This window comes from Epinephelus fuscoguttatus, linkage group LG7, assembly GCF_011397635.1.
Source record: "Epinephelus fuscoguttatus linkage group LG7, E.fuscoguttatus.final_Chr_v1".
Lineage (NCBI taxonomy): Eukaryota > Metazoa > Chordata > Actinopteri > Perciformes > Serranidae > Epinephelus > Epinephelus fuscoguttatus.
Window position 1 is genome coordinate 812,560 of NC_064758.1, and position 144,179 is coordinate 956,738.

General features: G+C 41.2%; 1 protein-coding gene across 2 annotated transcripts; it reads right to left on the reverse strand.

The window, feature by feature from the left end:
- Positions 1-12,091: 12,091 nt before the first annotated feature.
- On the reverse strand, positions 12,092-99,601 carry LOC125892006 (sodium-coupled neutral amino acid transporter 3-like). 2 transcript variants are annotated; one of them, XM_049581707.1, is made up of 14 exons: positions 99,435-99,601; positions 73,522-73,665; positions 73,331-73,400; positions 69,765-69,880; positions 27,034-27,081; positions 18,809-18,882; positions 18,532-18,624; positions 18,333-18,414; positions 17,224-17,306; positions 16,828-16,886; positions 13,933-14,049; positions 13,616-13,695; positions 12,894-12,994; positions 12,092-12,761 (listed from the first exon to the last, which is right to left on the reverse strand). In XM_049581707.1, the coding sequence occupies exons 2-14, from the start codon at positions 73,584-73,586 to the stop codon at positions 12,316-12,318; spliced, it is 1,434 nt and encodes a 477-aa protein (XP_049437664.1). In that variant the 5' UTR covers positions 73,587-73,665; positions 99,435-99,601; the 3' UTR covers positions 12,092-12,315. The 2 variants fall into 2 exon arrangements, with proteins under 2 accessions (XP_049437664.1, XP_049437665.1); XM_049581708.1 differs by lacking the exon at positions 27,034-27,081 and having other exon boundaries at positions 12,095-12,761.
- Positions 99,602-144,179: the final 44,578 nt, after the last annotated feature.

The window sequence follows — 144,179 nt, forward strand, 5'->3', positions numbered from 1 at the left end:
TTGTTTACATTTTAAAAATCTTTATGACGCTTCAAAGACGTACTATCAATGACTAATAATCTCTATCAATGATGTTATTAGTCACACTGATGGAACATAATTCCTATAGCCTAATATTGCAAATTATTTGTTAATATTTCTGAGTGAGCAATGGTGCAACATTGCAGAGTCTTTAAATTTACTACATCTGTAACTGAAATACTGTCACTGAATGCTGTTGAGTCAAGTAACAAATATCGATCAATCAATCAATCAATATCACAAATCACAATTTGCCTCACAGGGCTTTACAGCATACAACATCCCTCTATCCTCAGGACCCCATGAGACAGAAGGGAAGACAGAGAGAGAGAGGAGAGATGATCATGACAGTAGCTTACAACAACATTAATGAAAGGAATAATATTAAAATTATAATTCTAGCAATTGTGGTACACTATGTTGAATTAATATCTGATAGTATACATATGTGACAATAATCATATGTGTATAATAACAGTAGAAGTATAACACACACAGACATAGATGACCGAGTTAGACATGCAGAGAGGGAGAGAAGGGAGAAAGAGGACAGAGGGGGGAGAGAGAGAGAGACAGAGAAAGAGAGAGGGGGGGCAGGGAGTGGAGTGTGTGTACAATATGTTGAATTAATATCTGATTGTATACATATGTGACACTAATCATATGTGTATAATAAAAGGGAGGAGTGTGTGTGTGTGTGTCTGTGTGTCTCTGTGTGTCCGTGTCTGTCTGTGTGTGCCATAATTCTACTGTTATTATACACATATGATTATTGTCACATATGTATGACAAAGTTTTAGGAATGAGTTTGGTAAATGTTATACTGTCATGTCTGTGTGACCACACACACTTCACTCTGACAGTGTGTCAGAGTGAAGCCTTTGTTATGCTAATTAATGACAGCTGCCGCTCACACAGAGAGCAGAATGGCTTGAAACTTTCTCAAACAAATCCTTCCAGATGCCAAACCGTGGGTCCCATCTTCAATCTGAAAACATCACCAGATAGATAAATTTGTTCTGAACGCAAACATATAAAGTTTGTATGTCTATGGCCTGAAAAATGTCACCTTAATCACAGGTTTACAGTGTGTTGGCCCTCATCTTTTCTTCCAGAGATCATCATGAGGAGTTGTGTCCTGCACCTTCTAACGCTTCAAAAATCCAAACCGTTCAAGTTATGACAAAGTCCTTCACAAGTAATGTTCAGCAGGGGTAGAACTGTAATTTGTGCAAGTTTGAAGCAGTTATGATAAACGGTGTAGGAGCAAATAATTTTTGTTCGACAGAATTTGTGAAAAACGTCATCTTACATTCAAATAACAACAGCTCACTTCCTGTTGGAGTTAGGTCAGGGGTTGCAGCGCGACATTTGTAGGTCTTGATGAGACGAACGAGACAGTTTTGGTTTGGTCTTTCTAAGTGGTTCCTACCCGTCACACCGGGCATTTTAGTGTGTCTAGGTGGCACAACAAATCGTCAGGAGGTTTTGGCGCACATCACCTGAAACGCGCCATAACATCCAAACCAGTCGAGGATTGAAAAAGTTACGCACAATAATTGATAAGGACACATTGAACAATAATGTGTGCGAGTTTGAAGCCGATACGATAAACGGTGTAGGAGGAGATGTTTTTTAAAGGAATTTCTTTTTTTGAGGAAAAATCTTACTTTGAAAGGAAATAGCTCACTTCCTGTTGGATTTAGGTCAAAGGCGTGAGTGCGTGATTTGTAGGTCTTGATGAGACGAACACGGCTGTTTTGGTTTGATCTTCCTACGACGTTCCTACTGGCTGCAGCGGCCATTTTAGTGGTCTAGACTGATAGGTGGCGCTAGAGAGCCCATTTTGGCACTTTTCAGATTAATTTTTTCATTTTATAAAATTTTTCGCCAGTCCTGACATGCGTGCCAATTTTGGTGAGTTTTGGAGCATGTTTAGGGGGTCAAATTCCAGTTGAAAGTCGCGTACGCTGAAAGAAATAATAATAATAATAATAATAATAATAATAATAAACACTACAAGAACAAGAGGGTCCTCACCCTTTCAGGCCGAGGTCCCTAATAATAATAATAATAATAATAATAATAAACACTACAAGAACAAGAGGGTCCTCGCCCTTCAGCCGAGGTCCCTAATAAAATGAAACTGAGGCATTAATAAAAAGATTGTACATGAATATGTGATTACCCTCCCATCCCCACCCCACTCTGTTCCCAGTTGGCTAGCAAATTCACAGCCAATTAAAGCTGCAAGCAGCGTTTGGCGGGACCTCGCACTCACGCCCGTTTCCGCCCCCAGCTTATGTCGTCACTGTGAATTATTTAGAAATATCAAACATATTGCCACAAACATCAGAAAATCCTTACAGAGCTGAAGGGTTTGATGTTTGAATGCTTTCTGTAGCTGTAGGTATGTACAAGTGATGTCACATTATGCAAATTAGATGAGCGAATTTCTTCCCATCAGATTCCTCTTCCTTTATTTTGAGGAAGAGACGACAAAAACAACACAAAACAAAATGAATCTACTGTGTAAATGTTGGTCCAAACTGTTGGTCCAAACATGAAAATAATGTGATGATGAGAGAGATAAAGTTATACAGAAGATCTGTTTAGTAGCAGTTGAGGTGGCATGTGTGCATCTTTAAAACTGATAAAATAAACGGTGTAGGAGGAGATGTGTTTTCTTGAGACCACATTTGAGGCGAAATCTTACTTTGAAAGGTCAAATAGCTCACTTCCTGTTGGAATCAGGTCATGGGTGTCAATGCGTGATTTGTAAGTCAAACACACCAGTTTTGGTTTGATCTTGATACGACATTCCTACGGGCTGTAGTGGCCATTTTAGTGCGTCTAGGTGGCGCTAGAGAGCCCATTTTGGCACTGTAGGGGTTAATAATGTGTATTTGCTGTTTCAAATGAAGTTTCTGCTGCTGTAATCTGTCCTTTAAAGATTGTGAGACAGACAGAAAGAGCCATGTGGCTGTGTGTGTGTGTGTGTGTGTGTGTGTGCAGCCGTTGTCATGGCGATTAATGACTTGTCAGCACCTGTGGCACACACAGACAGCTAAGGAGAGCAGCTCACCAAAGGCTGTTTATAATGGGTTTTAACTCCTCGAACAAATGCTTTGCATGCCCAAACCGTTGGTCCAAGCAAGAAAATAAAGTGATTTTGAGAGCCAGCCACGTCTCGTGAATGCACGTGTCGCGTTTTATATTTCTCGAGTCAAAAATGTGGTCAGGGGAGCGAGTTTAAAATGTGTTGCACCTAAGCTGTTTCCAGAAATTTCGTCAGACTTTACATGGGAGTGAATGAGAAAAAAATCCGCCCTCCCTTCGCTTTGGAGCCACTCAGCAAAAATCATTACATGTGAGAGATTCCATGTCAACATATCTGTGAGCTGGACAAATTTTCCTACGTGTTGTGGTATAAATTGTGTCTGAACAGTGAAAATTGTGGCCATGGCAGCGAGTTAAAGACAAAAGTTTTAGACGATTTTTAGAGCCCTCTCACTCTAGCTCACAGCATTCCATGCAATACACACCCATTGTAAACTGAGAATTTCTCCACTTTTGCTCATGGTACTTTGAGAGGCACCGATCAAAACGATAAAAGATATGAAAAGATGAAAACATGAGTGAATAGATGAGACCTGTGGCAACATTTGAGAGTTGGAATGGAGTCTGTAGCACAAAGTATGGAGACGCTGTAAATGCTAGAAAAAGCCCTAAGATTGGTCTCTTTCTTCCCCCTGCTGCCATTCATTTCCTGTGGTACAGCTTTGGTAGATCTTCAGGACGTTTTTCTGAAATCTCACATTTTGGAGGCCACTAAATACAATCTAAGCGAGTAATGAAAAAGTTACGCACAACTTTTGATTAGAAGGAGTTGATCTGTAATCTGTGCAAGTTTGAAGTCGATAGGATAAACGCTGTATGAGAAGATGATTTTTTAGGAAAGGCAGTTTTAAGGCAAAATCTTACTTTGAAAGGGCAAATACGTCACTTCCTGTTGGATTTAGGTCAGGGGTGTCAGCGCGTGATTTTTAGGTCTTCATGAGACGAACACGCCACTTTTGGTTTCATGTTTCTACGACGTTCCTACAGGCCGTGGCCATTTTTGTGTGCCTAGGTGGCGCTAGAGAGCCCATTTTGGCACTTTAGGGGTTAATGTCACCATTTTATAAAATTTTTCACCGGTTCTGATGTGCGTGCCAATTTTGGTGAGTTTTTGAGCATGTTTAGGGGGTCAAATTCCAGTTCAAAGAGGCGGCGGAAGAAAGAAAGAATAATAATAAACGCTCCAAAAACAATAGGGTCCTCGCCTTTGGCGAGGACTGCTCTGTGAGCAGTCCTCTGCCTTAGGGCTCGGTCCCTAATAATTAAAGCTGCAAGCAGCGCTTAGGACTCGACTCGCGCTCGCTTCCGCCCCAGCTTACGTCGCCACTGTGAATTATTTAGAAATATCAAACATATTGCCACAAACATCAGAAAATCCTTACAGAGCTGAACGTTTTGATGTTTGAATGCTTTCTGTAGCTGTAGGTATGTACAAGTGATGTCACATTATGCAAATTAGATGGGCGAATTTCTTCCCATCAGATTCCTCTTCCTTCATTTTGAGGAAGACATGACAAAAACAACACAAAACAAAATAAATCTACTGTGTAAATGTGTTCAAAATGTTTTTTGACTGAGATTTATGAAATCCAATATGGCTGCCTGCTGGTGATGCCACAATATGCAAATTAGATGAGTTAATTTACTCCTATCACAAACTTTGGGTCATGATGAATAGTTTTCTCATTTACAGTATGCCTTTATCTGTCACCACTTTCAAGCCACAGCCTTTTGAAATGTTGAAATGAAAATGGAATATTTTCCTCAATTAACTCTGGCACCTAAAGGGTTAAAATGGAGATGCTGCCCTGTCATGTCTGAATGTAAGATGTAGACACACGCACAGACATCATGTTTCTGTGAGTTTGTGTGTGACAGCGGTTGCCATGGTAATTAAGTAGGCGCACCTGGCAGAAGAGCAGAGAGAGACAGACACCTCTTTTAGTGGAGATTTAACTCCTCGAACAAGTTCTTCCCATTCCCAAACTGTTGGTCCAATCATGAAAATAATGTGATGATGAGAGAGATAAAGTTATACAGAAGATCTGTTTAGTAGCAGTTGAGATGGCATGTGTGCATCTTTAAAACTGATAAAAAAAAAACGTGTAGGAGGAGATGTGTTTTCTTGAGACCACATTTGAGGCGAAATCTTACTTTGAAAGGTCAAATAGCTCACTTCCTGTTGGAATCAGGTCATGGGTGTCAATGCGTGATTTGTAAGTCAAACACACCAGTTTTGGTTTGATCTTGATACGACATTCCTATGGGCTGTAGTGGCCATTTTAGTGCGTCTAGGTGGCGCTAGAGAGCCCATTTTGGCACTGTAGGGGTTAATAATGTGTATTTGCTGTTTCAAATGAAGTTTCTGCTGCTGTAATCTGTCCTTTAAAGATTGAGAGACAGACAGAGAGAGCTGTGTGTGTGTGTGTGTGTGTGTGTGTGTGTGTGTGTGTGTGTGCAGCCGTTGTCATGGCGATTAATGACTTGTCAGCACCTGTGGCACACACGGACAGCTAAGGAGAGCAGCTCACCAAACGCTGTTTATAATGGGTTTTAACTCCTCGAACAAATGCTTCGCATGCCCAAACTGTTGGTCCAAGCAAGAAAATAAGTGATTTTGAGAGACAGCCACTTCTCGTGAACGCACGTGCCGCGTTTTATATTTCTCGAGTCAAAAATGTGGTCAGAGGAGCGAGTTTAAAATGTGTTGCACCTAAGCTGTTTCCAGAAATTTCTCCTCTGAGTTTACATGGGAGTGAATGAGAAAAAAATCGGCGCTCCCTTCGCTTTGGAGCCACTCAGCAAAAATGTGTACGTGTGAGAGATTCCATGTCAACATATCTGCGAGCAGGACAAATTTTCCTACGTTTTGTGGTATAAATTGTGTCAGTACAGTGAAAATTGTGGCCATGGCAGCGAGTTAAAGACAAAAGTTTTAGACGATTTTTAGAGCCCTCTCCACTCTAGCTCACAGCATTCCATGCAATACACACCCATTGTAAACTGAGAATTTCTCCACTTTTGCTCATGGTACTTTGAGAGGCACCGATCAAAAACGGTAAAAGATATGAAAAAGATGAAAACATGAGTGAATAGATGAGACCTGTGGCAATATTTGAGAGTTGGAATGGAGTCTGTAGCACAAAGTATGGAGACGCTGTAAATGCTAGATTTTGGCCCATTTTGGCACTTTAGGGGTTAATGTCATCATTTTATAAAATTTTTCACCGGTTCTGATGTGCGTGCCAATTTTGGTGAGTTTTTGAGCATCTTTAGGGGGTCAAATTCCAGTTCAAAGAGGCGGCGGAAGAAAGAAAGAAAGAAATAATGAACACAGCAAAAACAATAGGGTCCTCGCCTTCGAGGACTGCTCTGTGAGCAGTCCTCTGCCTTACTGTGCGTTCACACCGGACGCGAGTGAAGCAAATTGCACGCGCGTGACGCGAGTAACGCGCCGCCCGTAATGCCCGAGTTTCGACGCCTGACCATTTTGTTCATTCGCGTCATCGCGTCATTCGCGCGAGTAGCGGGAATGACGGAGCTAAGCTAACCGGAGCTAAGCTAGTGCTAAAAAACACCATAGTTCATAGTACAACCATTCTGCAAACTAATTAAACACACATATTTACAGAACTTACCAAGTCGACCAGTCTCCTCGGCAACTTTCACCCAAGCCTGCTCCTTTTTGTTGCGGTCTCTGTAAAGTAGACACGTAGTATCATATAGCTCCGGGTAGCCGCACACCGCAATGATAAGTTTCTCCTTCATCTCGGCATCAACAACGGGACGTCGGGGCGTCAAGACGTCACTGACGACCATGGCAAGATAACCACCATCGCTGCTTTGTTGTTTACCTCCTCTGGAAGTCCCAGAAGCGTCGGAGGGCCAAACGCCGTCGTTTTTGGGTTCACCCTATCCTGCAGAAGCGCATCCAGCTTGGCGAATTTCACCACCTCCTCCAGGAACTCCGTCTGGATGATAGCCGCTTTCAGCGGTAACGTTACTTCAGGCTGACTGGGGCCCAGTTTGAGGACCTGTTGGCGAGGGTTGGCGCCAGGATCTCCGGGCAGGACACCAATTACAGGCTGCTCCATTTCAGCTGCGGAGCGCCTGTCCATCTGTCTCTGGTGAGTAGCAGTTTATTGTTGTTGACACACGCCAGTGACGTCGGGAGAATCTCAATGCTGATTGGCTTTCACGGTACAGAGTCACGCGAATTCGCCTCAAAAGTTCAATATTTTCAACTCGAGCGATGAGGCGTTGGACGCGAATTTCGCGTCTATCGCGCCGCGTCCACCGCGTCTATTGCGTCGCGCTAAACACATCCATCGCGCCGCCCGGCGCGAATTCGCGTCTAATCGCGTCTTTGCATTGACTTTGTATGTAATCTTGATGCGCGAATTTGCGAATTCGCGTTTGGTGTGAACGCACAGTTAGGGCTCGGTCCCTAATAATAAACGCACCAAAAACAATAGGGTCCTCGCCTTTGGCGAGGACTGCTCTGTGAGCAGTCCTCTGCCTTAGGGCTCGGTCCCTAATAATAATAATAATAAAGAATAATAAACACAGCAAAAACAATAGTGTTCTCGACTTCGGCGAGGACTGGTCAGTGAGAATAAATGCGGCAAAAACTATAGGGAGGGTCCTCGCCTTTGGCGAGGACTGCTCCTTGAGCAGTCCTCTGCCTCTAGACTCGGTCCCTAACTAGAGAAGCAATTTCTGAAGAAATTGCGGGTGTGAATGCTGCGAGCTGAAGCCACGCTAATAAAGAATAAACGGAGCAAAAACAATAGCGTCCTCGCCTTTGGCGAGGACTGCTCTGTGAGCAGTCCTCTGCCTTAGGGCTCGGTCCCTAATAATAATAAATGCAGCAAAAACAATAGTGTCCTCGCCTTTGGCGAGGACTGGTCTGTGAGAATAAACGCAGCAAAAACTATAGGGAGGGTCCTCGCCTTTGGCGAGGACTTCTTTGTGAGTAGTCCACTGCTGTTGGGCCCAGTCACGAATAAACGCACGCAGCAAAAACAAGAGGGTCCTCGCCTTTGGCGAGGACTGCTCCTTGAGCAGTCCTCTGCCTCTAGACTCGGTCCCTAACTAGAGAAGCAATTTCTGAAGAAATTGCGGGTGTGAATGCTGCGAGCTGAAGCCACGCTGCAATGCTTTCTTGAATACAATAAAGTTTGAATGAATTGAATGTTTGAAAGTTTGTTGAAAAGCTGACGCCACACTGAATAGCTGCCTATTATAAAATAAAGTTTGAATGATTTGAATATTTGAATGTTTTACTGAGATTTATGAAATCCAATATGGCCGCCGCCTAGTGACGCCACAATATGCAAATTAGATGAGTTACTTTACTCCCATCAGATTCCTCTTCCTTTATTTTGAGGATGAGACGACAAAAACAGCACAAAACAAAAGAAATGTACTGTGTAAACATGTTAAAAATGCTGTTTTACTGAGATTTATGAAATCCAATATGGCCGCTGCCTAGTGATGCCACGATATGCAAATTAGATGAGTTACTTTACTCCCATCAGATTCCTCTTCCTTTATTTTGAGGATGAGACGACAAAAACAGCACAAAACAAAAGAAATGTACTGTGTAAACATGTTAAAAATGCTGTTTTACTGAGATTTATGAAATCCAATATGGCCGCTGCCTAGTGATGCCACGATATGCAAATTAGATGAGTTACTTTACTCCCATCAGATTCCTCTTCCTTTATTTTGAGGATGAGACGACAAAAACAGCACAAAACAAAAGAAATGTACTGTGTAAACATGTTAAAAATGCTGTTTTACTGAGATTTATGAAATCCAATATGGCCGCTGCCTAGTGATGCCACGATATGCAAATTAGATGAGTTAATTTACTCCCATCACAAACTTTGGGTCATGATGAATAGTTTTCTCATTTACAGTATGCCTTTATCTCTCACCACTTTCATGCGAAAGCCTTTTGAAATGTTGAAATGAATATTTTCCTCAAATAACTCTGGCAACTAAAGGGTTAAAATGGAGATTGTGCCCCTGTCATGTCTGCATGTAACATGTAGACACACACACACATCATGTTTCTGTGAGTTTGTGTGGCACAGCGGTTGCCATGGTAATAAACTAGGTGCACCTGGCAGAAGAGCAGAGAGAGACAGACAGAACACAGAGAAGAGAGCTCTTTCAGAGGAGATTTAACTCCTCGAACAAATTCTTCGCATACCCAAAGCGTTGGTCCCATCATGAAAATAAAGTGATGGTGAGAGACAGCCACTTCTCGTGAACGTACGTGTCGCGTTTTATATTTCTACAGTCCAAAATGGGGTCACCAGAGCGAGTTACAAATGTGTTGCACCTCAGCTGTTTCCAGAAATTTCTCCTCTCAGATTACATGGGAGTGAATGAGAAAAAAATCGGCGCTCCCTTCGCTTTGGAGCCGCTCAGCAAAAATGTGTATGTGTGACAGATTCCATGTCAACATTTCTGTGAGCAGGACAAATTTTCCTATGTTTTGTGGTATAAATTGTGTATGTACAGTGAAAATTGTGGCTGTATGAGCGAGTTGAAGAGAAAATTTTTTGATTAATTTTCAGCTGCTCTTCACTCTAGTGATGACATCACTCACTCTAGCTCACGCAATACACACCCATTATAAAGTCTGAGAAGGGCTGAAAACTTCATGTATTTTAAACTGACTTTGTAGAAAAACTAAAAGAGATACTGAAAATTTGAATTAGTTCCTGAAAGTCGACAACAGCGTCAACATTTGAGAGTTGGAATGGAGTTTCTACGTCAATGTATGAATTCGTGATGTGTGGGTGAAGATGAGTGAGTTTGAAGGATTTTCTCATTGACTTCCATTATAACAAAGTTTCAGAAAACGCTGAATATTTTTGAAAGTTTGAATGGTATTGAAAAGTTGAATCATATGTAAAATGTCAGCAAAATGATGAATATTTTCCATTTTGAATGGAGTTTCTAGCTGAAAGTATGAATCAATAGTCACAGTTTGAAAAAAGGTGAAATTTTTAGATTTTTGAGGATTCTGTAATGCATTCCCAATGGGAAAAGGATTTGGGAAAAATTGGAAATATCTCGGAAAGTATGAATTTTAGGAAAAAAGTGAATACATCCGTGAATGTCCTAATTCAGCTGAACGTTTTCATGTTTGAACGGTTTTAATCGGTTGAAGTTTGTAGAACTAGTAGCGGTCCAACTGTTTTTGCTCCATCCGCTTTAATAGAAGTCGGAATTTTAACGTTGAATTCCCGGGTTATGGGTTATGAAGGTTATGGAAAAATTTGAAAGTTTCCGAAAATGTCCTAATGAAGCTGAATCTGAAGAAGTTTGAATGGTTTGAATCGGTTGAAGTATGTTGAAGATAACTGATGTTGAAAAACGCGGCGGAAGAATAATAATAAGAAAAATAAAGAATTTTGGTAGTAGAAGAACATAGGTTGTGAATGCTTACAGCATTCACACCCAATAATAAACGCAACAAAAACAATAGGGTCCTCGCCTTTGGCGAGGACTGCTCTGTGAGCAGTCCTCTGCCTTAGGGCTCGGTCCCTAATAAAGAATAAACGGTGGTCTGTAGGAATAAACGCAGCAAAGACTATAGGGAGGGTCCTCGCCTTTGGCGAGGACTGCTTTGTGAGTAGTCCACTGCTGTTGGGCCCAGTCACTAATAAACGCACGCAGCAAAAACAAGAGGGTCCTTGCCTTCAGCGAGGACTGCTCCTTGAGCAGTCCTCTACCTCTAGGCTCGGTCCCTAATAATAAACGCAGCAAAAACAATAGTGTCCTCGCCTTTGGCGAGGACTGGTCTGTGAGAATAAACGCAGTAAAAACTATGGGGAGGGTCCTCGCCTTTGGCGAAGACTGCTTTGTGAGTATTCCACTGCTGTTGGGCCTGGTCACTAATAAACGCACGCAGCAAAAACAAGAGGGTCCTCTGCCTTAGGGCTCGGTCCCTAATAAAGAATAAACGGAGCAAAAACAATACCACCCGCCCTACATGACCCCTCACTGCCTTAACTTTCATTCTTGTCCCACTTTTCCCTGTTGCCCCAGCGATTGGTCACGTTTCATGGCAACATGAAAGGACGTCTTTTTTTGTCAGTGTCTGATGCTGTAAGTCACTGCCCAAGCACCGGATTTCAACAACTTCAGAGTGAGAGTGATCCTCTGGAATGTCCTGATAGGAAGCGGCTAGCAGCTGTCTGGGCCCATATTTAAAGGCCATTACGCTCTTTTAAAACCATTTCATTTGTGCTGAACCTAAGATTTGTTTAATGTGGCTTTTGTTTATGATCTCGTGGTCACTTTTTGTTTTTTGTATTTTTGTTTACTTCACTTAATTACTTGTGTTTGTCCACATCATTTTAGCAATTTTGGCATGTTTTAACACTTGTCTTTTGTTGTTTTTGTCTTTAGTCACTTTTGCAACAACTCTCTGTACTTTCTGCCTTTGTAGCAGTGATGGAATGGTGAAAAACATAAAACAAGCATCAGATGGACTGTACTCATACTCCACAATAATATAAGTAAGCAGCATCAATTAATCAGTCAATGAGAATGTGGGTTTTTTTTGGATGGGGGGGGGGGGGGGGGGGGCATAAGCACATACAACGAGCAGCAGTGACCCACCGTCCGACACTGGCACAGCATGAGGACAACAACAGAGGGCTTGGTGGGGACAGAGTCAGTGGACTTCACTACAAGCTGATTTATTGTTGAAACAGGTGACATGCTTTATGTTCTAAAACCAGACACTGGCGATTTGACCTGCTGAGTTGCAGGTGACACCATCAGCTGGCTTGAGTCAAGCTCAGACGACCAGTTCACACCGCTGCAACATTTCTCTGCAATGTTTTAAAGCGGTTTTGTCTCGTCGTGCATAATCGGTCAGACCTGGGCTTCAGAGACCGGCCCATTTTCATTCCGAAGTTGTCAATCACTGCCACGTTGTCAGTAATTTTGGCCCCAGACACCTGATGCCAAAAGCCACTTTTCGCAGAGTAGACAGTGTCAGCTTGCAACGTGGCTTCACCAAACCTTTTGCAGTGTTATGACGTATGATTCATGGACGTCGTCACTTCAGGCACGGCACGTGTCTGGCAGTATGATATGCCACTGGACAGTGTCAGGTTGACATGCTGCTGCTAATGACATTATTTAAGGAGCTGTCCTTATAGGGTGGGCGGAAGGGGTGGTGGATAGGTCCAAGAAGCTGTATGAACTGTTCACACTGTATGAATGTAGAACCAAACCATGATGGTTTGACCATGTGCATTTGTTGTCCTGTAGTTGATTGCGGCATCTGGAAACTTCAACAGCAGATGCAAGAAAATATGCAATGACGTGAAAGGCCACTGACATTGTGGCAATGTCGACTTGGGTTGAGAATGTGTTGTAGAGACTGGCCTGTTTTTTTGTTTTGTTTGTTTGTTTTGTTTTTGTTTTGGATGTGTGTGAGTGAAGGCCACACATTCTTACAGGAAACAAGACCACAGGTACAGTCAGAGTGACAGCCACCAGGACAGCCAGCCGAACACACAGGATCAGAGTGTCAAGGGGGTCCACCTTACTGTAGGTATGGAGGAGCTCTGCTTCGGTGTTCTCTGCCCAGACACACACACACACACACACACACACACACACACACGTACACGTAAAGATATAGAACCAGTGTCTTGCTACTATTAGACTGAGCTATGATTTTTGCAGCTGACTTCAAGAGAAGTTGCTCTCACCGTAGAAGGTCAGATAGCCAAACGTGGCAGTGAGGAAGTACATGATGAACATGCCCAGGATGGAAACATTGCCAATATTCTGCATTCTTCTCTTGGTTGGGCTTTAAGGAAACAAGATGGCAATACAAGTTCTAGCAATACAGTACATTCATTCAGAAGAGGTAAACATTGCTGTTGCTTAAGTTTCTTTTCAGAAATGTTTAAAGATACACTTGGACAGACAGTAGACAAACATCCAGGTGAGACATATTAGGTGCATCCACATCAGTCTGACTTCCAAATAAAGATTTTTTTAGATAATCTTGATCAATTGATTTTTTTTCACAACTTGTCTGATATTCTGACTGCCTGTGTTTGTGAAGGGTATTCTTTTTAGCAATGTTACCACTGTCCCAGATTTCATTATAACTGATAGAAATAGCAGCCAAAACCACAGATATAAAGCCCAAGTTGTAATGAAGCGGAATTATCCTTACTGTGAACTGTGTTGATATTTATTAATGGTTAATTGGGAACAGGGACATGGTAACAAATTCTGGGGCCTATGCTTAAGCTGCATACCAAGTTTAGTCTCTCAACTGATTTTCACATTGACGCCCTGGGTATGTTACATCAATAATGTTTTTTTTTTCAACTGAAAGGTACTTGAACCCGTGCTGTGGAAGTGCATGACGTGTACTGTATGTGAAGAATGTAAGAATCTAATGATGTGTGCCTCTTACTTGCTCAGTTCAGTGTAGATGGGAAGTACTTCAGGGTGACATACAAAAGCGAATGCCAGGATGGGGATGGTATATGCCGTCTGCAAATCAAGTCAGAAGTAAGTAAGTGACAGAGTAACTTCACCTGGTTGTTTTCCAGAAGGCACGTGAACTCATGTCCAGTCATGTGCCCTGCGTGATATGATGCACCCACAAATAGTTCCTGCCCATACATGTATTCAGAGCACACTGCAGTCCTCTGAACACGGCTCATCACACATGAACAGTTCAAATGCAAATGGTAATTTGTTTGTGTCTTCAGGGAGTTCATCTCTGACCTCTTGGTTGATGGTGAGGAATTTTGCAGTGCATGTGTTCTCTGAGATGGCTGTGTTCACAGAGTGGTTGCCAAACACTTCCAGAGGGCAGGCAATGTTGAATTTCTTGTAGATTACCTGATATGACAGAGACAGAGAGTTTGAGGAGGTCCAACAAATGCTACCTCTCCTGCCCTTGGAAGACATTTGGTACTTTTTGGAACGTTCCCAAAACACGTTGTTTATGTTGGTAACTTTACTCTTCTGCATGTGGTCTCTATATCTGGGTAATTGATATAGCAAGTGTTTGAACCTAACAGCTGTTATAAACTTTCCCAAGGGGAACAAACAGTACAGTATAGCAGCTGTTGATGGTAACTCATCCCTGTCCAAACACCTAAAGCCACAAGGAATCGACCTGGAGAATAAGCTGAGACTACACTAGTTTTCATCAGGATTGTTTTGTTTTTCTACAAAAGCAAAATTAGAATAGTGTGAAAGATACCATAATCAAGAAAGAAGTTTCAGATTTAGGACTTTCAACGAATTTCACTGAGACCTCTGAGTTTTTGCAGTAGTTTTTGCCCATTTCAGGATGCAGAAGAAGCTGTAAGCACAACATTGATGTAGTATTACCTTACAAAGTTGTTTTTGGTAGCAAACAGCTATTTGTGCATCCAGCAGACAACATTAGCATTCATTTGGATTTGTGAGTCTAATGTTTACTTACCCTTTAGGTCTGTTTTTAGTCTTTAGCAACTCCTGAGGGACATATGTGTCTTTTTAGCTGCTGAATGCTCCACTCTAGCCCCGTTTCCACCAAGTAGTCTGTTGCAGTTCATTTCAATTAACTACGCTTTTTTTCTGTTCCCACTGTGAAAAGGTGTTCCAACGGAACCATTCCTTACTGTTCCCATTTTTGGTCACGCCTCTGTTGGTGTACCTAGCACACAGATCTGGTACTAAAATGTAGAGCTAGAAACACTGCAATCCATTGACTGGTCAACAGAGGAGGTCATTAAATTAAACAGTGATAAAACAGAAATGTTACTAATCGGCATTAAATCCACTCTAGCCAAAGCCCACAGTTTCACCATATTGATGGACAATCCATCCTCCCCTCCCCTCAGGTAAAGAGTCTGGGTGTCATCCTCGACAGCACACTTTCCTTCTCATCCCACATTAACAACATGACCTGGTCAGCCTACTTTAATCACCGCAACATCAACCACCTATGCCCCTCCCTCACACCTCACACCGCTGCCATACTGGTTCACAGTCTTGTCACTTCTCAGCTTGACTCCTGCAACTCCCTCCTGTTTGGTCTCCCCCAGAAAATCCTCCATAAACTGCAGATGGTTCAGAATTCCGCCGCCCGTATTATCACTAGGACCCCATCCACCTGTCATATCACACCCATCTTACAGCAGCTCCACTGGCTCCCCATCACCTACCGCATCCTCTATAAGATTCTATTTCTGAGCTACAAGGCCATCCACAACCTCGCCCCTCCGTACCTCTCTGATTTCCTTCCTATCACCATATCTGCTTGCACCCTCAGATCCTCTTCTTCTATTCACCTCACTGTCCCCTCCATTCGCCTCACTACCATGGGGTCAGAGCATTCAGCCGCTCTGCTCCCAACTGTGGAATTCACTCCCCCTTGAACTTCCAAATACTGATTCACTCCCACACTTTAAATCCAGGCTGAAAACACACCTGTTCACGCTTTCCTACTCTCTTTGAGTGGGTAAGCCTGAACAGATGTTTTGTTTATGTTTGTTTTGTTTGCTTTTTAAACTGACATTTGTTTGTTTGTTGTTCACTATTTAATTATCTTGTACTTTGTATTTTATTGTATTTTACTCTGTAAAGGCGACCTTGAGTGTTATGAAAGGCGCCCAGAAATGAAATTTATTATTATTATTTTCTTAGGGCTGGTTTTGAGGCTTATGTAACCACTGTTCATACCGTGGCAAGTCTTAAATACATCAGTAAACTATAATTATAAAATGAAAGCATGTTTCGCTGCCTCTCACAGCAGATGTAGACTGAGAAAATAAATAAGTTAATTCACTGGGACGACTTCCGTCAACTTTTAAGGTGGAGCGTTCACTTGTAATGTTACTCAATGCATGAAGCCCATCAGCATATCTTAAATTTCAATGTGACAACTTTGACCACTCCATTCGTTTTTATTGTCTCTTGTGGATGACACACACTTAGTAATGAGTCGATCTTCAATATAAAAATTTATAGAAGATTCCATCGGATCATGTGAACTGCATGTATTCTAATCCTCACTGTTCCTGTGCACTACAGCAGCACTAAACCCCTGCGCTTGCCTGACAAAGTCTCAATGCACAAACCCACTATTTTTAAATATCCCATGGAGAGAGACTCTTACTGCAGCATGTTCTATTTTGTTCTGAAAATGTTGGCAACTCCATTCTGAGGACTATAAATGTGGTGCAGACTTGCCTCTGTGTCACTGGTGATGAGGAAATACAACGAAAGCTGGACGGAACAGTAAGTAACAACAACCCTGCCCACATCTCAGAATACTGTCTGCGGTGGAATAAAACATCCTTTCAGTTTGTAGTTATAGTTTACTAATGTGTGGAAAACTTGCCACTGAATGAACAGGAATTACTTACAGTTACAGTTACAACTCAGCACTAACGGTTTTCTATTGACCAATCAACAGACTGCTGTGTCTCTAGCTCCACTTTTCAGTAGCCTACCGGATCAGTGTGCTAGGTACCCCAGTGAAGGGATGACCAAAAATGGGGACGGTTCCATTGGTACCATCCACAGGTTTTTACAGTGGAAATGGAAAAACTGTGTACTGAACTGAAACAGACTGCTTGGTGGAAACGGGCTGGCGTTGTGCATTGTGACTACCCACTGACTCACCGCAGAGAGGAAGAAGACCATGCAGGAGAGAGAGAAGCCACTGGTATAACCAAGATACCCTGCAGAACACAAGAAGACAACTCTGAGACAACTCAAAACTTGCATACACTGTCAGCACTCTGCTACTTTAGAGTTTTTATGTTGAAACAGATTGTATATATGTGCTGTTTAATTTTCTTTTAGATTATCTCTATCATACTGGAGAGCAGCATTAATCTTTTGTCTCCTACATGGCTTTGTGGAGGTTGTATTAAATTCAGTTTACCCCATACAATGATGAAACACAGAGGTTCATCAAAAGACTTGAAATAATGAATGGGCTTTTGTACACAAAGTGTCAAAAGCATTACTCTGAGGAGTTGCTGAGTAAGTTCAAACTAATGGAAAGTGGCATACCGAGGTGTTTCATCAGGGTCAGCGGGAGGATGAGGCAGACAGTGACGATGATGATAAGGTAGTTTCCGTTCATGAACCAGTCGCTAGGTGCAGAACACAAGACATCACACACACACATAAGCCTACAGTGAAGCATACATACATACATAAATATAGTGTAAAACGTGAGGTCACATACACCATGGTGCAGCAGGAAATGAAGGGACACCTGCCAGCTAGTTCAGGCAGTCAGCAAGTCACTGCAAAATATTCAGCTTACCCTTTTGATCATGGTGGTTTACTTGCTGCCAAAGCACTCACCTGAAAGTGTGAATATCAATTACGAAACATTCATTTGATCTAGCTCTAACAGACAGCGCATCAGAGAAAGAGAGGGAAAGTTGTTGTCTTGTTAAAACAATACTCACAACTTGGATTCATTTTTATGAAAAACCCCTTTGATTCTTTTGATCTGAGGACCCTTATGGACTGAAGGAATATGAATAACTTACAGGGTAATCAAGGAATGGACACATAAGTTGCCAACAACCCAGTTTTATACATCAGAAGAACTTCTATTAAATAAATGAACTGCTTGGCAACCAGACCAGGCTTCTAATTGAGGCAGGTGTTTATTTGTCAAAATGTGGAGCCACACTGGGCTAGTAAAATGTGTATGCTTGTAGGTGTGTGTGTGTTTGTTTTTCTCTCCTTTTAACATTTGTATTTGTATTTTTAACTTTTTAACATTTGTATTTATCTATTTGTATTTATTTTGTTGAATATACACTGTCGCTCTTCACAGACGAAGTTCCTAACGGAAAAATAAAGTTCTTTGAATTGAACTGAATTGAATTGAATTGAATTGAATTGACTAGGTGTTTAAGTAAAGTTTTACGGTATTTGTGTTTTTGAAGATTTACATCTTCAGTAGGAACCATTGAGCTTGGAACTGAGTTCCACAGACAGATTAGAGAAGTCAGAAAGTACTAAGAGATGCACTGACATGTCGTTGGTTTGGCTCTTCACATCTTTTATGTTAGACCTATCTCTGCAATGGGCACATGCGGATGAAACTGATTTTGAATTTCATACAGTTTGTTGATTTCAACGTTGTTGGCAGTACTCACTCAGAGCTGGATGTGTGGCCAAGGAAGGCTTGGATGACCAATGGTAACTCAGATTTAACTATGAACAGGTAGCTGGACATGGCTGCCAGGAAGGAAAGCATAGACAGACTGAAGAGAGAGTGTCTATTTGTGTTCCCTCAAAACAGGTATGTATGTGATGTGTTACATTTCAGTGCCCATACCTATACCAGTGTCTTACCTCCAATGTTATGTAGTGTGATGATGACAGCTGCTACAATCTTCCCTGGGTGACCAAAAGCTCTCAGGCCAAGCTGCTCATAGGCACGGATACCTCCAGAGAGCAATAACAAAGAACTATGTTAGCAAAGTCACTGCAGACATTCTGACACCTGCCGAGGTGGCCTTATATGTAAAAAAGAGGGAAAGTGAAGAGACAAGTGGTCTTTTGAAAAGGTAAAGCTATGAGACTAATCTCATACTTCTGACAATATTTTCCACATTTGATGAAGCCTCACCCACAACTCCAGCACTGCGTAGCAGCAGATGGATGGAATAACAAGACAGTAAGGCGATACATGTCAACAGGATCCTGTAAAACACAAACAGGAAATGAGTGTCATTAATGTCCCTTCTTTAAACTGGAGGTCATGGGAGGCTGATTGCCTCTTGACCCACAGCAATCTGATTTGCCAAGTAGGCTACCGCTGTCATTATTTGCATGTTGGCAGAAGTTTATATCTCTTTTAAAGAAGATAGTAACTTAATGGGGTATTAGGTAGGGCTGTACCCAAATATTCGGATATTTGAATATTCATTTCTATGGGTAGGTATTCATTATGTAAATCTGGTATTCGATATTCGTTTTGTTATTTACTTCTTTTTTTTTTTTTTACATAATTTTTTGGTGCTAAATGTAGTCTTTTTGTTGTTGGTACATGTAGGTTATCAATAAAAATCAAAACTTTTAAATTGCATTGTTAAAAATGTGAAAATATAGTATAGTCTAACAAACGGAGCTTGTGCGCACGGCACGCTTGAGCGCATCCGTCTGAGGCTGTGGATCAATGCCAAGTTTTACCACTTTAACACTATTCCCTCTAACTTTTAGCTGTTTTTTCATGATCTTTTGAATTTAATATGAATTATGGAACCATTTTTGTCAATGTTTGTTTCCCCCGCTTTGTACAATAAATTATTGTTTAAAGTTTCAAGAAGTTTCTTTTGGAGTGTGTGACACAAGTGTGTTTTGAAAACGGCCGCAGACTGTCATCATGCCATGACAGTAATAGCCAATAATGTAAAAATATCATTTACAGACCGATTTAACAGACGATGACTACTGCCCGACCGGCAGGTACATTTGCGGGTCCTGCGAGTTACGGGTCGACCCGTGCATCACGACTCAGCTCAGCTTCTAAAGGCTGTACACACAACAGTAAGGCTATATTTCAAATCACGACTAAAAACACATCTGTTTAAAACTGCCTATTCCATCTGATGCCAATTGCTCTGTCACTTTCTTTTTTTTTTAAATTTATTGTTGTTTCTTTTTAATCTCTTTTTAATGCCATTTTGTGTATCTGTACGGTGTCCTTGAGTGCCAAGAAAGGTGCCTTCAAATAACATTTATTATTATTATTATTATTATTATAGACATTATATTCTATTCAGGCCAGCAGAACCAGCAGCACATCGGCTCTACAGTGCACAGCACTGCTGATAAACCAGTTTATTGCAGCACAGAGTGTCTGCCAGCAACCAATTACTTGCAGAGCATAGAATAATGTACTGAAGGAGACTGTTGTGCCATCACATTTTTTTGTGGTTTGAGAGCAAAGATCCAGTCACCGCTGTGCAAAACTCCGCAATACAATTAGGTCTGAAAAAAACACGGAGTCCCCCCCCCCCCCCAGGCCCCCTGCCATGAACGAATATTCGAATATTCGTTATAAATTCTGCACAAGGGGTCTGAATTTAAATAAATGGTATTTGGGGCAGCCCTAGTATTAGGGCCCTTGTGGGTAAAAAAAAAAACAAAAAAAAACTGGACCTTGAAAGTTTTTAAATTGCTAACAGGAGTAGGCGCTAATGCCAAACACCAACAGGCAGCTGGCTATCACAGTCCGTTGACCATTCTTTATCCGCTAACATTCAGTTGTCCATATCATTACCTTACTTCAGGTTCATAATATTCCTTTGCCTCTGCCGAGGCCCAGAAGCTTCTCTTTTTGTGGAGATCTGTCTCTCTCATGTACAATACAAAATTTATGAACGATTAACAGGTTACATAATGAGATTGGTGACCCTTTACAGGATAAACGGTTACGGAAAATTAGATATATGTTTGAGTTTTTTCCTTGCTAACGTAACACTTTAATCTCAGACAATATCCAAGTTTTATCTTCAATTTTACGACTTTAATTTCGGAGATTCTGTATATTTCGGAATTTTAACTCCCTCCAGATTTTGGTTTTGCATCTGTAAAGTGTCCCCAATATACTGTCGCAAACTGGAGCCACCCTGAATCATGTGGATTATTTTCTACAACATAAATATGAAAATCTGCCTTTCGAAAAAACTTACTTTCAACACCTTAGTGCCCACCAGCTGGGGTATTTGATTCAAAGGCATCAGTCTGGTGAATTCTGAGAGCCAAGTTATGATGGCAGAATATGCCTAGATTTCAACATCTTTGTGCTTTTTATGTGTGAAAAATGTTCTATTTTTACTGATTAAAACACTAGTGGTATGTTATGGTGAAGGGTTACACTTAAAATATGGCTAAGGATTAGTGGTTAAACATTTCAGTAATCAAAAGAAAAATGACTAACGTACTGATCTGTGTCTGGAGGGCCAGCGCCACTGCTGATTTTTTTTTCTTCATCTTAGCTCTTTAGAAACTACCGTTATATTATTTGGCGCTACGGACGTCAGTAGGCGCTTCATTTACCCGAGGCATTTTATATCGGGCTGATTGTTGGGGCTGCCATAGTCTCAGGGCCTTCGCAACCGGACAGGCAAACTAGGCAATTGCCTAGGGCCCCGAGCTGGAAGGGGGCCGCCAGAGACGGCTGACATTGGTCCATATCAATGACAATATGATGGAATCCCTATAGACACTGCAACAACGACAACATGTTGGAATCCCCCCTAATGAGGCCCCCTACTAGCTGCTGCTGGCGAGTGGCTAAGTAGGGTGACCAGAAATCCCACATTGTGCGCTTTTCACGCATCACGCAAATTGAGACCATGTCCCGCATGATTGGTTGCCGCGCTAGCATTGTTGGAGTACCGTAGTACTACGGTACCTCACGGTACCACTACTGTGGGATAAGTTCAAAGTCCAGTCGCAACAGGGTGAGTGTCCATGTGCAGTCCAATAACGGTGTGCTGGCCACCTGGCACTCAATATGCTGCTGCAGTGGTTTGTATCCAGTGACATTTCAGGTAGTATTAGCTGAGCTACTGAGTATCTTTAAGCAGTGAAAGTTATTATTTATTTCTTTTCACTTGTAGGTTAGATTTGTTTATATATGCTACAGTGATTTGTTTTCCACAGATCTCTATGGTTCCAGCATTTCACTCGCATTTGCGACTAAAAATAGTTTTGCGCAAGCAAAACAAATCAGGAGCATGCTGTGTGAGTACAGATTTCAAGCAGCAGTAAACAAAAGGCGAATCCTGCCATTTGTGGGTTGAACGGGGGTCACATACGCCGTATTCCTGTCAAATACGGCACAAGATAAGAGCTTACCCGGCGACAGAGAAGTCCGGCTCCAGGTCCAATAATTTCCTCTTTGTTGATTTCATGACTGCCCAGAAATACCTGAACAGCCGAGCCATGGTGGCACACAGGTAGGCTATGTGATGTGTCAGAGGAGAAACGAGCCGTTCACATTTCTCTCTCTTCGCAGATAACGATTCACAAACCTCACCGCACTTTAGGGACTGTTCTTTACTTGTGAAGGGACTGTTCTTTACTTACCGATCCTTGACTACGGAAGTTGGCTCTTGGGACATGGAATGTCACCTCTCTGGCGGGGAAGTAGCCGGAGCTTGTGGAAGAGGTTGAGCACTACTGGCTAGATATAGTTGGCCTCACCTCGACACATAGTTCCGGCTCTGAAACCCAAGTCCTTGAGAGGGGTTGAACTCTCTCCTTTGCTGGAGTTGCTCTGGGTGAGAGTCGGAGGGCCGGGGTGGGCTTTCTGATAGCCCCCAGACTCTCTGCCTGTACATTGGGGTTCACCCCAGTGGACGAAAGGGTTGCGTCCTTGCGCCTTTGGGTTGGACAGTGCCCCGACCGGGGACTCCATTGTTCTGCTGGGGGACTTCAATGCTCACGTGGGCAATGACAGCAGGACCTGGAGGGGCGTGATTGGGAGGAACGGCCTGCCCGATCTGAACCCGAGTGGTGTGCAGTTATTGGACTTCTGTGTGGGTTGTAGTTTGGCCATAACTAACACCATGTTCGAGCATAAGGATGTCCATCGGTGCACGTGGCACCAGGACAGCCTAGGTCGCAGGTCAATGATTGACTTTGTAGTTGTATCATTTGACCTGCGACCATATGTTCTGGACACTCGGGTGAAGAGAGGAGCAGAGCTGTCAACTGATCACCACCTGGTGGTGAGTTGGATCAGGTGGCAGGGGAGGATGCCACGCAGACCTGGCAGGCCCAAACAAGCAGTGAGGGTCTGCTGGGAACGCCTGGCGGAAGAACCTGTCAAGATGATCTTCAACTCCCACCGTGTCCCGAGGGCGGAGGGGGACATTGAGTCTGAATGGGCATTGTTCCGCTCTGCCATTGTCAAGGAGGCTGTTGCGAGCTGTGGCCGCAAGGCCGCGGGGGCCAGTTGCGGCGGTAACCCCCGAACCCGCTGGTGGACACCAGACGTGAGGGGAGCTGTCAGACTGAAGAAGGAGGTCTACAGGGCATGGTTGGTCTGTGGGTCTCCAGAGGCAGCTGACGGGTACCGGCGGGCCAAACGGAGCGCAGCAGCGGCAGTCGCGGAGGCAAAAACTCGGGCGTGGGAGGCCATTGAGGAAGACTATCAACCGGCTCCAAAGAGGTTCTGGCTGTTACAAACCCAGCTCGTTACGGGAAAAGGGAAGTAACACACACATAACCCGATGGAAGGATTGCAAATTAGAGTGTATTTATTTATAAAGACAAATGGAAATTAATAATGAAGTCAGCAGAAAGGGCCGCCAGGTGCTGTCAAATCAACAAATGAATATAACCAAAAGAGGACTCCTTAAAATAAAATGGAGCTATCTGTCTAATGTTTAACATAAATCGGGAATAACAACAAATCAGGCAATCTTAACACAAAACCTAACTAACTGCTCTAGTGAAATGGTGAAAACAAAAATACAAATGACCAGCACCCCTAAACCTAGTGTTACTAAACAATGTGACAAAAACCTAACCGTGAGTGCAGGTGATCGAAATCAGTGGTGAACTTACCCCTGGCCCAAATCTGGGTAATACACAAAACAAGAGCTAACGCTCACAGCACACAAATCAAGAGCTAACGCTCACACTATACGGAAAACTGAACCACACAAATAGACCTTCTAAGGTGTCTGCCAGCGGCTGCAGGGCACACCAGCCTTTTATATCCTTTCCCCGCGCCGTCGCCCTCTGATTGGCGGAACCCCGCACCAACCCGCCGCACCAATCAGTCGCCGGGGAATCCATCTAGGTGCTGGTAGGACACGCCCACTGGAGACACTCTGCTGCAACACAGCGGGACAGAACACACACCAGAGTGGAGAAACAATGCCCACGGCTCAAGGCCGTAACACTGGCAAACCGTCCGGTGCCTCGGGGGGGAAGGCGGCAACTTGCTCACACTGTTTACAGTGGGGGTGGGGAGCTGCTGACGTCAACTGGGGACATTGTCGGGCGGTGGAAGGAATACTTTGAGGAGCTCCTCAATCCCACCAACACGTATTCCAGTGAGGAAACAGAGCCAGGGGTCTCGGGGATGGGTCGTCCAATTTCGGGGGCAGAAGTCGCCGAGGTAGTGAAGGAACTACGCGGCGGCGGAGCCCGGGGGTGGACGAGATTCGTCCTGGATATCTCAAGGCTCTGGATGTTGTAGGGCTGTCCTGGCTGACACGCCTCTGCAACATTGCGTGGACATCAGGGGCAGTGCCTCTGGAATGGCAGACCGGGGTGGTGGTCCCCATCTTCAAGAAAGGGGACCAGAGGGTGTGTTCCAACTACAGGGGGATCACACTCCTCAGCCTACCCAGTAAGGTCTACGCCAGGGTGCTGGAGAAGAGGGTCCGGTCAATAATTGAACCTCAGATTGAGGAGGAGCAATGTGGTTTTCGTCCCGGACGCGGAACCGTGGACCAGCTCCTTTACCCTTGCCAGGGTGCTGGAGGGCATGGGAGTTCGCCCAACAAGTCCACATGTGTTTTGTGGATTTGGAGAAGGCTTACGACCGTATCCCCAGGGGCATCCTGTGGGGGGTGCTCCAGGAGTATGGGGTTGGTGGCCCTCTGCTAGGGGCCATCCAGTCCCTGTACCAAAGGAGCATGAGTCTGGTTCGCGTGGCTGGCAGTAAGTTGGACCTGTTCCCGGTGAGGGTTGGACTCCGTCAGGGCTGCCCTTTGTCACCTGTTCTGTTCATAACTCTCATGGACAGAATTTCTAGGTGCAGCCGAGTGGTGGAGGGTGTCAGGTTCGGTGACGGGAGGATCTCGTCCCTGCTATTTGCGGATGATGTGGTCCTCCTAGCTCCATCGAACAGTGACCTCCAGCTCTCGCTGGGACAGTTCGCAGCCGAGTGTGAAGCGGCTGGGATGAGAATCAGCACCTCCAAGTCTGAGGCCATGGTCCTCAGCCAGAAAAGGGTGGATTGCCCACTCCAGGTTGGGGGGAGGTCCTGCCTCAGGTGGAGGAGTTTAAGTATCTCAAGATCTTGTTCACGAGTGGGGGTAGGATGGAGCGGGAGATTGACAGGCAGATTGGGGCGGCGTCAGCAGTGATGCAGATGCTTAACCGGTCCGTTGTGGTGAAGAGGGAGCTTAGCCAGAAAGCGAAGCTCTCGATTTACCGGTCGATCTACGTTCCAACCCTCACCTATGGTCACGAGCTCTGGGTAGTGACCGAAAGAATGAGATCGCGAGTACAAGCGGCTGAAATGAGTTTCCTCCGCAGGGTGGCTGGGCTCAGCCTTAGAGATAGGGTGAGGAGCTCGGACATCCGGGAGAGACTCAGAGTAGAGCCGCTGCTCCTCCACATCGAGAGGAGCCAGTTGAGGTGGTTTGGGCATCTGGTAAGGATGCCTCCTGGATGCCTCTCTTGGGAGGTGTTTTGGGCATGTCCAACCAGGAGGAGACCTCAGGGCCACCCCAGGACACGCTGGAGGGATTACATCGCCCGGCTGGCCTGGGAACGCCTCGTGGTTCCCTCGGAAGAGCTGACGGAGGTGGCTGGGGAAAGGACTGTCTGGGCTTCTTTGCTGATGCTGCTGCCCCCACGACCCGGACCCGGATAAGCGGAGGACGACGAGACGAGACGAGACGAGACGAGACGAGACTGTGGATTTCGGAGGCTGCAGCAATTTCTGTCCACCTCTTTCATTCTCCATTCATTTCCATCATCACTCCTATTCACAACTCTACTTCATCCTTCTTTCCCACAGTCTAACGCCAGGGCCACACCGGACGTGGAAGCGCTGCAAATAGCCTCGAAGCCCCGAGAAGTGAAGCTGGCCCTGCGTTCCAATACCCATACTACCATACTATCTAGTATGCCAGAAAAAGAATTAGTGTGTCCCAATACATAGTATGTCAGATGCAGTATGCCAAAAGTACCAGGATGTTCTACTACATCCGGTTATATTTCGCAGTATGCATGTCAGCATGCTTCTTTGGCCATTCTGACCCACAATCCTTTCTGCAGCGGAAGTTACGTCACACTGACCGAGTTGCGTGTACAACCAACGCACACATATAACACGGAAGACAACACGACACAGACAACGCGACAAAACACAACACAGACAACATGACAGAGAAATGAGCAACATTATGATGGACAACAGCGCATTCAAGTGTAAGTTCCATTTTACATCTTTACTGCTCATATGTATGATTAAAACATTAATATACCATTGTTGCACGAAGCTAAGATGATAACATGTACGACTGTTAAACATACCAATTCACCTCACATGAAGTTGTTGATAAGTTGACGTTTGCTAGTTTGTTAAGTAATTTACTAGTCGGTCATCAACATTAACTGCCTTTTCTTACTGGAAAATAATTAATTTCTAATGTTAAGGTCGGATGAACACATTGAGCTGCTGATTAGTTGGAGGACAGACAACGTGGAGTAACATTATTATGTGTTGAAATGTGATAAAAGGAGCTCTGTATGCATGTAAGCCAATTATTCACGTCACACACTACTGCCTTGTAACAGTTCAGTTAATCAGTATCAGTCAGCCTTACTCATACAGTACTGCTTTATACCTCATACTTTTTTACTAGGCTGCTTGTTTTTATATCACATACCTTATATACTGATACGTAACTGCTTATTTATATACTTTATACTATGTTTTGTTTTCTTTTTAAATGTTACATCTTACACTTCTTACTGTCTTTTCAGTCTCCCAGCAAAATAATGACACACAAGTATAATTGGAGTGACAATATACATCTTTAATCTTGTTGGGTTCCCTGTCCTCTTAGGATGTTTGTAGTAGAAAATGACCTGCAGGGGAAGGTCCAGCCTGCCTGGGTCAAGAAGAAGTGGGAAAACCTGAAGCAGAAGTACAAGGTCAGTTACAGGGTTCTGTGTTTGCCTTTGATTATTATTTACTTTGTTTTAGTAACATGAATTCTCTTGTTTTTTGCAGGATCTGAAGTGTCCTAGGACAGGTGTCAGTACAGAGGGAGGAGAGACAACAGTAGCCACCTGGAAGTGGTATGGGCTGATGGATGCAGCTTTGGGGAGAAAGCCATCCATCAGCCCACCACTGCTCATTAGTTCAGCAGGCCAGGCTGCTGTTGTTGTCTCTCCTCCCTCTGTCTCTAATCCAGCAGTGCTGGAGGATGAGTGCCAGAGGCCACGGCCAAGAAAGAGAGGGAGGGAGGAGGGCGATGTTTTTAATTATTTACGGGAGATGGAGGAAAAGGAGGCTATAAGAGAGCGTGAGCAGCAGGAGAAGGAGGACCAAAGGTACGAAGAGGCTAGGAGGAGAGAGGAGGAGGCTAGGGTGAGACAGGAGAGGAGAGAGGAGGAGGCCAGGAGGAGAAAGGAGAGGAGAGAGGAGGAGGCCAGGAGGAGAGAGGAGAGGAGAGAGGAGGAGCCTAGGGTGAGAGAGGAGAGGAGAGGAGAGAGGAGGAGGCCAGGAGGAGAGAGGAGAGGAGAAAGGAGAGAGGAGGAGGTTAGGGTGAGAGAGGAGGAGGCTAGGGTGAGAGAGGAGAGGAGAGGAGAGGAGAGGAGAGGAGAGGAGAGGAGGAGGCCAAGAGGAGAGAGGACGAGGCCAGGGTGAGGGAGGAGAGGCGGGAGGAACGTTTTTTGGCTATAATGGAGGCATTAGCTAAGAAATGATGATTATTTATAATAATGTCTTCATTTATTATTTATTTATTTATTTAACAGTCATATATTTGTTTCCTTAAAGAAATTAATCAGCTACTTTATGTTTATCAGTTTCCTTTAAGAATCTTTTAATCAACACAGTTGATTTCTTTTGTTTCCTTCATGAAACATTTTTACATAGCTGATGTTTTTATGTTTCCTTTTAGAAACAGTTTGATTTACGCCGGATTTCCACTGGATGCGTGTCCGTTGCAGAACGGCAGCGCTGGTTGTCCGCTGCGTGCTCCGCCGTCCGTCAATACCCACCGGCTGCGTTTGGTGTGCGGTGCGATGCAGCTCTGCCGGAAGACATCTCGGTGCACTGCCATGATTAATATCTCCTCGTCCATGGTGTTCACGGGGTGATATGATGTCTGAAAATCTCTGACCTGTTGACTTCAGGCCTGCCTCTGTCCATTATGTAGTTTTTAAGGTGTAGTGCAGGGAAATATGATCTGCCGTGAACACTATGTACTTTATTTTGAAAATTAACCGGATGTTTTATTGTGTTTCTGTGCACGACTTCCTGCCCCTCACGATCTGCTCTGTGCTGAATTGCTGCGCTGTGCTCCCATGTCCGGCAAAAATAGAAGTCCTGCGTATCTGTTGCGGAGGGCTCCGGAGTGCCAGAGCTGAGACGGAGCCGGAACGCAGCACAGCTGCAGCTGGTGGAAACATACACATTGACTAGAATGGAATCCTATCGGCTCCGCTGCCGTGCCGATAGACACGCATCTGGTGGAAATTGGCCTTTATGGTTTTGCCAGAATAAATGTGTTTTTTACTCAACTCATCTATCTATTCTCATGTGTTTCATTATAACTCAGTCAATATACTGTGTACTGAGTGTTGAATAATTGATGACAGGGCACTGTAACAGTGTAACTGTTGACATGACTTCAAGGTCAGATGTGAAACTGGGACAAAGTGCAGCATGGATTACATGAAATACAATACACAAGTCATGACTGATTATTAGTCGGTGTTTAATATGACGCATGTTAAAATCATGCGTAGTGGAAACTGAGAAAATAAATATCCTACCATAAATGAAATGAATAATTTCATACCATAAATGAAATGAATACCATCTTGCCACTTAATAAATTAATAACACCATACTATTTAAAAAGAAAAAACAATAAAATAGGCTTGGCTGTGGTAAGGTTTTGTTTGTGTGTAAACTAATATTGGATGTAATCATGTTCCTGCAGAGCTGGAACACAGTGGAGAGGGGCAGACACTGCTGCAGCCAGGAGATTCCTGACACCCTCACCAGGCTCCAGATTCCTGTGTCCAGGCTCTGGACCATCATCTCCTGCTTCATCCTCCTCAGGCTCCATCATGTCACCATTGTCCACACAGAGGTTGTGCAGGATGGTGCAGCAGGTGATTACAACCGGGGCAAAGGTGGGGCTCACCTCCAAGCACTTGAAGAAAATTGAGCGCCATCGGGCCTTCATCATCCCGAATGTGTGCTCAATAATGTTCCTGGCCCTGGACAGCATGCTGTTGAACCTGGCCTGCACAGGATTCAGGTGAGGTCCACGATAGGGTGTCATCAGACGGATCGGGGGCAGCCAGACAGGGGTACCCACCATCGCCAAAAATGCACCGTCCCTCTGGTGAATACAGCTGCTCGACGTGCACAAGACTGTTCTTTAACACACGGGCATCATGGACAGACCCTGGAAAGCCACTGCACACATCAATAAATCTGCCACGATGGTCTCAGATGGCCTGAAGTTGAACAGAGTGGAACAAATTCCTATTTAAGTAATAGCCCTCATCCTCTCCAGGGGGCTTTATTCTAATGTGGCAGCCGTCAATGGCACCGACTGCCACATGGAATGCAGGAGATCCTGCCAACCGGGAGAAGCCGGCACCCACCTCCTCAATTTTCTCTTGTTGAGGAAACCGGACAATCCTCTTCAGGAGCCCAACCACTGCCCAGCTGATCTTGTGGATCATTCTGTGGACGGTTGTTTTGGGGATGTCAAACGCCCTCGAGACATCCCTGTAGGATGCTGCGTGGGCAAGCCAGTAGAGGGAGGTGAGGACATGGAGCTCTTTGACCCACCCATGGTCAGCCTCATGGGCCAGAGCAACTGTGAGTGCTGCTATGGACTCCCTGCTCATGCAGAGGTCAGGGCGGAGGTCGGACACACCATCCAGATAGAGCTGCAGGATGGGCACGTTGGGGTTGAGGTGGCAGTATGTTGTGTGGACATGCTATGAATGTGAAATAAATGAATCCAATATTATGCAAAAGCCTCATTTGAATTCCTGTAAAATCACATTCTGCCTGTTTTATATTGGTACAACTGATCTCAATCCTGCCAACACTGATAATGATGGTGATAGAGCAACACTTCCTTTCATACATGGTTTATTTAATTTGAGATACTAAGACACTACCTATTAGGACTGCAATGATCTGATTATATACTGTCACATATCATACAGTTCTGCATGAACACAGTTACAACATTCAACTTTATTGTGATTATAGTATAATCAATGTTAGGGTTCAACTATGACTACAGTATAGAATATTCTACCAGTATAGGCAGTGGTGTAAGTGTGGTATAAATAATGAATGAATATAACTAAATATGAATACACTATGGGCCAGGTATGAGCAGTATAGACTAGTAAATATATAAATAGTAAAAGTGAAATACATATTAAGTAATGTAGTAAGAATGTGCAAGTATGTTACACTACAAATAAAAGTAATGTGAATGTAAGGCTGCTTCACGTGCAGACAGAATATAGTGCCAGCAGCTGCATAGCTGTAAATATATTTAACAACAAACATCTGCGAGCAACAGAGAGCTCTGTGTGAAGGGGGTTAATATGCCTACTGGTGACTAGTTCAATAGACAGGTCACTAATAATAGGCTTGGAACTGTTTACGTGAACACGTCAGTTTATTACAAACAACAACATACATTACGACATAACAGCAACAGAGCTCTCCGACACCTCTGACGGTATGTACGACTCTGGCGAGCTCGACGAGACGAGATTTGCTGCATCTCCGAAGTACAACAACACAAAATATTCAAATGTGGCACTACGGACGGTGGCGGAAGTGAGCAAGAGGGTCGGAGTTCAGGGAGCACTGTGATGGCGGATGTAGTGTGTCCATAGACTGTATAAAATAATGGACGTAGTCACCGTGACGTCATCCGTCCGTTTCTGAAGAGTGGATTTGAAGCTCAAAATACTCCGCTCTGGACGTCGCCATCTTGGCAGTGCCTGACTCCCCCCAACTCCCGGACAATCAAAAATGGGCAAAGAGGCGGACCAAAGGAAGCCTGGTTGCCTAAACACGCCCACCTCGCTCGGCGCTGCTAAGTTAGCTAAGGCTAACAAGCTAGGCTAAGAAGCTACGAGGCTAAGAAGCTACGCTACTTTGGCTAGCCCTGTGGTGTTGGCTGCTCCCTTGGTACCAGCTCCCTCACGAAACTTGAGGTAAGTTGAGTTTAGCTGAAACTAACGTTATACAACAAACTTTGAAACAATGGTTCAGCTGTTATCTTAAAAAAAAAAAAACGCTTCAACTTTTTTTTAAAATATATAACGCTAATAATTTATTACACTCATTTTACTTTCATATACACAGCGTGGATCATTGGTGACAGCTATGTCCGGCATGGTGTCCAGAGAGCTGCAGAGACCTTGGGAAGCACCCTCAGCATGCCGGGCGTCCGTGTCTGCTGGTTTGGCTGACTGCAGTGGGGAGGCCTTCTCTCCTTCTTTTCGCACTCCCTGCGAGGAAGAGCAGCACCAGATGTCCTCATCATCCACTGTGGCGGCAATGGCATGGTGAAGGTCAGCAGTGTCAAGATGTCAGCATGATGAAGGAGGACCTGCACCAGCTTCACCTCCAGCATCCTGGCATTAAGATAATATTTTCTTCATTGGCCCAAAGGTGCAGGTGGGAGGCTGGTGGCAATCCAGCAAAGATTGATAAGGCCAGGAAATGTGTGTTATGGCTACATTTGTTCATAGTTTAAATGGTGCCATAATTGAGCACCCTCACATCAGACACATTCATCTCACACCTAGGAGAAATTATATGTTTTTAAGTAAATTAGTTAATTGTCTTAAAGACCACCTCCAAACGCAGTGAACTGCTTACAGTTGGCAGTGTCACTGCTTTTGAATTTGGCCTTTAGGACACATTTTGTTAGGCCTGATCATAGCCCAGGCTGTCATGGCTAATGTTGAGTTTTTGATATTCATCTATAACTTGTTTAAAATTTAAATAAATTCTATTTATATTTGCACTCCTTTTGTCTTTGTTACTGACTGAATGTTGTATTTCACAATCAAATCTGACTGTCAATTGAAAGGGCAAACAAATCATATACTACAGACAAAACATTAAGCATTAATGTTTAACATTGTCACTGACAAAAAATTGAGCTGTCCATTTCTGTGTGGGCCTGATTATTTTAACTTTGTACTTGAAGATAACTAAGCACCTTACACCCAGCAGCAGAGCCTGAGAAGATTTTGAAGAGTAACCTTTGTTTGCTGCTCTGTTAGAAGTCTAGTTTTAACACAGAAGAATGTGACTGGATAAAAGGGCTCAAAGTGAAAAACAAAGAATTAGCTAGACACAATAGTTTTGAAGCCCCCAAGGAGGTATCACTTGTTCGCTATGTTGTCAACTCTGAGAGGGTCTTCCTCAGGCAAAGGTACTGTGACATTTTTATAGTGAGGCAAGCAGAAAGATAATCAGCCAATTATGTGTTGCTGGTTTTTTTAGCCTCACTATATAAGTCTCAATACCGAGCAATACCCACAGAACCTTCTCATATGTCACAATGTCACAAATAAACAATACCTCCTACGGGACTTAAAACTATTCAGTGTGCACATATTTCCTTGTTTTTCACAAAAGAAGAAGAGTTTCTCAGTGAATTTTCTTCATTTGTCTTAAAGAAATGTCCAAACAAAACCAGCACATAACATCAGCTTTTCTTTTTTTTTTTTTTTTTTACATTCTGCTAAGATAAATGCAAACTTGGGTAAATGTTAAGACATAAATGAAAACATTAGGATGCCATTAATAACTATTATATTTTGTTAAAGGTTTAAATCATCACTATATTTCCAATCATTACAGGAAACTGATGAAAGACAGCTTTCAAAAAAATTCCTTTTACTCTAAAGTAAATTTTGTCTGATCCACTTTATATCACAAAAATTCGAACCATTTCACAAACAGTTTAAAAAAATTAAGTCAAAGCTTGCATTCATGAAAACATCCATTTTAAAATGTTACAAAAAGTACACATGGAATAAATGAAAAGATTTATAACAGTAATTATAAAACCTATGGATTAGGACCCAGTGTCATAATTTGCAAAATCTTAATTTCTTGTGAAACAACCTCTTTACTGTGGAGTAAATATCACATTGGTCGAGGCGTTGTAACTTTCCACAAGTGTCCTACATGAGAGAAAGATAATAGGTTAAAAACACAGGTAGAAAACAATGACTACAGCCTGTCTTGGTTAAAAGCCCACTCACCACCAAAATGATCTTATTGCTGAGTAAGTGGCTGTCATTCATAAAGTAGTTTTGTGTTTAAGTTCTGTAGATATTCGACTTTATATTTGAATGTGATTTTAAATTTAACTGTACTACCAAGACAAAAGGAGTATGAATGTACAATATGCAATTCATCCACATTAAAATAATTGTTGCTATCAAAAGGAAACTGAACTGTTCTCAAAGCTCACTGCCACTGTGGAATCATGCTATGTTCGGCTGTCTCATTATGAGAATATTTTTTCCATTGGTTCTTCACAGACTGTGTGTGGGGAAAAAGATAGTAATTCTCACTTTGATAAAGGGTCTTTGCATAAAAGGCACTAAAATGTTAAAGTTGGTAAATATATGTCATGTTCCTTGATTAATAGAATCTTCATTTGGCCTTTTGCATCAGGGGAACACCAGACCCGGCTGCAGAAACAAATTAAAGGGGGGGCACTAAATTTTTTTAGGGGGGCAAACTTTTTCAAACTACTTCAGGCTGAACAATGGCTCTGTGACCACTCCTACAGTGCTGAGAAATATTATTTTCCCTCACCAAAAAGGGGCAGTTCATCCCAAAATCTAAAAAAACAAACAAAAAACAATATTGTAGTGCTCTGTCCATTTATTCAACTCAAAAGTCAAGCATTTCTGGAGACATAAGCACTGATGTCAAGCTGAACACTGAAGTAAACATTCAAACTAGGAGAGGTAGCTACAGCAGCTAGGGAGCACAAGGAGCAGAACAAATCAGTGTTACCCTTCTGCCTTTAAGTACCCTAAGTGGGTGTATCTGTAAGATGTGTGTGTGACTGTCCCTCGTGGCTGCAGTGTTACCGTGAACCTGTGTGGTGGTGTTGTTGTTGACGTCATCACTCACGCTTCTTCCATGCAGACGAGTTATGCTGCTTTGTGCTGCTCCTTGTTCTCCCTAGCTGCCGTAGCTAACCCTCCTAGCATGAATGTTTACTTCAGTGTTACTGTTGACTTCAGTGCTTACGTTTCCAGTTAAAGTCAATGGTGCTGCTGCTTCCTGCTCCCCCCCGTTCGTGTTGTCACTTCTCATCGTTATATTTTTTTGGAAATAATTCCGGATATCCATAGCTCGCGCCTCGCGGCGATATTAATTATCGATGCTGTCCATGAATGAATGAGTCAGCACCCGCCCCCCTCTGTCTGTAATTGGCTGAAAGTTGACTTCATTTGTTGGTTGGATTGGTTGAACTGTATGATCGTCAAAACAAGATAGGAATAAGAGAGAGTTGGCCACTCTGAGTTAAAAAACAAAACCCCCCAAAAATAAACAGCTTCCAGTCGAGGGCGGGCACAGCTGACTCTGTGGGCGGGCACTGCCCCCCAATGCCCGCCCATGCCGCCGGGTCTGAATGCCTCCAATCCGATACCACACACGCTATCGTTTGAACATCGCCATTGCGATGTGCACATGTGCGATAGTCATATAGCAGGACATGCAATGTTTTCTCTTGTTTTTTAGAACATGTAAACTTTTGTTTTGCTTCAGAAAAGCAGCTCTGTAGCTGCGCTCACTGCTCCGCTCGCCTCTCTTTCTGTCGCCCGCCTCTGTGAGCATGCAGCAGCCCCTCACCCTCTCATGCACACGCTGCAGTCACACACTGAAAATGACTGACATGCAAGAGGGAGAAACAGTAAAGGAAGATTTATGCCTGGTACACACGACACGACTTTTCTGCCCGTTCTGAAAGTCACTATGTCACATTACACGATTGTGGAGTCATAAAATCATGCCGTGACTTGGCCAACAGACATGACACACTACACGATGGTACTCACCAATTATCCCTAGTTGTCTCTTGCGTGTGTGATGTCATCGGATTATTCTTGTCCTATTATTATTATTCAGTCACTGTGTCTGTTCATGTGCCATGTTCATGTGTAGTAACATAAAAAACACCAGCAGACAGCAAGAGCTACATTTGAAATGCCATATGTAAACATATAAGCTACTGTATCCTCCACAACCAAGTTCCTACAAATGTTTCACAATAAAAGCCTATTTAGAAAATGGAGGGATTCTCTCAGCCGAGGTTATATGGGGCTTTTAATTTGAAACAAGTTCAGGAAGTGTTGAGTTTGAAATGACGGCAAGATGTGTTAACTTAGACTACGGGAGCGGATAAAAAGTAAAAATATAAAGACACAGAGGGATTGATAAATAATGGCCTTTTTTACAATGTAGTCTGTTTCAGATGAAGCTGGTAGCCTCTGCAGTTGTGGTTAGTAAAAGCCCCACCACTATTTTTTTTTTTTTTTTTTTTTTTTTTACCAAATTGTATGGCTGCACTTCAACCTGTGTCTTGATGTGTGTCAACACTGGATAATAATCGGACTGGTACTCGGTATCGGCAGATACCTAAGGTTCAGGGATTGGAATTGTTATTGGGAAGAAAAAAGTGGTATCGGTACATCTCTAACTGCCAGTTGCCTTTTTTTGTTCTGCATGTGGTTACCAACACACACCAACAAACACTTGATTGGTTTTAGGCACCAAAAGCACATTGTTGGGTTCAGGAAATAAGAACAGGGTTTGGCTTTGCAGTCTTTTGGGAAGTGACAAGCAGCCTTCCAGGTGTAAGTTGGTGGGTGTTGGACCGATCCACCACCCCTCTTGTCCAACCTACTCACTGTGCGTTCCCACCAAAAGATTCAAAATCGCCAGCGGTCGCTCAGGTCACTGGCATCGCGCTGCCTGGCAGCTCTGGCAGGGCTTGCAGAAGGCTGCCAAGGGGCGGGGCTTTCAGGCTGCGATGCAGAAGATCTCTTTCTTTCTTTCTTTCTTTCACTGTCCCGCCTTGAGAATATTCATGGTCTGCAACTGGCTGCTGCTCATTTGCATAAAGTTGAGCTTTTCTCAACTTCAGCTTGACGCTCAGGTCGCTGGCATCGCGCTGCTCACGGTCGCTCGCTGCAGCCGGCGCGAGTGACGCTCTTCGTCGCCAGTGTTCATTGAAAATGAATGGCTGCTGGCTGCTTATTTCAGTACCAAAGTCTTGAGCCCACTACTCCTTAAGATGAGTCAAGGGAGGGGTGACCATTTCCTGAACTGAATTGTTAAGTTTGGATATCATGCCTTACTGCAAAGGGTCCCAACCTAGAAAATTATCTATCTGGCCCTGTTTTGGTGGAGATTGGAAGGACACAAACAACTTTTAAACAAAATTACTGACCTGGAGATATTCATAGAAAAAGGAATGTGAAATGCCATATGATTGTCATTTTTTTTCAAAAGGGATAAAATGATTGTCTTGATAGAGATCACCTACACACTTAAAGCCCTTCCTAAACCACAGTTTGACGCAGAGTCTAAGAGAGATGGTGGGAACAGGGCATTACCTGTAATAGGCTTTAGAGAAAGTGCTTTTATGTACTTAAAATGAGATCCAAACTGAGACCATATTTTCAATGTGTTAGTCACAATGGGGTTTGTCAGGTTTTTCTTGCTGAGAGGTAGTGATGCACAGAGCATAGATGTTAAAGATACTGGATTACATGACGCCTGTTCCATTTCAGTCCACACTGGTCCATTATCAGGGGCGGAAATCCTGGGGGGGACGGGGGGACATAACTGCCCCTTCAGTAAAGCTGTACCCCCCTAGAATCATTTGAGACACAATTAATAATTTTTGAACAATGCAGTAGTATTTATTGAAAGCACAATGTAAGCGGTGCTCATTATAATCGCACAATAATGTGCTATGTAAATCTTAAAACATTTAGTCCCCCCCTCCCATTCCTAGTAGTGGTATATCCCACACTCTTCCCAACGGGCAGGGCTGCTTGGCAGCAGCAGCGTGTGGCTGGAACCGCTGTCCACATCGCGCATCGCAGGGTAAGATGTTCACTCACACAGACACAGTTTAACTTACACAAGTTACAACACATCCCATTTACTGTTACAACAAGCCCCAGGCCCAGGCTGATAATATAAACTGTCTGCAACATTTCTCCTGCATTGATACCATCATGTTGGGGTACTGTAGTACTACAGTACCTCATGGTACCACTACTGTGGGATAAGTTCAAAGTCCAAAAGCAAGAGGGTGAGTGTCCATGCGCCGTCCAATAACAGCACACACTGGCCACCTGGCACTCAATATGCTGCTGCAGTGGTTTGATTTCCAGTGACATTTCAGGTATTAGCTGAGCTATTGAGTATCTTTAAGCAATGAAAGTTATTATTTATTTCTTTTTACTTGTAGGCTAGATTTATGCTACAGTGATTTGTTTTCCACAGAGCTCTACGGTGCGAGCATTTTACTCGCATTTGCAACTAAAAATAGCTTTGTGCGAGCGAAAAAAATCATTCAGGAACATGCTGTACGAGTACAGATTTCAACCAGCAACAGAAACGAAAGGCGAATCCTGCCGGTTGTGGGTTGAACGGGGGTCACAGACAGGAATACAGCGGAGGCTCCGTGGAGGCTTCGCCATATTTCTGTCAAATACGGTGGCCATAGTGCTCCGTGGCGCAAGATAATGGCTTACCGGCGATCGACAAGCCTGGCTCCAGGTCCAGTTTTCTTTGTTGGTGTCACGACTGCCTAGTAGTACCTGAACAGCCAAGCCGTGGCGGTACACAGATATGTGTCATGTCAGAGGAGAAAACAAGCCTTTCACATTTGGCTGGTTGATGTTTATTTTATTTTGATCCCCCCTATGTTAATCACTTATTGATGCTGTTTTTGAAGTATGAATAAGTCAATAAGTAATTTATTCCACTGAAATATTATTGATGTATTATAGAAGAGTGATTTATCTTTTTATAAATGACAAAAGGCACATCTGCCTCATTTTTGCTGTAGTATCGTGATACTACTCAGAACCGTGATACTTTCACTGGTATTGTACCGTGGGTCCCAAGTTTGGTACTGTGACAACATTATTGGATGCCCAATCATAGTGTAAGAAGTTTGGCAATGCCAAGCCTCTGTCTGCCTTCTTTTATGCCAGATATAATTTCCTGATCCTTGAGATGGATTTGTTCCAGATAAAAGATGAAATGCATTTGTCCAATTCTTTGAAAAAAAAAAGACTTTGTGATGAAAATAGGTATTGTTTGAAAGAGAAACAAAAACTGTGGCAATATGTTCATCTTGACAGAACTTATTCTACCAGCTAAAGAAATTGGGAGTGATGACATTTAAGATCTTGTTTGGCCCTCTCCAGTGCTGATTTCAAATTGTGTTTAAATAAATCTTTAAATTTGCATGTTACTGAGATTCCTAGATAGGTAAAGGTGTCATGAGCTAGTTTAAATGGATATTCGTTGAAGTTCATGCAGCGTGCCTGAGCATTAACTGGGAATACAACTCGGTGTCATTCCTCATCGCTATCGCCAGGGGCTCAGTAGCTATATCGAAAAGGAGCGGGGAAAGGGAGCACCCCTGTCTCCTCAGTAGAGGGCAAAATAATAATTAACAGAATAATAATAATATTAAAGAGACAATTTTATTTGTTCTAATACAGGACCTTGGAGATTCATAGAGGATCTCAATCCAAGAGCAAAATGCCAGGCCAAAGCCAAATTTAGTTACAGCTGTGAACAGATGATTATATTCTATTTGATCAAATGCTTTGTGGGCATCAAGAGAGATAATCACATCTGGAGACAAGGACCCACCAGACATAAATTACTGGAAAGCTGTCACCCTGAAATTAATCGTGATTGGTTAGGGTATTTTATGGAGTTCATCACCTTGTCAAGTCTGACTGCAAGAATCTTGGTTAGAATTTTGTAATTAATAGAATGCAAACTTACAGGTCTATATGATTCACATCTGAGAGTATCCTTACCTTTTTTATGTAGAACCCAGATTATAGCTTCCATCACGCTAGAATTTTGTAATCACTAGAAAGCAAACTTACAGGTCTATATGATTCACATCTGAGAGTATCCTTACCTTTTTTATGTAGAACCCAAATTATAGCTTCCATCACGCTAGAATTTTGTAATCACTAGAAAGCAAACTTACAGGTCTATATGATTCACATCTGAGAGGATCCTTGCCTTTTTTTATGTAGAACCCAGATTATAGCTTCCATCATGCTAGGTGGAAGTAGTTTGTTTTCAAATGTTTCTGTAAACAATTCACTTAGGATGGATGATGAATATTTTTTATAAAATTCAATGGGGAACCCATTTGGCCCTGGTACCTTACCAGTTCCCATTTGTGTGATTGCTTGCTCAGTTTCTTTTGCTGATAGGGGTTGAACAAGATTTTCTTTTTCTTGTTCACAGATGACTGGAAATTCCAATTTGTTAAAGAAATTGTTTATTTCAGTTTTTATTTGGACTCCGATGTGTAGAGCTCCTCATAGAATTTTTTAAATTCATTATTAATATTTAATTGATCTGTGGTTATACCATAAGTTGTTTGTATCTCCGCTACATGAGCAGCTTCAGCAGATTGTCTCAGTTGATGGCAAAGTCATTTGCTAGCTCTCTCGGCATACTGATATTTCCTTTGCCTTGATTTAAAAAAATGTTCCTCCTCTGATTCTGTACTTAAAGTGTCCAATTCTGTTTGCAGAGCCACACGTTTCCCGTAGAGGTCAGTAGAGGGGGTCAGTGAACATTCCTGATCTATAGCATTTATTTCAGTGATAAGTGAATTAACCCTTTCTGTTCATATTTTGTTTCTATTAGCATTGTAAGAGATTATCTGGCCCGCAGAAAAGCCTTCATCACCTCCCAGAGAGTCTGCACAGTCACATCCAGTGTCCGCTTTGTCTGTAGAAAGAAGTCTATTTTACAGGACACAAAAGCCACAAACTTTAGTTGCCTTGGATTAAGTCTCCATACATTTCACATAATGAGCAGATGTATTTAATGCTCCAGATGTGGGTTTTGACCTGTCTAAGTTTGGATGCAATACACAATTAAAATCTTCTTCTATAAAAAAAAAATGCTGTCTATAGGAGTCTGGAAATTGTGTAAAAAGATTTCATTTCCAATTAGGGGTACTGGAGAATCAAATAATTTTCCTTGGACCATTACAAGCTAACCATCTTTGTCTGTTGTTACTTGAACTACATCAAACAAGACATCCCTATGTATAAGAATGGCTGTACCCCTGCTCTTGGCAGTGAATGTGGAATGAAAAATTTTGCAAAACCATCTCTTTTAAAGGAGACCTATTATGCTTTTGGGGGGTTTCACTCTTCTTTAGTGTGTTATATAGCATTTTTCTGCCTCTACAAGGTCTGCTAAGTAAAAAAAAACAAAAAAAAAACAAAAAAAAACAAAACGTCCAGGCTGAAGGGAGTTCTGTGTCCCGACCTGCCCGACCTGACCTCCTGCTCGTTTGAATTTCTTACTTTTACTTCTGTGATTTATTTCATAATAGTGTGCATTGCACACAGTGCCCGCCTGCCGGCCACTGAGCCACACCCCCAAACACACCTGCTCCAAGCAGAGGCACAGGATAGAGGCTGTAGAGTTTGAACTGTGGAGGAGCTGTTGAGGAGATGCCATGTCTAAGAGACACTGCTTTTTTCATTGTGACCAAAAATTACCCTTGTTTGGACTGCCAAAGGACAAAGGAACAAAGAAGAAGTGGTTGGAATTTTATTTCATTGTGTTCCCTCTATTTTCCTGAGGAGTGCTTCACAAACTGGCAATAGATTACTGCTGGATTTTCACTGCAGTTACTGCTGAAAGACAGGGCAGTCCCCTTTGTTGGACAAATCTGAAGATTCGGTTAAACTGCTAGCTGGGTGGTGTCAGTAAAATGAATTTAATGACTGAATTAGGAGAATCTAACAGAGCTAAGATGTGCAGCATGTCCACATTGACAAAAGTTGAAACATTTCTATGTGTGATGCCCGAGCTAAGCAACTACTGCTGCTAGCTAGAGCGATTGGCTGACAGGCAACAGTCAGACCTGGGATGGAAGTAAGAGCTGCATTTATTTGTCAAAATGTCTGGCTGCCCTCTGAGTTTGATTGTGAATTGGCCATAGAGGAGGACCTATTATGCTTTCTCCCCTTTTTCTCCCTTCAGCTGTGAGAGGCCTAACTGCTGAGAATAGCTCAGCTTCAGGTGTACAACCTGCTCCATCTCCCAAACTTTCCACCACGACTACGGATATGGACGTTATGAAAGGAGAAATGGAACAACTTAAAGGACTCATCCTGAATCTGGGGAAAATGGTGCAGGCTCTTGGGGAGAGAGTCGAGAGACAGTTTTATTCTTCTTCATCCAACTCTTCCTGTTCTTCTTGTTCACCAGTCCATGACTGCCCTGATCACTCCCCAGAACCCAGCAGAATCCTCCCCCAATTCTTAAGGAATTGTAGGACAAGCTATGTGAGTATCACATTTCCCTGTGTAATCTTGAGGTCAAGCATACTTCTCCACCTGCACCCAGTTGAGTTTGCTCCCTTCCACCTCCACCTGATTCACAAGGGCCTACACCACAGGTAGTAAGGCCCCGGTCAGCCCAAGCCACGCAGACGAGTGGAAATTCTAGTGGGGAACAACCCTATCTTGAAGCTTCAAGTGAGCTTTCTGGCATGCAGCAGCCATATTCTGGAGCCTCTACCAAAACATATCATGTGGGGCCACCTCAGCCCTCTTTTCAGCATATCCATCCTCCCCGAGGGAATTCACCATCAGCTTCTCATGTTCTGAGACCTGCTCCACATTTGTGCCAAGCTTCCACAAACCAGGCTGTGTCTCTCAATGAACAGAGAAGGTCATCTGCTGTGCAGCACCCCATTCAACGAGAACTTCTACCTGGACCAGCTCCGACCCCAAGTCCAACCCCAGCCCCAATTCCAGTCCAGATTCCGGCTGCGAGTCCGGCTCCAATCCCAGCTCAGATTCCAGCTGCGATTGCAGTCCAATCCGGCTCCAATCCCAGCTCAAATTCCAGTTCCGATTCCAGTCTACATTCCGGCTCTGAGTCCAGGTCCAATCCCAGTTCATATTCCAGCTCCGATTCCAGTCCATATTCCGGCTCTGAGTCCAGGTCCAATCCCAGTTCATATTCCAGCTCCGATTCCAGCCCATATTCCGGCTCTGAGTTTGGCTCCAATCCCAGTTCAGATTCCAGCACCAACTCCAACCCTGCTGCCGGCTCTGATTCCAACTCCTATTCCAGCCAGACCAAGATGGCGCTGAGGGTCGGCAGCAAGTTGCAGCAGCTCTGACAATTTGCACTCTTTTTTTCTTCTTTTTTGTATCTTTAACTTGTGTTGCATAGGGTTTTTTTCTGCTCATTTATATTGTATTGCTGTAGCGTTCTAGTTGTAGTATTACTGGGGAGTAATTTGTTTTTTCTTCGCGTAGTTTTTCTTTACTGTTAACTATGTTACCGTACACTCGCGAGTAAGTACTCCGTCTCAAACAAGGAGTCGGCATCCCCGCTGTGCGGATTCCTGAGGAGATATGGAGGGGCACCTGCCGTGGGAAGAAAGCTGGCACTAAGGTCAGAGAGAGGATTTATATCATATAGGGAATGTGAGGTCACTTGCCAACAAACTGGCAGCCCTTGTAAACAACCAGCATGTGTAAAGGGAGTGCAGCATGCTCTGCCTCACGGAGACATGGCCACATGGGAATATACCAGACAGTGTTATCAATCTACCTGGCTTCAGGCTGATCCACGTGGACCGGGGGAAGCAGAGCGGCAAGGCCTGTGTGTGTATTCCTGATGTAGAGCTCCTGGCGGTGGGACTCCAGCCGTTCTATCTACCACAGGAGTTTTCACACGCCATCATGGTTGTTGTTTACATACCCCATCAGCTGTTGCAGCCAGCACGAGTGACGTCATCCACTCAGTGATCGCAGGACTACAGATGCAGCACCCCAGCGCTCTCATCCTGATCAGTGGGGACTTCAATCATGTCTCTCTCTCTCTCCTGTCCTAACCAACTTCACACAATATGTGGACTGTGCAATGAAAGGGAATAAAATCCTGGACCTTCTGTATGCCAACGTGAAGAAAGGATTTAATTCTACTTCTCTCCCTCCACTTGGTGACTCAGACCACAACCTGATACTCGACACCACCTACAGGCCGATGGTGGAACAGCAGGCGGCCAGCATAAGGACTGTAAAGGCCTGGTCTGATGACACAGAGGAGGCACTGCAGGAGTGTTTTAATGTCACAGACTGGGGACTTTTTATAGAAGACTTCGGTGATGACATGGAGGGTCTCTCTCTTGCATTACAGACTACATACAATTCTGTGAGAACAACACTGTCCCTACAAAAAAGGTTCGCTGCTTTTCTAACAACAAGCCATAAAGACATTAAAGGCCTTCTTTACAGGAAGAAGAGGGTGTTAATGTCCAAGGATCACAAGGAACTTAGGGCTGTTCAGAAGGAGCTGAAGAGGAGACTGAGGAAGGCCAAAAACAGCTACAAGGAGAAGATTGAGGCCAAGATGGGACAGAACAACACAAAAGAGGTGTGGAATGAGATGAAGATGATGACAGGCTGTGGGAAAGCCACACCTGGAGTCAAAGGTGGCCCAGAATTTGCAACAGAGCTAAACTTAATCTTCAGTAGGTTTGAGACAACTCTGTCTGTGGACTCTGTCTGTGGACTCACCCACCCATACTCATTTAATTACCAAGCGGGGACAACTTCCGCCTTTCTGCTCCAACACTGACTGACAGCTGACTCCACTCATTCATATTCACCACTGCCCCAGGGCCGCTACCAAATGCTATTTACAGAGATAGCACTGGTGATCTGAACTGGTCAGTGGCGAAAAAAAGCACTTTTATACGGGACGCATTTGCCCCCATTACCATTTTAGCTCGTTTCGCGGCTCAATACTAAGCCAATATTAGAACGAGTGGTACCCATGAATCATACGCACACATACACATGGGGAAATAAAGCCCAGGTTGAAAAATACCGAAGTTGTCCTTTAAGCTACATCTAGCCCTGAACGGACCTATCTTGAATTTGTCCAGTAATGATACTTTATCTGCCACCTGTCACTTTATTTCATTCAACACTTTGTCTGCCATTTTTTAGTCACTTTATTCATCTGATGTAGCAATTTTATTGATGTAACAATTTTATTTGAACTTTAATTTATCTATTATTATCTTTAATTTTTTTTCTCTCTTTAATCTTATTCTATTTAATGTCCTTTGTAGTATATCTTAGTATATCTTATCTTATCTTATTGTATCTAACATACCAGCCCTAGCACCGGCTCTTTCCTCTCAGTCGCCTCAGCTGATCATGCCTCCACCTGCAATGGACCTCAAAACCTCAGCACCTGAATATGCTAATGCTTCTTACGTGCAGGTTCCTTATGTGCACCCCCAAACTGCTGGGAATCCTCCTCCATATCGGCCTCCTTCCTCACAGCTTCAGGCCACATTGACTGGTCATTACTTGTGTCCTCCAACTCCTCATCCTTCTCTTAATGTCCAGAATGTAGACACCATTAACCCGTCTCATTCAGTTCTTCAGAACCAACCAGGCTCTTGCCTGGTTGAAAAGTTACCTCTCTGGCAGAACAGCTTTTCAGACAGTAAAAAAATATCTTGCGGCGTTCCACAAGGGAGCTACTTGGGGCCACTTTTATTTTCAATTTTTATAAATGATCTGCCATATATTGTTAAAAATGCCAGTGTAGTTATGTATGCTGATGACTCTACTTTGTTCTGAACAAATTAGCATTGAACATCGCCAAAACTAAATGTATTGTATTTGGTAGTAAGAACGCTCTTGCTAACTGCCCTTAACCTGTCTATAGATGGAATAACAGTTGAACAAGCCACTCGAACCAAATTACTAGGTGTTAAAATGGATAATCTACTGTCCTGGTCTGACCAGATTGACTTCATTATCTCTAAAATGGGTAAGGGCATTGCAGTTTCAAGGAAACGTTCTGCACACTGACACCCCTGACCTAAATCCAACAGGAAGTGACGTATTTGCCCTTTCAAAGTAAGATTTTGCCTTAAAACTGCCTTTCCTAAAAAAATCATCTTCTCATACAGCGTTTATCCTATCGACTTCAAACTTGCACAGATTACAGATCAACTCCTTCTAATCAAAAGTTATTCGTAACTTTTTCATTACTCGCTTCGTCTGGATTTTGTGGCCTCCATAAGGTGAGATGTCAGAAAAACGTCCTGACGATCTTCCAAAGCTGTCCCATAGGAAATGAATGGCAGCAGGGGGGAGAAAGAGACCAATCTTAGAGCTTTTTCTAGCATTTACAGCGTCTCCATACTTTGTGCTACAGACTCCATTCCAACTCTCAAATGTTGCCACAGGTCTCATCTATTCACTCATGTTTTCATCTTTTTCATATCTTTTACCGTTTTTGATCTGTGCCTCTCAAAGTACCATGAGCAAAAGTGGAGAAATTCTCAGTTTACAATGGGTGTGTACTGCATGGAATGCTGTGAGCTAGAGTGGAGAGGGCTCTAAAAATCGTCGAAAACTTTTGTCTTTAACTCGCTGCCATGGCCACAATTTTCACTGTACAGACACAATTTATACCACAAAACGTAGGAAAATTTGTCCTGCTCGCAGATATGTTGACATGGAATCTCTCACACATACACATTTTTGCTGAGTGGCTCCAAAGCGAAGGGAGCGCCCATTTTTTTCTCATTCACTCCCATGTAAAGTCTGACGAGAAATTTCTGGAAACAGCTTAGGTGCAACACATTTTAAACTCGCTCCTCTGACCACATTTTTGACTGTAGAAATATAAAACGCGACACGTGCGTTCACAAGAAGTGGCTGTCTCTCACAATCACTTTATTTTCTTGATTGGACCAACGGTTTGGGTATGGGAAGGACTTGTTTGAGGAGTTAAAACCCATTATAAACAGCCTTTGGTGAGCTGCTCTCCTGAGCTGTCTGTGTGTGCCACAGGTGCTGACAAGTCATTAATCGCCATGACAATGGCTGCACACACACACACACACACACACACACACAGCCACACAGCTCTCTCTGTCTGTCTCACAATCTTTAAAGGACAGATTACAGCAGCAGAAACTTCATTTGAAACAGCAAATACACATTATTAACCCCTACAGTGCCAAAATGGGCTCTCTAGCGCCACCTAGACGCACTAAAATGGCCACTACAGCCCATAGGAATGTCGTATCAAGATCAAACCAAAACTGGTGTGTTTGACTTACAAATCACGCATTGACACCCATGACCTGATTCCAACAGGAAGTGAGCTATTTGACCTTTCAAAGTAAGATTTCGCCTCAAACGTGGTCTCAAGAAAACACATCTCCTCCTACACGTTTTTTTTTTATCAGTTTTAAAGATGCACACATGCCACCTCAACTGCTACTAAACAGATCTTCTGTATAACTTTATCTCTCTCATCATCACATTATTTTCATGATTGGACCAACAGTTTGGGAATGGGAAGAACTTGTTCGAGGAGTTAAATCTCCACTAAAAGAGGTGTCTGTCTCTCTCTGCTCTTCTGCCAGGTGCGCCTACTTAATTACCATGGCAACCGCTGTCACACACAAACTCACAGAAACATGATTTCTGTGCGTGTGTCTACATCTTACATTCAGACATGACAGGGGCAGCATCTCCATTTTAACCCTTTAGGTGCCAGAGTTAATTGAGGAAAATATTCCATTTTCATTTCAACATTTCAAAAGGCTGTGGCTTGAAAGTGGTGACAGATAAAGGCATACTGTAAATGAGAAAACTATTCATCATGACCCAAAGTTTGTGATTAATTATTATTTGTAAATTAACTCAAATAATTTGCATATTGTGGCATCACCAGCAGGCAGCCATATTGGATTTCATAAATCTCAGTCAAAAAACATTTTGAACACATTTACACAGTAGATTTATTTTGTTTTGTGTTGTTTTTGTCATGTCTTCCTCAAAATGAAGGAAGAGGAATCTGATGGGAAGAAATTCGCCCATCTAATTTGCATAACGTGACATCACTTGTACATACCTACAGCTACAGAAAGCATTCAAACATCAAAACATTCAGCTCTGTAAGGATTTTCTGATGTTTGTGGCAATATGTTTGATATTTCTAAATAATTCACAGTGACGACATAAGCTGGGGGCGGAAACGGGCGCGAGTGCGAGGTCCCGCTAAACGCTGCTTGCAGCTTTAATATTATTAGGGACCGAGCCTAGAGGCAGAGGACTGCTCAAGGAGCAGTCCTCGCCAAAGGCGAGGACCCTCTTGTTTTTGCTGCGTGCGTTTATAAGTGACCGGGCCCAACAGTAGTGGACTACTCACAAAGAAGTCCTCGCCGAAGGCGAGGACCCTCCCTATAGTTTTTGCCGCATTTTTTCTCACTGACCAGTCCTCGCCGAAGGTGTTTTTGGTGCGTTCATTCTGTCTTTCTCCAGCCGCCTCTTTGAACTGGAATTTGACCCCCTAAACATGCTCAAAAACTCACACAAAAATGGCCGCCACAGCCTGTAGGAACGTCGTAGAAACATGAAACCAAAAGTGGCGTGTTTGTCTCATCAAGACCTAAAAATCACGCGCTGACACCCCTGACCTAAATCTAACAGGAAGTGAGCTATTTGCCATTTCAAAGTAAGATTTTGCCTTAAAACTGTCTTTCCTAAAAAATCTTCTTGTCATACATTGTTTATCCTATCGGCTTCAAACTTGCACAGATGACAGATCAACTCCTTCTAATCAGATCTTATTTATAACTTTTTCATTACTCGATTAGTTTGAATTTTATGGCCTCCATAAGGTGAGATGTCAGAAAAACGTCCTGACAATCTTTGAAAGCTGTCCCATAGGAAATGAATGGCAGCAGGGGGGAGAAAGAGACCAATCTTTCGGCTGAGTGGAGAGAGCTCTAAAAACTGTACAGACACAAGTTATACCACAAAACGTAGGAAAATTTGTGACATTTCAAAAGACTGTGGCTTTAAAGTGGTGAGAGATAAAGGCATACTGTAAATCAGAAGACTATTCATCATGACCCAAAGTTTGTCTTGGGAGTAAATGAACTAATCTAATTTGCATATTGTGGCATTACTAGGCGGCAGCCATATTGGATTTCATAAATATCAGTAAATACGCATTTTGAACATATTTAAGAGTTATCAAAAGAATTTTGATCGTCCATAAAACGCCCAAAATATAAAACAACAAATTCCTGCACATGGTGTTCAAAACAGACAGTCTTTCATATCTTGATCAAATACAGTCCGATTACCACAACACTTTTGCTAATTGTGTTCCATGGCCCAATGAGGGATTGTGCAAAATTCGGTGCAAATCGGCCAATAGGTGGCGCTCTGGTGGCAGTCTAATAAGTGTGAATGGCAGTAAACTGGAAAATCTTCAAATCCTCTTCAAAACTCGTCAACTTTCAACCTCTTCTTGTCCGTCATACTTTGAGCTAGAGACACCATGTCAACTTTTAAAGAGTCAGAAGACCTTGAACTATTGGGCTTGTATTCAGCTTCTAAGAGATAACATTTATCTTTTTATTTATTACAGCTGAGAAGACATCTAGGTGCAGGCCCCCTGACGGCAGCATGCCCCGACACGTGTGGACTTTAATTAGGGACCTCGGCTGAAGGGCGAGGACCCTCTTGTTCTTGTAGTGTTTATTATTAGGGACCTCGGCTGAAGGGCGAGGACCCTCTTGTTCTTGTAGTGTTTATTATTATTATTATTATTATTGTTTCTTTCTTTCTTTCAGCGTACGCGACTTTCAACTGGAATTTGACCCCCTAAACATGCTCCAAAACTCACCAAAATTGGCATGCCTGTCAGGACTGGCGAAAAATTTTATAAACTGACGAAATTAATCTGAAAAGTGCCAAAATTGGCTCTCTAGCGCCACCTAGAAACACAAAAATGGCCGCTGCAGCCAGTAGGAACATCGTAGGAAGATCAAACCACAACAGCCTCGTTCTTCTCATCAAGACCTACAAATCACGCGCTCGCACCCATGACCTAACTCCAACAGGAAGTGAGATATTTCCCTTTCAAAATAAGAGTTTTCCTCAAAAAAAAAAAATTCCTTTAAAAATCAACTAGTCCGACACCGTTTATCGTATCGGCTTCAAACTCGCACCCATTATTCTTCAACGTGTCCTTATCCATTATTGTGCGTCCCTGTTTCAATCCTCGACTGGTTTGGATGTTATGACGCGTTTCAGGTGATGTGCGCCAAAACCTCCTGAGGATTTGTTGTGCCACCTAGACACACTAAAATGCCCAGTGCGACGGGTAGGAACCACTTAGAAAGACCAAACCAAAACTGTCTCGTTCGTCTCCTCAAGACCTACAAATGTCGCGCTGCAACCCCTGACCTAACTCCAACAGGAAGTGCGCTGTTGTTATTTGAATGTAAGATGACGTTTTTGACAAATTCTGTCGAACAAAAATTATTTGCTCCTACACCGTTTATCATAACTGCTTCAAACTTGCACAAATTACAGTTCTACCCCTGCTGAACATTACTTGTGAAGGACTTTGTCATAACTTGAACGGTTTGGATTTTAGAAGCGTTAGAAGGTGCAGGACACAACTCCTCATGATGATCTCTGGAAGAAAAGATGAGGGCCAACACACTGTAAACTTGTGATTAAGGTGACATTTTTCAGTCCATAGACATACAAGCTTTATATGTTTGCGTTCAGAACAAATGTATCTATCTGGTGATGCTTTCAGATTGAAGATGGGACCCACGGTTTGGCATCTGGAAGGATTTGTTTGAGAAAGTTTCAAGCCATTCTGCTCTGTGTGTCAGCTGCATGCAGTCCTTAATTAGCATAACAAAGGCTTCACTCTGACAGTCTGTGTGTCAGAGTGAGGTGTATGTGTGTGGTCACACACACATGAGGTTTTAAATTACTTTAAAAATGACCTTAAAAGTATTTCCATGTATTTTATCAATTTTATGTCTCTGAACCCAAGAGACTGACCTGGAGGGTTGCAGTAAATCACCTCATTTCAAGTACAAGTCAGTAACAGTGTTACAAACATAAGGAAAGAATATACATCTTTGAGGAAATGTTACATTCAACAACACAGTAGTCTCATCAAACACCTTTCTTTTGATGTAATTGACAGAAAAATTAAATGCTGTGTTTTTGGTGCATACAACATTATGTATACTTCGTGCAATCTGTAACTTTGTCTGCCACAAACAGGAAGTATGTGAACATGTGAGATATGTCAATATGTCAGCAAACACTCTCTCTCTCCCTCCATGTCCCCCCATCTCTCTCTCTCTTTCTCTCCCCCCTCTGTCCTCTTTCTCCCGTCTCTCCCTCTCTGCATATCGCTAACTCGGCCGTCTATGCCTGTGTGTGTTATACTCCTACTTTTATTATACACATATGATTCGTGTCACATATGTATACAATCAGATATTAATTCAACATATCGTACTATTATTGCCAGAATTCTAATTATAATATTATTACTTTTATTAATGTTGTTGTAAGCTACATTATGTGCAATAAACATCTGGGAGCTGCTATGACAGATTGACAGTCTGATCCTTGTGCACAGTGTTATTAAAACAAATAAATATAAAAATGACAGAGGTTTGATTTGATCATCACACATGTCAAAGTTTCATTAGGTCACATGGCTTATGTCTACAAATTGCAAAATATACGCTCACACCACCTTCATAAGAACCCTTTACAGTTCTTAAAATTGAGTTTGACTTATGATTCTGGCTATTGTGGTACAACATTTGGGAAGTATATATTAATATCTGATGGTATACATATGTGACAATAATCATATGTGTATAATAACAGTAGAAGTATGGCACACACAGACAGACACGGACACACACAGACAGACAGACACCCACACACACACACACTCCACTCCCTGTCCCCCCTCTCTCTCTCTGTATCTCTCTCTCTCTCTCTCTCTCTCTCTCTCTCCGTCCCCTCTATCCTCTTTCTCCCTTCTTTCCCTCTCTGCATGTCGCTAACTCAGCCGTCTATGTCTGTCTGTCTGTGTGTGTCATACTTCTACTGTTATTATACACATATGATTAGTGTCACATATGTATACAATCAGATATTAATTCAATATTTGTAGGTCTTAGTATATATTTGTGTCTGTTTGCTGCACTTAGATCCTCAAAGCAGCCAGTACACATCACTCAAGCTTTCACTAGGTCACATGATTTCAAATGAATATGGATGTGTTGTTTGATCATCACACATGTCAAAGTTTCATTAGGTCACATGGCTTGTGTCTACAAGTTTCAAATTATGAGCTCACACCACCTTCATAAGAACCTTGCATTTTTAACCCTGCGGGACATCTTATAAAAAATCACACCTGTCCCCTTTGGAACGGTGTGGACAGCTAAAAAATATTAAATATTAATATATTTCTCTACATTTTTTTGCTTAAATCTTTTAACCAAGTTGTACTCAGATTATGCATATCAAATATTCATTCCTTTTGAGGATTTTCACAATTTATTTGTCATTTTATTTACATGAAGTCACTGTTACTTTAATGAAAAAAAAACATGAATTAAGATTAACTATATAATAAATGTTGGATGGATTTTTATTTTATTTATCACAGTCTGTGATATGTGAATGATAAATAACAACACCAATTTTGATGCATTATCATTTTTGGGGGCAGTTTCTATTTTTCAATAAAAAATAGACACTGTTCCCCTTCAGGACTTTTTTTTGTCTTTGTTGAAAAACAACCATAAAAATATATATATATATTTTTTTTTTATTTTTAACTCCTAGTCAGAGTATACATACCAAATATTCATTGTGGGTGTATGTATGAGAGAGAAAGACAGGGAGAGAGAGATAGACAGAGAGAGAGAGAGAGAGAGAGAGACATGGAGAAAAAAAATAATGTCACCTTAGAGCAACCTGCAGCTCATAATTTGCAAATTTTAACGACACAATAACACTCACACACACACAAACACTCCACTCCCTCTCCCCCCTCTCTCTCTCTCTCTTTCTCCCCTCTCTCCTCTCTCTCCCTTCTCTCCCTCTCTGCTCGTCACTAACTGCCGTACTGCATATCAGTAACTCGGCCTCTTCTCCAGAGCCTTTGTGTTCTACTGTCTTGCAGGTTAACTTCTATCACAGCGGTGCCTGGATAGTGTGGTGTGTGTGGTTGTGTTGCTGCTGTGGTGTCAAATGCGTCGTGCTGATTCTGTTATCATTAGTCATTAGTCAAACTGAACTTGAAGTGCCTGTGCTGTCACCTAAGTACGTGGTCATTAATTAGCATAACAATGGCTTCACTCTGACAGACACAGGCCTGTGTGTTTGTGTGTGTGTGTTGTTTGATCATCGCACATGTCAAAGTTTCATTAGGTCACATGGCTTAGGTCTGCAACTTGAGCTGGGGGACGACGGCGGGGGGCCGAGGTCCCTCCCAACGCTGCTTGCAGCTTTAATTATTATTATTGTTTATTTCATCCGACGCGACTTTAAACTGGAATTTGATCCCCTAATCATGCTCCAAAACTCACCAAAATTGGCACGCATGTCAGGACTGGCGAAAAATTTTATAAAATGAAAAAATTAATCTGAAAAGTGCCAAAATGGGCTCTCTAGCGCCACCTAACTGTTCAGACCACTAAAATGGCCGCTGCAGCCAGTAGGAACGTCGTAGGAAGATCAAACCAAAACAGCCGTGTTCGTCTCATCAAGACCTACAAATCACGCACTTGCACCTTTGACCTAAATCCAACAGGAAGTGAGCTATTTCCTTTCAAAGTAAGATTTTTCCTAAAAAAAAAGAAATTCCTTTAAAAAACATCTCCTCCTACACCGTTTATCGGCTTCAAACTCGCACACATTATTGTTCAACGTGTCCTTATCAATTATTGTGCGTAACTTTTTCAATCCTCGACTGGTTTGGATGTTATGGCGCGTTTCAGGTGATGGGCGCCAAAACCTCCTGAGGATTTGTTGTGCCACCTAGACACACTAAAATGCCCGGTGTGACGGGTAGGAACCACTTAGAAAGACCAAACCAAAACTGTCTCATTCGTCTCATCAAGACCTACGAATGTCGCACTGCAACCCCTGACCTAACTCCAACAGGAAGTGAGCTGTCGGTCTTTGAATGTAAGATGGCGTTTTTCACAAATTCTGTCGATCAAAAATTATTTGCTCCTACACCGTTTATCATAACTGCTTCAAACTTGCACAAATTACAGCTCTATCCCTGCTGAACATTACTTGTGAAGGACTTTGTCATAACTTGAACGGTTTGGATTTTAGAAGCGTTAGAAGGTGCAGGACACAACTCCTCATGATGATCTCTGGAAGAAAAGATGAGGGCCAACACACTGTAAACTTGTGATTAAGGTGACATTTTTCAGTCCATAGACATACAAGCTTTATATGTTTGTATTCAGAACAAATTTATCTATCTGGTGATGTTTTCAGATTGAAGATGGGACCCACGGTTTGGCATCTGGAAGGATTTGTTTGAGAAAGTTTCAAGCCATTCTGCTCTGTGTCTGAGCTGCATGCAGTCCTTAATTAGCATAACAAAGGCTTCACTCTGACACACTGTCAGAGTGAAGTGTGTGTGGTCACACAGACATGACAGTATAACATTTACCAAACTCATTCCTAAAACTTTGTCATACTTATGTGACAATAATCATATGTGTATAATAACAGTAGAATTATGGCACACACAGACAGACACGGACACACAGAGACACACAGACAGACAAACACACACACTCCACTCCCTTTTATTATACACATATGATTAGTGTCACATATGTATACAATCAGATATTAATTCAACATATTGTACACACACTCCACTCCCTGCCCCCCCCCCCTCTCTTTCTCTGTCTCTCTCTCTCTCCCCCCTCTGTCCTCTTTCTCCCTTCTCTCCCTCTCTGCATGTCTAACTCGGTCGTCTATGTCTGTGTGTGTTATACTTCTACTGTTATTATACACATATGATTATTGTCACATATGTATACTATCAGATATTAATTCAACATATTGTACCACAATTGCTAGAATTATAATTTTAATATTATTGCTTTCATTAATGTTGTTGTAAGCTACTGTCATGATCATCTCTCCTGCATCTCTCTCTGTCTCCCCTTCTGTCTCATGGGGTCCTGAGGATAGAGGGATGTTGTATGCTGTAAAGCCCTGTGAGGCAAATTGTGATTTGTGATATTGATTGATTGATCGATATTTGTTTCTTGACTCAACAGCATTCAGTGACAGTATTTCAGTTACAGATGTAGTAAATTTAAAGACTCTGCAATGTTGCACCATTGCTCACTCAGAAATATTAACAAATAATTTGCAATATTAGGCTATAGGAATTATGTTCCATCAGTGTGACTAATAACATCATTGATAGAGATTATTAGTCATTGATAGTACGTCTTTGAAGCGTCATAAAGATTTTTAAAATGTAAACAATAAGACCTATATATTATGAGCATTAAACATTTCAGAGCTGATCTGACAGACTGACAGTCTGGTCCTTCTGCACAGTGTTATTAAAACAAATAAATATAAAAACGACAGAGGTTTAATTTGATCAGCACACATGTCAAAGTTTCATTAGGTCACATGGCTTATGTCTACAAATTGCAAAATATATGCTCACACCACCTTCATAAGAACCCTTTACAGTTTTTAAAACTGAGTTTGACTCATGATTCTGGCTATTGTGGTACAACATGTGGGAAGTATATATTAATATCTGATGGTATACATATGACAATAATCATATGTCTACAATAGCAGTAGAAGTATGGCACACACAGACAGACACAGACACAGACACACTCCACTCCCTGTTCCCTCTCTCTCTCTCTCTCTCTCTCTCTCCCCTCTGTCCTCTTTCACCCTTCTCTCCCTTTCTGCATGTTGCTAACTCGGCCGTCTATGTCTGTCTGTCTGTGTGTCGTACTTCTACTGTTATTATACACATATGATTAGTTTCACATATGTATACAATCAGATATTAATTCAACATATTGGTTTAGATTTTAGAAGTGTTAGAAAGTGCAGGACACAACTCCTCATGATGATCTCTGGAAGAAAAGATGAGGGCCAACACACTGTAAACCTCTGATTAAGGTGACATTTTTCAGTCCATAGACATACAAGCTTTATATTTTTGCGTTCAGAACAAATTTATCTATCTGGTGATGCTTTCAGATTGAAGATGGGACCCACGGTTTGGGATCTGGAAGGATTTGTTTGAGAAAGTTTCAAGCCATTCTGCTCTGTGTGTCAGCTGCATGCAGTCCTTAATTAGCATAACAAAGGCTTCACTCTGACAGTCTGTGTGTTAGAGTAAAGTGTGTATGTGTGTGGTCACACACACATGAGGTTTTAAATTACTTTAAAAATGACCCTTAAAGTATTTCCATTTCTTTTATCAATTTTATGTCTCTGAACTCAAGTGATTGACCTGGAGGGTTGCAGTAAATCACCTCATTTAAATTACAAGTCAGTAACAGTGTTACAAACATCAGGAAAGAATATACATCTTTGAGGAAATGTTACATTCAACAACACAGTAGCCTCATCAAACACTTTATTTTGATGTAATTGACAGAAAAATTAAATGTAGTCTTTTTGATGCATACAACATTATGTAAACTGAGTGCAATCTGTAACTCCCTCTGCCAAAAACAGGAAGTATGTAAACATGTGAGATATGTCAAAATGTCAGCAAACACTCTCTCTCTCCCTCCCTGTCCCCCCATCTCTCTCTCTTTATACTCCTACTTTTATTATACACATATGATTCATGTCACATATGTACACAATCAGATATTAATTCAACATATTGTACTATAATTGCCAGAATTATAATTATAATATTATTACTTTTATTAATGTTGTTGTAAGCTACATTATGTGCAATAAACATTTGGGAGCTGCTATGACAGATTGACAGTCTGATCCTTGTGCACAGTGTTATTAAAACAAATAAATATAAAAATGACAGAGGTTTGATTTGAGCTGAGGATGAATTTGTGCAGTGTAATATTTGAACGTTAAGACAAAAAAATGATGCTCAAAGAAATGACTGATCTGCAAAAATTCAGTAACTTAAGACAGTCCTGAGTAACAAAGAAATATGCAGCAGGTTAACTTCTATCACAGCGGTGCCTGGCTGGTGACATGTGAGGTTGTGTTGCTGCTGTAGTGTGAAATGCCTCCTGCTGATTTTGTTATCATTAGTTATTAGTCAAACTGAGCTTGAAGTCAACTAATGACATGGTCATTGATTAGCATAACAATGGCTTCACTCTGACAGACACAAGCCCGTGTGTGTGTTTGTGTGTGTGTGTTGTTTGATCATTGCACATGTCAAAGTTTCATTAGGTCACATGGCTTATGTCTACAAATTGCAAAATAAACGCTCACACCACCTTCATAAGAACCCTTTACAGTTTTTAAAATTGAGTTTGACTTATGATTCTGGCTATTGTGGTACAACATGTGGGAAGTATATATTAATATCTGATGGTATACATATGTGACAATAATTATATGTGTATATTAACAATAGAAGTATGGCACACACAGACAGACATGGACACACACAAACACACAGACACACACAAACACACCGACACCCAGACACACAGACACACACACTCCACTCCCTGCCCCCCCCCTCTCTCTCTCTCTCTCTCTCTCTCTCTCTCCCCCTCTGTCCTCTTTCTCCCTTCTCTCCCTCTCTGCATGTCGCTAACTCGGCCGTCTATGTCTGTGTGTGTCATACTTCTACTGTTATTATACACATATGATTAGTGTCACATATGTATACAATCAGATTTTAATTCAACATTTGTAGGTCTTAGTATATATTTGTGTCTGTTTGCTGCACTTAGATCCTCAAAGCAGCCAGTACACATCACTCAAGCTTTCACTAGGTCACATGATTTCAAATGAATATGGATGTGTTGTTTGATAATCACACATGTCAAAGTTTCATTAGGTCACATGGCTTGTGTCTACAAGTTTCAAATTATAAGCTCCCACCACCTTCATAAGAACCTTGCATTTTTAACCCTGCGGGCCCCTTATAAAAAATCACACCTGTCCCCTTCGGAACAGTGTGAACAATTAAAAAATATTAAATATTAATATATTTCTCTACATTTTTTTGCTTAAATCTTTTAACCAAGTTGTACTCAGATTATGCATATCAAATATTCATTCCTTTTGAGGATTTTCACAATGTATTTGCCATTTTATTTACATGAAGTAACTGTTACTGTAACGAAAAAAAAACATGAATTGAGATTAACTATATAATAAATGTTGGATGGACTTCTTTTATTTTATTTATCACAGTCTGTGATATGTGAATGATAAATAACAACACCAATTTTGATGCATTATCATTTTTGGGGGCAGTTTCTATTTTTCAAAAAAATAGACACTGTTCCCCTTCAGGACTTTTTTTGTCTTTGTTGAAAAACAACCATAAAAATATTATTTATTTATTTATTTATTTTTTTTGATTTTTAACTCCTAGTCAGAGTATACATACCAAATATTCATTGTGGGTGTACGTATGAGACAGAAAGACAGAGAGAGACACAGAGAGAGAGACACAGAGAGAGAGAGAGAGAGAGAGAGAGAGAGAGAGAGATGGAGAAAAATAATAATGTAACCTTAAAGCAACTTGCAGCTCATGATTTGCAATTTTTAGCGACACAATTACACACACACACACACACACACACACACACACACACACACACACACACACACACACACAAACACTCCACTCCCTGTCCCCCCTCTCTCTCTCTGTCTCTCTTTCTCCCCCCTCTCTCCTCTCTCTCCCTTCTCTCCCTCTCTGCATGTCACTAACTCTGCCGTACTGCATGTCAGTAAATTGGCCTCTTCTCCAGAGCCTTTGTGCTCAACTGTATTGCAGGTTAACTTCTATCACAGCGGTGCCTGGATAGTGTGTCGTGTGAGGTTGTGCTGCTGCTGTGGTGTCAAATGCTTCCTGCTGATTCTGTTATCATTAGTCATTAGTCAAATTGAGCTTAAAGTGCCTGTGCTGTCACCTAATTACATGGTCATTAATTAGCATAACAATGGCTTCACTCAGACAGACACAAGCCTGTGTGTGTGTTTGTGTGTGTGTTGTTTGATCATCACACATGTCAAAGTTTCATTAGGTCACATGGCTTATGTCTAAAACTTTCAAAATATACGCTCACACCACCTTCATAAGAACCCTTTACAGTTTTTAAAATTGAGTTTGACTTATGATTCTGGCTATTGTGGTACAACATGTGGGAAGTATATATTAATGTCTGATAGTATACAAAGTTCAAAATATAAAGTCACACCACCTTTATTGGTTCCTGAAGACAGAGGGATGTTGTATGCTGTAAAGCCCTGTGAGGCAATTTGTCATGTGTGACATTGATTGATTGATTGATTGATTGATTGAATTTGTATCTTGAGTCAACAGCATTCAGTGACATTATATCAGCTACAAATGTAGTAAATTTAAAGGCTCTGAAATGCTGCACTATTGCTCACTCAGAAATATTAATAAATAATCCCCAATATTAGGCCATAGGAATTATGTTCCATCAGTGTGACCAGTGACATTATTGATCGAGATTATTAGCCAATGATACTATGTGTGTAAAGCTTCATAGTGTTTTTAAAATGTAAACAATTACACCTACACATCATGTGCAATAAACACTTCGGAGCTGCTCTGACAGATTGCCAGTCTGATCCTTGTGCACAGTGTTATTAAAACAAATAAATATAAAAACCACAGAGGTTTGATTCTGAGCTGAGGATGAATTCTTGCAGTGTAATATTTGAATGTTAAGACAAAAAGTGATGTTCAAAGAAATGATTGATCTGCATAAATTCAGTAACTTAAGACAGTCCTGAGTAAGAAACTAAAAGGCAGCAGGAATTAGACTGTGACAGACGATAAATCTCTGCTAACGGATGCACTTCGATACAAGCTTTGACACGGACTGAATGAATGAGGCAAAAGGATGAAGAGAGAGGAGACAGAGAAAAACTCAGGGTTTATTGAAGAAAACCTGTCAGCTAGCAGGTTATGTTGAGAGAGTCTGTTGCCATGGTGACAGACTCAGAGAATTATGGCACACACAGACAGACACGGACACACACAGACACACAGACACACAGACACACACACACTCCACTCCCTGCCCCCCCCCCTTCTCTCACCCCTCTGTCCTCTTTCTCCCTCTCTGCATGTCGCTAACTCGGCCGTCTATATCTGTTTGTCTGCGTGTGTCATACTTCTACTGTTATTATACACATATGATTAGTGTCACTTATGTATACAATCAGATTTTAATTCAACATTTGTAAGTCTTATTATATATTTGTGTCTGTTTGCTGCACTTAGATCATCACAGCAGCCAGTACACATCACTCAAGCTTTCACTAGGTCACATGATTTCAAATGAATATGGATGTGTTGTTTGATCATCACACATGTCAAAGTTTCATTAGGTCACATGGCTTATGTCTACAGCTTTCAAAATATACGCTCCCACCACCTTCATAAGAACCCTGTATTTTTAACCCTGCGGGCCCCCTTATAAAAAATCACACCTGTCCCCTTCGGGACGGTGTGAAAAACTAAAAAATAAGAAATATTAATATATTTCTCTACATTTTTTTGCTTAAATCTTTGAACCAACTTGTACTCAGATTATGCATATTAAATATTCATTCCTTTTGAGGATTTTCACAATTTATTTGACATTTTATTTGCATGAAGTCACTGTTAATTGAATGAAAAAAAAAACATGAATTAAGATTAACTATATAATAAATGTTGGATGGATTTTTTTATTTTATTTATCACAGTCTGTGATATGTGAATGATAAATAACAACACCAATTTTTATGCATTATCATTTTGGGGGGCAGTTTCTATTTTTCAATAAAAATAGACACTGTTCCCCTTCAGGACTTTTTTTTGTCTTTGTTGAAAAACAACCATAAAAATATTATTTTTTTTTATTTTTAACTCCTAGTCAGAGTATACATACCAAATATTCATTGTGGGTTTATGTATGAGAGAGAAAGACAGGGAGATATATTATATATATAGAGAGAGAGAGAGAGAGAGAGAGAGAGAGAGAGAGAGAGAGAGAGACATGGAGAAAAAAAATAATGTAACCTTAGAGCAACCTGCAGCTCATAATTTGCAAATTTTAGCGACACAATAACACTCACACACACACACACACAAACACTCCACTCCCTCTCCCCCCTCTCTCTCTCTGTCTCTCTTTCTCCCCCCTCTCTCCTCTCTCTCCCTTCTCTCCCTCTCTGCTCGTCACTAACTGCCGTACTGCATGTCAGTAACTCGGCCTCTTCTCCAGAGCCTTTGTGTTCCACTGTCTTGCAGGTTAACTTCTATCACAGCGGTGCCTGGATAGTGTGGTGTGTGTGGTTGTGTTGCTGCTGTGGTGTCAAATGCTTCCTGCTGATTCTGTTATCATTAGTCATTAGTCAAACTGAACTTGAAGTGCCTGTGCTGTCACCTAAGTACGTGGTCATTATTAGCATAACAATGGCTTCACTCTGACAGACACAGGCCTGTGTGTTTGTGTGTGTGTGTTGTTTGATCATCGCACATGTCAAAGTTTCATTAGGTCACATGGCTTAGGTCAGCAACTTGAGCTGGGGGACGACGGCGGGGGGCCGAGGTCCCTCCCAACGCTGCTTGCAGCTTTAATTTTCCTTGAAATTGTTTGCTTGATAAGTAAATAACTGTGAGAATTTACATTTCTTTAGTTTCTTCTCATCGCTCAGTGACAAAAAGTGATAAACAGAAAGGTGAATGTTTCGGTGGTAAAGAGGATTGTCTTTACGAATTGCCTCTGATTTTGTTTTTGCAGAGGTTGGTAGGTCAGTATAAATGACCCAGATGAAGATGACAAGCAACTCTAGCGAATCATAAAAACATATTGGTGAAATGAACGAGTTTCGTGGCAGATAATGTGTTATTTAGAGCCTCATTGTCGGTGCCCTGATCATTCCCACTATATGGATGTACGTGGCTCTCGCGGATCTAAATATCTTCCGAAGGACTCCAAATGACACCAAACTTATCTGGGTGAGTAAACAACCGTATTTAATGCCAGAAATAAGGTCCAGGTTGTAAAAAACGGAACTTTCCCTTTAAATGGCTGCAATCTTACCTGGTGGATTGCTCTCAGTGTGTTAAAATCAAAAACAAATTATCAGACATCCAACCATGTAGTATGGGGGTGCCTCAAGGATCGATTCTTGGTCCTCTTTTAATCTCTATTTACATCAATGACCTCCCCACAGTCTGTGACAAAGTAGAAACAATAATGTACGTGGATAGCACAGTCTTACTTACCCATGGAAAAAATCATGCTGAAGTTGCTGCCAAATTATCTGAGGCTATGGACAGAGTATATGGGAGTTATGAGCCAAAACGCACTTTCCTTAATAATAGCGCCACCTAGTGGTGGAAATTCAGGACGACAAAAAATTATAAAATTTTTCGCGAGGTGTGACTTATATTCCAAGTTTGGTGAGTTTTGGGGTATGTTCAGGCAGTGAAAAATGTGATCATATGGGCGGAAGAAGAAAAATAAATAAATTAAAGCTGCAAGCAGCGATGAACGGGCCCTCGCAGTCCACGCACGTTGGGGCATGCTGCCGTCGGGGGGCCTGCACCGAGATGTCTTCTCAGCTGCAATAAATAAAATAATAAACGTTATCTCTTACTTACATTTCCAGTATACAGGTAGGCACCCCACCCACGTATGTATTTTTCCAAAAAGTAGAAGCTGAATACATGCCCAATAGTTCAAGGTCTTCTGACTCTTTAAAAGTTGACATGGTGTCTCTAGCTCAAAGTATGAGGGACAAGAAGAGGTTGAAAGTTGACGAGTTTTGAAGAGGATTTGAAGATTTTCCAATTTACTGCCACAAAACTAACAGTAGCAAATTCCAGTTGTAAACAAAGCTGTGTTGCGGGTGTGCGGCGGCGCGTGCACCTGGATGACATCATCCAGGTCAGAGGTTAGTAGGTCAGTATAAATGACCCGGATGATGATGAAAAGCAACTCTAGTGATTCATAAAAACCTATTGGTGAAATGAACGAGTTTCGTGGCAGATAATGTGTTATTTAGAGCCTCATTGTCGGTGCCCCGATCATTCCCACTATATGGATGTACGTGGCTCTCATGGATCTTCCGAAGGACTCCAAATGACACCAAACTTATCTGGGTGAGTAAACAACCGTATTTAATGCCAGAAATAAGGTCCAGGTTGTAAAAAACGGAACTTTCTCTTCAAGTATGTTTTCTGAGAGCTTGAATTTGGTTAGTTTGGAGAGAAGAACGGAATGACTCACAGTGTCAAATGCCTTACGTGGATCCAGAAAGACAGCTCCTACTACCCCACCTTTGTCAAGCGTATCCCTGATGACCTCAAGGAAGTAACAGCAATGCCGTTTCCGTAGAATGATTTGCACGGAAGCCGAATTGCATTGGATGTAGTAATTTTTCTTTATCAATATGAGACTTCAACTGTTCTGCAACCACTTCTTCAAGCACTTCGGTGATGGCGGGGAGTATACTAATAGGTCTGTAATTTGTCGCTTCCTGTCGGTCACCTGATTTAAAAACTGGAGTTACGATGGCTGACTTAAGGGCAGAAATTTGCTTTGGCCTTTCTGAACTGTCTGGTCACTTTGTTTCTAAGGCTTTTAAAAGCTTGTCGATCGCTTTCTAGCCCAGATTTCAAGGATTTTTTTTAGAGCCATATCACTGTTTTTTATTAGCTGTCCTAGCTCTTCAGTGAACCATGGCAGAAGCTGTCTTCATTTACGCTTAAAAAATTTTGTTTTAGTGAATTTGAGCAGGAGTTCTGAGAGAATAGCTTTTAACTCCTTACTTGCCAGCTCATAGTTTACACCTTCAGTCACTCTGCCCCATTTTATTGATTTTAATTTATTTTCTAAGCGATCCACATCCTTTTTTGTGGATAAATGATGTTGGTGTATCCTCTCTTATTCCATTATCTGCTCTATATCTTAGCTTATTTAACCGTTGTGACACTAAAGTCAGATTGTGATCGGAGATACCTGTGATCAGATTATAGCTTTTCAAGACGTGATCAGGTCTGTTAGTGAAGATTAAGTCCAGTAATGTCTTGGAAGACTTTGTGATTAATGTACTTAAATGGGTAGACAGCAAACCAGCAGGACTTAAGAGGTTTTAAACTATCAAAGAACTAATATAAAAATGAGCTGCTTCACAGTGTAAACAATAACCATTTATTTATTTATTAGTTTGCATTTATTTGTAAAAATAGGTAGCCACACCCTGCGATTAAAAGTGACTTTCTGGCTTTTGGCTTTTAGAAATTTTTTTAGTGTATGTGTGTATGTATGTATGTATATTTACATGTATGAGTGTGTGTGTGTGTGTGTGTGTGTGTGTGAAGCCTATATGTGTATGTATGTGTACGTACGTGTATGTATCCACGCATATATGTATATATTATATATATATTTATAATACTTAAATTGCATTTTCTGTTAATTATGTTCTTTTACGTCTTTGTTTTTCATACTGTTTATTATTATTATTATTATTATTATTATTATTATTATTAACATCATTAGAATTATTATTATTTAGAATTATTTTTACAATGACGGCCTGATTATATTGTATATTGTTATACTGGTGACAGCTGACGTGCTGACGTATTGCGGTAAGCGAGTTGTGTCATTTCCGGTGTTTCTGTGACAGCGTCTCTGTACTGCTCTGGTGAATTCTGGTAGCCAGTTTTCTCACTTCAGTTGCTTTAACGTTGCTTTAACGTCTACTTCAAGTCTTAACCCACACTGGTTCTGTTTAAGCACTTACAGCTCTCCTCCTTTCTACAACTTTCTCGCTAAGCTCTTAGCTGTTGTTTGCACGTTACTAGCCTTGGTAGCTACATTAGCTTTAAAATTAGCGATGGCTTCTCCCTCTGCTCTTTCTTGCTCGGTGTGCCAAATGTTCAGTTATGCCTCTGCCTCCTTTAGCAACAGTGGTAATTGTAATAAGTGTAGCTTATTTGCTGCGTTGGAGGCGAGGCTTAGTGAATTAGAAGCGCGGCTCCGCACCATGGAAAACCATTCAGTAGCTGCGGTAGTTAGCCAGCCCCCTGTAGCCGGTGCGAAGCCACATAGCATAGCCTTAGCCTCTGCTAACTGTCCTCCGGTAACTCCCGTTCAGCCGGGAGGTTGAGTTACGGTTCGCCAGAAGCACAGCTCCAAGCCGAAGCCCACGGCTCACCACCAGCCTGTCCACGTTTCCAGCCGCTTTTCCCCACTCAGCAACACACCCGCTGAGGATAAAACTCTGGTTATTGGCAGCTCTATTCTGAGAAACGTGAAGTTAGCAACGACCATAGTCAAATGTATCCCTGGGGCCAGAGCGGGCGACATTGAATCTAATTTAAAACTGCTGGCTGAAGCTAAACGTAGATTCAGTAAGATTGTTATTCACGTCGGCGTCAATGACACCCGGTTACGCCAATCGGAGGTCACTAAAATTAATATTGCTTCGGTGTGTGAATATGCAAAAACAATGTCGGACTCCGTAGTTTTCTCTGGACCCCTCCCAAATCTGACCAGTGATGACATGTTTAGCCGCATGTCATCATTTAATCGCTGGTCTTATTAGGAGAGACGGCATTCATCCCACTTTGGATGGAGCTGCTCTCATTTCTAGGAACCTGGCAAAATTTATTAGTAATTTAAATCCCTGACAACCCAGAGTTGAGACCAGGACTCAGAGTCGCAGTCCTATACGCCTCTCTGAGCTTCTAGTTCAGTTACCCAGCCATAGTTTTCATAGTTTTATACAAACGGTGTCTGTCCCCCGACCACCTAAATTATTTAAATCTAAAATTAAACAAAGAGGAGTTGTGCATAACAACCTCATAAAAATTAAAACCTCTTCTGTGACAGAAAGACAAAACAGGAGAATTAAATGCGGACTGTTAAATATCAGGTCTCTATCGTCTAAAGCAGTGTTAGTAAACGAATTAATATCAGATAATCATATTGATTTGCTCAGTCTCACTGAAACCTGGCTGTGTCCAGATGAATATGTTAGTCTAAATGAGTCCACTCCTCCCAGTCATAATAATACCCACATTCCTCGAGGCAGCGGCCGAGGAGGGGGAGTTGCAGCCATTTTTAACTCTAGCCTGTTAATCAGCCCTAAACCTAAACTAGATTATAATTCATTTGAAAGCCTCGTTCTTAGTCTTTTACATCCGACCTGGAAAACCTCGCAGCCACTTTTATTTGTTATAGTGTACCGTGCTCCTGGCCCGTATTCTGAATTTGCATCTGAATTCTCAGAGTTTTTATCCAGTTTAGTTCTTAAATCAGATAAAGTTATTATTGTAGGCGATTTTAACATTCATGTCGACGCGTTGATAATGACTCCCTGGCTACCGCGTTTATCTCATTATTAGACTCCATTGGCTTCAGTCAGGGTGTACATGAACCCACTCACTGTTTTAACCATACCCTCGATCTAGTTCTGACGTATGGAATTGAAATTGATAATCTAAAAGTCTTTCTACAGAATCCCTCGCTATCGGATCATTATCTGATTACTTTTGATTTCTTTTTACTCGATTACATGCCACTCAGCAACAGTTACTATACCAGATGTTTATCAGATAGTGCTGTCGCAAAATTTAAGGAAAAGATTACTCCGTCATTAAATTCAATACCAAGTCCCTCAGTAACAGAGGTTTGCCGTACCGACTTTGATCATTTTGTCGATAGCGCTGTAGGCTCGCTGCGAACAACACTTGACTCTGTAGCTCCTCTTAAAAAGAAGTTAAAAAAGCAAAGAAAGTTCGCTCCTTGGTATAACTCTCAAACCCGTAAGTTAAAACAAATATCGCAAAAATTTGAAAGGAATTGGCGACAACCAAACTGGAAGAATCTCGTTAATCTGGACAGACAGTCTCAAAACTTATAAGAGGGGCCTCCGCAATGCCAGAGCAAACTATTACTCAGCATTAATAGAAGACAATAAGAACAACCCCAGGTTTCTTTTCAGCACTGTAGCCAGGCTGACTGAGAGTCAGAGCTCTATTGAGCCTTGTATTCCTTTAGCCCTTAGCAGTAATGATTTTATGAGCTTTTTTAATGACAAAATTCTAACTATTAGAGGCAAAATTCATGACCTCCTGTCCTCAGATAGTACCTATCTAACCTCAAACACAGCTGTAAAACCTAAGATATATTTAGATTGCTTCTCCCCAATTTCTCTTCAAGAATTGACCACACTGATTTCTTCATCTAAATCATCAACGTGTCTCTTAGACCCCATCCCAACTAGGCTACTTAAGGAGGTCTTTCCTTTAGTTAACACTCATATATTAGATATGATCAATATATCCTTATTAACAGGCTATGTACCACAGTCTTTTAAGGTAGCTGTAATTAAACCTCTACTAAAAAAGCCCACCATGGATCCAGAGGTCTTAGCCAACTATAGACCAATATCTAATCTTCCCTTTATGTCAAAGATCCTTGAGAAAGTAGTCGCAGACCAGCTGTGTGATTTTCTCCATGATAATAATGTATTTGAGGAATTTCAGTCAGGATTTAGAGTGCATCATAGCACTGAGACAGCACTAGTTAAAATTACAAATGACCTTCTCATTGCTTCAGACAAAGGACTTGTCTCTGTACTTGTTTTATTAGATCTTAGTGCAGTGTTTGACACAATTGACCATCAAATTCTACTGCAGAGACTGGATCACTTAATTGGCCTAAAAGGTTCTGCACTGAGCTGGTTTAAATCTTATTTATCTGATCGTTTTCAGTTTGTTCACGTTCATAATGAATCGTCCTTACGTACTCAAAGTTTGTTTTGGAGTTCCGCAAGGTTCTGTGCTCGACCAATCCTATTTACTCTATATATGCTTCCTTTAGGTAACATCATTAGAAATCACTCTATAAATTTCCATTGTTATGGATGATACACAGTTGTATTTATCGATGAAGCCAGAAGAAAGTAATCAATTAACTAAACTCCATAACTGCCTTAAAGACATAAAAACTTGGATGAGCACCAATTTCCTGATGTTAAATTCAGACAAAACTGAAGTTATTGTTCTTGGCCCCAAACAACTCAGAGACTCTTTATCTGATGACATAGTTTCTCTAGATGGCATTGCTCTGGCCTCTAGCACTACCGTAAGAAACCTCGGAGTAATATTTGATCAAGATTTGTCTTGTAATTCTCATTAAAAAAACAAACCTCACGGACTGCATTTTTTCATCTGCGTAATATTGCGAAAATTAGGCCTATCCTGACCCGAAAAGATGCAGAAAAATTGGTCCACGCTTTTGTTACCTCAAGGCTGGATTACTGTAACTCTCTATTATCAGGTAGCTCTAGTAAGTTCTTAAAAACTCTCCAGCTAATTCAGAATGCAGCAGCACGTGTACTAACAGGAACTAAGAAACGAGATCATATTTCTCCTGTTTTAGCTTCTCTGCACTGGTTCCCTGTAAAATCCAGAACTGAATTTAAAATCCTACTTTTAACTTATAAAGCTCTAAATGGTCAAGCTCCGTCATATTTTAGAGAGCTCATAGTGTCTTATTATCCCACCAGAACTCTGCGCTCTGAGAACGCAGGGTTACTCGTGGTCCCTAAAGTCTCCAAAAGTAGATCAGGAGCCAGAGCCTTTAGCTATCAGGCTCCTCTCCTGTGGAATCATCTTCCTGTTACGGTCCGGGAGGCAGACACCGTCTTCACATTTAAGACTAGACTTAAGACTTTCCTCTTTGATAAAGCTTATAGTTAGGGCTTGCTCAGGCTTTCCCTGTACCAGCCCCTAGTTAGGCTGACTTAGGCCTAGTCTGCCAGAGGACCCCCTATAATACACCGGGCACCTTCTCTCCTTCTCTCTCTCTCTCTCTCTCTCTCTCTCTCTCTCTCATATTCTATTACTGCATCTTGCTAACTCGGCCATTCTGGATGTCACTAACTCGGCTTCTTCTCCGGAGCCTTTGTGCTCCACTGTCTCTCAGATTAACTCATATTGCAGCGGTGCCTGGACAGTGTGACGTGTGTGGTTGTGCTGCTGTCGTGGTCCTGCCAGATGCCTCCTGCTGCTGCTGCCATCATTAGTCATTAGTCATACTTCTACTGTTATTATACACATATGACTATTGTCACACATGTATACTGCCAGATATTAATACATACTTTCAACATATTGTACCGCAGTAGCCAGAACTATAACTATAATATTATTACTTTCAATAATGTTGTTGTAAGCTACTGTCATTACCTGCATCTCTCTCTCTCTCTCTCTCTCTCTCTCTCTTTCTCTGTCTCATTGTGTCATGTGGATTACTGTTAATTTGTTATGCTGATCTGTTCTGTACGACATCTATTGCACGTCTGTCCGTCCTGGAAGAGGGATCCCTCCTCAGTTGCTCTTCCTGAGGTTTCTACCGTTTTTTTTTTTTCCCCCCCTGTTAAAGGGTTTTTTTTGGGGAGTTTTTCCTTATCCGCTGCGAGGGTCATAAGGACAGAGGGATGTCATATGCTGTAAAGCCCTGTGAGGCAAATTGTGATTTGTGATATTGGGCTTTATAAATAAAATTGAATTGAATTGAATTGTACATCACAATTTTTGTGTCTTGGCGAATGCGGGGATCCACTACAAACTGGAACACATTATAACCAGCTGTCCCAAAAACCAGCCACTGAACTGCAATCGTGGTCTATATGATCTGGACAATGAAACACTGGACTGGCTTGCCTCAACGGAGCTGAAGGTCTTAAGACATATGCCAGAAGAAGACAATTTTTGTGTGGTCAAAATCATAATAACATGTTGACATGGCTAATGGGCACAGCTGTGGAATTCAAACTGTACGCTGTGTAACAGTCTGGATAATGATCATCTGTCTGTCTGCACACAGCATCAGTAATAATAATAAAGTAACAGTGAGTTTACCATTTGGCATTTCAGACTTGGGGCAAGTTTTAAGTGCAAGATTTCATAAGTACATAAGGCATGAGCGGTAACCAAGTGTTGTGTAATATTTACTTTGCCTCCTTTCATGTCTGTTTGTGTACTGTCTGTTTTTCCAGGGAGCCACTGAGGTTCAGAACGTGTGTGGTGTGAGTATCACACATCCGTTGTACTCTCTGTACCAAAGTTTGTAAACATTTCTGTTACTTACAGGAAAAGGATGATGCCAGTGTTGGACATGGCGTACGACAGACCCAGAATGCCGCTGCCCATGATGGCATTGCTCAGATTGAAAACAGACATCCCAAAGGAGGTTTTACCCTCAAACTGGAAAAGAGATAAGATTGGAATATTAACTTCAAAGACACAATAACAAGTTCATTAATGTATAGTGTCAAAGGCAATACAATAGCTTTCAGCACCCACAAATCATGCTACCATGTCTTTTACAACATCTTTTCACACACACTCTTCTACTTTAGCATTCTGTTTTGGAGGAAATAAATGCTGTCTTGAGTAAGTTCACAACATTTTTTAGTTTAGTTATCCCTGAAATCAGGGGCATAGCAGCAAATTCTGGGCCCTGTGCATAAACAGTCTCTGTGGGTCCCTCGACCTTCCTCTCTTGATCCATATCTGTGTTATGCACCTTTTGTTTTTCATTTAACAAAGTCAATTTCCTTTCTTCTTTATTTCTGTCTTTTAATTTTTGGAACCATGTTCTCCCTATCTTGGAGTAACACATGGCCGTTTGTGTTGGTGCTCCAGCAGCTTAAGCAGTGACTCAGGTGGCTCTAGCTGCGTTTAGAGATTAATTCTAGTGCCAGAGCAGACCATTTTTGTACCTTTAAGGGGTGAGAGGGGCCTTAGAGAGCTTCAACTATTTTTTAAACAAAGTTCAGTCTGTAAACTGATTTATTCAGCTAGTTTTGATTTAGTAATGGCACCAACTACTTAAAATGAATAAACAAACAAACCCCAAATTTTATTCCAAGTTTTTCATGAGTTTCCTCCCATTGGGACCCTAGGTAATCAGTCCTACTTTCCTGCCCAATTACGACCCCCATTGCCTGAAATATGTGCATGTAATATGAGTAGTTCAGCTCACTAAAAAACAAACAAACAAACAAAAAACGTCTTACACCTAATAAGGTGAAGATGGTGATCATAGAATACAAATAAAATGTACTAACTGACATGCTGACGACCTGGCACATACCAAAAGTTGAGTAAAGGCTAATTAAGTTGAATTTATTGAATTATTATAAAATATAATCAAAAGGTAACTGCCCTCAAGGGTGACGGAAGTTGTGTAGCTTTTGACACCTAAATAGTTAGACATGGCCTTGAGGCAGAAGGTGTTAAAATGTTTCTGTGGTCAAAGATAACTATGTCCCTACATGCTTTCTGGCTGGGGACCTTTGTGGAATGTCATTACCAACTCTATCTCCCCTCATATCATCTCTAGGGGTGGGAATCACCAGAGGATCAACAATACAATATTATTACGATACCTAAGTCACAATACAATTTTATTTTTATTTTCAATTTTTATATTTCGATTTTAAATGTGTTGTGATATGCTCAGTTTTGCAATAATATAAATTGTGATATCTTGCAATTTAATACTTTTTTCAACCCTAAATTATGTCCTCAAAGGAAAACTTTGTCAACATAATTTTATCTAATAAATAGGGCTGTCAAAGTAATGCATTCATTTTGATTGATTAAAAACAAAGCATGAAAAAAAAAAATATGCGCATTAAAAAAATACTGCAGATTAATGGCATTTCGTGTTGCCCTTTGACTCAGTGTGTCATTTACCGACACAGTGGCTTTGGCAGACGAGACAACACTGTTTGGCCCCATGAATGGAACATTTACATTTCAAAAACACCCAGATGGAACTGCTGATAGGAGCACTGTTCTCTGCAATTTCTGCAGTAAGGAATTTTTGTACCATCGGAGTACTTAAAGCCTATATCACCTCAATGCAATGTATTTAGCAGCAAACACAGAGGTCCAAGCTAGCACTGCCTCTGATGCTCACACTAGCAAGCCAGTCTTGTCAAGTCACACTTGACTTGATCTTTTTAATCACTTGACAGCCCTTCTAATAAGATAAAGTTTTCAGTCTGTTCATCTCACCTCTGCCATTTGCAGCAGCAAAATGTATGTTGTGGACTGAAAAATCAATTGATTATATTATTCTAGTAGGCTAGGTAGTCGTGTTGATAATTTGTGTTATTAAAAAAATCAGTACTTGGCACTGTGTGATTTTTCCACACAAATATATCGCAATACTATGCTGTATCAATTTTTTCTCCCCACCCCTAATCATCTCTATACTGTCCACTGTCTAATAAAGGCATAATATGGCCCAAAAGATTGTCTTTAATAAGAGATCCTCCCCAGCTTTAGTTTGAGTTTATTTGGACCCTTTAATACCTTCGTCCCAAAGTTAGATAGTTATTGCAAATGGTAAAATTACAGCAGCTCCCTCTCTGTTTTTTGATTAAAAAACTGCGGAACAGACAGTTATTATAGCCATTGAATGAGTGAAGCAGACACAGACAGCTGGTGGCAGGCTCCAGCACCAAGCACGGATTCCAGACAATGAAAAATAAGGATGAATTATACCAGATGATCTGATCTGTTTGAGATGACACAACAGCTGAGATGTTTGAGTGTCAGTCATTATTAAACCAGCTACATGATGCATAAGCTGCATGGACAGGTGTATAGAAAACATTAAGGGCCCTATTTAGATGGTCTAAAACGCGAAGCGCCAGGCGTGCGGCACATGGGCGCGTCCCGGTCACTTGCTAGTTAGACAGCATGTTTTTAGACTGTGCGCCATGGCGGAGAGTCTAAAAGGGTTGGACTTACTCTGTGAATTAGTCATGGGTGTGTTTTGGGCGTATCATTCAATAAGCCAATCAGAGTGTCACCTCTCATTCCCTTTAAAAGAGGCGCGATTGGAGCGCATGGCAGAGAGCTAGTTAGATGGCGGACCTACCAACTGGAAAGAGTGAGCGTTTTACAGCTGAGGAGACGGATCTCCTCATGCAGGAGGTGAAGCCTAGTATATAATGTAGCCACATAATGTGACCATTAAGACGTGTTTCTGATAAATATTTTAACGTGCACAATAATAACCTTTCACATTGTAATCATATTTTTTATTGTTATCTTTTGCATATGTGTGGCTGCTACGTGTGTGTCTGAGCAGAGTGCACGTGTGTGTGCACTCGCCTAGAGACGCATATTACTAACTTGTTTAACAGCGAAATACTGCGCCGTTGACTTTAGACCAGGTTTTTGTTGGTCACTGGCGCATTTGCTTTTTACATCACCTAACTAGTAACGCGCCATGACTGCGCCTGACCACTCCTCATTTTTAGACCAACACACCCAGAGAAGTGCAAGTTCATTTGCTAGTTAGACGATGAGGGCGCAGGGCATGAAAATGACAACTGTGCCTGCATCTAAATAGCAATGACACTTGCGACATGGATTATGCGCCCTATGCCGTCCACTTTAGACCATCTAAATAGGGCCCTAAATCAGAGCACATGTACAGAATAAGGTCCAATGCTCACCCACTTATTGATCCTCCCTCCCTCCATTACAGTTTGAACATTGTAACTTCGGACATGATGACAACATAACTTTCACAAGAAAAAATTAAATGTTGATTGCTGTGAATTCTATGCTGTATCAGAATACAGAGAGCACCAGCAGGCTGCATGGCCTCAGCCTCTCTCTCATACTCACATCTGTGAACTGAGGTCTCTTTGATCCATCACTCCTGTGTTGAAGGAATTTTTCTTCCTCTGGTGGAACTCTGCAATATCCATCACAAACAACGAAACAAACTCTGCACAACTTTAAATGATGTGAAGGTATATGATTTACCAAGAATTCATAGTGAGTCAGCAAATAGTGCACACACACAAGAAACATACCCTCCCTCCACAGGCACAGCCACTTCATGGTGGTGATTACCATTTGATAGCTTCTGCAGTTCCATACTTAGGACAGGCACATAAACTGACTTATTCCATCAGATGATTTTTTTTTTCCAAAGAAAAGGGTATTGAAGTTGAAATCTGAAAAAGAAGAAACAAAACACAAGTACCTTAAAACCACCTCATGTATAATTAGATATTTAATCATATTATATTGACTGTAGAACACAGACCTCTTCAAAATGTAAACACACTGCAACTACTTCAGCTATAACTACAATGTTTGACAAAAAGTATGTTTTATGAACACAACACATATTTTTGCTCCCACCAATGAATTAGAATAAAATATCAAAGACATAGTTGCTCAAAGTGCAGGCAGGTAAATCAACCCTTAGAAACATTTGTGCAGCCGCTGAATGTGACAGGAAATGCATGCTATATTTGCATGTTATATTTTAATCACTCACAGTCAATTTAGATACTTTTACCCTTGACATCTTACATTACTTGGCTACTGCATCAACTGTGACCCCCTGACAAGTGTCTGTCAGATTAGGAATGATAACTATTGGAAAGCAAGCAGCAACCTCCTGGGCTGCAAATGAAGCCAAAACCCAAGTGCCAAAAACTGCAGTTCTTTAAATGGCCAATTGAGGCTGGCTTTGGAAAACGGTCAGTCCTCATGGACATTTATACAGTTTTGGTAGAAACCCAGTGGTTACTTGGCAACTAGTTGGACCATACAAGTGCCGTGGCAATTCTGTTTGGTCATCAATGTTAGTGCTCTTAGCTAATTCAGCCATTTCAGTGAACAACTCTGTAATTTATTGCGGAAGCGAGATGGAAAAGCCAACATGGAAAAATGCTGTATGGTTTTGGAGACATGGGGGTTTTAGGAAAAAAGGATTAACTCTTACTTCATTTAACCTTGGGGGACAGATGAAGTGATCTGCCGTATCTGCAAACAGGTGAATTTGATGTTCGAGGAATTTAAACACCATTATGAGACTAATAACAAACCCTACAAGTTCATGGATTAAGAATGCAAAAGTATGGTTGAACAGTTTCAACGAGACCTATCTGCACATGTAAGTCTTCACAAATCTTTGGAAAAGTAATGGAAGGGTGTAAACAGGTAAGCTTTTTGGTAGCAAATGAACATGCTAAGCTTGGTGAGCAGTTCAGTGATGGAGAGTTTGTGCAGGACTGCTTGGTAAAAATGTCTGACATCCCAGAGAAAGAAAAATCTGAAATAAGATTTCATCAAGTTCTCTGTTTCTCCTAGACAGCAATGAGATCAACATGATACAAAAAGACCATCCTACTTATGATGCTCGTTTTTTTCCTCCTGAGAAACAGATGAGCATTCTCAGATCAGACCTCTGCTGATCTTATACAGGAGATCTCAAATAAGCCTCAAATGATGCTCAGTTTAACACTACTTTTGCTTCTCAAAGTTAACTCAGACTGAGATCAAAGGGAGCTCTCTGCATAATCTCCTTTAAATCTCATTTCAGACTCGAAAAAATGTCTTAGATTGGACTCATTCATTCTGATCTATAAAAAAGTCTGCACAAAGTCTTAAGTCGGTCATATGTTTTGGATGGGACTGATAATAGACCTATCTCAAGCCCTGACCTATTGTCTTGAGTCTCTAATCACAACTGCAACTCTTCTTAGAAGCAGTTATGACTGAAGAATCAAAGAAAAAGGGTGGGGCTTGATATAGGTCCATAGCATTGAAGCTGCCATGATGTAATGTTTTCCTAAATATTTATTGGAATAACTCCTACTTAAATAATGTATATCTTTGTTACTGTATCATTTTGCACAGTAGTTAACTATTTGTTTGCAATCGCTATCCAATGTAGCTACCATTTTCTTTATCTTACATTACTCATTATTTTAGATTATGTGAATAGGCGACACCAATACAGTGTTGTGAACACCAACAGCAATTTTCAGTCTGTTCTAAAAAATATATAAAAATATATATATATATATATATATATATACATCAGTTGGCTTAATGTTAGCTTGCTCTGCACTGACAGTTTATCTGAGCGAGACACACACACAGCCAGTCAGAGCTTGATGCCTGGCAGCAGACCAAGATTTGGTCTTCAGGTGGTCACGGTGTGGTTATTTGGTGCATGTAAGCCAGAGACACAAAATACACAACTGTTTTTGGTGAACACACTATAGACTGTATATAAGAGATGGACAAAGTGACGGTGACGTCACACATTGGTTTGTAGACTGCTGTTATGAGGCCTTGAGTTTTGAATATGACCACTGCCATGTGGCTCATTTGGAGCCAGAAGTGACAATATTTGAAAAAAAGGGTGAGCTAAGAGTGGAACTGAGGAAGCACAAGAGATTGGATTTGATTGTCTCAAATGGGTCAATTGACTCCCACATGGCGGACATAAAAACCTTTTATAAGTCCTAAAATCTTGTTATCAGAGCAATAACTTTAAGAAGGACTATCAGTGCATATAAGAGTGGAATGGGAGTCCACAGGAGACAGGGCTTTTTGGAACCACCAGCAGCAGGGGTCCGTTTTACAAAGCAGGTTCAACAAACTCTGAATCTAATCCTGAACTCTGAGTTGATCTACACTGAGATAGAAAACTCTGAGTTTCCGGTTCCAGAACAGCTGATTTGATTCAGTTTAATCAACTTGGAGTAGTTTCACCTGGAGTTAAGCGCGTGCAGCACAACTATAAAAAGCCAGCATCAATGGAGCCCCGATTCGACGAGTCACTATGGCAACGGGGAAGAGGAGGGCTGCGTTTTTCACGCCACTAGAATTAGAAATCTTAATGCGCTCATACGGCGAGTTTGCACACGTTTTCAAAAAGAAGTGCAACACCACTGCAGCTGCAAAAGAGAGGGAGACGGCATGGGAGAACATTGCTGCTCGGGTCAGTGCCTAAGTTTAAATGTAGTCCTTTGCAATCACAATAATATTACCAGTGTTGGTCATCTTACTTTAAAAAAGTAATTAGTTACAGATACAAATTACTTCTCCCAAAAAGTAATTGAATTAGTAACTCAGTTACCTCATTGTAAGAGTAATTAGTTACTCAGCAAAGTAACTGTGACGTTATTTTTCATGTTCTATACGTTATTACATTCTATAACATCTTTAACGTCAAAGATGTTTATATCAACTGATTGAAGAATAAAAACACTATATACAGTATTTTAGAACATTTGGTATTTATTTGAACTAAATAGATTGCAGCCTGTTAAGAAAACACAAATGTAAACTTCTGGCCATTAAGTAGTGCAAATCTCTGTAACTGTATATTAGGCCTACTGCACAATAAACAGAACACTATCCTTAAATATTCCGTAAAGTAACAATATTAAATATTGAAAATAATTCAAGTACAAAACCCAATACCCAAAAATGTAAACTTGGGTAAAAAGACACAAAGGATAATTTGGCCTTTAAGTAGTGCAATTCTCTGTACCTGTATACCATTGCACAATAAACAGAGCACTATGCAGCTCTCAAACATTCAGTACAGTAACAAAGTTAAATATTGCAAATAAATATTGTTCACACACTTTGCATTCAAGTACAAAACCCAATACCCAAAAATGTAAACTTGGGTAATAAGAAACAAAGGAAAATCTGGCCTTTAATTAGTGCAATTCTCTGTATCTGTATAATACTGCACAATAAACAGAGCAATATCCAGCTCTTAAATATTCAGTAAAGTAATAAAAATTAAATATTGAAAATAAATAATATTCAGTTATTCACACACTTTACAATCAAGTGCAAAACTAAGACACACAAATGTAAACTTGGGTAAAAAGAAAGGAAGACCTGGCCATTAAGTAGTGCAAATCTCTGTACCTGTATATTATTGCACAATAAACACTATCCCTCTCTATGTAGATTAAAATGTTGTTCGTTCTCAGCGAAAATGAACAAGCTTGCCCTGGCTGAACAGTCTCTCAACAGGTGCACTAGATGGAGTAGCAGCATTGTAACGTAGTGAAATTTTCTTGATGAGAGAAAATCCACACAGAGAGCTTAAGTTTTGTGCTGAAGATCTAAAATAGTCTGCCACCTGGTTTTCTGCTGAAGAAGAGGTGTCCTCCTCAACCTCCTCAAAGGAAAAGAAATCGTTCTCTTTGGCTGAACCTGTGTGGTGTGAAGATGTGCTGGTACCTGGCTGTGGTTCTTCGAGGACAACTTTCCGGCACTCTGCCAGCAAACTTGCCTTAGCCTTATCCTTTAACTCCTGTGACCGCAGCCAGCGAAGTTTGAATTTTGGAAGAGTTACGGCAGCAAGTATAGCCTCTTCATTTCCCAGGACATCAGCAAATCTGCCTGAAACGATAAGAATAATCACATTAAATATATGTATCCACACAAATCAGTGTTATCATCATTATTATTATCATTATTATTATTATTATTATTATTAGTAGTAGTAGTAGTAGTAGTAGTAGTAGTAGTAGTAGTAGTATTTATTATTGTGAGTACTACAGCAATGTTCATTTAATAAATAATAAAATATTCAATTAAAGTTCTTACTGTGACTATGGCGTCAAGAAGATCCCTCAGTATTTGCAGGCCACTTGTAAGGGCTTCTGTCCTCAGTATTAATGTCTCTATTGTTGGTAGGAGTGTACCATAAAAACAGCTGTCTTCTCCCTGGAGTATATCCAAGGCAACTGTAAGGGGCTTCATCGCAGTACAGTACTCCTTTAAAAACTGGTGTTCCCTTTCTGTTATCGCTGTCAGTCCTAATTTGGAGGAGATGGTGTTGAAGTCTACCATGGATATTTCAGAGATTCGAGCCAGGGCATCATAGAAGGAATTCCATCGTGTTGTACAAGGTACAAGCAGCTTTTTTGACACCAACTCATCAACTGTTTCAGTAGCCAAAGTTGATCGACTAGTCTTGCTCCAGAGGGCTGTGCATTTGGCAGTAGCACTTCTGTAAATAGCCTTTGTTGCAGGGTTTGACAGCAGCCACTTGTCAATATCTGTGCACAAAATCAGGTTTAGCGTGTGTGATGCACATCTCTTGTGGGGGGGCAAATTGATCACAACATCACGATCATTATCATCAGTTGCATGTAGAGCATCATTAATGTCTGTAAATGCCACCTCATCTTCATCATCTTCAGAATCACTCTCCTGTGGCTGGTACCTCTTAAACGCTTTAACAAAATTTGAGCCATTATCAGTCACTGTTGCTGCGATTTTGTGTGTTATCCCATATGTTGAGTGTATATTGTCAAGCTCAGCTGCAATGGCCTCATGAGTATGATGCCCTTTAAACCGTCTGCAGGCAAGAGCTGCTTTCTCTCTTTCCATGTTATTTGGATTGATCCAATGTGCTGTCACACCCATGAAACTTCTATTGTGGGCCGTCCAGATGTCTGCTGTGGCTGAAATGTACTCCAGTTCCTCAAATGACTTTTTAAGCTCAATATTCATTTTTTCGTATTCACTGTCTATGAATTTAGCAAAAGTGTTTCGGCATGGGGCAACCCCCCTTCCTCCTCCTCGTATTGGTATTTTACCAATGATAGCTCTGAATGCCTCAGACTCCACAGTGGACAGGGGTAACATGTTTTCAACAGTGTACCTGGCAATCAGTGTGTTCAGCTCGGCTTTGGTCACCTGTTGCTGACCCGAAAAGTCGAGCGTTGCTTGTTTTAACAGAGTGGCTCCGTCTCCCTCGCTGGCTGCATTTGGGCTTGGGGTTGGGTTAGCAGCAGGAGCAGCAGCAGCAACAAGTGTCGTGTTAGCATGTGTTGATGTGAGGTGCTTCATAAGGTTTGAATTGCTTGAGGCAGACGTGGATAAAGTCTTTTTTCCTGGACATAGCGTGCATGTTACATAAACATTCTTGCCTTTAACGTCAATGAGCGAGAAGTAATGCCGGTACTTCCAGTTTGAGAACGCTACCTTTGAACGTCCCGGGCTCGACGCCATTGTCGCTGTCTTGTTGTGTTTAGCAGTCAGAGCGTGCAGTGAGACAGCGTGAGCAGGGCATGATCCGCCCACCCAGCCAATCATCATCGCATTTGCAATGGCGTCATCACCCCCCCTCCCCTCCCCTCCCCTCCCTCCTTTCCCTTCCCTCCTCCCTGCTCTCTCCAGGCAGCTGACACTTGCGCTTCATACAACCAAATTGTAGTAACGCGCCACTTCACATTCTCAGTAACGGTAACGGCGTTGCAACGATGGGAAAAGTAATTAATTAGATTACTCGTTACTGAAAAAAATAACGCCATTAGTAACGCCGTAATACTCTAACGCCGTTATTACCAACACTGAATATTACAGGGGAAAACTGCTTGAATGGTTAGCCTATTAATTTATTTCATTTAGGTGCAATCCCGCAGGGGAGAAGCGCACTTGGCAGCAGTTTAGGATGAAATATAAAAACATTGTTCAAACAGGTAAGACCCGGCATAATCTCATGGGGGTACCTCATTTTGATCATGTTTTACATTTTAAAATAAATATTAAGTGGCTGTTTGACTGTGCAATTGTTTTATCCCCAACATAATGCTGTTTTCACACACGTAAATGTCTTCTCATCTATATCATGTTCTGTTAAATAATTAAGCCTATTTAAACTAACACAGATTTCTACTCAGCCAACAGAAAGAAGACAGATGTCCGTAAAACGAGTACACTTTTCTGACCGCCCTGCATACAGTTGCCTTACTCAAGTGCTCAGCATCTCCGACATTGTACAAAAAACTTCCATTTGCAAAGAAACACAGCGCAACACACAATATCTGCTGGGATGTGAGAGCATGACTACAATTGGTAATGTTGTAAATGTAAGGACGGATTAGGTTGTGTATGTAGATGATGGACTGTGACGTGAAACGGTACCGCTCAAAAAGATAACTGTGTGGAAATGCTAGAACATCTATGCGCGGTCTGATAACCATCTCCCGACGAATATTTAATTCTCTGCGCAGTAATGCTGCACCTTCATCCACGGGATCGTTATCAAAAGGACATGCCATGTTGTGAAAAAGTCGCCACCTACTGTGCCTAATGGACTTCTAATATACTGACTCTGATTTTTTAAAATGACAGACGGCAGAACTAGGCTACGCCAAAACTCGCCTGCTGACTGAATGAATGAGGAAATCAAATGGAGTGTGCGGCTCTGAAAGAGGGCAGAGAGAAACTCGAGGTTCATTGAGAAAAACCTGGTCCCGACCAGGTTAGGTTCATAGAGTCTGTTCTACGGTAACTGACCAAGAGCTTAAGTTACCTCTCTCTGAAACAGGCTAGAGTTACCCCTCTTTCTCTGGTTTGAGTTACCTCCCTTTCTGAAACGGAAAACTCAGAGTTTCCGTCATTTCAGGGTTAACAGACTCTGAGTTTTCACTAAACCTGCTTTGTGAAATGGAACCCACAGCAGCGGTTATCCTGTAATAAGAATGATGTTGCTGTTGTAGGCAATGCTTGTTTTTCTTTTGTTCCCTATCACAAGCATTATGTTGCTGTAGAAGTAATTTAAATGAGGCAGGTGAGATGAATTCCAGTAGCTGCCGCCTATGGGGTGCTGTTTGTAAAGTGTCTCACACTGAAAATAACATCAACATTTTGCTACATTTAGCTTCAAACAATGTTTAAAAAAGTATTGTGAATTTTTTAACATCACCTTTTACCACATTTACAGCAATATTTGTTAACTTAGAAATATATTAAATAGTTAAATCTAAATATTAAATGTGGCACCTAAATGTTAAATGTTAAATCTAAATATTAAATCTAAATCTAAATCTAAATATTAAATATAAATATAAATGTTAACGGTTAGATTTATAAATAAAATATAATAAATAATATATAAATAAAATATTGAATTTAAATTTTGTTCAGTTTAGGTATATGTATTCCATTTCAATTAAATACATGTTACAAATCCTGGCAAGTGACTGCTTGTGTCTATTTTTTGCCATGTAGGCTAGCAGCATGGCCCGAGGAATGGTAACATTGTTTGCTCCAGCACTTTGCTTCATAATAAAATAATAATATTTATTTACCATAAAACTTTTACCATAAAACTTCAACATATACTTCAACTGCAATTAATAGCCCAGGCTATTATTTGCTTAAATCACTGAAATCAACAGGCCTATATTTCGGACATGAATTCTTTTTACACAAAACTGTTGCTCAGCAAAGATGGGGAATACAATCAAATTGTTTATTTAAGCCAGTATTAATGTTACTTGTATATAAATTAGGCTTCAGACTATATATCAATTATGAATCATTCATTTAATCTAGCTTAGACAGACAGAGAAACAGAGAGTTACGGCACTCAAGGACTAACACAACCCCACTTTATCCTGTTAAAATAATTCAACTTGGATTCATTTTTATAAAAACCCCCTTTTGATTCTTTTTTTTATCTGAGAACCCTTATGGACTAAAGGAGTATGAATAACTTAGAAGGTAACCGAGAAATGGACACATAATTTGAGGTACCCAACAACCTGGTTTTATACATCTGAAGAATTTCTATTGAAAAATAAACTCTTTGGCTACCAGAACCAGCTTCCAATTAGAGAGGCGTTTAATTTGGACTAGGCTTTAATTGAAGTTTTACAGTATTTAGTACATATCAAAATGCGACATATCTTAAAACCCGATGAATTAGGTACAAACACTGACCAACAAACTTGAATCAATGATAGAATACCATTTACATGCTAAAATGCATGCTTACATTTGAAGTCAAGTCTTATTCATCCAACCCAAATCACAAATGTGGGCTTTATAACCTGTAGATACACCATCTATCCTTAGACATCTGGTTTGGAAAAGGAAAAAAAAGTAAAGCAAAAATAAATAGATAAATAAATCAAATAAAACCTTCAAAACAATCCTTTAAGAGGAAAAAGGGGGAAATCTCCAGCGGAGAAAAATAGCTCCGACAGACATGTTATAGATGTACAAAGAAGAAAGACATAACAAAAGGAAAATTACAATTGAGAGAAAGATAATGACAATATTAGAAAATACATATACTAAAAGTGCGCTTATTAATATTCTGTATTAGGAATGATCAAATGACAATAGTGTCTAAAATATCACTTGTATTGACAAACACAGAGAATTATCACCAACCTCAGTTTTTAGCCTCTTTTAGATCATTGTTTTATGTTTTACAGCCCACAACTTGGTTCAGATTCATCACTCTTATCACCGTGGTCTCCAGCAATTAAGCCATCACCCAAAATCGCCTGGTGATGCGAGGCTAGCTGTAGCTGAGCAGCGGAGTTACAGTGCACGCACGTTAATATATGCATCCACCTAAAACAGACATCATCTCAGCTGCAGCCAAAATGGTAGGCTTATTAATTAATTGCATTTACACTGCTAAAACGTGCACATTGATGTCACATTGATAAGCTAACCAACTGCCATGTTGTGTAGGTGCATGTGAGCGTGGGAAGTTGCCCCACACCCCTCAACTTTGTGTGTCTGTGTGTTTGTGAGTGTAGCTAGGGGAGCCCGGGGTCAGCTGTTAAGCAGGGTCAGTTGTTATGCCAACAGAGATGCACAGGGACCTGCTCGCTCGACAGAAACACCAGAACAGTTAGCTGCACTATAATGAAAGGGAAGCCTGAACCAAGCTCAAATGGACATCTGAGGGGACCCCTCCATTATTGCATTATTGACCCGAGCAAACAAAATGGGGGCGCTAGAGAGCTAATTTCTTATCTAGGCCTAACTGGACTGGATTTGACAGGACAGTGAAGCACAGCAGGAAGGATGGGAGAGAGAGAGCAAGGAAGACATGCAGCAAAGAACGAAAGCTGGATTCCAACCCCCACCGCTGCAACAACGGACAACGCACCTTTCCCATGTGAACTACCAGTGCGCCCCACTTTTAAGTCAATACAACTTATAAACATTTTAACTATCTGCCTTTCAACCTGCTACCTCAACTACTAATGTACAGTTTTACCCCACTAACCATCCCACTATTGGCAATGGTACTACTGTACTTTCAATAAAGCAATCGTACTATCAAATTCACAAAAACTCTGTCTGAATGCATTGCTCTTCTTAATGGGTTCAGTTGACTATTTAATCTGCAATTTCCTATGACCTGTATCCCAAACACACACAATGTGAAACTGTACGTGGGCAACTGTGTGTATCCAGGTAAGTTTCCTTCCTCCATATTACTGGGGTCATGTGTAGGATTCTCGGCATGAGGCAGGTAATCTGCAGCTAACTATGATGGCAGAGGGACAGGGTTTACAGAGGGGTCAACTTGGTGGGTCTCCATCTCAGCTCCAGCCGTGAGATCGCTCCCCACAGTGAATTGAACTGTCGGCTGAGCATGGCCTCCCAAGTCCCAACAACCAGATTCGTCATCCTCATAATCAACAGTGTCAGTTTCATCACTGCCTGGGTGATGCTGTATTCATGGCCTATGAACAGGTGATGGCTGAGGGAGTTCTGCAGTTGCCATGGGAAGAAACCCACAGGGAAGAAGAAGCTCTTGGTGCAAGGTGCGGTTAGGCCCACCTTTGTTCTCCGGCCGTACAGTATAGACAGGGAGATCTCCTGCACGCTTGATCACCACATAGACATCAGCTTCCCACTTGTCCATGAGTTTGTGCTTGCCTCGAATACGCATATTTCTGACCAACACCCTGTCTCCCATTTCCAGGTCTGAAGTAGTTACTTTTTGGTCGAACCGAGCTGTATTTCTCTCTCCCAATTTCAGAGCATTTCGAGAAGCAAGTTGGTAACTTTCTTCCAGTCTGGTTTTGAGTTCTTGCACATACTGAAAGTGAGTTTTGAACTGATCCGCTGTCACAGGCAAGCCGAAGGCTAGATCAACACGTAGTCGGGGAGAATGTCCAAACATGAGTTCATAAGGGGTGTAACCCGTTATGTAATTACGTGTGCAGTTGTAGGCATGAACTAAGGGCTTGACAAATTCTCTCCACTTTGACTTTTGCTTGGTTTCCAGGGTCCCCAGCATGTTGAGCAATGTGCGGTTAAATCTTTCAACCGGATTTCCTCGGGGATGATATGGAGTTGTCCAAACTTTCTGAATTCCAGAAACTTCAGAGTTCTTTGATCAGACGAGATTCAAAGTCGGGGCCTTGGTCAGTGTGCAATCTCTCTGGTATGCCATAATACACAATAAAGTTGTCCCACAAACATTTTGCCACTGTCTTTGCTTTCTGATTGGGAGTACGGATAACTACTGCAAACTTGGTGAAGTGGTCAGTTAGCACAAGGATGTCTTTGGTGTTGCTAGTATCAGGTTCCAGACTGAGGAAATCCATGCATACCAACTCCAGTGGATGAGTGGCTTTGACATTCACCAAGGGAGCTGCTTTCTCACACAGAGCTTTCTGGCATATGCAGCAATCGCATGTCTTGATTTTTTGTTCCACGGCTGCTGCTATTTTGGGCCAATAAAACCTTGAACATACAAGGTCAAGAGTTGTCTCAATGTCCATATGTCTCATATCAATGTGTAAGCTCTGCAAGACAAGTGCTCATAGTTCTTCGGGTAAAACAAGCTGGTAATAAATCTGCTCACCCTCTTGCCTGTGTCTGTACAAGATCTCGTTCTGCAGCTCTAGTTTGTTCCATTCCCTCAACAAAAGTCGAAGTTCAGGGAGTTCAGTTCTCACAAATGGAGGGATCTTTTCTCCAGATTCCATTTGGAATATGACTTCCCGGATACAGGGGTCAACTCTCTGTTTGTCTTTGAGCTCAGAATGGGACAGTGCTGGAATGAAAGGTAAGCCATGATGATCTTCTGACACATAACTGTCGGGAATGGCAGCGGCAGAGAGAGCAAGAGACTCCACCAGTGTAGGACTGCACTGGCTGAAGACAGAGTCAGGAGATGATCTGACCAGACAACTCTGACAGATAGCGCTAACGACATCTGGGGGAAGAACCTCTGTGGAGCTGGCATCAGCCAGATGCTGCTGCGTGAAGCGGCTTATTCGGTCCTGCTCTTTCCGAGATTGGCTGTCATCCAGGCAGATCTCATGTGGCCTTCGAGAGAGAGCATCGGCGTCAACATTTTGCTTATCAGCCCAGTACTGAAGCTTGAAGTTAAAGCTAGACAGGGCAGCCAGCCATCTGTAGCTGGTGGTGTCTAACTAGCACTAGCACTTATGTTTTGCTTTGGTATGGAGACGAAGATCGCTCTCTTTATAGCGGTCTTTCTCCCTTTTTGCTATGGATACAATCGTGTGTGGGGATCCGGCGCCCAGCCATGGCTCCATTGTTTACACCCGGGACCAGCTGTTAGCGCTGCATCACACCGCGGTGTGGCCCAAGGAGAGGCATAACATTCCTGGCGAGCTGCGGAGAAGGAAACGGGGATGTCGCGCCAGAGTGTAGCACTGATACCGTAGGAGACGGTACAAACCCGTCCTCCCATCCGTCGTCATGGGGAGCGTAAGATTGCTCCCCAACGAGATGGATGAGCTGTTGGAGCTGACTCGCCACCAGAGGGAGTACTGGCAGAGCAGCGTGGTGGTGTTTACTGAGACATGGCTGAACACGGAAGTACTGGACACGATAGCCACGCTGGATGGATTCCAGCTCATCAGATACCACAGGACAGTGGACAGTGGACAGTGGTAAGAGGAAAGGAGGTTGGCTGGCTGTGTTTGTGAATGATAGATGGTGTAACTCTAGGCACATCACTATCAAGGAACAGCATTGCTGCAGGGACATTGAGCTGCTGGCTGTTGGCATGAGACCATATCATCTACCCAGGGAGTTTTCTCATGTCATTATGGTAGCAGTGTATGTCCCCTCGTCTGCAAAGGCTGAGTCTGCCTGTGACATTCTCCACTCTGTTACAAGTAGGCTGCAAACACAGCAACCTCAGGACCTCCTTCTGATCTCTGGGGACTTCAACCACGCCTGTCCATCAACCACCCTGCCCATCCTCACCCAGTATGTTTCCTGCCACACCAGAGACAATAAAACACTGGATTTATTTTATGCCAACACCAAGGAGGCATACCACTCATCCCCCCGCCCCCCCTGGGAAGAGCTGATCACAACCTGGATCATCTTCTGCCTGTCTGCAGACCTCTGATGCAGAGGGAACCAGCAACCACCCGCACTGTGAAGAGGTGGTCTGATGAGGCCGAGAAGGCCCTAAAAGACTGCTTTGAGACCACTGTGTGGGAGGTACTCAGCGATTCCCATGGGGAGGACACTGACAGTATGACATGCATTACGGATTATATTAACTTCTGTGTGGAAAGCACCGTAACCACCAAGACTGTAGGCTCCTTCTCCAACACCAAACCCTGGATTACTCCAGATATAAAAGCTCTCCTGAAGGAGAAGCGGAGAGCTTTTAACGCTGGAAATAAGGAGGAGCTCAAGGCCGTGCAGAAGGAGCTATGGAGAAACATCAGGCGGGGAAAGGAAGGATATAGAAAGAGGATGGAGGAACAGCTGCTGTCAAGTTCTGGTTAAAAAGTCCCTGCGCAGTTTCCCAACTTGAAAGGATGAGACCTCAGCTCAGAGTTGACTGGAATTCACTCAAATGACCAAACAGTTTTCCTTTTTTCCTTCTTTTATTTCATTTGATTTCTGGCCATTTGGTCACCTAATCAGGTGAAAACCTTCCACAAAAAAAAAAAAAAACACAGACAAAGAAATCCATGTTAAATATTGCACATGATGTATTTCTGCAACATGTAACCATGTAACAATTAATTAATTGTAACCAAAGTGCTACCAATAAATAAATGAATAAACATCTTTATACATATATAAACCCATTAAAGTCTCTTAAATAATATTAAATGCAAATAAAGTGATTTTTTTTTTTTTTTTAGCGCTTCACACTTGTCTGAGTTCTGCATTTCTTGATGTATTTAACAGTTAGTGTTTAACACTTATACTTGTAAATAATTAAATATTTTAGGACAGACTTATTTATAATAGTCATATCATTTTTATTTAAATTAATCAAATTAAATTATGCATTTTAAATTATGCTGACGTGTTTTTATGACAATGCAATAGTTTTTAAATTATGCAATGTTTTAAATCCAATCATGAATAACAATCACAACAGACAATGCAATTACCTTTTAGTATTTTAACCTTTCTAATTTATCAATTTGCAATCAAAGTGAAGCAATTTTAAATGCATTTAATATTACCTTTTAAACCACCTTACAAGAAACCCAATATTCCCCCACAGACACAATATTTCCACTTTCAAACATTTTCAAAAGGCAAGTAACCTAGCCACATGCTACTTAAGGTTAATGGCTGAGACACGTGTTGCCGAGCGACCGACCCCCCACCAAGCTAGCGACTGCCGACACCGGCACAGAGTAACACACAGTCCGTGATTTCAAGTCCTGCTGCTTACCGGCTGCCTCTCTGCTTTTGCTGCTGTCTCCCGTTCCAGTTGCACAGGTTTTAGCGTGAGTTTCAAACGGGCCGCCACGAGCCTCTTACTTCAGTAGCGTCTCAATGGCTCCGCTTCTCCTTCCTTCCATGCTGTGTCTGTGCGCCGCTTTTATGGGTCCGGGCTGCACGGCCGATCGCGCAGTTGTTCCTGCCTGAATGTTATGCATGTTGTTTTCTTTTCGTTCTCAGCTCATTCCTTTTGATTGACGATTTATTTTCCCAGTTTGACTTTACAGCTGCAGCAGAGTGATGTCAGCGGAGTCTGGAGAGGTCTGAAAACCATCTCAGGACACAAACAACCAGACTCCCAGGCCAGAGGTGACCAATCCTCACCTTCACCTTCCCCCTCACCTACACTCCTGGCACACTGCTTCGACACCTCCCCCACCCCCGCTCCCCCAGACATCTCACCACCCCTCACCCTCCCCCCACCTCATCACCTCCACCCCCAAGCACACAGCCCCCCTGCTCCAGCTTGTCCTTCACTACCTGTCAGGTGAGAGATCATCTGAGGAGGATAAAGACAAGGAAGGCTGCGGTTTCTCCTGAAGTCCTGCGCAGACCAACTGTGCGGGATAGTTGCAACCATCTTCAACCTGAGCCTGAGGCTGGGGAGAGTACCACAGCTGTGGAAGACATACTGCATGGTACCTGTGCCCAAGACTCCGCGCCCCAAGGACTTCAGCAGCTTCAGACCAGTGGCATTAACATCACACCTCATGAAGACTCTGGAGCCCCTGGTCCTGTCTCGTCTCCGCCCAGCAGTAGGCCCTTCAATGGACCCACTGCAGTTTTCCTACCAGCCTGGCATTGGGGTGGACAGCACAGCTCTTTCCCACCTGGAGTAGCCCGGAAGCTCTGTAAGAATCATGTTCTTTGATTTCTACAGCGCTTTCAACACCATACAGCCTGCGCTTCTGAGGGACAAACTGGAGCACATAGGGGTGGGTAATCACCTGACATCTGGGATTGTGGACTACCTCACGGACTGGCCGCACTATGTCAGAACCCAGGACTGTGTATTGGATTTGGCTGTCTGCAGTACAGGGGCCCCACAGGGGACAGTGCTGGCACCGTTCCTCTTCACCCTTTACACTGCAGACTTTTCATACAACACTCCCACCTGTCATCTGCAGAAGTTCTCTGATGACTCTGCCATCGTCAGCCTCATCACAGATGGGGACGATAGGGAGTACAGAGAACTCAACCAGGACTTTGTGGACTGGTGCCTAAGGAACCACCTTCAGATCAACACGGGGAAAACCAAAGAGCTGATGGTGGATTTCCGCAGACGCAGACTCCTCCCCCCAACACCGGTGAACATCCAGGGAAAGGACATTGAGATGGTGACATCTTACAAGTACCTGGGTGTTCATCTTAACAATAAACTGGACTGGACTAATCACATAACAGCACTGTACAGGAAAGGCCAAAGCAGACTCTACCTGCTGAGGCGGCTCAGGTCTTTTGGAGTGCAGGGGGCGCTCCTCTTTGACACTGTGGTGGCATCAGCCATCTTTTATGGAGTGGTCTGCCTGGACAGCAGCGTCTTGGCTGCAGATAGAAACAGACTGGACAAGCTGATCAAGAAGGCCAGCTCTGTCCTGGGATGCTCTCTGGATTCTGTGCAGGTGGTGGGAGAAAGGAGGTCTAATGACTCCCATCCTCTGCAGGAGGAGATAAAAGCTCTGGAGAGCTCCTTCAGCAATAGACTGATTCACCCAAAGTGTGTAAAGGAACGCTATCGCAGGTCTTTCCTGCCTGCTGCTGTCAGGCTACATAACCAGCACTGCTCACAGTAAACTGCACCATGGACACTTTAGGGACACTATGGACACTTTATGGACACCACTATAAGCATTGCTGTGGGCTGGATATCGAGACTCGCTGTGCGACAGCCCGCGGCTGGCAAAAGCAGAAGGCCTCATTTTTCCTTCCTGCTCTTGATAAAGGGCGGCTCCCAGTCCAGTGGTGCTGGCATCAGTGTGCAAAATGTACGGTTGCTGTGGATCCACAAAACCAAGGACTGGAGCAGTAGTGAGGTTTCCGATAAGAGCATAAAAAGCATCTTGACATTCAGAGGTCCACCGACCTTCAAAAGGCTGTTTTGGATCATGGTACTGATCCCTTGTTCCCTTAGCTTTTGCAGCTTTGCGAAGTGGTGGGTAACCACAAGTGAGTTCATTCAGAGGCTTAACTATGGCAGCATAGTTTTTAATGAACCGCCGATAGTAGCCGGAAAAGCCAAAAAAGGACCTTAACTCCTTTAGGTTTTGGGGAATTGGCCAGAACTTGAGGGCATTCACTTTCTTGGGGTCAGTTTCAACTCCCTTCTCCGATACCACGTGTCCCAGGTAACGGACTAAGGACTGGCAAAACTTGCATTTTTCAGGGGACAGTTTCAGCCCATACTCTTTCAATCGTGCAAGCACTCTCATCAGTCTGGTTTCATGCTCCTCCAGAGTTTGGGAGAAAATGATCAGGTCAAGTCAAAAGTCAAGTCAAACTTTATTTATAAAGCACATTTAAAAACAACCTCAGTTGACCAAAGTGCTGTACAGTTATTGAAATATAAAATAATCATATACAAATATCATAATAAATAAAACAAAGGAAATAGTAAGGGCTCAATTTAAAAAAACCTAAAAATTAGATTAAAAAGAAGGGAAATAAAAAGTAAAAAGAGTAAAAAGAGTAAAAGCCAAGGATTCTTGCCTAGCAGGGACTGAACGCCAAGGAGAAAAGATGGGTTTTCAGTAATGTTTTAAAGTGCTCAACAGACTGTGCAGCTCTAACCTGGAATGGTAGGCTGTTCCACAGCTTTGGGGCCGCCACTGAGAAGGCTCTGTCCCCACGAGTAGAGAGTCTGGACCGAGGTACTGCCAGGAGCAGCTGGTTTGACGACCTAAGTGCTCTAGAAGTACTGTGAGGCTGTACAAGCTCTGATAAATAAGACGGTGCCAGACCATTTAAACACTTAAAAACAATTAATAAAACCTTGAACTGGATCCTAAAATTAACAGGCAGCCAGTGCAAAGATGCAAGGACAGGACTAATGTGATCACGCCGTTTCTTTCCAGTCAGCAGGCGGGCAGCTGCATTTTGGACTACTTGTAAATGGCGCAGTGCTGACTGGTCAAGACCAACAAACAAAGAGTTACAGTAGTCTAGGCGTGATGTAACAAAGGTGTGAATAACTTTCTCAAAATAATCTCGGGGGAGATATGCCTTTACTTTTGCTAATAGTCTTAGCTGGAAGAAGCTCATTTTGACAATAGAGCTTATCTGCTTATCAAACCTAAAGTCACTGTCCAAAATAACACCAAGGTTCCTTGCAAAAGGGTGGCAGTGAGACTTAAGGGTGCCAATGGCGCTGTCATACCCATCGAACAGATTTTGTTGGCCAAATAAAATAATCTCAGTTTTATTTTTGTTCATGGAGAGAAAGGTGACTTCCATCCAAGATCGGATGTCATTGAGGCAGTCTAATAAGACCTGAACAGAGGCTTGCTCATTTGTTTTTAAAGGCAGATAGATTTGTACGTCATCTGCAAAGCAATGAAATGAGACATTGTGCTTTCTAAATATGGATCCCAATGGCAACATATATATTGAAAAGAGGAGGGGGCCCAAAATAGAACCCTGAGGCACCCCACAGTTCAGGGGGGAAGAGGCTGAAGAATACTGGCCCAGCTGGACAGAGAAGCTCCTATCTGAGAGGTAGGACTGAAACCACTTAAGAGCAGTACCCTTAATGCCCACACAGGTGTTTAAGCGAGACAGGAGAATGTTGTGATCTACCGTATCAAAGGCAGCCGTCAGATCCAGAAGGACCAGGACTGCAGAGCTACCAGAGTCAACTGTCAAAAGAAGGTCATTTAAAATTCTTAAAAGCGCCCGTTTCTGTGCTGACGTGACTTAAAACCAGACTGGAACTTCTCGGAAATGTCATTTAGATCAATAAAAGACTGCAGCTGTTCATTAACCACCTTCTCCAAGACCTTAGAAAGAAAAGGAAGCTTGGAGATAGGCATAAAGTTGGATAAAACTGTGGGGTCAAGATTATGTTTTTTGATGAGGGGCTGGACCACAGCATGTTTAAAGGCAGCTGGGACACATCCAGACATCAAAGATGAATTTATCAGATCCATAACACAGGGCTCAATGATATGGAAAACATCCTTAAAAAGACGGGGTGGGATGCTGTCAAGAGGACAGTACGAAGGCCTGAGGTGCTGGACAATATCAGTTAAAGCTGAGAGAGACACTTGTTCAAATGTGTCAAAAACAGCAGGGCAATTGGGAAAGATGGCAGGATCTAATGCAGACGGCAAAAGAGAGGACCTAATATCAGAAATCTTGCCAATAAAAAACCTTAGAAAATCTTCACACAGTTTAGGAGAAGGAACAACACCATTGTGGTCACAGGGGTTTAAAAGAGTATTTAAGGTATTAAAAAGAAACTGAGGTTTATGACTATTGACTGACACAAGATTGGATAAAAACAGACTCTTGGCAGCTTTAACAGCTGATACTGCAATACTGTTTTTTAAAATGTCCAAAGAAACGTGTAGATGATCTTTCTTCCACTTCCTCTCGGCGCGTCTGCATACACGTCTTAAAGTGCGAGTGGTGTCATTAAGCCATGGCTCTGTGACTGGCTTAGAGCGTTTGCACCTAAAAGGAGCCACCAAGTCTAATATGTCAGTGCAAGTACAATTAAAAGTGTCTATAAACTCATCAGGAGTAAGAGTACCATAATGATCCTGAGTATGTAGCACAGAATGATTAAATGCTGCAGAAAACTCAGAAGCAGTTGAAGGGTTAATTGCGCGCACATGGCGGTCCGTGGCGCACAGTTTCACAGTGAATGTCTGCAGCTCAAAGCTGGAGAAAGAGATCGACGGTGACAATCGACATTGAAAACTGGATTTAAATACAGATGCTACCCCTCCACCTCGGCCGGTGGTTCGGGGGGAGTTAAAAAAGAGACAGTTAGGGGGGAGCAACTCGGAGAACTGGATAGACTCACCGACTTGAATCCACGTCTCTGTCAGAAACATAAAATCCAATTCACGTGAAGTGAAGAAGTCATTCAAGATAAAAGTCTTGTTTGCTAGCGATCTAGCATTCAAGAGAGCCAGGCTATAAGTAATCTCCTCGCGGGCCTGGGTGGAAACGCGGCGCAGAGGCCGAAGATTTCTAAAATCCACACCGCCGTTGCGGACCCGGCATCTGGGAGGGGGAACCTCCGTCGGCAGGTGAAGGCAGCCAGCGGCTGGACAGGGAGGAACAACAGGCTGGATCCAACGAAGACACAACGGCTGCACATGAGATCCTCTGACAGGATGGCGAGGATCGGTCCAACAGGTGGATCGTCTGAGGATCTTGAGTTTTACCAAGACGCCTGCCCTCTTTCCGCGTCTTCTGGAGCGCTTCCTCCGTGAGATGACAACCGGTGAGCGCAGCAGGTAAGCTGGTACAGACGCCAGGGGAGGAGGGAGACCTGAGGTTTGATCCCCCCAATCAACGTTTGGCAGTGTTTTTTGAGATGCTCTAATGTCAAGAAGTGCTTGTTGATCATACACCAGCAAAGCAAAGGAATCTTGGCAGAGAAAACAAAGTAATATAGCAGCAAATATCAAACATAGCAGAGCCGGCAGACGGCAGGCCGCACACGCTGGCGCCATCTTAGTTCCGGGCCAAAAAAGATCGGTCATCTGGGAACACAAGGACTTCCTTCAGATGTAATTCAGCCATGCATTTTTCCATCAATCGCTGGAATGTACTGGGGGCATTTGTGATTCCCTGGGGCATGCGATTGAATTCCCAGAATCCAAGTGGGGTAACAAAGGCTGTTTTGGCCTTGTCCTTCTCATCCATCTTGATCTGATAATAACCAGATTTCAAATCCAGCACTGTAAACCACTTGGACCCGGTCAAGGAGAGACAAAGAAAAGAAATTATCATATGTACTAACATATATAGTACATATATATGCATATTATTTCTATCGTTGTCATTATTACCATTTCACAAATATGTACGCAGGCATATTTATTTATTTATTTATTTTATATTTATTTTTTCTTCTCCATTCAGACTATAAATAGACATACAACTAAAAAAAAGTACTGATTTTGTCCCACTTTATCTATCTGCTCCATTTTTTATTTATTTTTTCTTCTCTCTTTACGTTTAAATGATGGAGTAATGACACTACATTGTGCTGGGCCCTGGGGACAGGGGACTCGGGGGGTGGAGGGGTGGAGGGGGCTGGCAGACAGTGCTGGTTTAGGACAGCTACTCCTCACTTAGTCAAAAAATCTAATTCCGAAATTATTTTGTTTTTGTGTTGGTTTGTTTGTTTCTTTTTCTTCTTCTTCTTTTTTTTTCTTTGTTTCTCTGGTTAGAGTTATATAGTTATAGATACTGCTTCTGTCTGTTGACATATTGGAATTTAGCTCCCCCTCTTGTCTCGTGCTGTATTACGTGTTTTTTTTTTTGTTTGTTTGTTTGTTTTGTGTTGTTCACCTGTGTTGTATTGTTTGATGGTCTGTATTGCGCTATATAAATTAAAAAAGAAAAAAAAGAAAAAAAAAGAAATGAGAGATGTTAAGATCTGGTGCACCGAGCAATACGTTCTTTGGATCCAAGCAGATAAATGCTTTGTTCTTTCCACTAATTCAACTGATAGTTAAAAGAAAAGAAAACATCACAATGCAATTTCAACATAAACAACTAAAATACCCCAACTCAAAACTGTTTGAAATAGTGGACCTCTTCACACGCCACGAGTTTCCCGTGTCTAGGGAATCAATTAGTCCAAAAGTCAATTACTCAGTCAAAGAGGGGTTCATGTGCTGACCCAGGGGATACCTGAGTGTGTGTGTGTGTGTGTGTGTGTGTGTGTGTGTGTGTGTGTGTGAAGGGGGGAAAAAGATGAATGGGGCTGGGCTGCAGTGTGGCCTACCGCCTTGGCAGGTGAGATGCTAGTTGCAGTAGATCGAAGTTCTTCTTGGTCCAGTTTAGGTTTGAATTAGCTCGCCATCATGCGTTCTTCATGCTCAAATTTCTCCATAGTCAAAAAGCCTGGCCAATTCACTCATCAAGAGCCTTCATGCAACCAGAGTTCCTCAGCAGCGTTTCACACAGCGTAGCCGTCTGCAGCTGCTCCGCTCTCAGCGTCCCCATTCATCTGACTAAGCAGCATATCCACTCTAGGTTAGCAGTGCTGAGGCTACTCCGTTGCGGCTCTGATTGGCTACTTAACTCACATGACATTCATTCACACAGTTTCACATAGTTTCATATAGTTTTATTTACCCACTAGAGACCTGGGTTACTTGTGCACTCAATGGGTATGGACTAGTATTATATTATTACTAAAATAAATGCTATTGTAGCTATTGTCATTACTGTTTGCCCTGCATCTCTCTCTGTCTCTCTCCCTCTTGATGTATCATTTTTGTCAAACGGATCCCTGTACATTTATCATGTTGATCTGCTTTGTACACATGACATCTATTGCATGTCTGTCCATCCTGGAAGAAGGATCCTTCCTCAGTTGGTCTTGAGGTTTCTAGCATTTTTTTTCCCATTAAAGGTTTTTTGTGGAGTTTTTCTTTATCCGCTGTGAGGGTCCAAAGGACAGAGGGATGTTGTATGTTGTAAGGCCCTCTGAGGCAAAATGTGATTTGTAATATTGGGCTTTATAAATAACTGAAGTGAAGTGAAGTGAACTAAATTGAATTGAATTGAACTGAATTAAATTGAATTAAACTGAACTGAACTGAACTGAACTGAATTGAATTGAACTAAATTGAACAAAAAATTATTGAATTGAACTGAATTGAAAAGTTTGATCATTCACATACACATAGTCATTTAGTCCTTATAAAATACTGTCTATAACTGTTTGAGTTTTCTCTATATTGTGGTGGCATATCAGTAGAGGCCTACTGGTTATTTTAAACCTGGGCCTGCAGGAGGTTGAACCCAGCCCTGGGGTTTTACTGCATTTTAACAAATCTGAATCCAGTATGGACACTGGATTATTTTGGTCAGTGTCCATTTAGCTCTAGCTCTCACAAATATTTTACAAAAGATGTAAACAATAACATAAACATTACAAATGACTAGCTAAAGAGTTGGTGCATTGTTGTTTGCAATAAAAACACTATTGTTGGCTAAATGAGCCAAACCTACGCCAGACTTATAATATATTAAAACAAAATTACTTTTTGTTTTGTTGATGGGCCAAAATACGTCCTTAACTGCAGTGAAAGGCAACGTGGCTTTATAGATAAGAGGCTGGAGTGAAGCCAAGTTTCAACAGCCCCAGCTGTGGATATCTTCAACCTGTAGGCCTCAGGAGCAACAGGCAGATTGATAACAGCTGAGAATGACCTCCCTGCTCAAACAGTGCTGAGCTGGTTCCTCAGACATTGACATTTTGTACACTAGCTCTCACATGGACTCTATTTGTAAATACTGTCCCTACGCAGAGGGGCATTGTACTCTGTCATGCAGTCAGGCTCTTAGGCATGACTCAATAAGACATATATTCATTATAGGACAATACATTTTTTAGGCCAATGTCATGCAGTAGGTGGCAGAACAAGTGGCAAAATAATACCTTGAGATACTGGTCTCTACACTTTGGAAATGAGTGATGGCTGTGTGCTCAAAAGCATAACTTATAAAATTAAATTGATAATGTGAAACTGTAGGAAGAAACACACCAGTACAGATTCAGGTAGATAAACACTGAAAGAGTGCATGAAATCGAATTTCTTGGGGTGACAATAGATGAGAAAATCGACTGGAAATCACTCAACATATACAAACTGTCAAGAGACATTCCAGTTTTACACAAAGCGAAGCAGGTCCTGGACCACACATCGCTATATATTCTCTACTTGTCACTAGTTTTCCCATATTTAAATTATGGTTTCAGCGGTTTGGGGCAACAGTTACAAAAGTGCACTGCATTCACTTTCTATTCTCCAATTATGTAATTATGTAATTTCAAAACTCATAGTGTATATACAACCACAAATGTTTTTTTTTTTTGCAGTTTAATATGTGGAGTGAAGCTATGGAACAGTTTGAATGAAAATGAATATATATATATATATATATATATATATATATATATATATATATATTCAATATATATATAATATATATATAATGAATATATATATATATATATATATATTCATTTTCATTCAAACTGTGACACAGATATCACCCTAAGAGAGTAATATTTTTTTATTAAAAAAAAAAAATATATATATATATATATATATACATATATATATATATATATATATATGTATATATATTCATATTTTACATATTCATTTATTAAAATATAACGTCCGTATCACACTGTCAGTCAGCTGTTGACTCAGACATCTCATTCTTCAGTTGGTTAAAGTAGGTGGTCCACAGTAGGATAATGTTCCGTCTGTCTTTTCAAAGGTTATTGGTACACAGCTTACTTTGGTACTTGGTAGAAGGGTGAATGATCTGACAGTGTTTCAGCATGTTAAAGACACTATTTAGCCCATCTGGGAGTCTAAAGTCCAACTGTGATCACACCATAACATCTGCTCTTGGATAAATGTTAGATTTCGGTTGCTTAGCAAATATGTTGACACATCAACAAATGTTTGTTTGAACTTCTTTTTTATACATCTGTTAAACCATGTTGGACAATATACCATTTTTAAAGCCAGCTGTGAAAATTAAAAAAAAAAAAAAAAGTAGTAGCCTACAGGCAAGTATATAAACAATTTCGTGAGGCTGCGGGCTCATCTGATACTGTTTGACTTACTGGTTACTGGTGCACCCACCCATCCTGTGCACCAATCAGGTTGAAGAGTTTCTTGCAAATGCTCTTTGGCCAAATATGCATTTACAACTGTATACAAAAACTTCTATTTCAGACTCCATGCTGTAGCATATGCTTTCAGTTAGAATTAAATGTTCAAACATTATTTATGCAACAAAGAAGAAGCAAATCACTGTGTGAAAATGATTTTAACTTCACACCTCACAGTATAACGTCCATATGTGGGTAGCCAGCATAGAAACTAACTGGTGTAACACATTAAAGACATAAAAACTGAAATGATTGCACTGAACTGAGTAAACTACATAGGTCTGACATTTATGAAGAACCCTTGCTTTCTTGTTGAGAGTCATATGCTATAGTTCTTAGCCTCATGTCTGTGTGAAAGGTACAGCGCCAAAGTCAGTCTATCTTAGCATAATGTTCAAAGGTTCAAAGATACATCTACCAACACCTCTAAAGCTCACTGATAAACATGCTTTATCACATTTTTTCAAGATGTACACAACCAGAAATGTTAAAACAACACTTTGTGTTTATTTTTAATACCCATCTGAACATCTTACTCTTGGAGAGATGGTAAATAATTGTCCTTTTTTAAGTACTGAACTATTATTGCTTTTAGGAAATTCCTACAACTGTATGATTCTCTCTGTTTCCACAAATTTCTGGAATTGAGAAAACACACTATCTGAAAGACAATGCTTTTTTTGACATTGGCCAAAGACTTTATAGAAGTTTACAGAAAGAAAATACATGCTACACAGCATACACTGACCTGACTGTGACAGCATATAGAGTCTGCCACACAGTGAGGTAAGAAGGAACAGAATGTGTACAATGTGTGCCTGAATGAGGCCCTACCCTCTTTTCCAATTATGGTATGTGTAGATTTGCAGCTTATACTTTCAACTTTTCCATGTCTTTTCGTCTTTTTTTTTTTTTTTTTTTTTGTTTTTTAATATGTGCAGCTCATTAATCGCTGTCAGAGTTCTACAGTATGATATCAAGTATCAGCTGGGGCTCATGTTTACCTCAACAACAGCAAAAATTGCATTTACAGGTAGCTTACATACACATACGTGTCATACATGAGTGCACTGAAGCACATAATCTTTTTTCTTCACTTATTTCTTACTCCACAAATATAGGGAAAAGTGTTGATTCATCAATACTTGCCATTTACCACTGGAAAAGTCAGTTTTTAGGAAGAAAAATGTCAGACATAAATAAGCAAAACCTAAACTGTTAAAAGATTAAAAAGTTGATTAAAATGCTATTATATGTTATAAGAATCATTCTCAAGCTCATTTAAAAGTTAAGTATATTTGAGTAGGGTTAATGAGGACTTACTGTCAGGAATTGTTCCAAATCTAGAGCACAGAAGCATTACCTGTGCATACAAGTCTAATGAGTCTGATAAACCCTTTCTAAATCAAAGCCCCTGAGCCCTACCTGGTGCCTGTATCAAAGCTCTTCTCCTCTGCCAATGGTCTTCACTCCTCCTATGCAAACCTCCTCAAGTAGCCAAACCACGTGGCAGCAGAGTAGCTCCCATACAACCAGAAGAATGGAGTGACTTACCTCTGGCAGCAGCAGGTCCAGCTGACTCTCTGAAGCAGAGCAGGGGGATCTGTGTACTGAAGTCCTGGGATCAGAGGTGTAGTTTGGGCTGAGAGGAGAGTAACACTGGCCCGTTTTTGGAGTCCCACAGAGAAGCACAGACTGTCTCAGGGAGAGGTTGGGGAGAGGGGAGCAAATGTGGGAGCAGGCAGTGATGTGGGAGGGCTGTTGAAAATGATGGTTTCAAGTTTCTTGTGATGTCACATGTAGAGGCACTCCTCTTCCTTTCCAAAAAAAGAAAACAAGTTAACTGTGACTTTCTCTCAGGGTCTGATGATGGAATGCTCTGTGGGGAATTCACAGGGCCCCTATGGTCTGCTCATACACACTGGGCCTATTGAATGGGTTCCATGTTTCAACTTTCTTTCCATTCCCTGCTTCTGAGTTGTGGTAACAGCGGATATATGGTGAGGTGATCAGCACAGGGTTGCATAAGAGCCCGGCTGCCGGTGGGCAGCTCTGCATTAAATGCAAACTGGAAAAAGCTGGCTCTGTTGGATCAATATGGAAAAGTTCCACAGAATGGTAAATAAACCAGCAATCTCCAGAAGGGTCCTAGGTGACCTGAGTTCTGCAGCCAAATGGAGCCGTTTTGAAACAACACATGTTCCGGGATACACACATTCCCATGGTTATTATGGTGTTTACTTTCCACACAGGAACACACTCTAAGCTGAGTGTGTGTGCTGATTCACCCCATTAAGTGTGTGTGTAGGTTTTGTGATGTTCCTCAATCCATTATTGTGTGACTTATAGTGCACAAATATTTGGAATGATTTTTTGACACATAAAATATTTTTAGTGTGAATGTATCTGACTGTAAGTGCTTAATAAGAGCATTTGTGTTCAGTGAGCAAATTTATGACTAATAGTGGTGGTACATACACTGTAAAAGATTGCTGTAGGTTTACAGCCAATTTCTAACTGTAATGTACTGTGTCTTGGTAATGCAGCCAATTACTGTATACAACAATGCATTTTGGGAAATATGACAGTGTCAGTGGTCGACTCAGACAACAGTCTATGCTTTTACTTTACAGGTTCGTATTGCATCACGGGAAGTTCTAACTATAACCTGCGCACCCTAACCCCATATTGTCTGACAGAAAGAAGATTAGCTAACTAACGTTACATGGATGTTAACTACCTAACGTTACTTTTTCTGAGGAGTCACCTAACTTTGCTGTCTCAATATTTGGTAGACCATCATGCCAGATCATACATCGGAAAGAAGAGCGGCTAGCTAATTAACTAGCTAGCTTTTCTGGAGGGTTAGGGTTAGCACTTAGTTGTCCATTCAGACAATGCAACAAGACGTTTTCTGTGAAATCTGCATTCACTTCGCACCTGAGTAGGAAACACAAAAGCTCCTCTGAAGGAAGTTTAGTTGATTCAATTCTCCGGACACCTGTTGTGAATCCAGGTACCATCATGAAGTAAGTGATGGTGATCAAGTGTATGATTGGCAAAGTGAGACTGGATAATGCAAATGAGGAGCAATCAGAATTATAACTGCTGTGCAGCAGTGGTCAGGGCCGGGCAATTTCAGGCAAAATTAGGCAATTCTGAGCAACAAGCAGAGTGTAGGAAGATGAAAAAAAAGTGGCATTCTAAGCATAAGAGACTATGCTCTATCTCACTGAGCTAATTAGGAAGAGACAACTCTGCGGTAGAGCCCTGCATGGGACAGTTTTCTTCAACCCGCTCCTGCCTGCTCCCGCTGAATTTCTGACCATTACCGCCCGCAACCGCAACGTGTGTATTACACTCCCGTCTGCTCCCGCAATGTGTATGTCCACTCCCGCCCGCACCCGCAAAACTCTGAGAATTTATGCCCGCTCAATAATAGAGATCGATGATTTTGTGTCTTCTCCCATCCCGCAGGAGAAAACACGTCATTTTATAGGCTATTAATAAAGAGATTCATGGGGTTGTTTGTTTTGTTTCCCTGGCCTGCATGTCTTTTGATGCACTGGTCAGGAATAGCGCTCCTATTTCATTGTTTTCATTTAGTTTTTAATGAAATAAAGGCTGTTTCATATTCTGTTCTCCTCCTCTGTATTTTATTTATTTTTCTACCTTTATATAATCACGCAGTGATTGAGGTAAAGGCAGGCCTGGCGCCAGGATGAAGTTACTGAGGGGGCAGTTAAAAATTACAAGGGGGGCAAATCTTTATTATGCAACATAGGTTCACAGTGAGTTATAAAGAGAGTGCAGCCGTGCGTAATTGTCTCGCGTAATGACAGCTCGTCGCCGGTGAAACACAATAAACTGCACGTCTTCTTTCATGTTTGTCTCATGACAGATGGAGCTTACAGACAGATAGACAGGTAGAGCAAGCAACAAATTGGTATGAAAGCTGGTTCAGGGCATATTTATCCATTTACGAATAAATATAGAGTGGAAACGCTTATGCATGTGCACCAAGATCCTGCAGTGTTTTTTTTTAGCCGCTCGTTCCTGCCCGCAGCAAAGTTCAAACCGCCCGCTCCCGCAATGTTTGCGTTGGGTCCCGTGGGACCCGGCAGGACCCAGTCCCAATGCAGCCCTCTACTCTGCGGTATATATACTTAAAACTTCTTCTAGCTCATTATAGGAATTCTACAGCTGCAATGATTAGTCAATAAATCAGTAAGTCAAACACATAATTAATCCACAAATATTTCATGATGGATTGATTGTTTCAGGCATCAGTGTTGGAGTTACCTTCGCAGATGTGAGGATATCCTCCTCAAATCTTGCTTTATCATGGTTTTGGACCTTTAGTCAGCCAGAGTGAGATGTTTGTGGATGCCAGATCGGAACTGGGGAAAGGTAATATGAATTTTCCATAATTTTACAGACAAACATTTAATATAGAAAATAACTGGAATGCTAATCAATAATGAAATGATTCATAGCAGAGATAGGCCTATTTGTAAAATTGTAAATGCACCATTACAGCTTAATAAAGTAAAATTAAGATAAGTAGAAAAAAAACCCACTTGTACCATTATTGGGAAATGGTAGGCCCTATGTGTAGTTTAAATTCCCATTAAAATAAAACTCTAGTGTATCCTGTTGTTGGTCTCAAAACAGCACAAACAACCACAATGACATGTTATCACACAAAACAGACCAACATCTCTCACATATTTATTGTAAAGAAATACTTAAAACAATTTGAGACATACAAAATATTGGAGCTTAGAAACAGTGTATTGAACAATGACCAAGACATTTTATTGAACTGCATTAGATAGACAATTTAACAAATTTCAAATTGGTTTCATACTAGAGTAAATGTATTGATTATCCATATCATGAGGATACAAATATCACTGTGGTGACTTTTTGAAAAACTTCTCATCAAATATAATCTCACAGTCCAGGGCAGAGAAAAAGAAGAAGTGCCCTGCAATTTGAAGTCAAGGGTTTAGGGATATATATACAAAATAGCAGTGGCGGTTCATTCATAAGTGCAATTGGGTGACGCACCACTAAAGGGGAAAAAAAAAAAAATTCTCCAAGTAATTTCAAAGTTGTGTTGTAGCTTAGCCGACATGCTAACGTTAGCCACGTGTTCCCTGCAATGAGTACTGACGCTGGTTCAGAGGGTATTTGAAAAGCAGGCGATAGACTTCTGGAGTGCTGTCTGTGACTGAGGAGGCTACTAACTGCTGGATGAGGTCAGAGACCAAATTGAAATGCTTCACAGATCTTTTTTGAAACGTTTACTTAATGTTAATAAACGCACAGCAAATCATATTATTTATGGAGAGTTTGGTCGAAATAGTCTAGATTTAAAGGTAAACATGAGAATGATTAACTTTTGGGTACATTTGATTAGTCATGATGCAACAAAAATCTATTTGATTGTGTTTATTGTTTTCAAGATTTTGTATGATGACTAAGGATGTAACGATTACCGATATTACGGTAAATCTCAGTTAATTTTTACACGGTAAGAATGACCATTTATGTTTAAATTAATTGCATTATCGCGGTGGATTATCAGGATATGTAATAACAGCCTCATTCAAGTCTCGCAGGCGCTGCGTGAATGCGTAGCATGTGTAAACACAAAGAATGAAAACATGACGGAAGGTGGTGATAGCGACACTCAGGACATTTTCCCATTTTCCCCCCCACCTAAACGCACAAAGTCTGAGGTCTGGGCGTACTTTGGGTTTCTGAAGAATGCTTAGGGACAGCTGGTGGAGGACAACTATCCTGTGTGCAGAACATGCAGAAAGAAAGTTGCTGCGAAGGGTAGCAACACTACAAATCTGCTGACTCATCTCCGTGAACGTCATCCACAGCTTTACAGCTAATGCAAGTTATGCCATGCAAACGTCAGTTATTGTGTGAGGGACTTCGGTTTTACTGAGATTGTCATAATGTGTAACTCTCGATGTATACGAGACATTTGAGCCATATCTGTCCTCCTAAACGGCGACTAGGTTTTCCGTTTTCGTTTAGGAGCTATTACTAGCTGAATAGCTAATAGCCGTATTAGCAGCTATGTTGGTAAGTGTTTCAAAATGAAACAGAGCTGAAAACACTGAGCGGAGCCGACAGAATATAAATCGATGTAAGGTAACGCTAATTGAGATCAACTATGATTGAATCACTATGATTATGGTTATTGTATGGCGAGCTAGAATAGATATAGACGGCCAGTTATGTTTTCTCGACATAAGCTCAAGGAAACAACATAAAATGCTGCCGTGTTAACCTTTGACCGAAAGCATGCACTCCTTTTCTCATACAGGTAATCCTCTGACTCACATGCACACTTCTAATGTGTGAATTATTCTGTGTAATGATGACCATTGCCCTTAGGGTTTTTTTGGTTTCTCCTGTACATTTGTGATATCTATTCTATATATTGTATGTCTTTTGTTCTACTCTTGCATTGTTTTGTTTTATATATGTTTTTCCTGTTGTGCTAATAAATAAATCATTAATGTATAAATGGTTTACATATTTTGCTGACTGTTAAAATGCACCAGACAAATAAGCTTTGCTCCTGTAATGCGTTTACATATTTTGTTAATATAAAATAAATTTTTCTGTTGCTGTGCCAATCCCTTGCCCCTTTAATGTGAAAGTTTCATTTTCATATAAGATTTTGGCTGTTAACATTTTGGTATGGTAAGGAAGTTACAAGATTTAGTGAAGTTATTTCAATGTATCTATTTTTTGGACATTTTACAGCGCTTAAAAAAATATCACAATATTATCGTTTACCGTGATAATTTGGTCACTATAATCGAGATATCAAATTTTCCATATTGTTACATCCCTAATGATGACAATATTTTTAAGTGTAAATGGATTTCCAAAGTTAAAAATATTCTTGATGATTGTGGTTTATCATACTTACGGCATGACGCTGGACGGATGAAACCTAAGTATTTCAAATGAATGATTGAATGTAGATTATTTGACATGGAACTACAGAGATGGCATGAGAAATTACAAAGCAACCCTTTATGTGATAGTTATAAATTGTTTCAAACGGATTTCACTTTTGAACCTTATTTGATTATGTTAAGACCTGCTGAAAGGATTTGTTTGTCTAAGTTTTAGTGTGGAAATCACAAGTTACCTATCTCTGAGCGCAGGTATGACTGTGAAAATGTCCCTCGGCAATGTACTCTTTGTTTGACTGGCAATCGAGGAGACGAATATCATTATGTACTTGTGTGTTCCTTTTTTAACAAAGAGAGAAGAGAGCTGGTCGGACAGTTTTATAGAGTAAATCCAAATATTTATAAGTTTCAAAAGTTAATGTCATCTTGAAAAGTAAAGGTCTTGTCAAATTTGTTGAAACTTTTAAAGAAAATCCTGAATAGTTCCTCTTGATTTGCTTTGACTTGTATATATGTACACTAATTCTGCTCTGTTTATTTTGTTGTGCATTGGTTGCCGCCGGCTCTGATTTGTTAATGTTATTTTTGTCTGTCCCTTGTGTAAGGGACAGACAAAAATAACACCCAAGGAGGGGTCAAAAGGAAATAAATGAAATGAAATGAGTAATGTTACTGTAAATCCTTCCTTGTTTAAATGTCTCATTTTCTATTTCTACATGTATTAAAAACAACAGATACAAAAATGCTTTGCCGAAAAAGTGCTTTCGCGTATTTAGGACACATTGACTTGACTTGTTTACTAAGTTATAGAAAGTCACTGTCACGCTGAATGTCCTGCAGGTCAATAAAATGTTGCTTGTTGGCACACGTAAGATACAAGTAAGAGACAAATAGTCAAATATTCGTATTGAACAGCCAAATCTGATTCGACTGACAAAAGCTAAAGTATTGGGGGACAGCCCTATTTATTTTATAGGCTAATTATTTTAATTATAGTTATCTTATTTAAGACTATTCAGTGTTTGGGGTCTAGCAGTCTACCTGTTAAAACAGTAAGGCATAGGCACTGTAGAGCTTATACACACACCTCAGTATGTATTTATTGCAAGACTTGTCATCACTATATTAAACAGTGTGATCACACAATGCAGATTTTCCTCATATTGTGCAGCCCTAATGTATTGTAACTACCTAGGGTGAGCGTGTTGGCCACTTGGCCAGTGGCAATATCCCTGTGTCTGACTGGTCAGCACGCCCATGTTTGGACTGGGAGCCCTGGGTTCGAGTAGACTACACACTGTTACAGTAGGTATATTGGCGGCCATTTTTGTGTGCCTAGGTGGCGCTAGAGAGCCCATTTTGGCACTTTAGGGGTTAATGTCATCATTTTATAAAATTTTTCGCCGGTTCTGATGTGCGTGCCAATTTTGGTGAGTTTTTGAGCATGTTTAGGGGGTCAGATTCCAGTTCAAAGAGGCGGTGGAAGAAAGAAAGAAATAATAATAATAATAATAATAATAAACGGAGCAAAAACAATAGTGTCCTCGCCTTCGGAAAGGACTGGTCAGTGAGAAAAAATGCGGCAAAAACTATAGGGAGGGTCCTCGCCTTTGGCGAGGACTTCTTTGTGAGTAGTCCACTACTGTTGGGCCCGGTCACTTATAAACGCACGCAGCAAAAACAAGAGGGTCCTCGCCTTTGGCGAGGACTGCTCCTTGAGCAGTCCTCTGCCTCTAGGCTCGGTCCCTAATAATAATAAATGCAGCAAAAACAATAGGGTCCTCGCCTTCGGCGAGTCCTCTGCCTTAGGGCTTGGTCACTAATTAAAGCTGTAAGCAGCGTTTGGCGGGACCTCGCACTCGCGCCCGTTTCGGCCCCCAGCATATGTCGTCACTGTGAATTATTTAGAAACATCAAACATATTGCCACAAACATCAGAAAATCCTTACAGAGCTGAACGGTTTGATGTTTGAATGTTTTCTGTAGCTGTAGGTATGCAGAAGTGATGTCACATTATGCAAATTAGATGGGCGAATTTATTCCCATCAGATTCCTCTTCCTTCATTTTGAGGAAAACATGACAAAAACAACACAAAACAAAATAAATCTACTGTGTAAATGTGTTCAAAATGTTTTTTGACCTAGATTTATGAAATCCAATATGGCTGCCTGCTGGTGATGCCACAATATGCAAATTGGATGAGTTAATTTACTCCTATCACAAACTTTGGGTCACGATGAATAGTTTTCTCATTTACAGTATGCCTTTATCTGTCACCACTTTCAAGCCACAGCCTTTTGAAATGTTGAAATGAAAATGGAATATTTTCCTCAATTAACTCTGGCACCTAAAGGTTTAAAATGGAGATGCTGCCCCTGTCATGTCTGAATGTAAGATCTAGAAACGCACAGACATCATGTTTCTGTGAGTTTGTGTGTGACAGCGGTTGCCATGGTAATTAAGTAGGCGCACCTGGCAGAAGAGCAGAGAGAGACAGACACCTCTTTTAGTGGAGATTTAACTCCTCGAACAAGTTCTTCCCATTCCCAAACTGTTGGTCCAATCATGAAAATAATGTGATGATGAGAGAGATAAAGTTATACAGAAGATCTGTTTAGTAGCAGTTGAGCTGGCATGTGTGCATCTTTAAAACTGATAAAATAAACGGTGTAGGAGGAGATGTGTTTTCTTGAGACCACGTTTGAGGCGAAATCTTACTTTGAAAGGTCAAATAGCTCACTTCCTGTTGGAATCAGGTCATGGGTGTCAATGCGTGATTTGTAAGTCAAACACACCAGTTTTGGTTTGATCTTGATACGACATTCCTATGGGCTGTAGTGGCCATTTTAGTGCGTCTAGGTGGCGCTAGAGAGCCCATTTTGGCACTGTAGGGGTTAATAATGTGTATTTGCTGTTTCAAATGAAGTTTCTGCTGCTGTAATCTGTCCTTTAAAGATTGTGAGACACACAGACAGAGAGAGCTGTGTGGTTGTGTGTGTGTGTGTGTGCAGCCGTTGTCATGGCGATTAATGACTTGTCAGCACCTGTGGCACACACAGACAGCTAAGGAGAGCAGCTCACCAAAGGCTGTTTATAATGGGTTTTAACTCCTCGAACAAATGCTTCGCATGCCCAAACCGTTGGTCCAAGCAAGAAAATAAAGTGATTTTGAGAGACAGCCACGTCTCGTGAGCATGCGTGTCGCGTTTTATATTTCGAGTCAAAAATGTGGTCAGGGGAGCGAGTTTAAAATGTGTTGCACCTAAGCTGTTTCCAGAAATTTCTCGTCAGACTTTACATGGGAGTGAATGAGAAAATAATGGGCGCTCCCTTCGCTTTGGAGCCACTCAGCAAAAATGTGTACGTGTGAGAGATTCCATGTCAACATATCTGTGAGCTGGACAAATTTTACTACGTTTTGTGGTATAAATTGTGTCTGTACAGTGAAAATTGTGGCCATGGCAGCGAGTTAAAGACAAAAGTTTTAGACGATTTTTAGAGCCCTCTCCACTAGCTCACAGCATTCCATGCAATACACCCATTGTAAAGTGAGAATTTCTCCACTTTTGCTCATGGTACTTTGAGAGGCACAGATCAAAAACAGTAAAAGATATGAAAAAGATGAAAACATGAGTGAATAGATGAGACCTGTGGCAACATTTGAGAGTTGGAATGGAGTCTGTAGCACAAAGTATGGAGACGCTGTAAATGCTAGAAAAAGCCCGAAGATTGGTGTCTTTCTCCCCCCTGCTGCCATTCATTTCCTATGGGACAGCTTTGGAAGATCGTCAGGACGTTTTTCTGACATCTCACCTTATGGAGGCCACAAAATCCAAACGAAGCGAGTAATGAAAAAGTTACGCACAACTTTTGATTAGAAGGAGTTGATCTGTAATCTGTGCAAGTTTGAAGTCGATAGGATAAACGCTGTATGAGAAGATGATTTTTTTAGGAAAGGCAGTTTTAAGGCAAAATCTTACTTTGAAAGGGCAAATACGTCACTTCCTGTTGGATTTAGGTGTGTCAGCGCGTGATTTTTAGGTCTTGATGAGACGAACACGCCACTTTTGGTTTCATGTTTCTACGACGTTCCTACAGGCCGTGGCGGCCATTTTTGTGTGCCTAGGTGGCGCTAGAGAGCCCATTTTGGCACTTTAGGGGTTAATGTCACCATTTTATAAAATTTTTCACCGGTTCTGATGTGCGTGCCAATTTTGGTGAGTTTTTGAGCATGTTTAGGGGGTCAAATTCCAGTTCAAAGAGGCAGCGGAAGAAAGAAAGAAATAATTAAAGCTGCAAGCAGCGTTTGGCGGGACCTCACACTCGCGCCCGTTTCCACCCCCAGCTTATGTCGTCACTGTGAATTATTTAGAAATATCAAACATATTGTCACAAACATCAGAAAATCCTTACAGAGCTGAACGGTTTGATGTTTGAATGCTTTCTGTAGCTGTAGGTATGTACAAATGATGTCACATTATGCAAATTAGATGGCCGAATTTATTCCCATCAGATTCCTCTTCCTTCATTTTGAGGAAGACATGACAAAAAACAACACAAAACAAAATAAATCTACTGTGTAAATGTGTTCAAAATGTTTTTTGACTGAGATTTATGAAATCCAATATGGCTGCCTGCTGGTGATGCCACAATATGCAAATTAGATGAGTTAATTTACTCCTATCACAAACTTTGGGTCATGATGAATAGTTTTCTCATTTACAGTATGCCTTTATCTGTCACCACTTTAAAGCCACAGCCTTTTGAAATGTTGAAATGAAAATGGAATATTTTCCTCAATTAACTCTGGCACCTAAAGGGTTAAAATGGAGATGCTCCCTCTGTCATGTTTGAATGTAAGATGTAGACACACGCACAGACATCATGTTTCTGTGAGTTTGTGTGTGACAGCGGTTGCCATGGTAATTAAGTAGGCGCACCTGGCAGAAGAGCAGAGAGAGACAGACACCTCTTTTAGTGGAGATTTAACTCCTCGAACAAGTTCTGCCCATTCCCAAACTGTTGGTCCAATCATGAAAATAATGTGATGATGAGAGAGATAAAGTTATACAGAAGATCTGTTTAATAGCAGTTGAGCTGGCATGTGTGCATCTTTAAAACTGATAAAATAAACGGTGTAGGAGGAGATGTGTTTTCTTGAGACCACGTTTGAGGCGAAATCTTACTTTGAAAGGTCAAATAGCTCACTTCCTGTTGGAATCAGGTCATGGGTGTCAATGCGTGATTTGTAAGTCAAACACACCAGTTTTGGTTTGATCTTGATACGACATTCCTACGGGCTGCAGTGGCCATTTTAGTGCGTCTAGGTGGCGCTAGAGAGCCCATTTTGGCACTGTAGGGGTTAATAATGTGTATTTGCTGTTTCAAATGAAGTTTCTGCTGCTGTAATCTGTCCTTTAAAGATTGTGAGACAGACAGAGAGAGCTGTGTGGCTGTGTGTGTGTGTGTGTGTGTGTGTGTGTGCAGCCGTTGTCATGGCGATTAATGACTTGTCAGCACCTGTGGCACACACAGACAGCTAAGGAGAGCAGCTCACCAAAGGCTGTTTATAATGGGTTTTAACTCCTCGAACAAATGCTTCGCATGCCCAAACCGTTGGTCCAAGCAAGAAAATAAAGTGATTTTGAGAGACAGCCACTTCTCCTGAACGCACGTGCCGTGTTTTATATTTCTCAAGTCAAAAATGTGGTCAGGGGAGTGAGTTTAAAATGTGTTGCACCTAAGCTGTTTCCAGAAATTTCTCCTCTGAGTTTACATGGGAGTGAATGAGAAAAAAATCGGCGCTCCCTTCGCTTTGGAGCCACTCAGCAAAAATGTGTACGAGTGAGAGATTCCATGTCAACATATCTGCGAGCAGGACAAATTTTCCTACGTTTTGTGGTATAAATTGTGTCTGTACAGTGAAAATTGTGGCCATGGCAGCGAGTTAAAGACAAAAGTTTTAGACGATTTTTAGAGCCCTCTCCACTCTAGCTCACAGCATTCCATGCAATACACACCCATTGTAAACTGAGAATTTCTCCACTTTTGCTCATGGTACTTTGAGAGGCACCGATCAAAAACAGTAAAAGATATGAAAAAGATGAAAACATGAGTGAATAGATGAGACCTGTGGCAACATTTGAGAGTTGGAATGGAGTCTGTAGCACAAAGTATGGAGACGCTGTAAATGCTAGAAAAAGCCCTAAGATTGGTGTCTTTCTCCCCCCTGCTGCCATTCATTTCCTATGGGACAGCTTTGGAAGATCGTCAGGACGTTTTTTTGACATCTCACCTTATGGAGGCCATAAAATCCAAACGAAGCGAGTAATGAAAAAGTTACGCACAACTTTTGATTAGAAGGAGTTGATCTGTCATCTGTGCAAGTTTGAAGCCGATTAGATAAGCGGTGTATGAGAAGATGATTTTTTAGGAAAGGCAGTTTTAAGGCAAAATCTTACTTTGAAAGGGCAAATATCTCACTTCCTGTTGGATTTAGGTCAGGGGTGTCAGCGCGTGATTTTTAGGTCTTGATGAGACGAACACGCCACTTTTGGTTTCATGTTTCTACGACGTTCCTACAGGCCGTGGCGGCCATTTTTGTGTGCCTAGGTGACGCTAGAGAGCCCATTTTGGCACTTTAGAGGTTAATGTCACCATTTTATAAAATTTTTCACCGGTTCTGATGTGCGTGCCAATTTTGGTGAGTTTTTGAGCATGTTTAGGGGGTCAAATTCCAGTTCAAAGAGGCGGCGGAAGAAAGAAATAATAATAAACGCAGCAAAAACAATAGGGTCCTCGCCTTTGGCGAGGACTGCTCTGTGAGCAGTCCTCTGCCTTAGGGCTCGGTCCCTAATTAAAGCTGCAAGCAGCGTTGGGAGGGACCTCGGCCCCCCGCCGTCGTCCCCCAGCTCAAGTTGCAGACCTAAGCCATGTGACCTAATGAAACTTTGACATGTGCGATGATCAAACAACACACACACACAAACACACACAGGCCTGTGTCTGTCAGAGTGAAGCCATTGTTATGCTAATTAATGACCACATACTTAGGTGACAGCACAGGCACTTCAAGTTCAGTTTGACTAATGACTAATGATAACAGAATCAGCATGACGCATTTGACACCACAGCAACAACACAACCACACACACCACACTATCCAGGCACCGCTGTGATAGAAGTTAACCTGCAAGACAGTGGAACACAAAGGCTCTGGAGAAGAGGCCGAGTTACTGATATGCGGTACGGCAGTTAGTGACGAGCAGAGAGGGAGAGAAGGGAGAGAGAGGAGAGAGGGGGGAGAAAGAGAGACAGAGAGAGAGAGGGGGGAGAGGGAGTGGAGTGTTTGTGTGTGTGTGTGAGTGTAATTGTGTCGCTAAAATTTGCAAATTATGAGCTGCAGGTTGCTCTAAGGTTACATTATTTTTTTTCTCCTTGTCTCTCTCTCTCTCTCTCTACATATATATATATATATATATATATATAATATATCTCCCTGTCTTTCTCTCTCATACATACACCCACAATTAATATTTGGTATGTATACTCTGACTAGGAGTTAAAAATAAAAAAAAAAAAAAAAAATTAATATTTTTATGGTTGTTTTTCAACAAAGACAAAAAAAAGTCCTGAAGGGGAACAGTGTCTATTTTTTATTGAAAAATAGAAACTGCCCCCAAAAATGATAATGCATCAAAATTGGTGTTGTTATTTATCATTCACATATCACAGACTGTGATAAATAAAATAAAAAATCCATCCAACATTTATTATATAGTTAATCTTAATTCATGTTTTTCATTAAAGTAACAGTGACTTCATGTAAATAAAATGGCAAATATATTGTGAAAATCCTCAAAAGGAATGAATATTAGATATGCATAATCTGAGAACAAGTTGCTTAAAAGATTTAAGCAAAAAAATGTAGAGAAATATGTTAATATTTAATATTTTTCTGTTGTTCACACCGTTCCGAAGGGGACAGGTGTGATTTTTTATAAGGGGGCCCACAGGGTTAAAAATGCAAGGTTCTTATGAAGGTGGTGTGAGCTCATAATTTGAAACTTGTAGACACAAGCCATGTGACCTAATGAAACTTTGACATGTGTGATGATCAAACAACACATCCATATTCATTTGAAATCATGTGACCTAGTGAAAGCTTGAGTGATGTGTACTGGCTGCTTTGAGGATCTAAGTGCAGCAAACAGACACAAATATATACTAAGACCTACAAATGTTGAATTAAAATCTGATTGTATACATATGTGACACTAATAATATGTGTATAATAACACTAGAAGTATGACACACACAGACAGACAGACATAGACGGCCCAGTTCTCAACATGCAGAGAGGGAGAGACGAGAGAAAGTAGACAGAGGGAGGAGAGAGAGAGAGAGAGAGAGAGAGGGGGGATAAGGAGTGGAGTGTGTGTGTGTGAGTGTGTGTGTTTGTCTGTGTGTGTCTGTGTGTGCCATACTTCTACTGTTATTATACACATATGATTATTGTCACATATGTATACTATCAGATATTAATACATACTTCCCACATGTTATACCACAATAGCCAGAATCATAAGTCAAACTCAGTTTTAAAAACTGTAAAGGGTTCTTATGAAGGTGGTGTGAGCGTATATTTTGCAAGTTGAAGACATAAGCCATGTGATCTCATGAAACTTTGACAGTTTGTGATAGAAGTTAACCTGCAAGACAGTGGAGCACAAAGGCTCTGAAGAAGAGGCCGAGTTACTGACATGCAGTAACAGGACACGAGAGAGAGAGAGAGAGAGAGAGAGAGAGAGAGAGAGAGAGAGAGAGAGAGAGAGTTTGCTGACATATTGACATATCTCACACGTTCACATACTTCCTGTTTGTGGCAGACAAAGTTACAGATTGCACGAAGTATACATAATGTTGTATCCATCAAATACACAGCATTTAATTTTTCTGTCAATTACATCAAAAGAAAGTGTTTGATGAGACTACTGTGTTGTTGAATGGAACATTTCCTCAAAGATGTATATTCTTTCCTGATGTTTATAACACTGTTACTGACTTGTACTTGAAATGAGGTGATTTACTGCAACCCTCCAGGTCAGTCTCTTGGGTTCAGAGACATAAAATTGATAAAATACATGGAAATACTTTTAAGGTCATTTTTAAAGTAATTTAAAACCTCATGTGTGTGTGACCACACACATACACACTTCACTCTGACACACAGACTGTCAGAGTGAAGCCTTTGTTATGCTAATTAAGGACTGCATGCAGCTCAGACACAGAGCAGAATGGCTTGAAACTTTCTCAAACAAATCCTTCCAGATGCCAAACTGTGGGTCCCATCTTCAATCTGAAAACATCACCAGATAGATAAATTTGTTCTGAATGCAAACATATAAAGCTTGTATGTCTATGGCCTGAAAAATGTCACCTTAATCACAAGTTTACAGTGTGTTGGCCCTCATCTTTTCTTCCAGAGATCATCATGAGGAGTTGTGTCCTGCACCTTCTAACGCTTCTAAGATCCAAACCGTTCAAGTTATGACAAAGTCCTTCACAAGTAATGTTCAGCAGGGGTAGAGCTGTAATTTGTGCAAGTTTGAAGCAGTTATGATAAACAGTGTAGGAGCAAATAATTTTTGATCGACAGAATTTGTGAAAAACACCATCTTACATTCAAAGACCGACAGCTCACTTCCTGTTGGAGTTAGGTCAGGGGTTGCAGCATGACATTTGTAGGTCTTTATGAGACGAACGCGACAGTTTTGGTTTGGTCTTTCTAAGTGGTTCCTACCCGTCACAGCGGGCATTTTCGTGGGTCCAGGTGGCACAACAAATCCTCAGGAGGGTTGGGAGCACATCACCTGTAACACGTCATTATATCCAAACCATTTGAGGACTGAAAAAGTTACGCACAATAATTGATAAGGACACGTTGAAGAATAATGTGTGCGAGTTTTTTGTTATACTAATTAAGGACTGCATGCAGCTCACACAGAGCAGAATGGCTTGAAACTTTCTCAAACAAATCCTTCCAGATCCCAAACCATGGGTCCCATCTTCAATCTGAAAACATCACCAGATAGATAAATTTGTTCTGAATGCAAAAATATAAAGCTTGTATGTCTATGGACTGAAAAATGTCACCTTAATCACAGGTTTACAGTGTGTTGGGAGGGAGAGAAGGGAGAAAGAGGACAGAGGGGAGAGAGAGAGAGAGAGAGAGAGAGAGAGAGAGAGAGAGAGAGAGAGAACAGGGAGTGGAGTGTGTGTCTGTCTGTGTCTGTCTGTGTGTGCCATACCTCTATTGCTATTGTAGACATATGATTATTGTCATATGTATACCATCAGATATTAATATATACTTCCCACATGTTGTACCACAATAGCCAGAATCATAAGTCAAACTCAGTTTTAAAAACTGTAAAGGGTTCTTCTGAAGGTGGTGTGAGCATATATTTTGCAATTTGTAGACATAAGCCATGTGACCTAATGAAACTTTGACATGTGTGATGATCAAATCAAACCTCTGTCGTTTTTATATTTATTTGTTTTAATAACACTGTGCACAAGGACCAGACTGTCAGTCTGTCAGATCAGCTCTGAAATGTTTAATGCTCATAATATGTAGGTCTTATTGTTTACATTTTAAAAATCTTTATGGCGCTTCAAAGACGTACTATCAATGACTAATAATCTCTATCAATGATGTTATTAGTCACACTGATGGAACATAATTCCTATAGCCTAATATTGCAAATTATTTGTTAATATTTCTGAGTGAGCAATGGTGCAACATTGCAGAGTCTTTAAATTTACTACATCTGTAACTGAAATACTGTCACTGAATGCTGTTGAGTCAAGAAACAAATATCGATCAATCAATCAATCAATATCACAAATCACAATTTGCCTCACAGGGCTTTACAGCATACAACATTCCTCTATCCTCAGGACCCCATGAGACAGAAGGGGAGACAGAGGGAGATGCAGGAGAGATGATCATGACAGTAGCTTACAACAACATTAAGGAAAGCAATAATATTAAAATTATAATTCTAGCAATTGTGGTACAATATGTTGAATTAATATCTGATAGTATACATATGTGACAATAATCATATGTGTATAATAACAGTAGAAGTATAACACACAGAGACATAGACGACCGAGTTAGACATGCAGAAAGGGAGAAAAGGGAGAAAGAGGACAGAGGGGGGAAAGAGAGAGAGAGACAGAGAAAGAGAGAGGGGGGGGGGTGCAGGGAGTGGAGTGTGTGTACAATATGTTGAATTAATATCTGATTGTATACATATGTAACACTAATCATATGTGTATAATAAAAGGGAGTGGAGTGTGTGTGTGGGTGTCTGTCTGTCTGTGTGTCCGTGTCTGTCTGTGTGTGCCATAATTCTACTGTTATTATAAACATATGATTATTGTCACATAAGTATGACAAAGTTTTAGGAATGAGTTTGGTAAATGTTATACTGTCATGTCTGTGTGACCACACACACTTCACTCTGACAGTGTGTCAGACTGAAGCCTTTGTTATGCTAATTAAGGACTGCATGCAGCTCACACACAGAGCAGAATGGCTTGAAACTTTCTCAAACAAATCCTTCCAGATGCCAAACCATGGGTCCCATCTTCAATCTGAAAACATCACCAGATAGATAAATTTGTTCTGAACGCAAACATATAAAGCTTGTATGTCTATGGCCTGAAAAATGTCACCTTAATCACAAGTTTACAGTGTGTTGGCCCTCATCTTTTCTTCCAGAGATCATCATGAGGAGTTGTGTCCTGCACCTTCTAACGCTTCTTAAATCCAAACCGTTCAAGTTATGACAAAGTCCTTCACAAGTAATGTTCAGCAGGGGTAGAGCTGTAATTTGTGCAAGTTTGAAGCAGTTATGATAAACGGTGTAGGAGCAAATAATTTTTGATCGACAGAATTTGTCAAAAACGTCATCTTACATTCAAATAACAATAGCGCACTTCCTGTTGGAGTTAGGTCAGGGGTTGCAGCGCGACATTTGTAGGTCTTGATGAGACGAACGAGACAGTTTTGGTTTGGTCTTTCTAAGTGGTTCCTACCCGTCACAGCGGGCATTTTCGTGGGTCCAGGTGGCACAACAAATCCTCAGGAGGGTTGGGAGCACATCACCTGTAACACGCCATTATATCCAAACCATTTGAGGATTGAAAAAGTTACGCACAATAATTGATAAGGACACGTTGAAGAATAATGTGTGCGAGTTTTTTGTCATACTAATTAAGGACTGCATGCAGCTCATACACAGAGCAGAATGGCTTGAAACTTTCTCAAACAAATCCTTCCAGATCCCAAACCATGGGTCCCATCTTCAATCTGAAAACATCACCAGATAGATAAATTTGTTCTGAATGCAAAAATATATAGCTTGTATGTCTATTGACTTAAAAATTTAACATTTATCACATTTTTACTGTGTGTTGGGAGGGAGAGAAGGGAGACAGAGGAGAGAGGGGGGAGAGAGAGAGAGAGAGAGAGAGAGAGAGAGAGAGAGAGAGAGAGAGAACAGGGAGTGGAGTGTGTGTCTGTCTGTGTCTGTCTGTGTGTGCCATACTTCTACTGCTATTGTAGACATATGATTATTGTCATATGTATACCATCAGATATTAATATATACTTCCCACATGTTGTACCACAATAGCCAGAATCATAAGTCAAACTCAGTTTTAAAAACTGTAAAGGGTTCTTATGAAGGTGGTGTGAGCATATATTTTGCAATTTGTAGACATAAGCCATGTGACCTAATGAAACGTTGACATGTGTGATGATCAAATCAAACCTCTGTCGTGTTTATATTTATTTGTTTTAATAACACTGTGCACAAGGACCAGACTGTCAGTCTGTCAGATCAGCTCTGAAATGTTTAATGCTCATAATATGTAGGTCTTATTGTTTACATTTTAAAAATCTTTATGACCCTTCAAAGACGTACTATCAATGACTAATAATCTCTATCAATGATGTTATTAGTCACACTGATGGAACATAATTCCTATAGCCTAATATTGCAAATTATTTGTTAATATTTCTGAGTGAGCAATGGTGCAACATTGCAGAGTCTTTAAATTTACTACATCTGTAACTGAAATACTGTCACTGAATGCTGTTGAGTCAAGAAACAAATATCGATCAATCAATCAATCAATATCACAAATCACAATTTGCCTCACAGGGCTTTACAGCATACAACATCCCTCTATCCTCAGGACCCCATGAGACAGAAGGGGAGACAGAGAGACATGCAGGAGAGATGATCATGACAGTAGCTTACAACAACATTAATGAAAGCAATAATATTAAAATTATAATTCTAGCAATTGTGGTACAATATGTTGAATTAATATCTGATAGTATACATATGTGACAATAATCATATGTGTATAATAACAGTAGAAGTATAACACACACAGACATAGACGGCCGAGTTAGACATGCAGAAAGGGAGAAAAGGGAGAAAGAGGACAGGGGGGGGGAGAGAGAGAGACAGAGAAAGAGAGAGGGGGGGGGCAGGGAGTGGAGTGTGTGTACAATATGTTGAATTAATATCTGATTGTATACATATGTGACACTAATCATATGTGTATAATAAAAGGGAGTGGAGTGTGTGTGTGGGTGTCTGTCTGTCTGTCTGTGTGTCTCTGTGTGTCCGTGTCTGTCTGTGTGTGCCATAATTCTACTGTTATTATACACATATGATTATTGTCACATAAGTATGACAAAGTTTTAGGAATGAGTTTGGTAAATGTTATACTGTCATGTCTGTGTGACCACACACACTTCACTCTGACAGTGTGTCAGAGTGAAGCCTTTGTTATGCTAATTAAGGACTGCATACAGCTCAGACACAGAGCAGAATGGCTTGAAACTTTCTCAAACAAATCCTTCCAGATGCCAAACCGTGGGTCCCATCTTAAATCTGAAAGCATCACCAGATAGATAAATTTGTTCTGAACGCAAACATATAAAGCTTGTATGTCTATGGCCTGAAAAATGTCACCTTAATCACAAGTTTACAGTGTGTTGGTCCTCATCTTTTCTTCCAGAGATCATCATGAGGAGTTGTGTCCTGCACCTTCTAACGCTTCTAAAATCCAAACCGTTCAAGTTATGACAAAGTCCTTCACAAGTAATGTTCAGCAGGGGTAGAGCTGTAATTTGTGCAAGTTTGAAGCAGTTATGATAAACGGTGTAGGAGCAAATAATTTTTGATCGACAGAATTTGTCAAAACGCCATCTTACATTCAAAGACCGACAACTCACTTCCTTGTGGAGTTAGGTCAGGGGTTGAATCGCGACTTTTGTAGGTCTTGATGAGACGAACGAGACAGTTTTGGTTTGGTCTTTCTAAGTGGTTCCTACCCGTCACACGGGCATTTTAGTGTGTCTAGGTGGCACAACAAATCATCAGGAGGTTTTGGCGCATCACCTGAAACGCCATAACATCCAAACCAGTCGAGGATTGAAAAAGTTACGCACAATAATTGATAAGGACACGTTGAACAATAATCTGTGCGAGTTTGAAGCCGATACGATAAACGGTGTCGGACTAGTTGATTTTTAAAGGAATTTCTTTTTTTGAGGAAAAACCTTACTTTGAAAGGAAATAGCTCACTTCCTGTTGGATTGAGGTCATAGGTGCGAGTGCGTGATTTGTAGGTCTTGATGAGACGAACACGGCTGTTTTGGTTTGATCTTCCTACGACGTTCCTACTGGCTGCAGCGGCCATTTTAGTGGTCTAGACTGATAGGTGGCGCTACAGAGCCCATTTTGGCACTTTTCAGAATAATTTTTTCATTTTATAAAATTTTTCACCAGTCCTGACATGCGTGCCAATTTTGGTGAGTTTTGGAGCATGTTTAGGGGGTCAAATTCCAGTTGAAAGTCGCGTACGCTGAAAGAACTAATAATAATTAAAGCTGCAAGCAGCGTTGGGAGGGACCTCGGCCCCCCGCCGTCGTCCCCCAGCTCAAGTTGCAGACCTAAGCCATGTGACCTAATGAAACTTTGACATGTGCGATGATCAAACAACACACACACACAAACACACACAGGCCTGTGTCTGTCAGAGTGAAGCCATTGTTATGCTAATTAATGACCACGTACTTAGGTGACAGCACAGGCACTTCAAGTTCAGTTTGACTAATGACTAATGATAACAGAATCAGCAGGATGCATTTGACACCACAGCAGCAACACAACCACACACACCACACTATCCAGGCACAACACTGATAGAAGTTAACCTGCAAGACAGTGGAACACAAAGGCTCTGGAGAAGAGGCCGAGTTACTGATATGCAGTACGGCAGTTAGTGACGAGCAGAGAGGGAGAGAAGGGAGAGAGAGGAGAGAGGGGGGAGAAAGAGAGACAGAGAGAGAGAGAGAGGGGGGAGAGGGAGTGGAGTGTTTGTGTGTGTGTGTGAGTGTTATTGTGTCGCTAAAATTTGCAAATTATGAGCTGCAGGTTGCTCTAAGGTTACATTATTTTTTTTCTCCATGTCTCTCTCTCTCTCTCTCTCTCTCTCTCTACATATATAATATATCTCCCTGTCTTTCTCTCTCATACATACACCCACAATGAATATTTGGTATGTATACTACTGACATGCAGTACGGCAGAGTTAGTGACATGCAGAGAGGGAGAGAAGGGAGAGAGAGGGGAGAGGGGGGAGAAAGAGAGACAGAGAGAGAGAGAGAGAGAGAGAGAGAGGGGGGGACAGGGAGTGGAGTGTGTGTGTGTGTGTGTGTGTGTGTGTGTGTGTGTGTGTGTGTGTGTGTGTGTGTGTGTGTGAGTGTAATTGTGTCGCTAAAATTTGCAAATTATGAACTGCAGGTTGTTTTAAGGTTACATTATTTTTTTCTCCATGTCTCTCTCTCTCTCTCATATATACACCCACAATGAATATTTGGCATGTATACTCTGACTAGGAGTTAAAAATCAAAAAAAAAAATTAATATTTCTATGGTTGTTTTTCAACAAAGACAAAAGAACAGGAACAGTGTCTATTTTTATTGAAAAATAGAAACTGCCAAAAATGATAATGCATCAAAATTGGTGTTGTTATTTATCATTCACATATCACAGACTGTGATAAATAAAATAAAAAAAATCCATCCAACATTTATTATATAGTTAATCTTAATTCATGTTTTTTTCATGAAAGTAACAGTGACTTCATGTAAATAAAATGGCAAATATGTTGTGAAAATCCTCAAAAGGAATGAATATTAGATATGCATAATCTGAGAACAAGTTGCTTAAAAGATTTAAGCAAAAAAATGTAGAGAAATATGTTAATATTTAATATTTTTCTGTTGTTCACACCGTTCCGAAGGGGGGCCCGCAGGGTTAAAAATGCAAGGTTCTTATGAAGGTGGTGTGAGCTTATAATTTGAAACTTGTAGACACAAGCCATGTGACCTAATGAAACTTTGACATGTGTGATGATCAAACAACACATCCATATTCATTTGAAATCATGTGACCTAGTGAAAGCTTGAGTGATGTGTACTGGCTGCTTTGAGGATCTAAGTGCAGCAAACAGACACAAATATATACTAAGACCTACAAATGTTGAATTAAAATCTGATTGTATACATATGTGACACTAATAATATGTGTATAATAACACTAGAAGTATGACACACACAGACAGACAGACATAGAGGGCCGAGTTCTCAACATGCAGAGAGGGAGAGACGAGAGAAAGAGGACAGAGGGAGGAGAGAGAGAGAGAGAGAGAGAGAGAGAGAGAGAGAGAGAGAGAGAGGGGGGATAGGGAGTGGAGTGTGTGTGTGTGTGTGTGTGTGTGTGTGTGTGTGTGTGTCTCTGTGTGTGTCCATGTCTGTCTGTGTGTGCCATACTTCTCCTGTTATTACACACATATGATTATTGTCACATATGTATACTATCAGATATTAATATATACTTCCCACATGTTGGACCACGATAGCCAGGATCATAAGTCAAACTCAATTTTAAAAACTGTAAAGGGTTCTTATGAAGGTGGTGTGAGCGTATATTTTGAAAGTTATAGACATAAGCCATGTGACCTAATGAAACTTTGACATGTGTGATGATCAAATCAAACCTCTGTCGTTTTTATATTTATTTGTTTTAATAACACTGTGCACAAGGACCAGACTGTCAGTCTGTCAGATCAGCTCTGAAATGTTTAATGCTCATAATATGTAGGTCTTATTGTTTACATTTTAAAAATCTTTATGACGCTTCAAAGACATACTATCAATGACTAATAATCTCTATCAATGATGTTATTAGTCACACTGATGGAACATAATTCCTATAGCCTAATATTGCAAATTATTTGTTAATATTTCTGAGTGAGCAATGGTGCAACATTGCAGAGTCTTTAAATTTACTACATCTGTAACTGAAATACTGTCACTGAATGCTGTTGAGTCAAGAAACAAATATCGATCAATCAATCAATCAATATCACAAATCACAATTTGCGTCACAGGGCTTTACAACATACAACATCCCTCTATCCTGAGGACCCCATGAGACAGAAGGGGAGACAGAGAGAGATGCAGGAGAGATGATCATGACAGTAGCTTACAACAACATTAATGAAAGCAATAGTATTAAAATTATAATTCTAGCAATTGTGGTACAATATGTTGAATTAATATCTGATAGTATACATATGTGACAATAATCATATGTGTATAATAACAGTAGAAGTATAACACACACAGACATAGACGGCCGAGTTAGACATGCAGAAAGGGAGAGAAGGGAGAAAGAGGACAGAGGGGGGAGAGAGAGACAGAGATAGAGAGAGAGAGAGAGAGAGACAGAGAAAGGGGGGGGGGCAGGGAGTGGAGTGTGTGTACAATATGTTGAATTAATATCTGATTGTATACATATGTGACACTAATCATATGTGTATAATAAAAGGGAGTGGAGTGTGTGTGTGGGTGTCTGTCTGTCTGTCTGTGTGTCTCTGTGTGTCCGTGTCTGTCTGTGTGTGCCATAATTCTACTGTTATTATACACATATGATTATTGTCACATAAGTATGACAAAGTTTTAGGAATGAGTTTGGTAAATGTTATACTGTCATGTCTGTGTGACCACACACACTTCACTCTGACAGTGTGTCAGAGTGAAGCCTTTGTTATGCTAATTAAGGACTGCATGCAGCTCACACACAGAGCAGAATGGCTTGAAACTTTCTCAAACAAATGCTTCCAGATGCCAAACCGTGGGTCCCATCTTCAATCTGAAAACATCACCAGATAGATAAATTTGTTCTGAACGCAAACATATAAAGCTTGTATGTCTATGGACTGAAAAATGTCACCTTAATCACAGGTTTACAGTGTGTTGGCCCTCATCTTTTCTTCCAGAGATCATCATGAGGAGTTGTGTCCTGCACCTTCTAACGCTTCTAAAATCCAAACCGTTCAAATTCCAGTTGAAAGTCGCGTACGCTGAAAGAAAGAAAGAAACAATAATAATAATAATAATAATAATAATAATAATAATAATAATAAACACTACAAGAACAAGAGGGTCCTCGCCCTTTCAGGCCAAGGTCCCTAATTAAAGCTGCTAGCAGCGTTGGGAGGGACCTCGGCCCCCCGCCGTCGTCCCCCAGCTCAAGTTGCAGACCTAAGCCATGTGACCTAATTAGGGACCTCGGCCTGAAAGGGCGAGGACCCTCTTGTTCTTGTAGTGTTTATTATTATTATTATTATTATTATTATTATTGTTTCTTTCTTTCTTTCAGCGTACGCGACTTTCAACTGGAATTTGACCCCCTAAACATGCTCGAAAACTCACCAAAATTGGCATGCCTGTCAGGACTGGCGAAAAATTTTATAAACTGACGAAATTAATCTGAAAAGTGCCAAAATGGGCTCTCTAGCGCCACCTAGAAACACAAAAATGGCCGCTGCAGCCAGTAAGAACGTCGTAGGAAGATCAAACCAAAACAGCCTCGTTCGTCTCATCAAGACCTACAAATCACACGATCGCACCCATGACCTAACTCCAACAGGAAGTGAGATATTTCCCTTTCAAAATAAGAGTTTTCCTCAAAAAAAAAAATTCCTTTAAAAATCAACTAGTCCGACACCGTTTATCGTATCGGCTTCAAACTCGCACACATTATTCTTCATCGTGTCCTTATCAATTATTGTGCGTAACTTTTTCAATCCTCGACTGGTTTGGATGTTATGACGTGTTTCAGGTGATGTGCGCCAAAACCTCCTGAGGATTTGTTGTGCCACCTAGACACACTAAAATGCCCGGTACGACAGGTAGGAACCACTTAGAAAGACCAAACCAAAACTGTCTCGTTCGTCTCATAAAGACCTACAAATGTCGCGCTGCAACCCCTGACCTAACTCCAACAGGAAGTGAGCTGTCGGTCTTTGAATGTAGGATGGCGTTTTTCACAAATTCTGTCGATCAAAAATTATTTGCTCCTACACCGTTTATCATAACTGCTTCAAACTTGCACAAATTACAGCTCTACCCTGCTGAACATTACTTGTGAAGGACTTTGTCATAACTTGAACGGTTTGGATTTAAGAAGCGTTAGAAGGTGCAGGACACAACTCCTCATGATGATCTCTGGAAGAAAAGATGAGGGCCAACACATTGTAAACCTGTGATTAAGGTGACATTTTTCAGTCCATAGACATACAAGCTTTATATGTTTGCGTTCAGAACAAATTTATCTATCTGGTGATGCTTTCAGATTGAAGATGGGACCCACAGTTTGGAATCTGGAAGGATTTGTTTGAGAAAGTTTCAAGCCATTCTGCTCTGTGTGTGAAATGCAGCTCTCATCAATTAGCATAACAAAGGCTTCACTCTGACACACTGTCAGAGTGAAGTGTGTGTGGTCACACAGACATGACAGTATAACATTTACCAAACTCATTCCTAAAACTTTGTCATACATATGTGACAATAATCATATGTGTATAATAACAGTAGAATTATGGCACACACAGACAGACACGGACACACAGAGACACACAGACAGACAGACAGACACCCACACACACACTCCACTCCCTTTTATTATACACATATGATTAGTGTCACATATGTATACAATCAGATATTAATTCAACATATTGTACACACCCACTCCCTGCCCCCCCTCTTTCTCTGTCTCTCTCTCTCTCCCCCCTCTGTCCTCTTTCTCCCTTTTCTCCCTTTCTGCATGTCTAACTCGGTCGTCTATGTCTGTGTGTGTTATACTTCTACTGTTATTATACACATATGATTATTGTCACATATGTATACTATTAGATATTAATTCAACATATTGTACCACAATTGCTAGCATTATAATTTTAATATTATTGCTTTCATTAATGTTGTTGTAAGCTACTGTCATGATCATCTCTCCTGCATCTCTCTCTGTCTCCCCTTCTGTCTCATGGGGTCCTGAGGATAGAGGGATTTTGTATGCTGTAAAGCCGTGTGAGGCAAATTGTGATTTGTGATATTGATTGATTGATTGATCGATATTTGTTTCTTGACTCAACAGCATTCAGTGACAGTATTTCAGTTACAGATGTAGTAAATTTAAAGACTCTGCAATGTTGCACCATTGCTCACTCAGAAATATTAACAAATAATTTGCAATATTAGGCTATAGGAATTATGTTCCATCAGTGTGACCAATAACATCATTGATAGAGATTATTAGTCATTGATAGTACGTCTTTGAAGCGTCATAAAGATTTTTAAAATGTAAACAATAAGACCTACATATTATGAGCATTAAACATTTCAGAGCTGATCTGACAGACTGACAGTCTGGTCCTTGTGCACAGTGTTATTAAAACAAATAAATATAAAAACGACAGAGGTTTGATTTGATCATCACACATGTCAAAGTTTCATTAGGTCACATGGCTTATGTCTATAACTTTCAAAATATACGCTCACACCACCTTCATAAGAACCCTTTACAGTTTTTAAAATTGAGTTTGACTTATGATCCTGGCTATTGTGGTACAACATGTGGGAAGTATATATTAATATCTGATAGTATACATATGTGACAATAATCATATATGTGTAATAACAGGAGAAGTATGGCACACACAGACAGACACAGACAGACACACACACACACACACACACACACACACACACACTCCACTCCCTATCCCCCCCCCTCTCTCTCTCTCTCTCTCTCAATTCTCAATTCTCAATTTAGTAAGCTTTATTGGCATGACTGTAGATTAACAATATTGCCAAAGACATTAAAATTTACAAATAAAGTACAATAATAAAAGTAAGTCAGAAAACTATAAAAAAAAAGATTAAATATATGATATATAATACAAAATACACCAATCTACAATACAATACACTAATATATAATATAGAAAAAAAATGAATAAAGAAAAATGTAGATTGTGAGTTACAAGGACTGTAAATATAGACAGGTGTGTCGGGTGTTGTGATGGTTGTCCCTCAGGCTGTGGCATAACCTGACATATGTTGCTGCTGCTAAGCTGCTCTCTCTCTCTCTCTCTCTCTCTCTCTCTCTCTCTCTCCACACTCTGTCCTCTTTCTCTCGTCTCTCCCTCTCTGCATGTTGAGAACTCGGCCGTCTATGTCTGTCTGTCTGTGTGTGTCATACTTCTAGTGTTATTATACACATATGATTAGTGTCACATATGTATACAATCAAATTTTAATTCAACATTTGTAGGTCTTAGTATATATTTGTGTCTGTTTGCTGCACTTAGATCCTCAAAGCAGCCAGTACATATCACTCAAGCTTTCACTAGGTCACATGATTTCAAATGAATATGGATGTGTAGTTTGATCATCACACATGTCAAAGTTTCATTAGGTCACATGGCTTGTGTCTACAAGTTTCAAATTATAAGCTCACACCACCTTCATAAGAACCTTGCATTTTTAACTCTTCTGTCCCCTTCGGAACGGTGTGAACAACAGAAAAATATTAAATATTAACATATTTCTCTACATTTTTTTGCTTAAATCTTTTAAGCAACTTGTTCTCAGATTATGCATATCTAATATTCATTCCTTTTGAGGATTTTCACAATATATTTGCCATTTTATTTACATGAAGTCACTGTTACTTTAATGAAAAAACATGAATTAAGATTAACTATATAATAAATGTTGGATGGATTTTTTTATTTTATTTATCACAGTCTGTGATATGTGAATGATAAATAACAACACCAATTTTGATGCATTATCATTTTTGGTGGCAGTTTCTATTTTTCAATAAAAATAGACACTGTTCCCCTTCAGGACTTTTTTTTGTCTTTGTTGAAAAACAACCATAAAAATATTAATTTTTTTTTTGATTTTTAACTCCTAGTCAGAGTATACATACCAAATATTCATTGTGGGTGTATGTATGAGAGAGAAAGACAGCGAGATATATATATATATATATATATATATATATATATATATATATATATATATATATATGTAGAGAGAGAGAGAGACATGGAGAAAAAAAATAATGTAACCTTAAAGCAACCTGCAGTTCATAATTTGCAAATTTTAGCGACACAATTACACTCACACACACAGACACACACACACTCCACTCCCTGTCCCCCCTCTCTCTCTCTCTCTCTGTCTCTCTTTCTCCCCCCTCTCTCCTCTCTCCCTTCTCTCCCTCTCTGCTTGTCACTAACTGCCGTACTGCATGTCAGTAACTCGGCCTCTTCTCCAGAGCCTTTGTGTTCCACTGTCTTGCAGGTTAACTTCTATCACAGCGGTGCCTGGATAGTGTGATGTGTGTGGTTGTGTTGCTGCTGTGGTGTCAAATGCGTCATGCTGATTCTGTTATCATTAGTCATTAGTCAAACTGAACTTGAAGTGCCTGTGCTGTCACCTAAGTATGTGGTCATTAATTAGCATAACAATGGCTTCACTCTGACAGACACAGGCCTGTGTGTGTTTGTGTGTGTGTGTTGTTTGATCATCGCACATGTCAAAGTTTCATTAGGTCACATGGCTTAGGTCTGCAACTTGAGCTGGGGGACGACGGCGTGGGGCCGAGGTCCCTCCCAACACTGCTTGCAGCTTTAATTATTATTATTATTGTTTCTTTCTTTCATTATACGCCACTTTGAACTGGAATTTGACCCCCTGAACATGTTCCAAAACTCACCAAAATTGGCACGCATGGCAGGACTGGCGAAAAATTTTTTAAAATGAAAAAATTAATCTGAAAAGTGCCAAAATGGGCTCTGTAGCGCTACCTATCTGTCTAGACCACTAAAATGGCCGCTGCAGCCAGTAGGAACGTCGTAGGAAGATCAAACCAAAACAGCCGTGTTCGTCTCATCAAGACCTACAAATCACGCACTCGCACCTATGACCTAAATCCAACAGGAAGTGAGCTATTTCCTTTCAAAGTAAGATTTTCCTCAAAAAAAATTCCTTTAAAAAACATCTCCTCCTACACCGTTTATCGTATCTGCTTCAAACTCGCACAGATTATTGTTCAACGTGTCCTTATCAATTATTGTGCGTAACTTTTCCATTACTAGAATGGTTTGGATGTTATGGCGCGTTTCAGGTGATGTGCTCCAAAACCTCCTGACGATTTGTTGTGCCACCTAGACACACTAAAATGCCCGGTGCGACGGGTAGGAACCACTTAGAAAGACCAAACCAAAACTGTCTCGTTCGTCTCATAAAGACCTACAAATGTCGCGCTGCAACCCCTGACCTAACTCCAACAGGAAGTGAGCTGTCGGTCTTTGAATGCAAGATGGCGTTTTTCACAAATTCTGTCGATCAACAATTATTTGCTCCTACACCGTTTATCATAACTGCTTCAAACTTGCACAAATTACAGCTCTCCCCCTGCTGAACATTACTTGTGAAGGACTTTGTCATAACTTGAACGGTTTGGATTTTAGAAGCGTTAGAAGGTGCAGGACACAACTCCTCATGATGATCTCTGGAAGAAAAGATGAGGGCCAACACACTGTAAACTTGTGATTAAGGTGACATTTTTCAGTCCATAGACATACAAGCTTTATATGTTTGCGTTCAGAACAAATTTATCTATCTGGTGATGTTTTCAGATTGAAGATGGGACCCACGGTTTGGCATCTGGAAGGATTTGTTTGAGAAAGTTTCAAGCCATTCTGCTCTGTGTGTCAGCTGCATGCAGTCCTTAATTAGCATAACAAAGGCTTCACTCTGACAGTCTGTGTGTCAGAGTGAAGTGTGTATGTGTGTGGTCACACACACATGAGGTTTTAAATTACTTTAAAATGACCTTAAAAGTATTTCCATGTATTTTATCAATTTTATGTCTCTGAACCCAAGAGACTGACCTGGAGGGTTGCAGTAAATCACCTCATTTCAAGTACAAGTCAGTAACAGTGTTACAAACATCAGGAAAGAATATACATCTTTGAGGAAATGTTACATTCAACAACACAGTAGTCTCATCAAACACCTTTCTTTTGATGTAATTGACAGAAAAATTAAATGCTGTGTTTTTGATGGATACAACATTATGTATACTGAGTGCAATCTGTAACTTTGTCTGCCACAAACAGGAAGTATGTGAACGTGTGAGATATGTCAATATGTCAGCAAACTCTCTCTCTCTCTCTCTCTCTCTCTCTCTCTCTCTCTCTCGTGTCCTGTTACTGCATGTCAGTAACTCGGCCTCTTCTTCAGAGCCTTTGTGCTCCACTGTCTTGCAGGTTAACTTCTATCACAAACTGTCAAAGTTTCATTAGGTCACATGGCTTATGTCTACAAATTGCAAAATATACGCTCACACCACCTTCATAAGAACCCTTTACAGTTTTTAAAATTGAGTTTGACTTATGATTCTGGCTATTGTGGTACAACATTGGGGAAGTATATATTAATGTCTGATAGTATACAACGTTCAAAATATAAAGTCACACCACCTTTATTGGTTCCTGAAGACAGAGGGATGTTGTGTGCTGTAAAGCCCTGTGAGGCAATTTGTCATGTGTGACATTGATTGATTGATTGATTGATTGATTGATTGATTGATTGAATTTGTATCTTGAGTCAACAGCATTCAGTGACATCATATCAGCTACAAATGTAGTAAATTTAAAGATTTGAAATGCTGCACTATTGCTCACTCAGAAATATTAATAAATAATCCCCAATCCCCAGGGAGATATATATATATATATAGAGAGAGAGAGAGAGAGAGAGAGAGAGAGAGAGAGAGAGACATGGAGAAAAAAAATAATGTAACCTTAAAGCAACCTGCAGCTCATAATTTGCAAGTTTTAGCGACACAATTACACTCACTCACGCACACACACACACACACACACACACACACACACACACACACACACACACTCCACTCCCTGTTCCCCCTCTCTCTCTCTGTCTCTCTTTCTCCCCCCTCTCCCCTCTCTCTCCCTTCTCTCCCTCTCTGCATGTCACTAAGCCTGCCGTACTGCATGTCAGTAGTATACATACTACTGACAGGCTGACGTGCTGACGTATTGCGGTAAGCGAGTTGTGTCATTTCCGGTGTTTCTGTGACAGCGTCTCTGTACTGCTCTGGTGAATTCCACTTGCCTGCTTTCTCACCTCAGTTGCTTTAACGTCTACTTCAAGTCATAACCCACACTGGTTCTGTTTAAGCACCTATAGCTCTCCTCCTTTCTACGACTTTCTCGCTAATCTCTTAGCTGTTGTTTGCACGCTCTTAGCCTTGGTAGCTACATTAGCTTAGCCATGGCTTCTCCTTCTCCTGCCCTCTGTTGCCCGGTGTGTCAAATGTTCAGTTATGCCTCTGCCTCCTTTAGCGACAGTGGTAATTGTAACAAGTGTAGCTTATTTGCTGCGTTGGCGGCGAGGCTTAGTGAATTAGAAGCGGCTCCGCACCATGGAAAACCATTCAGCAGCTGCGGTAGTTAGCCAGCCCCCTGTAGCCGGTCGCGGAGCCACATAGCCTAGCCTTAGCCTCTGCTAACTGTCCTCCGGTAACTCCCGTTCAGCCGGGAGGTTGGGTTCTGATTCGCCAGAAGCACAGCTCAAGCCAAGCCCACGGCTCACCACCAGCCTGTTCACGTTTCCAACCGCTTTTCCCCACTCAGCGACACACCGCTGAGGATAAAACTCTGGTTATTGGCAGCTCTATTCTGAGAAACGTGAAGTTAGCAACACCAGCGGCCATAGTCAAATGTATTCCTGGGGCCAGAGCGGGCGACATTGAATCTAATTTAAAGCTGCTGGCTAAAGCTAAACGTAGATTCAGTAAGATTGTTATTCACGTCGGCGTCAATGACACCCGGTTACGCCAATCGGAGGTCACTAAAATTAATATTGCTTCGGTGTGTGAATACGCAAAAACGATGTCGGACTCCATAGTTTTCTCTGGACCCCTCCCAAATCTGACCAGTGATGACATGTTTAGCCGCATGTCATCATTTAACCGCTGGCTGTCCAGGTGGTGTCCAGCAAACGATGTGGGTTTTGTTAATAATTGGCAAACTTTCTGGGAAAACCTGGTCTTATTAGGAGAGACGGCATTCATCCCACTTTGGATGGAGCTGCTCTCATTTCTAGGAACCTGGCAAACTTTATTAGTAATTTAAATCCCTGACAACCCAGAGTTGAGATCAGGACTCAGAGTCGCAGTCCTAAACGCCTCTCTGAGCTTCTAGTTCAGTTACCCAGCCATAGTTTTAATAGTTTTATACAAACGGTGTCTGTCCCCCGACCGCCTAAATTATCTAAATCTAAAATTAAACAAAGAGGAGTTGTGCATAACAACCCCAATTAAAACCTCTTCTGTGACAGAAAGACAAAACAGGAGAATTAAATGCGGACTGTTAAATATCAGGTCTCTATCGTCTAAAGCAGTGTTAGTAAACGAATTAATATCAGATAATCATATTGATTTACTCAGTCTCACTGAAACCTGGCTGTGTCAAGATGAATATGTTAGTCTAAATGAGTCCACTCCTCCCAGTCATAATAATACCCACATTCCTCGAGGCAGCGGCCGAGGAGGGGGAGTTGCAGCCATTTTTAACTCTAGTCTGTTAATCAGTCCTAAACCTAAACTAGATTATAATTCATTTGAAAGCCTCGTTCTTAGTCTTTTACATCCGACCTGGAAAACCGTGCAGCCACTTTTATTTGTTATAGTGTACCGTGCTCCTGGCCCGTATTCTGAATTTTTATCTGAATTCTCAGAGTTTTTATCCAGTTTAGTTCTTAAATCAGATAAAGTTATTATTGTAGGCGATTTTAACATTCATGTCGACGTCGATAATGACTCCTGGCTACAGCGTTTATCTCATTATTAGACTCCATTGGCTTCAGTCAGGGTGTACATGAACCTACTCATTGTTTTAACCATACCCTTGATCTAGTTCTGACGTATGGAATTGAAATTGATAACCTAAAAGTCTTTCCACAGAATCCCTCGCTATCGGATCATTATCTGATTACTTTTGATTTCTTTTTACTCGATTACACGCCACTCAGCAACAGTTACTATACTAGATGTTTATCAGATAGTGCTGTCGCAAAACTTAAGGAAAAGATTACTTTGTCGTTAAATTCAATACCAATACCTTCAGTAACAGAGGTTTCCTGTGCCGACTTTAACCTCTCCCGAATTGATCATTTTGTTGATAGCACCGTGAGGCTCGCTACGAACAACGCTCGACTCTGTAGCTCCTCTTAAAAAGAAGTTAAAAAAGCAAAGAAAGTTCGCTCCTTGGTATAACTCTCAAACCCGTAAGTTAAAACAAATATCGCGAAAATTTGAAAGGAATTGGCGATTAACCAAACTGGAAGAATCTCGTTTAATCTGGACAGACAGTCTCAAAACTTATAAGAGGGGCCTTCACAATGCCAGAGCAAACTATTACTCAGCTCTAGTAGAAGACAATAAGAACAACCCCAGGTTTCTTTTCAGCACTGTAGCCAGGCTGACTGAGAGTCAGAGCTCTATTGAGCCTTGTATTCCCTTAGCCCTTAGCAGTAATGATTTTATGAGCTTTTTTAATGACAAAATTCTAACTATTAGAGGCAAAATTCATGACCTCCTGCCCTCAGATAGTACCTATCTAACCTCAAACACAGCTGTAAAATCTAATATATATTTAGATTGCTTCTCCCCAATTTCTCTTCAAGAATTGACTGCAGTGATTTCTTCATCCAAATCATCAACGTGTCTCTTAGACCCCATCCCAACTAGGCTACTTAAGGAGGTCTTACCTATAGTTAACACTCATATATTAGATATGATCAATATATCCTTATTAACAGGCTATGTACCACAGTCTTTTAAGGTAGCTGTAATTAAACCTCTACTAAAAAGCCCACCCTGGATCCAGAGGTGTTAGCCAACTATAGACCAATATCTAATCTTCCCTTTATGTCAAAGATCCTTGAGAAAGTAGTCGCAGACCAGCTGTGTGATTTTCTCCAGGATAATAATTTATTTGAGGAATTTCAGTCAGGATTTAGAGTGCATCATAGCACTGAGACAGCTCTAGTTAAAATTACAAATGACCTTCTGATTGCTTCAGACAAAGGACTCATCTCTGTACTTGTTTTATTAGATCTTAGTGCGGCGTTTGACACAATTGACCATCAAATTCTGCTGCAGAGACTGGATCACTTAATTGGCTAAAAAGGTTCAGCACTAAGCTGGTTTAAATCTTATTTATCTGATCGTTTTCAATTTGTTGACGTTCGCAATGAACCATCCTTACGTACTAAAGTTTGTTTTGGAGTTCCGCATAAGGTTCTGTGCTCGGACCAATCCTGTTTACTCTATATATGCTTCCGTTAGGTAACATCATTAGAAATCACTCTATAAATTTCCATTGTTATGCGGATGATACTCAGTTGTATTTATCAATGAAGCCAGAAGAAAGCAATCAATTAACTAAACTCCATAATTGCCTTAAAGACATAAAAACTTGGATGAGCACCAATTTCCTGATGTTAAATTCAGACAAAACTGAAGTTATTGTTCTTGGCCCCAAACAACTCAGAGACTCTTTATCTGATGACATAGTTGGCATTGCTCTGGCCCCTGCCACTACCGTAAGAAACCTCGGAGTAACATTTGATCAAGATTTGTCTTTTAATTCTCATTTAAAGCAAACCTCACGGACTGCATTTTTTCATCTGCGTAATATTGCGAAAATTAGGCCTATCCTGACCCGGAAAGATGCAGAAAAATTGGTCCACGCTTTTGTTACCTCAAGGCTGGATTATTGTAACTCTCTATTATCAGGTAGCTCTAGTAAGTCCTTAAAAACTCTCCAGCTAATTCAGAATGCAGCAGCACGTGTACTAACAGGAACTAAGAAACGCGATCATATCTCTCCTGTTTTAGCTTCTCTGCACTGGCTCCCTGTAAAATCCAGAATTGAATTTAAAATCCTACTGTTAACTTATAAAGCTCTAAATGGTCAAGCTCCATCATATCTTAGAGAGCTCATAGTGCCTTATTATCCCACCAGAACACTGCGCTCTGAGAACGCAGGGTTACTCGTGGTCCCTAAAGTCTCCAAAAGTAGATCAGGAGCCAGAGCCTTTAGCTATCAGGCTCCTCTCCTGTGGAATCATCTTCCTGTTACGGTCCGGGAGGCAGACACTGTCTCCACATTTAAGACTAGACTTAAGACTTTCCTCTTTGATAAAGCTTATAGTTAGGGCTGGCTCAGGCTTGTCCTGTACCAGCCCTTAGTTAGGCTGACTTAGGCCTAGTCTGCCGGAGGACCCCTCTATAATACACCGGGCCCCGTCTCTCTCTCTCTCTCTCTCTCTCGTATCTTATTACTGCATCTAGCTAACCCGACCATTCTGGATGTCACTAACTCGGCTTCTTCTCCGGAGCCTTTGTGCTCCACTGTCTCTCAGATTAACTCATATCACAGCGGTGCCTGGACAGCGTGACGTGTGTGGTTGTGCTGCTGCCGTGGTCCTGCCAGATGCCTCCTGCTGCTGCTGCCATCATTAGTCATTAGTCATACTTCTTCTGTTATTATACACATATGATTATTGTCACACATGTATACTGCCAGGTATTAATACATACTTTCAACATATTGTACCGCAGTAACCAGAACTATAACTATAATATTATTACTTCCATTAATGTTGTTGTAAGATACTGTCATTACCTGCATATCTCTCTCTCGCTCTCTCCCTCTCTCTCTCTCTCTCTCTCTCTCTCTCTCCCTGTGTCATATGGATTACTGTTAATTTATCATGTTGATCTGTTCTGTACGACATCTATTGCACGTCTGTCCGTCCTGGAAGAGGGATCCCTCCTCAGTTGCTCTTCCTGAGGTTTCTACCGTTTTTTTTTCCCCCGTTAAAGGGGTTTTTTTTTTTTTTTTTTTTTTTGTGAGGCAAATTGTGATTTGTGATATTGGGCTTTATAAATAAAATTGATTGATTGATTGATTGATACATACCAAATATTCATTGTGGGTGTATGTATGAGAGAGAAAGACAGGGAGAGAGAGATAGACAGAGAGAGAGAGAGAGAGAGACATGGAGAAAAAAATAATGTCACCTTAGAGCAACCTGCAGCTCATAATTTGCAATTTTTAGTGACACAATTACACACGCACACACACACACACACAAACACTCCACTCCCTCTCCCCCCTCTCTCTCTCTGTCTCTCTTTCTCCCCCCTCTCTCCTCTTTCTCCCTTCTCTCCCTCTCTGCATGTCACTAACTCTGCCGTACTGCATGTCAGTAACTCGGCCTCTTCTCCAGAGCCTTTGTGTTCCACTGTCTTGCAGGTTAACTTCTATCACAGCGGTGCCTGGATAGTGTGACGTATGTGGTTGTGTTGCTGCTGTGGTGTCAAATGCCTCCTGCTGATTTTGTTATCATTAGTCATTAGTCAAACTGAGCTTGAAGTGCCTGTGCTGTCACCTAAGTACGTGGTCATTAATTAGCATAACAATGGCTTCACTCTGACAGACACAAGCCTGTGTGTGTTTGTGTGTGTGTGTGTGTGTGTGTGTGTGTGTGGCAAAGTGTGATATTGATTGAGTGATTGATTGATTGTGGGCTGGGGGACGATGGCATGGGGCCGAGGTCCCTCCCAACGCTGCTTGCAGCTTTAATTAGGGACCTCGGCCTGAAAGGGCGAGGACCCTCTTGTTCTTGTAGTGTTTATTAGGGACCGAGCCCTAAGGCAGAGGACTGCTCACAGAGCAGTCCTCGCCGAAGGCGAGGACCCTATTGTTTTTGCTGTGTTTATTATTATTCTTTATTCTTTCTTCCGCCGCCTCTTTGAACTGGAATTTGACCCCCTAAACATGCTCAAAAACTCACCAAACTTGGCACGCACATCAGAACCGGTGAAAAATTTTATAAAATGGTGACATTAACCCCTAAAGTGCCAAAATGGGCTCTCTAGCGCCACCTAGGCACACAAAAATGGCCGCCACGGCCTGTAGGAACGTCGTAGAAACATGAAACCAAAAGTGGCGTGTTCGTTTCATCAAGACCTAAAAATCACGCATTGACACCCAGGACCTGATTCCAACAGGAAGTGAGCTGTTTGCCCTTTCAAAGTAAGATTTTGCCTTAAAACTGCCTTTCCTAAAAAAATCATCTTCTCATACAGCGTTTATCCTATCGACTTCAAACTTGCACAGATTACAGATCAACTGTAATCAACTTTTTCATTACTCGCTGCGTTTGGATTTTGTGGCCTCCATAAGGTGAGATGTCAGAAAAACGTCCTGACGATCTTCCAAAGCTGTCCCATAGGAAATGAATGGCAGCGGGGAAAGAGACCAATCTTGGGCTTTTTCTAGCATTTACAGCGTCTCCATACTTTGTGCTACAGACTCCATTCCAACTCTCAAATATTGCCACAGGTCTCATCTATTCACTCATGTTTTCATCTTTTTCATATCTTTTACCGTTTTTGATCTGTGCCTCTCAAAGTACCATGAGCAAAAGTGGAGAAATTCTCACTTTACAATGGGTGTGTATTGCATGGAATGCTGTGAGCTAGAGTGGAGAGGGCTCTAAAAATCGTCTAAAACTTTTGTCTTTAACTCGCTGCCATGGCCACAATTTTCACTGTACAGACACAATTTATACCACAAAACGTAGGAAAATTTGTCCTGCTCGCAGATATGTTGACATGGAATCTCTCACACATACACATTTTTGCTGAGTGGCTCCAAAGCGAAGGGAGCGCCGATTTTTCTCTCATTCACTCCCATGTAAACTCAGAGGAGAAATTTCTGGAAACAGCTTAGGTGCAACACATTTTAAACTCGCTCCCCTGACCACATTTTTGACTCGAGAAATATAAAGCACGACACGTGCGTTCACGAGAAGTGGCTGTCTCTCAAAATCACTTTAATTTCTTGCTTGGACCAACGGTTTGGGCATGCGAAGCATTTGTTCGAGGAGTTAAAACCCATTATAAACAGCCTTTGGTGAGCTGCTCTCCTTAGCTGTCTGTGTGTGCCACAGGTGCTGACAAGTCATTAATCGCCATGACAACGGCTGCACACACACACACACATAACCACACGGCTCTCTGTCTGTGTGTCTCACAATCTTTAAAGGACAGATTACAGCAGCAGAAACTTCATTTGAAACAGCAAATACACATTATTAACCCCTACAGTGCCAAAATGGGCTCTCTAGCGCCACCTAGACACACTAAAATGGCCACTACAGCCCGTAGGGATGTCGTATCAAGATCAAACCAAAACTGGTGTGTTTGACTTACAAATCACGCATTGACACCCATGACCTGATTCCAACAGGAAGTGAGCTGTTTGACCTTTCAAAGTAAGATTTCGCCTCAACGTGGTCTCAAGAAAACACATCTCCTCCTACACTGTTTATTTTATCAGTTTTAAAGATGCACACATGCCACCTCAACTGCTACTAAACAGATCTTCTGTATAACTTTATCTCTCTCATCATCACATTATTTTCATGATTGGACCAACAGTTTGGACCAACATTTACACAGTAGATTTATTTTGTTTTGTGTTGAGTGTCGTCTCTTCCTCAAAATAAAGGAAGAGGAATCTGATGGGAAGAAATTCGCTCATCTAATTTGCATAATGTGACATCACTTGTACATACCTACAGCTACAGAAAGCATTCAAACATCAAAACGTTCAGCTCTGTAAGGATTTTCTGATGTTTGTGGCAATATGTTTGATATTTCTAAATAATTCACAGTGACGAAATGGGCTGGGGGCGGAAATGGGCGCGAGTGCGAGGTCCCGCCAAATGCTGCTTGCAGCTTTAATTATTATTATTATTATTATTATTATTATTATTATTATTATTATTGTTTCTTTCTTTCTTTCAGCGTACGCGACTTTCAACTGGAATTTGACCCCCTAAACATGCTCGAAAACTCACCAAAATTGGCATGCCTGTCAGGAATGGCGAAAAATTTTATAAACTGACGAAATTAATCTGAAAAGTGCCAAAATGGGCTCTCTAGCGCCACCTAGAAACACAAAAATGGCCGCTGCAGCCAGTAGGAACGTCGTAGATCAAACCAAAACAGCCTCGTTCGTCTCATCAAGACCTACAAATCACGCGCTCACACCCATGACCTAACTCCAACAGGAAGTGAGATATTTCCCTTTCAAAATAAGAGTTTTCCTCAAAAAAAAAAAATCCTTTAAAAATCAACTAGTCCGACACCGTTTATCGTATCGGCTTCAAACTCGCACACATTATTCTTCAACGTGTCCTTATCAATTATTGTGCGTAACTTTTTCAATCCTCGACTGGTTTGGATGTTATGACGCGTTTCAGGTGATGTGCGCCAAAACCTCCTGAGGATTTGTTGTGCCACCTAGACACACTAAAATGCCCGGTGCGACGGGTAGGAACCACTTAGAAAGACCAAACCAAAACTGTCTCGTTCGTCTCATAAAGACCTACAAATGTCGTGCTGCAACCCCTGACCTAACTCCAACAGGAAGTGAGCTGTCGGTCTTTGAATGTAAGATGGCGTTTTCACAAATTCTGTCGATCAAAATTATTTGCTCCTACACCGTTTATCATAACTGCTTCAAACTTGCACAAATTACAGCTCTACCCTGCTGAACATTACTTGTGAAGGACTTTGTCATAACTTGAACGGTTTGGATTTAAGAAGCGTTAGAAGGTGCAGGACACAACTCCTCATGATGATCTCTGGAAGAAAAGATGAGGCCACACACTGTAAACTTGTGATTAAGGTGACATTTTTCAGTCCATAGACATACAAGCTTTATATGTTTGCGTTCAGAACAAATTTATCTATCTGGTGATGCTTTCAGATTGAAGATGGGACCCACGGTTTGGAATCTGGAAGGATTTGTTTGAGAAAGTTTCAAGCCATTCTGCTCTGTGTGTGAGATGCAGCTCTCATCAATTAGCATAACAAATGCTTCACTCTGACACACTGTCAGAGTGAAGTGTGTGTGGTCACACAGACATGACAGTATAACATTTACCAAACTCATTCCTAAAACTTTGTCATACATATGTGACAATAATCATATGTGTAATAACAGTAGAATTATGGCACACACAGACAGACACGGACACACAGAGACACACAGACAGACAGACACCCACACACACACACTCCACTCCCTTTTATTATACACATATGATTAGTGTCACATATGTATACAATCAGATATTAATTCAACATATTGTACACACACTCCACTCCCCCTCTCTTTCTCTCAATTCAATGAGCTTTATTGGCATGACTGTAGATTAACAATATTGCCAAAGACATTAAAATTTACAAATAAAGTACAATAATAAAAGTAAGTCAGAAAACTATAAAAAAAAGATTAAGATCTCTGTCTCTCTCTCTCTCCCCCCTCTGTCCTCTTTCTCCCTTTTCTCCCTTTCTGCATGTCTAACTCGGCCGTCTATGTCTGTTTGTGTTATACTTCTACTGTTATTATACACATATGATTATTGTCACATATGTATACTATCAGATATTAATTCAACATATTGTACCACAATTGCTAGAATTATAATTTTAATATTATTGCTTTCATTAATGTTGTTGTAAGCTACTGTCATGATCATCTCTCCTGCATCTCTCTCTGTCTCCCCTTCTGTCTCATGGGGTCCTGAGGATAGACGGATGTTGTATGCTGTAAAGCCCTGTGAGGCAAATTGTGATTTGTGATATTGATTGATTGATTGATTGATTGATCGATATTTGTTTCTTGACTCAACAGCATTCAGTGACAGTATTTCAGTTACAGATGTAGTAAATTTAAAGACTCTGCAATGTTGCACCATTGCTCACTCAGAAATATTAACAAATAATTTGCAATATTAGGCTATAGGAATTATGTTCCATCAGTGTGACTAATAACATCATTGATAGAGATTATTAGTCATTGATAGTACGTCTTTGAAGCGTCATAAAGATTTTTAAAATGTAAACAATAAGACCTACATATTATGAGCATTAAACATTTCAGAGCTGATCTGACAGACTGACAGTCTGGTCCTTGTGCACAGTGTTATTAAAACAAATAAATATAAAAACGACAGAGGTTTGATTTGATCATCACACATGTCAAAGTTTCATTAGGTCACATGGCTTATGTCTATAACTTTCAAAATATACGCTCACACCACCTTCATAAGAACCCTTTACAGTTTTTAAAATTGAGTTTGACTTATGATCCTGGCTATTGTGGTACAACATGTGGGAAGTATATATTAATATCTGATAGTATACATATGTGACAATCATCATATGTGTGTAATAACAGGAGAAGTATGTCACACACAGACAGACATGGACACACACAGAGACACACATACACACACACACACACACACACACACACACACACACACACACACACACACACACACACTCTCTCTCTCTCTCTCTCTCTCTCTCTCTCTCTCTCTCTCTCTCTCCTCCCTCTGTCCACTTTCTCTCGTCTCTCCCTCTCTGCATGTTGAGAACTCGGCCGTCTATGTCTGTCTGTCTGTGTGTGTCATACTTCTAGTGTTATTATACACATATTATTAGTGTCACATATGTATACAATCAGATTTTAATTCAACATTTGTAGGTCTTAGTATATATTTGTGTCTGTTTGCTGCACTTAGATCCTCAAAGCAGCCAGTACATCACTCAAGCTTTCACTAGGTCACATGATTTCAAATGAATATGGATGTGTTGTTTGATCATCACACATGTCAAAGTTTCATTAGGTCACATGGCTTGTGTCTACAAGTTTCAAATTATAAGCTCACACCACCTTCATAAGAACCTTGCATTTTTAACCCCTGGGCCCCCTTATAAAAATCACACCTGTCCTTGAACGGTGTGAACAACAGAAAAATATTTAATATTAACATATTTCTTTACATTTTTTTGCTTAAATCTTTTAAGCAACTTGTTCTCAGATTATGCATATCTAATATTCATTCCTTTTGAGGATTTTCACAATTTATTTGCCATTTTATTTACATGAAGTCACTGCTACTTTAATGAAAAAAACATGAATTAAGATTAACTATATAATAAATGTTGGATGGATTTTTTTTATTTATCACAGTCTGTGATATGTGAATGATAAATAACAACACCAATTTTGATGCATTATCATTTTTGGGGGCAGTTTCTATTTTTCAATAAAAATAGACACTGTTCCCCTCCAGGACTTTTTTTTTGTCTTTGTTGAAAAACAACCGTAAAAATATTAATTTTTTTTTTTTGATTTTTAACTCCTAGTCAGAGTATACATACCAAATATTCATTGTGGGTGTATGTATGAGAGAGAAAGACAGGGAGAGAGAGATAGACAGAGAGAGAGAGAGACAGAGAGAGAGAGAGAGAGAGAGAGAGAGACATGGAGAAAAAAAATAATGTAACCTTAGAGCAACCTGCAGCTCATAATTTGCAAATTTTAGCGACACAATAACACTCACACACACACACACACAAACACTCCACTCCCTCTCCCCCCTCTCTCTCTCTCTGTCTCTCTTTCTCCCCCCTCTCTCCTCTCTCTCCCTTCTCTCCCTCTCTGCTTGTCACTAACTGCCGTACTGCATATCAGTAACTCGGCCTCTTCTTCAGAGCCTTTGTGCTCCACTGTCTTGCAGGTTAACTTCTATCACAGCGGTGCCTGGATAGTGTGGTGTGTGTGGTTGTGTTGCTGCTGTGGTGTCAAATGCGTCCTGCTGATTCTGTTATCATTAGTCATTAGTCAAACTGAACTTGAAGTGCCTGTGCTGTCACCTAAGTACGTGGTCATTAATTAGCATAACAATGGCTTCACTCTGACAGACACAGGCCTGTGTGTGTTTGTGTGTGTGTGTGTTGTTTGATCATCGCACATGTCAAAGTTTCATTAGGTCACATGGCTTAGGTCTGCAACTTGAGCTGGGGGACGACGGCGGGGGGCCGAGGTCCCTCCCAACGCTGCTTGCAGCTTTAATTAGGGACCTCGGCCTGAAAGGGCGAGGACCCTATTGTTTTTGTACCGTTTTTTATTATTATTGTTTGTTTCATCCGACGCGACTTTAAACTGGAATTTGACCCCCTAAACATGCTCCAAAACTCACCAAAATTGGCACGCATGTCAGGATTGGCGAAAAATTTTATAAACTGAAAACATTAATCTGAAAAGTGCCAAAATGGGCTCTGTAGCGCCACCTATCTGTCTAGACCACTAAAATGGCCGCTGCAGTCAGTAGGAACGTCGTAGGAAGATCAAACCAAAACAGCCGTGTTCGTCTCATCAAGACCTACAAATCACACACTCGCACCTATGACCTAAATCCAACAGGAAGTGAGCTATTTCCTTTCAAAGTAAGATTTTTCCTAAAAAAAAAGAAATTCCTTTAAAAAACATCTCCTCCTACACCGTTTATCGTATCGGCTTCAAACTCGCACAGATTATTATTCAACGTGTCCTTATCAATTATTGTGCGTAACTTTTCCATTACTAGAATGGTTTGGATGTTATGGCGCGTTTCAGGTGATGTGCGCCAAAACCTCCTGACGATTTGTTGTGCCACCTAGACACACTAAAATGCCCGGTGCGACGGGTAGGAACCACTTAGAAAGACCAAACCAAAACTGCCTCGTTCGTCTCTTAAAGATCTACAAATGTCGCGCTGCAACCCCTGACCTAACTCCAACAGGAAGTGCGCTGTCGGTCTTTGAATGTAAGATGGCGTTTTTGACAAATTCTGTCGATCAAAAATTATTTGCTCCTACACCGTTTATCATAACTGCTTCAAACTTGCACAAATTACAGCTCTAACCCTGCTGAACATTACTTGTGAAGGACTTTGTCATAACTTGAACGGTTTGGATTTTAGAAGCGTTAGAAGGTGCAGGACACAACTCCTCATGATGATCTCTGGAAGAAAAGATGAGGGCCAACACACTGTAAACCTGTGATTAAGGTGACATTTTTCAGTCCATAGACATACCAGCTTTATATGTGTGCGTTCAGAACAAATTTATCTATCTGGTGATGCTTTCAGATTGAAGATGGGACCCACGGTTTGGAATCTGGAAGGATTTGTTTGAGAAAGTTTCAAGCCATTCTGCTCTGTGTGTGAGCGGCAGCTGTCATTAATTAGCATAACAAAGGCTTCACTCTGACAGTCTGTGTGTCAGAGTGAAGTGTGTATGTGTGTGGTCACACACACATGAGGTTTTAAATTACTTTAAAAATAACCTTAAAAGTATTTTCATTTCTTTTATCAATTTTATGTCTCTGAACCCAAGAGACTGACCTGGAGGGTTGCAGTAAATCACCTCATTTCAAGTACAAGTCAGTAACAGTGTTACAAAGATCAGGAAAGAATATACATCTTTGAGGAAATGTTACATTCAACAACACAGTAGCCTCATCAAACACTTTCTTTTGATGTAATTGACAGAAAAATTAAATGCTGTGTATTTGATGCATACAACATTATGTATACTTCGTGCAATGTGTAACTTTGTCTGCCACAAACAGGAAGTATGTGAATGTGTGAGATATGTCAATATGTCAGCAAACTCTCTCTCTCTCCCTCCCTGTCCCCCCATCTCTCTCTCTCTTTCTCTCTCTCTCTCTCTCTCTCTCTCTCTCTCTCTCTCGTGTCCTCTTACTGCATGTCAGTAACTTGGCCTCTTCTCCAGAGCCTTTGTGCTCCACTGTCTTGCAGGTTAACTTCTATCACAAACTGTCAAAGTTTCATTAGGTCACATGGCT

Coding starts and splice junctions, on each gene's coding strand:
- LOC125892006 (XM_049581707.1), bottom strand. CDS start 73,586: ATGGAACTGCAGAAGCTATCAAATGGTAATCACCACCATGAAGTGGCT. Junction 18,625..18,808: donor ACGCAGTGCTGGAGTTGTGG/GTGAGGCTTCAT, acceptor TGCTCTCTGGAG/GTATCCGTGCCTATGAGCAG. Junction 12,995..13,615: donor ATCTACACTGAACTGAGCAA/GTAAGAGGCACA, acceptor GTTTCCTTAAAG/CCCAACCAAGAGAAGAATGC.